This window comes from Nomascus leucogenys, chromosome 20, assembly GCF_006542625.1.
Source record: "Nomascus leucogenys isolate Asia chromosome 20, Asia_NLE_v1, whole genome shotgun sequence".
Classification (NCBI taxonomy): domain Eukaryota; kingdom Metazoa; phylum Chordata; class Mammalia; order Primates; family Hylobatidae; genus Nomascus; species Nomascus leucogenys.
Genome location: NC_044400.1, coordinates 133,347 through 274,515, shown reverse-complemented (window position 1 = coordinate 274,515; position 141,169 = coordinate 133,347). Strand labels below are relative to the sequence as shown.

General features: G+C 56.9%; 2 protein-coding genes, 2 long non-coding RNA genes and 1 other non-coding gene across 5 annotated transcripts in view; 1 reads left to right on the top strand and 4 right to left on the bottom strand.

Moving 5' to 3' along the window:
• LOC100590854 overlaps positions 1–1,378 on the bottom strand; it is a 3,198-nt gene extending 1,820 nt beyond the window's left edge. Inside the window, exon 1 of the transcript XR_004027413.1 lies at positions 920–1,378. This is a non-coding gene — a transcript (uncharacterized LOC100590854). The remainder of the gene's footprint in view (positions 1–919) is intronic.
• Positions 1,379–1,404: 26 nt separating this feature from the next.
• LOC115831937 (forkhead box protein D3-like) lies at positions 1,405–2,409 on the bottom strand (the record flags this gene model as incomplete). The annotated part of the gene is made up of 3 exons (XM_030801489.1): positions 2,303–2,409; positions 1,758–1,926; positions 1,405–1,539 (listed from the first exon to the last, which is right to left on the bottom strand). Coding segments are annotated over exons 1-3 (411 nt in total), but the record flags the coding sequence as incomplete, so codon positions are not given.
• A 21,803-nt stretch (positions 2,410–24,212) lies between these two features.
• On the bottom strand, positions 24,213–87,481 carry FAM20C (FAM20C golgi associated secretory pathway kinase). The gene is made up of 10 exons (XM_030801074.1): positions 86,168–87,481; positions 84,242–84,420; positions 72,203–72,281; positions 37,581–37,673; positions 35,811–35,926; positions 28,324–28,504; positions 27,584–27,693; positions 27,261–27,342; positions 26,179–26,238; positions 24,213–25,220 (listed from the first exon to the last, which is right to left on the bottom strand). The coding sequence occupies exons 1-10, from the start codon at positions 86,767–86,769 to the stop codon at positions 24,971–24,973; spliced, it is 1,752 nt and encodes a 583-aa protein (XP_030656934.1). The 5' UTR covers positions 86,770–87,481; the 3' UTR covers positions 24,213–24,970.
• A 40,494-nt stretch (positions 87,482–127,975) lies between these two features.
• On the bottom strand, positions 127,976–131,780 carry LOC105738912. Its single transcript, XR_001114762.2, has 3 exons — positions 131,266–131,780; positions 128,918–129,022; positions 127,976–128,056 (listed from the first exon to the last, which is right to left on the bottom strand). It is a non-coding gene; the product is annotated as an uncharacterized LOC105738912 (long non-coding RNA).
• Positions 131,781–131,948: 168 nt separating this feature from the next.
• Positions 131,949–136,916, top strand: LOC115831819. The gene is made up of 3 exons (XR_004027308.1): positions 131,949–132,055; positions 132,720–132,806; positions 136,549–136,916. It is a non-coding gene; the product is annotated as an uncharacterized LOC115831819 (long non-coding RNA).
• The last annotated feature ends 4,253 nt before the right edge of the window (positions 136,917–141,169 follow it).

The following is a 141,169-nucleotide window of genomic DNA, read 5'->3' as shown; positions in this document are numbered from 1 at the left end:
TCCCAAACGAGACAGCCAGGATCATTGGGTGTGTTTTTACCGTTCACAAAATTAGCCAATCGTTGTCACCAAGCGAATCAGATTAGGTGTAATCCATACTAATGTTCAAATTAAATCACTGAATGCAATTAACTCTGCAAAAATGGGCTGGTAAAAAATGATAAGGCTGGTCAAATAGTTTCCCTGTGCATAATTGTGTTTTTAGAAAGCCAGTCTCTACACAGTAATTAAATCCTTTGCATTTCAAGTGGAGTGCACCCACCTCGGATACTTGTCACCGGGCACTGTGAGGTGTTGCAGGAATTTTATCAACAGCCTGCTCTCCTGGGTGCCTGAGTTTTTGGGGAACCAGTTGATGGAAAGTGCCTGAATCAGGGCTTACCCCCTACTCAGAAGAATCAAGAAATTTGGACTTGGCCCCAGTATCATCCCAAATCTGGGCCCCACCTTGCCTTTCTCTCTCCTGGTATAAAAATCACAATGGATTTCTTAAACTGTCACCCAGTTACTCGGCTGACACAGCAAGATACATTTGTCACTTCCGATCCCGTCTCCGCGAGCACGGACACCATCATCAGCCTTGGGGTGACTGATTCACGGGGCCAATTGCCATCTCTCTTCACGGTTGGTGCCTTACCACTGTTATCTTAACCATGGGGACGATGTGAACCAGCCCACCGACCGCACGCTGGGCACTTGTGGCTTTTGGGGTGTGGCTGCCTAGAAAACTCACCCTCAAGTGACTGAGGAATGAAATATCTCCCGACTCCAGGGAACATGACCCTGTGTTTATTCCTCAGAGCAAGAGCACTGGGTCAGTCCAGAGCAAACTCTTAGGTAAAACCGGAAGCCAGTGGGGTTTTGCCCTGCAAGAGAACTGTTTTCCCAACAGGTCAAGTCACAACCTCACAGTCTATACCTTTAACGAGCTCCACCTCCGCCTGTCCCCCCAGTCCAGGCCTGGTGTGGCACCTGACCTTCTGTCTGCAGGAGAAATTGTAGGATTTGCCCAACTCTGGCTTCCTGGCTGAAGGTGGGGCTGGAATCATCTTTCCAGGGAGGGTCCGGGGAAGCCCCAGACTGGACTGCAGGGGCCCCCAGGGTGGCTCCACATCACATTGTCCAAAAGTGGAGGCCCGCGTTCTCCAGCCGTGGGTATCTGCCCTCTTGTGCGAGGCAGGGAGGCTTGAGCCCAGGGAAGGGGTCTGGGGAGGACAGGATGTAGTCGATGCTGAACTTGAGATCCCGGGGGTGCTCCTTCCCCGGGGGGCCGGGGCTGGCGGGGGGCTCACGGCCCGGGGCGCCCTCGCCAGCGCTGTCCGGGGCCAGGGGCTCCTGAGCGGCGGGGGGCTCGGGCGGACCCGACGGCTCCTGGGCGCCCCCCGCGCGCTGACCCCTCGGCCCCTCGCGCTTGGGGCCGCGCCGCCGCCGCCGCCGCCGGTAGTTGCCGTCCTCGAAGAGGTCCAGCAGCGACTCGCAGCCGCCCGCGAACGTCCAGTAGTTGCCTTTGCCCTTCCCGTGGCCCTCGGACCGCGGCACCTGCGCGCGCGGAGGGAGGGGCTGGGAGCGGCTCCGCTGCGCTGTGCGCCCGCCCGCCTTGTCCCCTCGGGGAGCCCTGGACAGGGGTGAGGGTGGCGCACTGCGCAGGTGGAGGCGGCCCCGTGGGCTGAGGACGGACCTCCCCTCCCCGCCACCGAGGCCCTGGCGCAGGTGTCGCCACGCGGGGACACCCGGGGCCCGTCGGGGGCGGCGCTCACCTTGACGAAGCAGCTGTTGAGGGACAGGTTGTGGCGGATGGAGTTCTGCCAGGCGCGCTGGTTGGCGCGGTAATAGGGGAATTTGCGCATGATGAAGTCGTAGATGCCGGACAGGGTCACCCTCCCCGCGGGGCTCTGCTGAATGGCCATGGCGATCAAGGCGATGTAGCTGCGGAGCCTGGGGGTCAGGCGGCGGCCCCGCGGGGGCAGCCACCCCCGTCCTTCCCCCCATCCCGCAGGACGCCATGGGGCGCAGAGGCGGAGGAGCGAGGCGGTGTTGGGAAAAGTGTTCCCCGCACCTCGCGGTCCCCGGCGCCACCCAGACCCCAGAAGCTCTTCCCCGGGCTGGGGAGGCCCCTCCCCGGGAGGCCAAGAACCTTCCCTGGCTCTCTCCAAAGTAGGAACAAATGCGTCCTTTCTCTGAGCTCCGCCCGAGAGAAGAAAGCTCCCCCGCCCTTCCTTCGTCCCAGGCAGGTCCCGGCCACCTGGGACCCCTGCAGGGGGGGTCACTGTCCCCCAACCCCCACCGCCACCCCCGGAGTCACCTGTAAGCGGGCCGCGTGAGCCTCTTGTCTTCGTCGGAGCTGCCGGCGGGGCAGCCGTCGGCGTCGTAATTGAAGCAGTTGTAGGGATACTGCGAGCTGTCAAACATCCTGGCGCGCCCGGCGCTTGCTGGGGACCCCAGCTGCAGCTGCCGCCTCCTCCGCGCCGCCCGCCGGCTTCGCGCAGAGCCCTCTCCACGCGGCCCAGCAGCGACTGCACTGCGGGCTTCTCTCCGCCGGAGCGGGAACCTGGGCTCCTGGGGTCCCCCGCCTGCCCCCACCCCGTCCTCTCGCATCCAATCCCGGCGCGGGGGAGGCCCCAGCCACCGGTAAAGCGGCCGAGGGGAGCGGTGCGGGGCGTCTGGGTGACCCTCTGACCGCCGCGGAGGGGAGGGAGGAGGAGGCGGCGCGCTGGGTGGTCCGACGGGTGGGGCGGCCCCCCGTACCTCGCTCCCTTCCCGGGGCGCTTAGGGCAGGGCTCGCTCCGTCCCCGTCCCTGGAGGCGGCTTGGGGTGTCCTCGCAGGCTCCCTGCACCGGCGGAAGTCTCCTCGGAGCGTCCTGGTCCCGTGCGCCCTGGGCGCGCCTGAGACTCGGTGGTGCTTTCCGGGCGCCGGGATCCCCGGGTGGACACTTGGGTCTCAGCAGAGAGCACAGCCCGGAGTCGGCGTCGGAGACCAGGACTGTGGCCCCCTCCGCCACCTGCACTGTCCGCCGCTCTCCACCCCAGAGCGGCCGGGGGGTCCAGGCCAAATCCGTGGGGCCCCGCCGGCGTCTCCCGGCCCTGGTCAGTGGGTCAGCTGAGCCAGAGACCCAGGTCCCAGCGCTTTCTGCAGCGCCCTGTGCTCCGGCCCAGCGGCCTCTCAGTGCCTGGAAGTGAGTCCCCGCCACGGCCCGGAGGGAGGGGGACTTCCCATCCCCAGAGTCGCCGCTTCACGGGTCCCCTCTGGGTCGAAGCTCCGTTTTAGGCGCACGCAGAGGGAAGAGAAGAGAAGCCATCCGGGTTAGGAAATTCTGGAGAAAAGTAGAGAGGTGGGATCTCACGGGAGAAGGGGGTTTGTTTCACACTAGACATGAGACCGAATAGTACTTCCAGGAATAATCTGCAGAATTCTGACCGACAGCCGTGTCTGTGAGTCGGCCTGAGGCCAGAAAGCCCGGGATAGATACTGTCTTCACCCGGAAATGTCGCCTTCGCAGCAGCACCTTCAGCTCTGAAACGGCCCGGACGGCGGGGCATGGCGGCTCACACCTGAAACCCCAGCGCTCACTTGCAACCGGGAGTTACAGACCAGCCTCAGCAACAGTGAGACCCCTGTCTCTATAAAAAATAAACGAATGAATGAACTTGTTAAAATACGAGGTGACTCATGCCGCTTGCACCCCGCTGGCCCCAGGGGTGCCTGGAGCTGTCGCTGCCCTTGGTAAAATCGCATCTGCAGGGGGGCTCAGCGCCCCTGGGGTCCCCCTTGGAGGAGAAGCCTGGCACACGGGGGTGGGCACATGCAACTCCTCCTTCTGCGGTGGGCACTGTGGCTGCCTGGCCTCGCTCGGGATCCGAGTCACACTCAGGCTCAAACACACTCAGTGACTCCGTATTGTCCCCTTAATCGGATGTCAAAACGAAAAACGCGGCCAGCGCGGTGGCTCACGCCTGTAATCCCAGCACTTTGGGAGGCCAAGGCAGGTGGATCACGAGGTCAGGAGATGGAGACCATCCTAGCTAACATGGTGAAACCCCATCTCTACTAAAAATACAAAAAAAATTAGCCAGGCGTGGTGGCGGGCACCTGTAGTCCCAACTACTCAGGAGGCTGAGGCAGGAGAATCACTTGATTCCCACACGTGCAAGGGAAACAGAGAGCAGGCGATCAGCCAGTCGGGAGCTGCGGCCTGTTTTGGGGACGTTCACGAAGACCAGCAGTGAATCTCATGAATCCAGCGGCTCTCAGGCACATCCAGCGAAATGCGTGAGTTCTAGACAACACGAGCAATAAGACACCATTAATCAACCCTGAAAATCGAACAGTGACTTAGGTTGTTTCTGGGCAAATCTACGTGGCAAAAATATAAAATCGTAATCTTGATAAACACCAAATCTATGCTTGTATTTGGCCTAGAGGGGATAGAGGGGGATGGAACTGGGGGGGAACATGGGGGACTTCAGGGTTATCTCCGTGATATCCGGTTATGTGGGGTTTTTTTGTTTTCTTTTTGTTTGTTTTTTTTTAGATGGAGTTTCGCTCTTGTCACCCGGGCTGGAGTGCAGTGGCGCAATCTCTGCTCACTGCAGCCTTCGCCTCCCGAGTTCAAGCGATTCTCCTGCCTCAGCCTCCAGAGTAGCTGGGACTACAGGCGCCCACCACCATGCCCAGCGAATTTTTGTATTTTTAGTAGACACAGGGTTTCACCATGTTGGCCAGGCTGATCCTTGAGCCCTTGAGTTCAAGCAATCCACCTGCCTTGGCCTCCCAAAGTGCTGGGATTACAGGCGTGAGCCACTGCACCTGGCCAGGTTATATCTTACTTGTACGTTTTTAATTAAAAGCAGTTTTCGTTGCAGAAAGCTTATAAAATGGAAGAAGGTATAAAACATCTCCTAGAACTCCGTCATTCCGAGCTGGCCACTGCTCACACCGTGATGTTTGCGTCTCTAATTCTGGCGTGTCAGTGCTGTTTGTAAACTGCTGTCATAGAATGTGCTTCAAAAACTTGATTTCTGATGTCTACGGACTGTTGAATGTGTCAGAATTCATTTATCAAACATAATGAAATGTATCTGGGGAGCACGTAACGTCAGGAACCTCATGATATGAATAATCACCTGCCAATTTCTAACTATAGATTTATTAGTGCTGAATTTCCTTAGACATCAGACAAATTTTTTTTTTTTTTTTGAGACAGAGTCTCGCTCTGTCGCCCAGGCTGGAGTGCAGTGGCGCGATCTCAGCTCACTGCAAGCTCCGCCTCCTGGGTTCACACCATTCTCCTGCCTCAGCCTCCCCAGTAGCTGGGACTACAGGTGCCCGCCACCATGCCCGGCTAATTTTTTGTATTTTTAGTACAGACGGGGTTTCACCGTGTTAGCCAGGATGGTCTCGATCTCTTGACCTCGTGATCTGCCCGCCTCGGCCTCCCAAAGTGCTGGGATTACAGGTGTGAGCCACCGCGTCCGGCCATCCACACAATTTTTAAAAAGGATATTAGGAAAATACTTATGAAAAGTACCTGCTTTGCTGGGGTGCTTGCTCTTTCTTGAGTATTTTTTAGCCATTGTCTGAACTAGACAGCTACTAGGGAGGCATAAATTCTCAAAAATAAAATCAGCTGATGCTCTGAACCACATAATTCAAAGTGAGGAACTATTTTCTAGGAATTGATTTTTTATTTTATTTTTTCAAGAATAGAAGCCTGGGACACGTATGGTGGCAAATGCCTGTAGTCCCAACTTTTGGGAGGCTGAGGCAGGAGGATGGGGTGAGCCTAGGAGGTCGAGGCTGCAGCGAGCCGTGATCAGGACCCTGCGCTCCAGCCTGGGCAACAGAGCAGGACCCTATTGCTTAAAAAAAATGGTTTTAATGGAAACAATAGAAGCCTTTGGGTTTGCTCATCTGAGCGCCCACCAGCCTCTGACCCTGTGAGCTGCCCTTCTGACCTGACAGCCACACAGCCACCTGGATCTTGGGTCAACCTGGTCTTCTCCCATCGGTTCTGCTGGAACTCCTCATAGCGAGGAAGGAGCCTGGTCCTTCTGCTTTTGCCTCACTCGTGCCTGATGCGTGGAGAGGCTCAGGGAGAAACAGAGAAATGAGACACACGTCGCTTTTGCAGCCCTCCTAGCCGGCATCGGAACACGTCCTGCGTCCCCGCCTTAGGAGGGAAAGGGAGCATTATCGTCCTGCGTCTCACAAGGAAGAGGCTTCCATAATGGTTTGGCTTTTGATGGTTTCTTTTATTCCATTGCTGCAATCCTGAATTTGGAGGAGAAGGTGTGTGGTCAGGGGTGAGGGCCTGTTCTTGACTCTGACAATGGCGGGACTGTGTCAGGACGTGACGAACAAATTCAACAGCAACAGCTATAGAATAAGAACTGAATTGCTACCTGTCAAATTGGTACAGGAAATAAGTACAAATAGAAATTATTATGTAAAGCAAAGAGACAAAAAGAAAAAAAACTACAAACACAAAATGTGAAACTGAAACAATACATATATAAAGGCAATTCTCAGTTTTGACAATAAATAGAAATGTTTTAGATTCCTCATGAAAATGAGAAGAGAAAAGTTATACACATGCACGAAAGACTGAAGTGTTATCAGGCAAATGTGAAGAAGGAAAAATCAAAGTACGGATCTTAACATCAGCATAAAATTAAAGTAAAAAATTAAAGGAGTCATTTTATATTCATAAAGTAGATACTCTTCAGTGAAAATATCGCACACTTTTTCTGAATTACTTAGTTCTCAAAAATATAAAGCAAAAATGATTAGAAATAAAGGGAGACATCAACAGAAGGCACGTATGGTGAGGAAATCTCAACGTCTTTCTCAGCCTTTCAGGGATCCACTAAATTAAGACAGGTGGGCTCTATTGTTGAATTATTTGAATAATTAATAAAGTTGAATAAATAAGTATATAGAAAACTTTGTCATCTACAAATAGCACATTTCTTATATAATATTAAATGATGTACTAGGCTAAAATAACCGAAAACAGCAAAACCAAGCAAACCTCGGTTGTCTCAAATGCAAACATAACGCACTCTACCTCTTAAAAGTAGAGTGCAATCAGAGTAGACTTGGTGTGAAAATGCCTCATCCGCTAGAAACTAAGAAGCACTTGGCTAAACAACAGTTGGATTAAGGAGCTAATTAAGATGTAACTTTAGGCTTTTTAATGAATATTCTAAGTGTAGCAAAGGTCAATGCAGATTCTTAAATGTTTTCATTGTTAAATAAAAATATTACTTTGAATTAATTAAACATGGAACTAACATAAGTGCACAAGCATAGATACATGTTTTTATTTATAATTCAAACACCAACCTTTAGGAAAACAGAAAGGAAGAAAAAAAGGCCAAAGCAAAAAGGAATACTTTTTAAAATCCAGAGAACCAATAAATGAATCAAATATCTAATTTGGGGATGAAAAGAAAATCACAACACATAAAATAAAATAAGAGAATTTGGGCAGTGGGGTGGGAGAAGGAACACCACCCATAAAACAATTAATTGATAAATTGAATTTTGTTAAAATTTAAAACTTCTGCCTTCGAAAGACACTGTGAAACAAATGAAAAGACAAGCCGTAAACTGGGATAAAATCTTTGTGGGCATATATCTGATAAGGGACTTGTATCTAGAATGCATAAAGAACTTTCCAAACCCAGCCATAGAGACATCAGTGAAAAAGCTAGAGTAGGGAACCCCACATCCATCTGTCTACAGAAGCAACGAACAAACCAGCAAAAATGATCAGAACCAACTTTCTTAGAACTCTGCACACTAATCAAAGCTTGCAGCCACCAGAGGACTGTGCAATCAGGAAAACACAGCTGAATCTCGGTAAGGAAGCTTTGTGGCCTTTTCACTTACCCTGCACCCATCCACCACTCACCAGCTTGAGGCCTTGAAGACAACCGCACACATTCCCAGCACAGGAGTCTAGCACCAGCAGAGGAGGGGACAGACTTTGGGATATGGTTGTGTTGCAGGAAAGGGGTCCCGACCCGGACCCCCACAGAAGGTTCTTGGATCTCATGCAAGAAAGAATTCAGGGCAGGCCCATAGAGTAAACTGAAAACAAGTTTATTAGGAAAGTAAAGTTTATTAAGAAAATAATGGCTACTCCATAGACAGAGCAGGCCCGAGGGCCTCTGGTTGCCCATTTTTATGGTTATTTCTTGGTGGTATGCTGAACAAGGGGTGGACTATTCATGCCTTCCCTTTTTAGACCCTTTAGGGGAACTTCCTGACATTGGCCATGGTATTTATAAACTGTCATAGCGCTGGTGGGAGTGTAGCCATGAGGACCACCAGAGGTCTCTCTCATCGCCATCTTGGTTTTGGTGGGTTTTGGCCAGTTCCTTCACTGCAACCTGTTTTATCAGCAACGTCTTTATGACCTGTATCTTGTGCCCACCTCCCATGTCTCATCCTGTGACTTAGAATGGCTTAACCATCTAGGAATGCAGCCCAGTAGCTCTCAGCCTCATTTTAGCCGGCTCCTGTTCAAGATGGAGTTGCCCTGGCTCAAATGCCTCTGACAATTGTTGTGGCTCCCAGATGGACAGGCTCAAAGGGCTTGCCTTTCTTTCACGTAACTTGGAGCTCTTAAGTGTCTCCCTATAGGGCATTTGTTGAAACATTTAAAGTCAAATGTATTGGTCACTGCTGCCTGGGGCAAGGGATAACAGTTGGGGCAAACAATAGATTAACCATAAAGCTTGGGAGGAAAGACTGGGGATTGAGATGCTTTGGAGGATACAGATTTTGAGGGTTTTTGCATATTCTTTGGAATCTAGAAGTCCAGGCACATACCCAGGAGTGTGTACAAGTTTAGAACAGACCTGAGAAGGCTCTACGCACTCACCTCTGTCTGACCTTCAGCTTCTGTGCAAGCAGGAAATGAAGGCTAAGGCAGAGTTGAAAAATTGCCTCAGTGTTGAAGGCGTCCCCTGAACACACACACAGAGCCCCACCTTCAGAGACTGGGAGGTATTTTGCCCATGTGTGTGCTGTGTTTCAAGTGTTTAAGGAAACCTCTTGTCAATGAAATTTTACAGAAACCTCTGTAAAATATTTGAAGAAATTTATTCTGAGCCAAATATGAGTGACAGTTGCCCATGACACACTCCTCTGGAGGTCCTGAGAACAGGTACCCAAGGTGATCATGTGCCCAAGGTGAGTGGCTGCTCCGTCACACTGGCTGCAGCAGGGAGGCACAGCTGGGCTGCACACTCCATGTAGCTGGTGGGAGCCTTGCCCTCCTGGGTGGGCTACAGCCACCCAAACTGCAGCTGTGATCCCGAGCCTCCCTGTCCTCTTGGAAGGGCCAGGAGCAGGCAGGATCTGCCTGCCTGGGTGCAGTGGGAGGGAGGGAGCCTTCTTGGGCCCCTGAGGGTACAGGCTGCAGAGATGCCCAGGGCCTGTGCCTTGGAGGGTGGCTGCAGCTGCAACTGCAGAGCTCCTGCCCCACCCACTCAGAAGGGGCAGGGACCCTGCTAGTCCCTGGCTCCTGCCTGCTCTGTGGAGTGGGAGGCCCAGGTCTGCAGTCATGGTCCCTGCAGGCTCCGGTATCTGCTTCCAGTTCCTGGCCTCTCTCTGCTCTGGGTGCCTGTTCTGATCTTGGAGTGGAGTTGGGGCTGAGTCCCAGGGGCCATGAATGGCAGCAGGAGGCAGATTGATTCCTGGGTGGAAGGGGTGGGTCCCCAGTAAGGCCCCACCTTCAGCCAGGGAGACCCTGAAGGCTGGAGGCTGGGCTGTTGGCCCCCTGGACTGGAGTGGGGACCCATAGTCCTTCCAGGCCCACCCATGGCCACCCATAGACCAATAAGCATACACTTCCTCCCCTCTGAGGTCCATAAAAGCCCTGGGTTCAGCCAGAGCAGGGCAGAGGATGACCAGAGGACGAAGAGGGCAGAGAGACTATGGAACAACCAGCTGCAGAGAGGAGTTACTGTCTCTCCTGAGGGCTGCAGAGATGACCTGCTGGCAGAGAGGAGCCATCCTCTCCAGGGCCTCTTCTCCGCTGAGAGCTGCAGACATCGAGATGACCAGCTGCAGAGAGAAACTACCCCAGGGCCTCCTCTCTGCTGAGAACTGAACACTCCATAGATGACCTGCCTACAAAGGGGAGCTACCCTCTCCAGGGCCTCGTCTCTGATGAGAGCTGAGCACTTGAGGGGATGACCTGCCTACGGAGAGGAACTACCCACTGAGGGTCTCCTCTGAGCTGATGTAACACTCAGTAAACCTCCTCTTCATCTTGCTCACCCTCCACTTGTCTGCATACCTCATTCTTCCTGGATGCAGGACAAGACCTCAGGCAAAGGTGCCACCAGCCACAGAGGTTTCTGGGAAGAAAACTGCCACCCCAAAGATTCCCTAACACTCGGTTTTATACATTTTAGGGAGGCATGAGACATCAATTGAATACAGTTGAGAAATACATTGGCTTGGCCAGAAAGGCAGGACAATTCAAAGGGGGCCCACGGAGGCTTCCAGGCTATAGGTAAATTTAAACATTTTCTGGCTGACAGTTGGTTGAGTTTGTCTAAAGACCTGGGATCCATAGAAACGAAATATTCAGGTTAAGATAAAAGATTGTGGAGACTACGGTTCTTTTGGAGTCTCATAATGGCTGCCCTTAGAGACAGTCAGTGACAAATGTTTCCTGTTCAGACATTTACAAGGTGCTAGGCTCTCAGTTAATCTCTTCAGGATTGGGAGGGCCTGGAAGAAAAAGATCTAGCTATGCTACTAGAGATTCTTTACAGATGCAAGTTTTTCTCCCACAAAGGATGGCTTTGCATGGCCATTTCAGAATATGGCAAAGAAACATGTTTTGGGGTAAACTATTTTTATTTTCTTCTTTGTCACGTATCATTATGCCAGAGTCAGATTGGAAAATAAGTCACGATACACAGGGTTAAATAAAACTCATCTGATGAGAATTTGTGGTTTGTAGGGCATGACCTCCCCAGACCCCTTAGATAGAAATACGGGCAAGATAAGAACAAGCCAGAGCTTAGTCCTCGCTCTGTGGAATCATTAGCTGAGAGTGAACTCACAGAACAGAGACTTCACTGACCACAAACAGCGTAGAACACAGACTTCATAAAATTCGCTCAGAAAAGTCACTAAATAAACAGAAAAATACTAAAAATAAGCAGCAACAAAATAAACTGAAACAAAAAAAAACTACATAAGCAGCAATCAGTTGGTTCCAATTGTTTTTGCCAGTTTATTCATTGCTTTCATGAACAGATGGATTTTGGAGTTCCCTACTCCAAATCTGGGGAGAGAGGAGATTTTCATAGCCGCTACATTATAATATTCCAAATGTCTACTTTTCAGCAAAAAATTACAACGCATGCAAACAAACAAGAAAATATGGCCCATAGATGCTAAAGGAAAAAAAAAAAAGATCAACTGAACCTCTCTCTGAAGAAGCAGAAACATTAGACAAAGACTTTAATCAACTATTTAAAGTATGTTTAGGAGCTAAAGGAAACAGTGGGTGATAAAAGAAAAACTTCAGCTGAATTAAATTTAAAGAGTTTACTTGAACAATGAATGATTCGCACATCGGGCAGCCCCCAGAATCACAGCAGATTCAAAGAGGTTCCAGTGCAGCCACGTGGTGGAAGAAGATTTATAGACAAAGAAAGGGAAGTGAGGTACAGAAATCAGAGGTGAGGTACAGAATGGCTGGATTGGTTACAGCTTGGTGTTTGCCTTATTTGAACACAGTTTGAACACTCAGCACTGTGTGAGTGGTTGAACTGTGGCTGCTGGGATTGGCCAAGACTCAGCTATTGTTACGGGTGCAGATTCCTAAGTTAGGTTTTCAGTCTTGTCTACCTGTTAAGCTAGGTTCCAGTTCATCCACAAGGACTCAAATATAGAAGTATGGAGTCCTTCTCAGGCCACATTTAATTGGGTTTAACATGGGCAATGAAAGAAAACCAGGAGAATTATGTTTGAACAAACAGAGAATTTCAATAAAGAGATAGAAATTATGAAAATTACCTGGCCAGGTGCAGTGGCTCAACCCTATAATCCCAGCACTTTGGGAGGCCGAGTTGGGCAGATCACAGAGTCAAGAGATCGAGACCATCCTGGTTAACATGGTGAAACCATGTCTCTACTAAAAATACAAAAATTAGCTGGGTGTGGTGCTGGCTGCCTGTAGTCCCAGCTACTTGGGAGGCTGAGGCGGGAGAATGGTGTGAACCTGGGAGGTGGAGCTTGTAGTAAGCCCAGATCACACCACTGCACTCCAGCCTGGGTGACAGAGTGAGACTCCATCTCAAAAAAAAGTAAGAAAGAAAGAAAGAAAGAAATTATGAAAATTACCCAAACAGAACTTTTAGAGATGAAAACTAAAATAACTGAGATGAAAATTTCACTAGAGAGGTTCAATGGCAGATTTGAGAAGGCAGAAAAAGAAAATCAGTGACTGGAAGACAAGTCAATTGAGATTACCCAGTTTGAGGATCAGAAAGAAAAATGAAGAAAGAAAAATGAGCAAAGCCGGAGAGATCCGTGGGCCCTGATGAGCCCCTAACTGTGCATAATAGGAGACCCAGAAAGAGAGGAGAGTGAGGAAGGGACAGAGGATACCTGAAGAAATAATGGCCAAAAAGTCACAACTGTGATGAAATACATAACTCTACACATCCGAGAAGCTCAGTGAATTCCAAGTAAGGTCAACTCAGAGATCCTCATGAAGTTGTCAAAGGCCATCGAGTCCTGAAAGCAGAGAGAGAAATGTCTCATGGCCTGAGTGGGTCTGTGGTTTGGTCCCTTCTGACCACATGGTGGCTCTTTCTGTCGTGTTGAGTCATTTTTAGTTTTTATCAAGAGCTTACAATGTGGTCGACGTGGCTGAGCTATGCCAGTGAACAATAATGGTAGTAAAAAACCTGCCCTGTCTTCATCTTCATGAGCTTAGGTTCTATTGGAAGAGACAAATTATTGACCAAAAGGTGACTAAAATGTTAATCTAGGTGAGAAAAGTACTACAGGGAAAGAAAGATAGCAGGGTCAGGGGTCCAGGTTGTGTGTACCTGGGCGTGTGCACGTGTGCGTGACTGTGTGGATGGTCATGGGCTGGCCACAGTAGGCTCCCTCTGTGCCTGGGTGTGTGTGTGCACCCATGAGTGTGTGGATGGTCATGAGCTGGTCACAGCAGGCTCCCCCGTGAGATGACATCTGTGCACAGACCCGAGAGAGGTGATGCACCAGCCATGCGAGGCTGAGGGAGGCGTCAGGGCAGGGGGGCTGTGTGGGTGAATGCCCACTGACCGAGAAGCAGCCAGGCCTGGGCTGAAGGAGAACCGGTGAGAGGAGGAGAAGCATGATGATCTTAGCAAGTGGACCAAGGCCACCTGCAGAGGACCCCGAAGGCCTTTGTGAGGACTCCACCTCGCCCTCGTGTGGGATGGGGATGGTGCCTGAAGCAGAGGGAGGGTGTGATCAGATTGCGAGCTGAGGGGGGGCTCTTGTGAGGGTCACTGTGCAGGCCACTGGGATTCAGAACCAGGAGGCGACTTCTGTGTCTGGGAACATGTAGGGTTGGGGCATGGAGGGAGGGGCTGTTCTTCCATCTCCAGAAGTGGAGCTGAGCACATGAAGGGTGTTGGGGGAGGAGAAGAGTCAGGGGAGTTGTTACTGATGACGCGGGAAGGCTGTGTGGGGAGAACTTACTGTGGGGGAAGAGTGCGGGATCAGCTTCAGTGGAATTTGGGATGTCCGGCAGCCATCCCAGGGAGAGGAAATCTGGGATGCAGGCATGTGGACTTGGGAAGTGTTTCTGGAGTGCTCCCTCCCCGCTCCTCCCTGCAGGGGCCTCAGATGCCGCCCTCCTCCACATCCTCAGCCTCTGCCTGGGAGGAGGGGGGAATGGGTGGGCAGGAGCTGACCCCGTCCCTAAGCAGGGCCCTGCGCGTACACATCTTTTCCTCCAGACAATTCATGAAGATGGTGCACACTCTCTTATACCCACCCAAAAGCATAAAGAACAGTGCAATGAACACCCGCAAATGCTTCAGCTCCTAAATCCGCCAGTCGTGAACATCTTGACTCACTTACTTGACAGAAGAGTGGAGTTTGCATAAAATGTATTTTTTCTAATTATACTCTCTGGGTGAAATTTCATCCCCGAGCCAAATTCAGACATCTTCTTGAACTCCTGGTGAGTATTTTTTGCTGAAACATTTCAAAGTGAGTTGCAGATGCCATTACACTTCATCGTGAAGACCTCAGCCTGCCTCTCCCATGGACAAGCACGCTCTCCTCCGTGGACACAGTGCCAAGCCCAGGAAATGGGATGTCAACACAGTCATATCACTGACATAGAGCCCATAGGCAAATCTGTCCAGTTATTTCCAAAATACCCTTTGAAATATCCTTCTGTTTTTATGTTTATTTATTTATTTTTGAGACAGGGTCACCCAGGCTGGAGTCCAGTGGTGCAATCATAGCTCACAGCAGCCTCCAAGTCCCAGGCTCCAGGGCTCCTCCTGCCTCAGCCTCCTGAGTAGCTGGGACCACAGGTGTGCAGCACCGTGCATGGCTAATTTTCTAATATTTTGAGGAGATGGGGGTCTTGCTATGTTGCCCAGGCTGGTCTCCAAGTCCTGGTCTCAAGCAATCCTCCTGCCTCTGCCTATGGAAGTTATTAGCATATTTTTAGATCCAAGTATTCACAGATCACATATTATACTGATGGTTCTATCAGTTTGTTCTCCTCTAATCTAAAACACTCCTCTAATCTAAAACCCCAAATTTGTGTGTGTGTGTTTTGTTGTAGTTCTTTGTTCTTTAGGCAGGAAACTCAATTTGCAGACTTTCAAACTTTCACTGAGAGGAATTAAAGAATGGACGAATTTCACCCGGGCTGAGCTGAACTTGAGGAACTGTGGCACAGGTCCCTGGGAATGAGAGTGACAGCTGACCAGCCCGGGCGGCTGTGGGAGGGTCTGCCTCTGGGCCAGAGGGCAGGAGAGGCCGCTGGGGTTGGGGAGGCTCGAGGTGGGGGAAGACATCCTCGTCCACTCTGCCAGCAACTCGGGGAAGGCAGAGGTGGGCTTGCCTCCTTAAGAAACTTCTGACAGGCCCCAAATTACACAGTGGGAACTTCCTGAGTGCCTGGGAGGCAGACGCCCCAGCCCCACCCCATGCAGAACTCACAGAGGGTATTTAGAAGCAGCTGGAGCTGGAGCTGGCAGGTCTGAGAGAGAGATGGCCTGGGTACCACCGTGGGTGTCCTCGTCCTCACTTCTGGTCCCTGTGGGGATCAGGCCCAGAGGCCCTGACTTACAGCTAAGAAAGGTGGGGGAAGCCGGGTGCAGTGGCTCATGTCTATAATCCCAGCACTTTGGGAGGCCGAGGCAGGTGGATCTCAAGGTCAGGAGTTCGAGACCAGCCTGACCAGCATGATGAAACCCCATCTGTACTAAAGATATAAAAAATTGGCCAGGTGTGGTGGTGTGTGCCTGTAATCCCAGCTACTCGGGAGGCTGAGGCAGGAGAATTGTTTGAACCTGGGAGGTGGAGGTTGCAGTGAGCTGAGATCGTGCCACTGGACTCCAGCCTGGGCAACAGAGTGAGACTCTGTCTCAAAAAAAAAAAAATAAAGAAAGAAAGAAAGACAGAAAAAGGTGGGCGAGGAGAGGGTGGCTTCGCCATGGCTTCCCCTCACAGGCTCCCCGGACAGCTGCTGGGCGAGTGTTTCCCCTGGACGTCATGTGGGAGAGGAAGGACAGGAGAGGGTCAGGAAAGTGACCAGCAGTGGGAGGCCAAGGGTGAGCTCTGGGCTCCCTGGGCTACGACGGGGCTGCCGCGGCCACCAGGAATGGAGGGGGTCTCTGCGAGCCCTTGGGCAGAGGAGAGGTGCAAAGAGCTAGAACATGACCCCAGGAGAAAGGAGGGTCTCCAGAAACCTCCAGAACCAGACCACAGAGGCGATGACCCCAGATGAGAGGAGGGTCACCAAACCCCTTCGGGACCAGACCGAGGAGGAGGTGACCCCAGATGAGAGGAGGGGCTTCACGCACTGCTGACCGGACAGTGGAGGCAGCTTCAAGGTTCTACTCAGCGCCCCTGGCCCCCTCCCTGCCTTTCCCACCAGCGAAGCAAGCAGGGGCCAGGGAAGGAGGGCGGAGAATGGAGAAATCTCCTGCAGCCTAAGGCTCGGGAGGGAACCACTGAGTCCAGGGTCAAGGGCAGAGCTTTGAGTCACGTGAGTCACGTCTTGGACTCAGCAGTCTCATGAATTGAGGCTGCGACACGGAAGTCAGTGACCTGCTCTGACTGCGGGGATTCAGGGCCCACTGAGCTGTCCTCCAGCGGCCAGGAAAGAGAAAGGAGACAGGAGGAGAACCTCGGTTTTGTGCACTCGGGAGACCTGCTGAATGTCCCCCAGCGGTTCCCGGTTGTCGCCGACAAAGTCTGAAGCCTACAGCCTTCGTGCACTTGCCCTGACCTGCTGGCGTGTCCCAGGACGGCGTCCTCCTAGGACAGAGCCTGTCTTGCTCCCCATTCCGTCCCCAGCATCAAGGGCATTTGTAACGTAGTAGGTGCTCGGTAAACACGCGTTGGTTTATAGACACTCAATGTATCTCTCATTCATCGCAGGATTTCCGCACATGGCCAATACATAAACACAGGGTCAGGCGGAACATGCAGGGCCTCAGGACTGTGCAGGTTTCAGCTGCGGCCTTCGGCCTGGGATGTTGGGAGTGAGGCTCTGTTTATGTTCATATTCTTTGAGGTGTGGCTGAGGGAAAGTTGGATGTGTTCTTCAGGACAGGATTCTCAGCCGCCCTGGCTGGTGTGCAGCTTTTCCTCGGAAATAAGGATTTCTGTGCCTCGGAGGACACCAATCATGGCCTTTTACTTCCTGAAAATCTGGAAGGCACCATAGCCATGAGTTATAATAAATGTTTTTTGCCGTTTAGACAGGGAGCGTCTCTTCAGGAAATCTGCCCTGGATGATAGCTGCAATTCGCAGTTAATTTGTGTCTCTGCGACATTCACATCTAAACATCTTTGAGTTTTTGTGTCTAATGCACGCGTCTCTTCTAAATGAGATGATGGTTTACTCTGAATGGGGAGTGGCACTTGCTATCCTCCTTAAGACTCACAGCACGCTTAAAAATAAAATGGACTGAGCTATGAAAGAGAGAGAAAATTCATCTGGATTGGAAGGCAGTAGTGAGTTAAATGTGTGCTGCCAACATTCATGTCCTCCTGGAACCTCAGAACGTGATCTTATTTATAAAACGGGGTTGGACACGGTGGCTTATGTCTGGAATCCCAGCATTTTGGGGAGGCTGAGGCAGGAGGATCCCTTGAAGCCAGGAGTTTGAGACGACCAGCCTGAGCAGCATAGAAAGACCCCATCTCTATAAAAAATTGAAAAATTGGCTGGGCCTGGTGGTGTGCACCTGAAACCATCCTCCCGGATGAAACGTCTGAGCCGCGTCAGGATAGGAATTAACGAAGCGAAGGGGTTGGGCAGGTGCAGAGCTCCAGGGGGCGGCCGTGCAAAGGCCCTAAGGCGCCATGCATGCGGGGGGCTTCGGAGGCTCCGGAAGGCCGGTGAGGGGCCGCAACAGCTCCCGCTGCCCTCCAGGGTAATTCCAGGCTTCCGGTTCCACGTTTAAGGGAGGGTGTCGTAGGCGTGTTGGCGTGCAGGGTACTGAATTTGCCCAATGCTCATTCAGAATGGATGCACTGGAGAAGCACCCGGTTACCTGGCAGGAAGTTACGGAGTTGCCAGGGCTGAGCTGGTCCTGGGGAGGCAGGAGGGGGAGACACACAGGCTCCCTGCGGCCTGGGCTCTGGGCCGGGCTGAGGGAGGCGGCGGGGCCACGCTGACCCTGGGCGCTGAGGACAAGGCACCTGCTTCTCGGCTGGGGCCGCCCGTCACGTGGACGCTGGTTCTTGCTTTCCCCGGCTGTCCTCTAGATGGAGCACGCGGACCAGACATGAGCAGGTGTCCCGGGGCCTGCGCTCACCTGCGGACCTGCGGGTCCCTCCAGCTCACAGGACGGCCGAGCCCTGGGACCCACACAGACGGGCGGGGCAGGCGCTCTGGGAAGGGGCCGGCTGGCCGGAGCCCCCCACGGTAGCCTAGCTGGGTGGCCGCTCGGGCTAGGGGCATGGCTGGTATATGGGCCCAGCAGGCACCACCACGCCCGGACCCCACACAGCAGCAGCCCTGGGGCTCTCCTCATTCCTCTCCCACCTTTCCCAGGGGCTACTTCAGGACACGCTGCGAGAGCAGAGCAAATGCCTCCCCTTCTGGAGGACGCCCTCCCAGCCGGCGGCCGGCTACAAGCCCCTTCTTCCAAATGCAGGCGACCTTCCCCCGTCACTGAAAGGGTCAGCAGAGCCCTCTGTACACAGGAAGATGTCCGCATCCCCCACACACTGGGAGCTGGAACTCTGCTCCTCAGACAATCGCTTGGTCTGGGCCCATCCATCTTCCTCGCCCCTCTCAGGCAGCGGCTTCTGGAGCCTTCTCTTGTCGTCTGCCCTGGTGAAGGCCCTCCTGGGGGACAGCGGCTTGGGGGTTCTGTGGAACAGACTGGCTGCAGGCCAGGTGTGCCGAGGGTGTCTGTGCAGTCAGGGTACTCCGGGGAGGTCCCCCCAGGAGGTGGGGAAGCGCTGAGCCGTGAGTCCCAAAATGACAGCCTGGGAGCCCCTGCATCCAGGCCCCCTGGGTAGCTGAAGGCCTCTGCCCCCGACCTCTGTACTTGGGCTTGGGGGCCTGGCCGGGGAATCTGCATATGGAACTCACTCCCAGGTGAGGACGGTGCAGGTGCCTCCAGGGAGCTCCCTGGGAGGGCCGGGAACCCTGCCCTTCCGTGACGTGGCCTCGGGCCAGGCAGTGTCCTCTGTGTCCAGAGCAGGCTTCTGCATCCCAGCTGGGCTGTGGGCTGTGGGCTGGGGTGGGTAATGTCCTCTGTGTCCAGAGCGGGCTTCTGTATCCGGGCTGGGCTGTGCCCACCACCTGCATTCCCCAGCAGCCTGTTCTTCAGATCTTGTCCCGTGGCCCTGGAGGGCCAGGCCACACACGAGTCCCCATTCATATATTTATTTCTTCATTCATTTACTTTAATTCAGAGAAAAGTGGTGCCCACCTTCAGCCCCGTGTCTCTGCCAGGTGCGGCCCCGACGGCTCAGAGGCGGGGGGTCCCTGCATCAGGCAGGAGCCCCTTGTGAGCCACTCCCATCCTGACTCAATTCTATGAAGTGAAATCCCAGGTTTTCCCCTGGTTTGTAAAAAATCATGTTTGAATTTCAACCCCCACGCTTCTCGTCGGCCCCTCTGGCAAGACGCTGTCCTACTTGTGGACAAAGTGGCAGCTTAGTGCTCCGTGGGAAGCAGCCCGCACCAAGGGAAAGAACCTAATTGAAAGCCCTTTTTCTTCATTTTGTTCCTCAGCCCTCGGTCTCATCCCCCCGCCCCCTCTCTGCACCAGCTGATTCTGCGGGTGTGTGGCTCTGCATGTGGAATGGGTGTTACAGGTAGGTGGGAAGAGGGTGGCTGTCAGGGCGGGGTCCACAGGCAGGCTCCAGAAAGTCGTCTCACCATCTGAGCCCCGGTTTACACGGCTGTGACGTGGGCACACGGGGCCATGATTCCTACCCCGAGTTAACTGTGACGAGCAAAGCAGGTAAAAGATGAACTCAGGTCTCACCGTGGCTGTGCACCCGGGCTGCTGTGGGGCTGGGCTGACCCCTCCCCGGGCTGCCGTGGGGTCCGGCTGGTGGGTGTCAAACTGCATTCTGACTTTGTATCAAACCAGTGAATAGTGCTTAAAAAGTCTGAAATAGCACCACGCCTGTGGATAGTGTTTAAAAAGTCTGAAATGGCACCGCAATCATGAAACCCAGCAGGCCCTGCCCCCCTTGACCCTGGCAAAGACCCAGAGAAAATCACCTTCTTTGTTTTGCCGGGAGTGTTTGGTTTTTGTATTTACCTCCGTGTTTCCAAATAACAGGCTTACGTCACAGCCCAACATCTCCCCACTCAAACACTCCCTTCCCCAATACGGTGATACCGCCTTCTTCTTCTTGATGGAAAAATGACGCCGGGTGCTCCTGTTATGATGTGTCTGTGGCCACGCTCAGCCACATAACGCCTGTTATGAGGTGTCCTGGCCGTGCCAGGAGCCTCACCTCTTCCCCTGGCCTGTTCTTCTGGGCTGGTGCCTGCCCCTCTCTGCAGGGTCCTCTTGCTCCTGCCTCCATGTCCCCCTCAGGGGTCCTCTCGTCAGCACCCCGGGGCCTCCACTGCCCTACTATGCCCCATTCCTCTTCTCCCTGACGCACATCCTGGTTTCGGGTGCATGGGCCATGAGCTCTGTCTAAATCCTGTGCGTGGAAAGTGACTTCATCCCCTCACCCCTGTGCTTCTGCGGGAAGGTCCGTTCGCCCGGCCCTGGAAGGGATGGATCCACCCCGCAGCCCCAGCCCTGCCGTGGGGGAGGCAGAGGTGCTCCAGTTCTGGAGCCGGAACCACGCTCTCCTCACCTGGGAACTCCCACCTCAGAGCACTGAAGTTCCTTCGGGCCGTCCTGGCCTTTCTGGGGACCTTCCTTTTATTCTGCTGGAAACCGGGACTATTTATTTACTTTTAACTATCAGCTTTTTCTTTTTTCTTCTTTTGAGACACAGTCTCACCCTGTCGCCCAGGCTGGAGTGCAGTGGTGCAATCGTAGCTCACGGCAGCCTCGACCTCCTGTGCTCCAGTGATCCTCCTGCTTTAGCCTCTGGGGCAGCTGGGACTACAGGTATGAGCCACTGTGTCTGGCTAATTTTTGTATTTTTTGTAGAGATGGAGGGGGTGGGTCTCACTGTGTTGCCCAGGCTGGTCTCGAACTCCTGGGCTCAAGGAATCCTCCTGCCTCAGCCTCCCAAAGTGCTGGGATTACATGCGTGCGCCACCGTGCCTGGCCCTGGGACTACTGCACCTGGAAGTTCCGGTCCTTCAGCTCAGGACAACCCTCTTCTTCCATTTCCTCACTTCCTCTTCTCTACGTGTGCCCCCTGCTGGTCGGCACTGGGGCTGCAGCCACTTCCTCTTCTCTGTCGTGTGCCCCCTGCTGGTCGGCACTGGACCTGCTGCCGGGGACTCTGTGGCTTTGTTCTCTCATTTTCCAGCCACTGGTCTCCCTCGCTGGGAGCTTCCTCAGTCTCGTCTCCTGTTTCTTCTGTCGAGGCTTCATCCTGTTTGATTTCTCCACCCACGCTGGTGCACGAGAGCCCCTCCTGTTCCCTGGACCTCAGGCCATCCCCAGCCACCCCACGCCCTCCTCGTTCGTCCACTCTCTGCTGTCTCTGTGTCTCTGCTGTCTCTGCATCTCTGCTGTCTCTGCGTCTCTGCATCCCTGCTGTCTCTGCATCTCTGCTGTCTCTGCATCTCTGCGTCTCTGCATCTCTGCGTCTCTGCATCTCTGCTGTCTCTGCATCTCTGCTGTCAGCACAGTCTCCACACCATGTGTTTCCCTGTGGCTTTGTGTCTCTCATGCAAAAGGCTCTCACACGCATGATGGTTCTTGTGTGTCCTTCCATAGTGGACAGCAAGGGCTGTCCGCTTTGTCTGGACCATCAGCCCCACCCTTGCTGTCCCTCCGCTTACCCAGACTCCAGCCGTGCATGAGCTGTCATGGGCCCCGTGTGCACCCTCCTCCCCTCGCTGTGGCTCCATGTTCCAGCTCCTTGCTGGCAGCACCACGTTTTATACCCAGCCCCACTGTCATCTGGTGCCTGCGGGGACACTGCACGCCTCCTCCCTGCCCCTCTGGGTCTTCCTCCAACACCCCACAGTGAAGGGCGCCCCATGCCCTGGCTGAAGTCAGATCCTGGAGGTCACACTTTCTCCTTCTCTTCTCCCCACCTCCAGCTCCGCAGCAGGTCCTGCTGGTCTCTCCCGGGCCCTGGAATCTGCACACTTTCTCTCCCCTGTGGTTGCTACCCTGGCAGTGGTGGCCAGATGACGGCGACAGCTGCTTCTGCACGGAGCACTCCCCTCTATCAGTCCAGACTCCGGGGCACGTCTGTTTAAACACTAACTTAATTCTATCATGGCCGTGGGTCCCAACATTGGCACTGCTGGGCCAGCCCCAAGCAGCAGGGTGGGCACGGCCGCTGCGTTTCTCCACGCGCGCCCCCGGCCCTGCTCCTGGCATCACTGCCTCCCGTCCTTCAGGCCCCTTGAAGCCCCTCCTGGAGGCCGTCTGCGTGAGTCCACACAGGACGCCGTGACAGCACCACGGATGGACGAGGCGGCTTCAACCACAGACAGTCCCGGAGGCTGGAGTCCGAGGTCACTGCACAGCAGGGCTGGTTCCCCTGGGCCTCTCTGTGGCTCATGGACGTCATCCTCTCCGTGTCCTCACAGGGCCGTCCCTCTGTGTGTGTCCTGGTCTCCTCTCCTCATAAGGGCTCTTGTCAGATTGGACCGGGACCACCCGAACCCTCATGCCACTTAATCACCTCTTTTGGTTCAGTCCCAGAGACACGGTGGGGCCGGCTCCAGCCAGTGGATGATGGGGCCACAGCACCTCCCTGGCTGCCCCACGCGCAATGTTTGCCCGGCTCATCTTCTGCCCTCGCCGACTTCCTTGCCGTGTGCAGGGCCCTGTTTGTGACCCATCTGTGCGTTTACTGTGCGTCTCCCGTTGCTCTGCAAGGTGGCAGTGATGAGGACAGAGCTGAGTCTCTCGGGCCTTGCTGCACCCAGCCTGGCACAGCTCGAATGGGTGTCAGGAATGGACAGGTGAGTGGATGCAGAGGCTCTCAGAAGAGGGGGCCACAGTGACCGGCCCCACGGCTGATTTCTTAGGGCTCCTGGGCCGTGTGACCCCGGGCAGGTGGCAGCCAGGATGCTGGCTCCTGCCTCTGCACCTCACATGGTGCCAGCAGGGGAGACGCTGACCCGGGAGCCCAGCCCCATCTCTGCAGCCCCCACCTCACTCCTCTCAGCTTCTGGGGGTCCTCAGGGCAGGGAGAAGAAGAGGCGAGGGCCGGCTGAGTCCCTCGGCTGGGAGAAAACGGCGAGAGGCCAGAGCTGAGTGTGTGGCGAGTGGAGCTGTGAAGCCAGGGCCAGGCGACGTGTGGGACGACTGTGGAAGGGAGGCCGAGCCCAAGGGAGGGCCGGGCCCTGCACTGAGGCAGGGAGGCCGGGGAGCCTGAGGTGGGGCTTCCTCACCTCGCCCGCTCGTTTCCTTTGAGGAGTCCCCGTGGTCTGCAGTCCTCCGCGAGTCTGGCCATCGGGGGAGCCTGCCCTGCCCTCAGCTCAGCCCCGGGGCGCCCAGGGGTCCAGGTGGGGCCTCTGTACCTCTTCGCAGCTCATGGGGTTTCCAGCACTGGGTGGACTGTTCCAGGAACCTAAATTGACTGAGGGGCTGACGGACTTTCCCTGTCTGAGCCTCAGTTTCCCCATCTGTAAAACCAGAAAATAAAACCAACCTTGCAGTTTTGCTTTAGAGACGAATAAGGATTGACCTTGATGGCTTCAGTCGCCACGGGGCGAGGAGCGGCCGCGAGGAAGCGGCTCGGGAGTGACCGTGAGGAGACGGCTCGGGGGCGGTGGGCCTGTCCCCAGGAGCTGTGACTCCCACACTCTCAGCTCCGGGACTCCCAGTGTTCAGTCTGCGCCGAGCCCTTGGCCCACACGCTCTCCTTGCTCCCTCCAGGGCTGGGCCTTCCCGGGGCTCGTTGGAAGGAGCCCGGAGTCTCCCAAGGGGGCTCCCAGGGGCAGGTTTCAGGCCCGAGGCCGGCAGTGGGGAGGGGCTAGCACCCTTCACGTTGCCCCTCACTCGCCGCAGCCCCGAGGCAGCTGCCCCACGCATGGCCGCCCAGTCCTGCTGGAACACCGGGAGCCGCACCGTGCCAGGGCTACGGACAGGAGCTGCCCTTGGGGCCGCCACAGCTTCGGGTCGCGCCCCAGCCTCTGAGAGCACCCAGGACGGGCCGCCCTGCCTTGGAGGCGGGGACTCACCTGGCCTGTTTGCACCAGGGCTTGGCAGGCAGCCCCCTCTGGCCCCAGCAGGCCTCAGGTCCAGGCCACCTTGAATGCTGACTCTCGGCCACGCCTGGTTCCAGGACTGGCTTTTTTTTTGGAGAGGGGTGGACAGGCAGCCACGCACCAGGGTGTGAGGGACCCGCCCCGTGAGGCCGACACACATCTGCTGTACCTTTATTGCACATTTATCACATTGCAAACTATTCCACAAAACTCTGCAAAGGTCAGCCCACGGCTGCGCACAGCCATCCCCGCAGGGCACACTTGCGCCAGCCATCCACAGTCAAGTCCGAGATGGGCGCTGCGGGCCGGCGGGCGGACTCGCAGGACACCTGGTCATCGGGTCCTCCAAAACCACGTGGGCATCCGTCCACCAGCGCACAGGCCAGACATCCAGCGAGAGCCTCCTCCCGTCCTCAGACGTGACCCTCCAGCCCTCCAGGAGCCGAGGCCCCAGGAAGGAGAGTTTTTACTTGAAGTAGGTCCCGAGCGTGAGAGCACTTGAGGGGTGAGCTTGGCCTTGAGGAGCCCCCAGAACCGGGGAGGGCGGTCCTCGTGTTTGGTTTGGTAGGTGATTGGCGTCTGTGTACACGTCTCTGTTTATATACTTATTCATCAGCTATAAATACAAAATAGTAAGTAAAGGCTCCTTTCCCTACAGAAAGGATGGAATGCCTCTGGCGCCGGCCGCCTCTGTCCGTGAGCACAGACAGCGCTTCCTTCCCAACCTCTTCTGGTCAAACACTGACAAAATGTGTCCTATTAGGCCTGGGGAGCCTCACCTCCCGTGGCAGCAGCTCCCGACTCCGGATGATCCCGTCCTGCCTCTGAATTCACTGAATTCACGACGGGCGCATGTGCTTGCTGGGAGTCCGGCCCCTCTGGCTCCGTCCGGCCGGCGGACACTACCTCGCCAAGGCGGCTGTGTGCTCAGTGTCCAGGTCATCCTCCACCACGCTGTGGGGCCCGTCCCTCTCCACGCAGTCCCGGACGGCCTTTAGCACCACGCGGAGCCGCCGGTCCAGGGCCTCCAGGTGCGGCTGGTACAGCACAGGCGCCACCTGGTCCCCCCGCAGAGACTCGGCCATCAGCAGGCTCAGCTTGTACTCCTCCTTGGCCAGGAGCTGCAGACGCAGGTAGGTGGACTTCCGGATCCTGGGGAGGAGAGGGGCGTCAGGCCTGGCACGGGACGGGGGAGATGCCTGCCCACAGGAAAGCGAGAGCAAGTGAGAGGGAGATAGAGAGAGTGGGGAGAGACAGAAAAAGAGACATACACAGAGAGAGAGAGAGACACAGAGAGAAAGAGACAGAGAGAGAGAGAAAGGGAGAGAGACAGAGACAGACGGAAAGAGACACAGATAAAGAGAGACAGGCAGACCGAGACAGACAGAGAGACAGAGAGAGACACAGACAGAGACGGCAGAGACTGCGAGAGACCGCGAGAGAGGGGCCTGTGATCCGACGCCTCGTCAGCCGCTGGGCTGTGTGATCTGCTCCGGTGCAGTCTGCTGCCTTTCATCTGCACAAGGGACGAGGGTGCCCTTGCAGGATGCGGTGGCCGGTGTATTTCCCAGAGGGGCACGGCAGGATGGGGAGGTGAGGAGGGCGGCCCATTCACCCAGGAGACCCACCCCAACTCAGCACATCCGCACAACACGGGCGCTGCGATGCCTCCTTAGAGAAGTACAAAGCGTTTGCCCTACAAACCTGCGTCCCCAGCCGTGAAAGGGGGAAAAGGGGGTCTGAACCCCCACAGAAGGTGGCAGTGGCAGTGGCAGAGACCGGCAGCCGCGCGGGGGAGCAGGGTCTCTGTGTCTCAGCTGGCGTCTGCCCTGGCCTCGAGTTCTCTCTGTAACTGGGGTGGCAGGACGGACACAGAGAGGGGGGCCCGAGAGGGCTCGAGCTGGATGGGCCTGGGGTGGTGGGCAGGTGAGGTCTGCGCCTCCAGGCTGCAGAGTGAGGGTGTGGGTCGAATTTGGGGCTGTGGTTGAATTCGGGGCCTTTCCTCTCTCATGTGATGGCCGGGGTGGGGTAGGGAAGGCTGTGGCCGCCTCTGTCTCCTGCGTAGTAGGGAGGAGGGTGGAGCTGGAGCCGGCTCTGGCAGGGGCTGTACCTGCAGCACTGCTGTAGCGGCACCAGGATGGAGAGCTCGTCGTGTGAATATTTCCCAAACCTTCCAGAAGAAAAGCAGAATTGTCAAGGGCCCCTGTACAAGGTTCCTAACAGGCTGCTGGGCTGGGAGCTGGGCCATGGGTCCACCTGCCGGTCCCCGACACCCCAGGCAGTGGGCCCACCCCGCCCATCTCCAGCATCCCAGGCAGTGGGCTCACCCCACCCATCTCCAGCACCCCAGGCAGTGGGCCCACCCCGCCCATCTCCAGCACCCCAGGCAGTGGGCCCACCCCACCCATCTCCAGCACCCCAGGCAGTGGGCCCACCCCACCCATCTTCAGCACCCCAGGCAGTGGGCCCACCCCGCCCATCTCCAGCACCCCAGGCAGTGGGCCCACCCCACCCATCTCCAGCACCCCAGGCAGTGGGTCCACCCCCGCCTGTCCCCAGCTGGGTATGTGCGGTCCTGGCCTCTGGCCTGGGGAAGGGTCCTGGGCAGCCGAGTTGAGACGGCTCCAGGGAGCGTCAGCCCACAGTTTAGCTGTGGAGCCATCTTTACAGCCACACACACAAGCTATTGAGGTGCCCAAAGTCCATCTCTCTGAGGCCTCAGAGCCTGGGAATGGACGTCCTCCTGCCCGAGTTACTCGCCTCCGTGCTTTGCTTATTAGGGGTCACCCTCCCTGGTCACCAGGGTCTCACAGCGCCGCCCAAGACCACCCGTGGCAGGCCAGCGGCGGCCGCAGAGGCCGTCTATCCCCGGCAGGCTGGCTCCAGGTCCCCCGTGCGGGCAGAGGCCCATCTATTCTGCACGGTCCTGCTCTTCCTACCAGCAGCCTCTCCCGGCCTCCATTTCCCAGGTAACGTTCCTGTGCCTCGGAGGTCCCGCTCCCGGGGTGACCCTCCCTCCTGGTTGGGGCCTGGGGCCGCCCCCTGCATCTGGCTCTGAGATGGGCCTTTGTGACATTCCCATCCCTCCACTGGAGGGTCTGCTCCCCCCGTCCCCAGGGTCTCAGGTGGGCTGCAGGTAGCTGGGAGGTGGCTGGCCCTTTCCTGGCTGTGCAGGGGCGGGGACAGGCTCACCCTCTTCCATTGTCTAAGTGGATGATGAACGTTTCATTCCCAAACTTCTCAAAAGTCTCGTAGTGGTGACGGTCCATGTTTCCTGTGGAGAGAAGCAGAAAGTGTCCCAGCTCGTGGGCAGCCGAGCCGTGTAGCTCAGAGGCCTCTGTGCTCTGCAGAGCGGCGTCTCCTCCTGCCAGCATGACCTCTAAGCAATCTGGCCCCTCCCCAGGCCACCGGACTGCAGCTGGGCCATGCCATGGACCATGCCCTGCAGAGCCCTCGGTGCATCTGCTCCACACAAGGCGGGTGACACGGGGACCCCGTGCCCCTGTGGGACGTACCCATGAGGAAGTCGAAGATCGTCATGTCCATGACGTCCAGGATGCGGTGGCTGCTGTCATAGGGCGGTGTCTGCTTCACCTCCTCACAGTAGTCGGGGTCCACTTCCCACCTGCGGGGAGCCAGCATGAGACGGCCGGGCTCTGCTGTACAGACGGGGGCCCAGGCCGGATTCTGGGGAGCCCGGTGCACGCCGTGAGGAGCAGAGGAGAAACACTGCAGCAGGGACCTTGGCGTCTGCAGATAGATCCGCCTCAGCCGCGGTGCTGAGGCTGCATCAGCAGGAGCATGGGTGTGGGAGGGGACGGAGTCGCTCTGCCCTGCCCCGGGGTGACCCCACCTGGAGCTGCCTTCAGCTCTGGGTCCTGTGTTTTTTGCAGAGTCTCTGTGTGGAAACAGGACCTGGACTCCACACTCACGAGGACAATGTGGGGTGGAAAGAACGGGGGCCGTTTCTCCCGCAGGAGTGAGGAGAGGGACGGGGCGAGAGCAGAGCTCAAATGCTGAGAGGCCCCGATTCGAGGGACCTGGGGGACAGGCCGGCCTAGGTCAGGGAAGCGCATGGAATTACTGGAGTAAGGAAGCCCTTTGCCACCGTCTCGTCAGGAAGCAGTCGTCTCACACTGCAGGCTCTGCACCCATCTCTGCCACCCCCGTGGGCGCTGACCCTCCCACGCCCGCCCAGGCCCAGCTCCCCCCGCCGCAGGGTGGCCGGACGCCAGTCCCCCGGCCCCGCACTCACTCGGCCTTCTTGCGCTTGTGGTAGGAGCGCCGCCAAGGGTTCCGCCAGGTCTTCCTCTTGGCCAGGGACAGGTCGGGCAGGAAGGCCGCCAGCGAGCCCTCGATCTGGTCTGGCTTCCCGCACAGGGCATGCTCCGTGGAGCAGTAGTAGGAGCACTCGCCGTAGAAGCAGATGTTGTTGGCTGGGGAGGGACAGGCCGCGGGTTACCCGGGCCACACGGGGCCGCGTCGTCACCTGTGGTCTCACGGCCCCCAAGGCCGGGCCGGGCTCTGCCTGGTGCTTCTCACGGGCAGGACTCACCCACAGCTCCCCCATCAATCCCAGCAAACACCTCCACCCCATGGTACAGAAAAGTGAACCCACAGAGCTGACTTCCCGAGGCCACACAGCTCCCCAGAGGCAGAGCCTGGCCTGAACCCTCGAAAATCAGGGGCTGGTCTATGGAAACCCTAGGGCCAATGTTTAGTCGTTTAAAAAATGCATTCGTATTGTCAAGAAAGTGACAATGCATTCGTATTGTCAAGAAAGACACAAGGCCAGGCACAGTGGCTCACACCTGTAATCCCAGCACTTTAGGAGGCCGAGGCAGGCGGATCACGAGGTCAGGAGATCGAGACCATCCTGGCTAACACGGTGAAACCCCATCTCTACTAAAAATACAACAAAAAAAAATTAGCCGGGTGTGGTGGCGGGTGCCTGTAATCCCAGCTACTCAGGAGGCTGAGGCAGGAGAATGGCGTGAACCCGGGAGGCGGAGCTTGCAGTGAGCCGAGATTGCGCCACTGCACTCCAGCCTGGGCGACAGAGCGAGACTCCATCTCAAAAAAAAAAAAAAAAGAAAGTGAAGAAAGTGAAGATATAATCCACAGAATGGTAGAAATGTTTGCAAAGCACACATCTGAGGATCTAGCATTTGGAGTGTATGAAGGACTCTCATCACTCAATCACAAAAAGGCGAAAAACCAACTAATAAATGGGCAGAGGGCTTGAACAGATGATTCTCCAAAGACGACACCGATGGCCAACAAGCATGAGAAGAGACAGGCGCCATCGTGAGTCAGCGGGAAGTTGCAAATCAAAGCCACAGTGAGGCACCACCTCCTGTCTGCTGGGATGGCTTCCATCGAAAGAGCAGAGAACAGCAGCTGCCAGCTGGGACGAGGAACCACCACCTCTGTGCGCTGCTGGCGGGGGGTGCGCACGGCGCAGCCGCAGCGGAAACGGTCTGCAACCCCTGATTGATTAAACACAGCGTCTCCATGTGACCCAGGAACTCCCCTCCCACATAAACACCTTAGGGAAGAAAAAATACAAAAACTCAGACACGAATGCTCACAGCAGCACCGCTCACCACAGCCGAAAAGACAGAATCCACCCAAATGTCCATCAAGAGAGGAGTGGACAGGCCGGGTGAATGTGGTCCATCCACACAGTGACACGAAACGAAATGAAACAAGAAAAGGAATGAAGCCCTCACTGAACCCGAGAACCCTGTGCTCCGCGAAGGAGGCCACAGGTCGTACGACCCTCTTAATACGAAACGCCCAGAACAGGCAAATCCAGACAGACTGGGGGTGGGACGCTGGTCGCCGAGGGCTGCGGGGCGAGGAACGGTGACCGCCTGCTCACGGTACGGGGTTCCTTTTTGGGGTCAGGAAGACGTTCTGGATTTAGACAGTGGTGATGGTTGCACACCATTGTGAACATACTAAAAACCACGGAACTGTACGCTTTTAAATGGTAAATTTTGTGGTACATGAATTATACCTTAACAAAGAAAGAATAACTAGAAAAATGCAAGAGCTGTCCAGGCCTGCTAGCAGTGGGGGTTCACAGCTCTGATGCTGGAGGCCCGGCTCATGGTGCTATTCCTGTACTTATTTGCTGATTAAATCCAGTTTTTCTGCTTTATTTGTTCGTGGAGAAACTCTGGAAAGCCTGGGGCTGTAGAACTGGTGAGAATGTGGTTTTGTTGGGGCCTGAGCCCCGAACCTCACTCACAGCCCCCTCAGTCACAGCATTTCTGCTATCTGAGCACACGGCTGACGTCTCAGCCAAAGGGGCCCCTCCTTGAGCCACACAGCCAGGCTGAGTGATTCCAAGGGTCTCTCCAGGTGTTCCTGAGCCTCCAGGCTACAGGGCAGGCTCCCCGTGGGATCAGAAGGCAGGTTCTGAAGGGCGCTTCCCAGCAGAGTGAACAGGAGGGCGGCCGGTCGGGGCTGCCCTTTCTTAGATGAACAAGCTGAGGTTCGGAGAGGAAATGGGGTGGGTGCCAGGCCGACCTGGCCCCCACCACACCCCACGCACCCGGCAGGTCCCGGCTGGTCTGGCTCCAACGCCCCGATCACCTGCCTGCCCCCTCTTTCCCGTGCCCCCTCACCCCAGTGCCAACGCTGGGTCATTATTGTAAGAACGATCAAGGAAAGACCAGCTGCAATCCTGTCTTGTGTTGATACAGATTAATTGGCAGCCCACAGTCGGACGAGGCAGCCCACTCTGTTTCAGGAGGAAAATCTTCATCCGAGTGCTCACTGGCTGGAGGCTTAAAATTCGTCTGCTGTAACAGCCTCCCGTCCTTGCCTAAGCCGGTTTCAGATGGTGTCGTGTTAAAAGAGAAACAGCCTTTCCTCTTTGCAGATCCAAATCGGGTATTAAAGGGGCCTCCCGAGCGGGGTTAGGAGGTCTCTGAGCTGTGTGACCTCAGGCAAGTGCCCCCCTGCTCTGTGCCCAGCCCCTCGCCCGGGAAGCGGGGCCGCCAGCAACGCCCGCATCACGGGCTGGGAATTACACAAGGAAGCCGCGGGAAGGCAGCTGTCAAGGTAACGAAGGCTGCCCTGCACTTGGAGGGGGGGGCTTTCTGGGAGGAAGGAGCGTGAGTCCTTTTCCATTTTAGTAATAAGAAAAGACACAAACAGCAAGGAGAAAACCAGGGTCCCAGAGAAACCCAGGAGAGATCCTGCCTCCTCCAGTCACCCGGAAATGGTCACAGTTGGCCTCCCGGAGAGCGCAGACAGGCAAGAGTGTGGCTCCTGGCAAGGACCAAGATGGCTCCTTCACCCTGCGGCTCACGCGTCTCTGACCATTGCTTTCTCTGACCGTGTCAGGGCTGACCCGGCAGGAGGAGAGTTTTGCAAGGTGGACGTCTGCCATCTGCCACCCTGGACAGCTGTGCCCTGGACAGCTGTGGGCCTGGCGGACACTGTTGTTTAGGGCAGTGGCTCTGGCTGCCTGAAGTGGGTCCATAGCTGGAAACATGTCTCCTTCAATGTGCATTTAAGCTGGACACAGCACTGGAGAGTCCTGAGGACCGCCCTGCCCAGCCCAGGCCACCGTGGCAGGAAAAAAGGCGAAGCGGATGACAGCAAAGCCCTTCTGTCCAGGCCGTGTCGGGCTAAGTGGCTTCCGGAGCTGCTGGGGACCTCAGCCCGGTCCTGGGGGCGCTCACCCTGCGGAAACGCAAAGCTGTGCACGGACGACCTGTGCACCTCTGGGATGTTTGCAACGTGCAGATGGAAACTTGCATAAGAAGTAGGGGGGTGTGTTCTGTGAGCTTTTGGGGCTTAGAAGATGTGGGCTCTGACTGCGGCCCGGCCCCTACACAGCTGTGCAGTGCTGGGGTCCCAATTGCCTTCTCTGAACCTGAGCTCCACAATCCCTACGTGGTGCAGGGGGCTGCCTGGGCTCAGCCCCTGCTTCCCCCTCCCAGAGCCCACCTTCCCTGAGCACCGGCCCTGGCCGCCTCTTGCCCCTCACTTTGCCCCCGGCTGGTAGGTTTTTCCCTTTTCTGATCGACCCCACAGGAGGGTCATTCAGGCCATGGGAGGCTGAGGGGGTGTCTGCAGTGGGCTCAGCCCTCTGATGTGCCCTGGGCTCCGGCAGGGCCTTGAGGTCACCTGGCATCCGTGGTCAGGAGACACATGCAAAGCAAAGTGGAGTAGACGAATCTTAACAGATTTTGTTCTCTAGGAGAGGAATCCAGGCTCCTGCACCCCTGCTGCTCTAGAGAAAGTCAAGTGCTCACAGAGGCTTCTGGAAGAAATCGAGCTGACAGGGCACAGCGGCCGGAGCGGCAGCAGTGGGGTTCCGGGGCTGCGTTCAGGGGCACCTGGCAATGCTGGGCCCGGCTGCTCTGGGAGATTTGAGGACTCGCCTGTCCGGGCAGGGAGGTGGAACTGCTGGGGCCTCCAGCGGCCGAGGAAGTCTGGGATTTCAGGGGAGAAACTTGCGTTGCCCTGGAAAACGCAACTAATATCTGGAAACCAGGAGTGGCCAGGGAAGCTGCCAGAGCGCTTAATCAAAGTGCTGGCTCCAGGGAGACATGAGAAGGGATTCCAGCAATGGTACCAAAGGCGGTCGATGGCCGTCTTGCAGCGCAGAGCTCGGGGCGCTCCGGTGACCACCGTCCCTGGCCTGCTGAGGACCTACCTGGGGATTCCAGGTGTCAGCCAACATGGGACGTAGAGGTGACTTAATTCACCTGCTTGGACTAATAATCAACTCAGTCTCTTTTTTTTTTGAGACGGGGTCTCACTCTGTCATCCAGGCTGGAGAGCAGTGGTGCGTGATCATAGCTCACTGCAGCTTTGACCTCCTGGGCTCAAGCCATCCTCCTGCCTCAGCCTCCTGAGTTGCCGGCCTCACAGGTGCACGCCATCAGACCTGGCTAATTTTTCATTTTTTGTAGAGATGGAGTCTCGCTATGTTGTCCAGGCAGATCTTGAACTCCTGGGCTCAAGTGATCCTCCCAGTGCTGGGATTGCCGGCGTGAGCCACTGGGCCTGGCCACTCAGTAAGACCTTAGAAACGGGGAGGAAAGAACTTGCCCCCACAGGCTCATTTTACAGTGAAATAGGGAGTTCCGGAGATGCTGCTCAGAGCAGAGCCAGGCAGGGCATGTTCTCAGCATGAGTGGGCGTCTTTGACCCCTCCCTGCGTGACCCTGTGACCTTCTCTTTCAATTGGTCCTGAACCGAGAGCCTGGTCTGCAATGCAGAGAATCGAGTCTAAGCTGGAGGAATTCCCGCAGTCGCTGCAGGGGGCGCTGGCACCTGAGGATGGGGAATGTCAGTCTTTGGAACCTTTGAAATATATCACCGTAAAAGTTGCAATAAAAATTGTAAAAAGACGTGGATAAGAAGCAGCCGGGCATCCAGGCATCACCGGGGCGAAGCCCAGCCTCTGTGGGCACCAGGGTGTGCATGGCGGGCTGCAGGGCGGTCAGTCCTGTGGACGGTGGGGCAGGAGGCGGTGGCTGGACGGTGCGTTCAGGGTCGACCCAAGGGCTGACAGCAGCCAGAGCTCAGGCGTGCTTAGGAAGCCCTGGACTCCCAGTGTGGGCAGGTGAGTTTCAGCCCCTTAAAAAAGATGGACAGCTCAAGCCATCCAAACAGGGACTGAATTGTTTGTGAGCCAATGTGTTCCCCATCACTGGAGCCTGGCTCAGGCACAGCTGACCGGGGAGCCCTCAAAGACCCCCACGCTCAGGTTCTGCCCCGATTCCCGGTGTGTAGGGCCAGGCACCAGTGGGCCAGGGAAGGGAGCCCTTCTTCCTGCCTCTGTGGAGCTTTCTGTCCTATTTTTCTCTTATTAATGGGCTTTGAGAGGAAGAGAGCAAATGAGGATCTCGGTGAGCCCTGGCTGATGGAACGGAGCTTAATTAAATCATAGATTCGGGGACCTGGTTCTGACAAAGTCATGAACGCGGTTAGGAGAAAGCAGAGTCTGTACATCGATCTGAAACATCTGCAGGAAATGAGCTTTCAGGTCAAGGTTTTATGTGCCAGCAGATCTGAAGATGCAGCTAATCAGGGGCCCTGACTGGATTTTATCTGCGTGAATTAAACAGACGGGCCAGGAGAGCGGCTGAGGCCCCCCTACAGCGAGAGCCTCCAATCTGGACGGCCCCTCCCCAGTGGGGTCCTTGCTCTGCAGGGTTTCCTGGGGTGACCACCGGGTCCCTTCATTCTGCGGTGCCCACCATCGCTGGGACCACTCTTGACCTTCAAGATGGAAACGTAGGGGACCGGGTCCAGGACAGGGAGGAGAAGCATCCCCAGAGCTCAGCCAGGCGAGCAGCGGAAATGGGAACAGCCTGTGCAGCAGGGGCCTGGCGCAAGGGAGAGGAGGACTGAGCCCTCGGCAGAGCCACAAATACCAGTTTCTTTTCTTTCTTTTTGAGACAGGGTCTCACTCTGTTGCCCAGGCTGGAGTGCAGTGGTGCAATTCCCCACTCACTGCAGCCTCCTGGACTCAAGCAATCCTGGACTCAAGCAATCCTCCTGCCTCAGCCTCCTGAGCAGCTGGGACCACAGATAAGCACCACTATGGCTGGCTAATTTTTTTATTTTCTGTAGACAGGGGTCTCACCACGTTGCCCAGTCTGGTCTCAAACTCCTGAAATCAAGTGATCCTCCCGCCTTGGCTTCCCAAAATGCTGAGATTACAGGCGTGAGCCACCACGCCCAGCCCAAATGTCAGGTTTAAAGCAACCTGGGTAGATAATTAAGTAGAAAATCATGTGTTTATGTGTGCACTGTACTTATCACGTAGAGTCTTGAAGGTTTTATAAACCTCAGCACCAACAGAGACATCTATTCCCGCCTAACGTTCAGGCCATCCTGTATCCCCTCAAGGGCACCAGGGACCGGGGACCGGGGCCAGCCCTGCTCACAGTCCAGCCACTTCGCTGAGGCGGGGGAGGCCGCCCGCCCTGTTGCTATACAACGGGGGTCCTGCTGGGTGTGTTTGAATCTGGGTGGGGAGGTCCCACGGAGGTCTGCTGGCTGGGCCACCTGGAGAAGGCTTCCTGGAGAGGCTGGGACCTCTCAAAAGTGAATCGCTTCACCAGTTAAAATAAAGAAACAGATGGAAGAAACAGCCTCTCTGTGCACGGTAGGACATCGGTTAAACGCTGATGGTGGCACCTTGAAGCTGTCTGTGGGTTGGCACTCCGGGTGTGGAAGGGGGCACAGGGCACCCCTACGTGGGAGGTGGGTTGGGAATGGCACTGTGGGTCGGCAGCCTGGTGTGGAAGGAGGCACAGGGCACCCTATGTGGGAGGTGGGTTTTAGGAACAGCACTGCACGTGGTTTCTTTTTGTTAGAGGTACTCAAGCCCCGTCACTGTGGGATCAGTGCGGGCCCCCCATGCCAGGCTACCTGGAGAGATGAATGCGGGCCCCCATGCCAGGCTACCTGGAGAGATGAATGTGGGCCCCCGTGCCAGGCTACCTGGGGGGAGGTGGAATGTGGGGCCTCCCCCATGCCAGGCTACCTGGAGAGATGAATGTGGGCCCCCTGCCAGCCAGATGAATGGCCTACCTGGATGGGGCCCCTGCCAGGCTACCTGGGGAGGTGAATGGGGCCCCCGTGCCAGGCTACCTGGAGAGATGAATGTGGGCCCCCGTGCTAGGCTACCTGGGGAGGTGAATGTGGGCCCCTGTGCCAGGCTACCTGGCAAGATGAATGCGGGCCCCCGTGCCAGGCTACCTGGAGAGATGAAGAAGGTCCTCCAGAGCTTCTTGTCCCGCGTGACGTCCCGGATCTCCTTGGTCATGTTGACCATCCTGCCAGCCACGGGAGGAACCCGGCGGAAGTCCAGGATCCTGGCAAGAAACAGGCAGGGGAGGGTCTGTGCTCTGTGGGGCTGAGCCGGCCTCTGTCTCCCTGCCTCCGAATAAACCCAGCCCTGGGTCCTGTGGCTCTGCCTGGCCCCGCGGTGATGGGGGCAGGAAAGGCCCCTGAGGGACTGGGGCTGGCGACGCCTCGCTGATGGGCACACAGCACCAACTGCCTGCATAGCTAAAGCCTGCCCTCATTCCAGGGCTAAATTTAAAACAAAATTAAATTAAAGGAACCACTTTTAATGGAACTCTTTCTGAACCACACTGCAGGCTCCCACTCGCTTAATTAAATGGAGAATGCAGGGCGAGAGCTTTTCTTGCTGACGGAGGACATGGTGATTGTCCTGTGAGGTGAGGTGACCAGGTGTGGAGGGATGTGGGCCGTCTGCCGGGACCGACCCGGGACCCAAGGCCCAACCACGCCTCTGAGTGGAGCACCCGCCCCTCCACCTGTCAGACGGCTCGCCTGGGTGCCAGGCTCTGTGTCCCGTTTTATAAACAGGTAGACATGAGGGGTCTGTTTCTGAATGACCCTCCCCGGCTTTCTTTTCATCGAAAAGCCCTTTTTTGGGTTCAGGCTGTTCTAGAAATGGTGGAAAATCTGGCTTCTGGCGATTTCTATAGTCACCACAGAAGACTTTGATCTTAAAAAAGCCCTTTAAACTCCAGTACGCCTGCGTCACTAGGGATCTTGTTAAAATGCGGATTCTGTCCCAGGTCTGGGTGGAGCCCAGGACTCTGCATTCCAACTAGCCCAGGGCAACGCCAATGCTGCCGGCCCTGGGGCCGCACCCCGGGCTGGGACGTGTCAGGGCCCTGCAGGGCAGGCAGGGAGGCTCTAGGGGGCTGAGGGTGGCGCCTCCTCCCTCCACTGCACCAGGGCAAGGTCCTTCAATCCACTGGGCCCCTCTGGACCCAGGGCCAGGCCCGTGAACTGCCCCTGGAGGGCACTGAACACGGACCCCCCACTTTCCCAGCAGCAGGGCCAAGCTGACCCTCACAACGGGTTCACTTTCTGCTGGGCTGGGGCGGCCCCTCTGGAGACAGGCGACTGCAGGGCCTCCCAGGGCCCCTTATCGCGAACTTCGCTTCCTCCTCCTTAGGAAGCTGCTTTGGTCTCCCAGAGAAGTCTGTGCCCCGTGAGTCTCTGTGTTAAGACTTGCGGCACTTAATGCTCCCCCTTCCCTCCCTGCCTCCTTCCCTCTTTCCTTTTCCTCTATTACCGACCGCACAGCAGCTTCTGTGCCTCCCGTCTGCCCGAACTGTGGGGGTGCAGGAGGGGTCCATCCAGATTAAGGTGCCCCGAGGGCAGGCACCTTCTCCCTCAGTGACAGAGGCATGGTTAGGAGCGTGGGAACCTGGGAACCTGGGCAAATCGCCGCTCACAGTGCCTCAGTTTCTCATCCGTAAGAGGGGGATATGAAAGGCTCTCCCTACCGCGTGTTGTGTGGGCTACGATGACACAGAGGGCCCTGGTCAGGGCAGCACTCGGGGTGGGGGGAGAGCAGGCACCGGCGCTGCCTGATGGTGACGAAGGTGACGATGACGTCCTGCTGTGTCCAGTGCAGGACGGCCCGGCGCACCGGTGGCTCTGAGCACACGGGAGCACGGACGGAGGGAGGAAGGAAGGGCTCACCTGTCCAGGTGGAAGGCGGCAATCTCCGCGTTGTGCCTCTCGTAGTCAGAGAAATAAAAAAAGTCAGGGGGCGTCTCCTGCTCCCTCGTTTGTCTGAGAAAACAAGACAGAAACAGAAACAGTTTGTCACTGAGAAACCCTCCAGGGGCCGCAGGCAGGCGGGACGTGCTGGGCCCGGCTCTCCAGAGCCGACTGTTCCCTTTCCAAGGGTTTCGCTAACTCAAGAAACACAATCATCATTAAAATTAAATGATATCAACCTACAGTTAAATACGTTCATCTCGGAAGCAACAGGCACTAGATCTCATCCCTTCCTGTTTAGGGGTTTCCGTCTCTTCCAGCCTAGGGTGAAAGTCCCCTCGAGCAGTGAATCCACGCGTGCTCCCAACTCCACGCTGGTGACTCAAAATCAGCCCGGGGGGCAGTTTTCACACCACAGAAATGGGCAAACTCTGCAAATCAGGCTGCTTCTGCCTGGGGAGCTGGTTATTAAATATTTAAAGCCCACCCCAGGTCCATGCCACCAGCCAAATGGATTCTCCAGAGAAGCTGCTCTTGTCTGGAGCCCAGAGATTCAGGCAGAGCGTGGGCCACGAGGGCACACACATGATGGGGGGCAGGCCCTGGTGCCAGAGGAGCCCCCTCAACGAACAAGATGGACTTCTCCAGGTGTGGGCCTGGAGGCCAGGGTCAGGTTGGACCAGCTGCCCCTCACACCTGCCCTCAGCTGCCCGCCAGCTCCCTGGAGGAGCCTTCCCCGGAAGGGACGTGAGGGAGGCTGCCCGTGGATCCTCTTTCTGAAGCCTAGGAGAGGCGACCTGACCCATTTTCCAATGCCTCCCTCCTTCCCGCCCAGCAGGGCACCCTGGCCTGCAGGACCCGCCGGTCGGCCTCAGTTCCCGCTAAGCTGCTTCTCGTCTCTTGAGCTGGGGTCACGGCTGTCCACTGCTTCCCACATGTCTCCTGGCCCTCCACACTCCTGTCTCTGTGCACGCTGTTCCACCCTCCTGGAACGACCTTCCCTTCACATCTGCAGATGGCTGTCAGCATTTCCTAATGTGTGTCTTACAGAAGGCCCGGCCTCAACTTCTCAGCACTCAAGAAGTCACCAGTCAGAGAAGTCTGGAGTTTGAGCAGTAGTTCCTCCCGGGCCCCTCCCAACGGGTCCTCCCAGGCCCCCTCCTAGGTCTTTGCTGTCCACACTTGCGTCATAAAGGCTCTGACAAGGCCCGCAGACAGGCGGTTGGACACGTGGTTTCCAGCCCTGCACCGACTGTGGAATTCATTCTGTGTGTACACAGCATGTTCCCGCACCCAGCACTTTTGAGATCTGTTGGTTGAAGCTTCAAATGCAAGTCATTTTCAAGCCCCGGCTCAAAGGCAAACTCTACAAACCTTCCCAGATGCTGCAGCAAAGATGAGCCTCTGCCCCCTGCAAACCCCCCAGCCCAGTGAGCAGAGGCAAACGCTGCTGGAACATCAGGTGCTCCACCTGTGACACCCGACACAAAGCCCCAACTGGGCCACCAGCCGCCGCCAGCCACCTCGTCTGCAGTGGACGCTGGTGAGCAGCTGCCCCCTCGCTGTTCCCGTTTCTCTGCATGGAAAGTGAGGGGCTGGTGGACGCTGACTTTGGGGGTTTAATGCTGCCTGGGTGCCCCAGGACAGGATGCTCTGAGCCCGCCCCTAAAGCTCAGAGGAGCAGGGTGGGTAAAGAACACCTGGGCGGCCCAGCACCAGGTCCACCCACCTCCCAGCCTGGCTTCTCCAGGACCCAGCGGACGTCGGAGCTGTCAGGGCCCTCCCAGCAGCACGAGGCCTGGGTCTAGGTCTCCCTAAGTTGAGGACAGGCAGATGCCCTGAGGGGAACAGGGACCCCGTTAGCTGCTCTCAGGGGTGCTGGCTCCCCACGGGACCTGGCTGCCGCTCGGCCACCTGCTGCTCAGTGGGACTCCCTTGCTGCTGTCACCGAGGCCTGAAATCCACGGGGCTCTCCTGTGATGAGGGAGACCTGGAGGTCACACGCTCACCCACTTACGGATGGGCACACGGAGGCCAGAGAGGGGGTGACTTCCTTAGGGGCCCCAGCGTCAGTGGCTCAGCCCAGGGCTCCTGGGTCCCGTCCATTTGCTTGTTGACTCATTCATTAATTCATGCAGCAGAGCGAGCACGCTTACTACGCGAAAGCACTGTCCTGGCCTTGGGGAGAGAGAGGGCCCAGGCCGGGGGCAGGAGGTCCACTCTCCATGTGAACAGCCCCGGTCGAAAGAGCCACCTGGGCTCCATGAACTCCCCGTGCCTGTCCCAGTGCCAGGGGCTCTGCTCTGCGTTTGGTGGGAGGCTGGGGCTGGGGGAGCCAGGACACCTGAGACCAAGCCTGGAGCTGGGCCCCTGACCACTGCCCAGCCCTGCCTGGCCCCTGGGAGAACCAGGGCAGAGGCTCCAGAGCACAGCAGGACGCAGGCTGGGGGTGCTGAGGCGGCCCGTGGCTGTCCGTGCGGGTGAGCAGGGCAGTGGCCGGCCCAGCACCCAGGGAGCGCGACACCAGTTTTTAAGCAGGAAACGAGGTCAGCGGAGGCAGTCTCGGGGCGCGCTTCCTCACCAAATGCCTCAGGACACTCACGCGCCCACCCACAGACTTGGGTCCAGTCGGCCCCAGGTGGACTCTTACTTGGGTCTTACTCAGATTCACAGGCCGCTCTTCGACCTACTGCCGTGACCCGAGACTGCGTGCGCCTCCCCCACAGCGATGCAAACGCCGTCTGCTGCAGCTTCCTCATATGAAAAATGCGGTGAAGCTCCAGCCTCCTCAGGGCCACCCTGAGCCTTCAGGACCCTGGGGACCCAGCTGCAGACGGGCCCGAAGAGCAGTGCAAGCCTGTGCGATGGAGGCGGAGGATCCCAGCTCCCAGTGGCCCCTTCTCAGGTAAGCAGCTCAAAGGCCTCTCCTGCACTGGCTGGGGGCCCTGGCACGTCCACCCTGAGACCCACAGTCACACCGCAGGGGAGAGGCTGGGCTCGGTGTCCCAGGCCTGGCTCAGCCCCGGTTTGCTGTGTGCACCCTGGCACCGCCCACCCTCTGGTTTCCAAGTCTCCCCTACAGCCTCCAGGACCCCTTGGCTCTGCCGTCGACACCTCCCACAGTAAGAGCCCAAGAAGGGCAATGCGGGCACCGCCCTGTCCCTCCACCCTGGCCAAGGGACATGAGGCCACAGGTGGGGCTGTTTATGAAAGGTCAGTGCCATTCTGTAAACACCACAGGGTTCCTGTATCTCAGGCCAACACTCCAGAGGAAGGGCTCCCTAGCCGCAGGGCCCTGGGCAGTGCCGGTCCACGCAAGTGGTTGACCGATGTGGTCATGGTGGAAATGTGGACGAATTGTCAAGGTCATGTCTGAGCGTAAGCGTGTGAGCGTGTGAGCGTGTGAGCGTGTAAGCATGTAAGCGTGTAAGCATGCTTCCCCCACCAAGGCCGGCCCCTGCCATGCTTCCCCCACCAAGGCCGGCCCCTGCCTCCACTGGAGGGACAGCCTGTCCCAGGGCATCTTCCCAGGCCAGGCCCAGGGAGGGAACTCAGCCCCCAACCCAGGAAGAATTTACCAGAATCAAATGCTGGTGACCTTTCCAGGTGCTGGAAACAGAGCTGGCAGGAATCCCCAGCTCGCGCGCCCTGCAGCCCCCACCTCCCACTCAGCGCAGACAGTGTTCCGTCTGGGCTCCAACACTCCAGCAACGCAGACTCCAGACGCCGCCCTGGTCACCTTCCCAGCCCTCGGCTTCCCTGGCCAGGTCCTTCCTTCCATATACGCAGCGGAGGCCCACCCGACTCCTGGGAGCATCCTGGCCCTGCCGCGGGCCGACATCATTGCTGCACGAACAGCGGGGCGGGGCACAGGTCCTGCGTGGCATGTTCACGTCCCTTCGGGGGGACCACGTCTGGGTCACAGGCCGCCAATTACACACCAGCGCGTGGCTCCCGTCCTCCCACGCTGTTCTCAGAAAGCTGTGGCCACGATTCTCCGTGTTCCCTGAACGTTTCTTGCTGGGGGTGAAAGATGTGTACCACCCACGGCCTTTTTAAGAACTAGTCTCGGCTGCTAGAAACTCTGGGAACAGACCACTTTCCATGATCCCACATAACAATCTTCTTGACAGGGCCTTGGGTAGGCGCGAGGCCAGATGAGGATTCCAGGAGCTAATTAAAAATAAAATGCGGATGGTGGGCTGGTGCCTGCAGGTCACAGTTGCTTCATGACCCCACTGGGTCTGTGGCTGTCGCTGTCTCTGTGCACTTTTGAAACCAGCAGCAAAGGAGGGTCGGGGTGCAGGGCAGGGCAGTGGCAGGTGCGGCGGCAAACTGAATGTGCTGCCCGCCAGGGTCGCCCTGCAGAGCTGAGGCCTAGACAGGCCGGGATCCTGAGGTTCAAGAGAAAGAGTCTAGACCTTGTGGAATCCCCCAGTTTTTAAGTGCTGGCAAATGGATTTCATTTTTCTAAAACACTGAAGGTCAAACCAAAGGGTCCGCTGCCGTCAGCCCGCAGTTCCAGGGGTGGTAAATTCTGGAGTGTTGGATATTTTTGAGGTTAAAAAGCCCTCGTTGTTTTCAACTGGGAAAGGCTGGCTTTGAGCAAAACTCATTCCACACAACACTAGTTCTACCAGATTTTAGTAACTTTTAGCTGGAAAAAGGGAACTCCAGATGGAGGCAAGCTTTCTTTTCTGTAAACTTCGAGCCTTACGTCTGCACAGTGACTCCCCAGAATGGCCCAGCATGAGTCCAGGGGTTCAAGACCAGCCTGGGCAACATAGTCAGATGCCGGCTCTATGAAAAATAAAAAGCTTAGCTGGGTGTGGTGGCACACAGCTGTGGTCCCAGCTACGCTGGAGGCTGAGATGAGAGGATCACTTAAGCCCAGGAGGCCAAGGCTGCAGTGACCACTGCAATCCAGCCTGGATGACACAGTGAGACTCTGTCTCCAAATAATAATAATAATAATTATTATTATTATTTTCTTTAGAAAATCCTCAGCCACTCATTAGTTGGGCAGTCAGAATTCACTGTAGGCCCCTGGGGCAAAGCCCTGCACCACTGGGTGCCCGATAAAGCCGTTAGGAAACTGTGAGCTCCCGGAATATCCACTGAAGAGGTGGCACAGGTCTCCCAGTTAGCAAGGTCTCCCAGATGGCACAGGTCTCCCAGGTGGCACAGGTCTCCCAGTGGCACAGGTTTCTTGTAGGTACTGTCTTGGGGGGCAGCTGTTCTCGCCCCGGCCAGGTCCCCTGGACACACAGCCACTCCACGTCCCTCTGAGCCTGCCCCTTGGTGTGGGCACCTGGGGTCACCTCACCCCCAGCTCGGCCTGTCCATCGGTGCTTCCTCCGTGATGGACATGACTTTCTGCACTGTCCAACTCGGCAGCCACTGGCCACACGTGGGTGTGGGACACTCGAAATGTGACGAGAGCCTCCAGAAGCTGAGTTTTAAATCTGATTTTATCTTAAATCTAATGGGCACACCTGGCTAGCGGTGTGCAGTGCAGCTCTGAGAATGGGGCCTTCTGAGGCCTCTGGTGTCTGCCCACTGTGTCCCGCCCCCCGGCCAGGATGGAGGGGGCCGAGTCCACCCCCTCCCCCAGCTCACCGGCCCTGCCCCCAGTGCACTGAACAGCGCTGTCTCTCCGGCCCACGGCCCCGCCTGCCCTCCTTTCCCACCCTCCTCCTTCTGCTTCCTCAGTCAGGACTGTCCTGGCCACCACCTCCAGGAAGACCCTCTGGAATCGTTCCGTCCTGCGGACGCCCCTTGCCCTGTACACACAAAGCCTGCAGAAGGGCATTTGTCAGATCCGCATCCCCAGACCCACAGACAGCATATCTCCAGGTCTGGGTGTTTATCTTGCTGCTGCCACTGACCCTCGCCAGCCCGGGTTCCAAACCCCAGAGGGAGAAAAAGAGCAGCTGCCTCCCAGAGCTGTTGCGGGACAGGCACATGCAGGGCACTGCAGGAGCTCACCGCGTGGTGATGTGGACGTCTCAGTAGCAGATGAAGGACAATGGGCCAGCAGAGCCTTCCAGGCCCGCCAGAGCTCGGGGGCCTCTGGGGAAACGGAGGCCCAGGGAGGGGCAGGCCAGGCGATGTCCACTGAGCGTCAGCCTGGGGCTGGGCCTGGATGCTGGCTGGTTTAGTTCTGATCACCCACTACGGTATGCACACACATGCACACACACACGCACATTAACACGTGTGCACATGCACACACAAACATGCACACTCACACACACACACACACCTGCACACTCACACACATCATGCACACACACACACCTGCACACTCACAGATGTACACATGCACACACACATGCACATTAACACGTGTGCACATGCACACACAACATGCACACCACACCATCACACACACACAAACACCTGCACACTCACAGATGTACACATGGGCACACACACAGATGCACATTAACACGTGTGCACATGCACACACACACACCTGCACACTCACACACACACAAACACCTGCACACTCACAGATGTACACATGGGCACACACACAGATGCACATTAACACGTGTGCACATGCACACACACACCTGCACACACACACACACCTGCACACTCACACACACACGGGCACTCACAGTGGATGCACATTAACACGTGTGCACACACACATGTGCACAGATACATGTGCGTACACACATTCATGCACACATGCATCCATACACACACACTCACAAATGCACACGTGTGCACTCACATAAATGCACACTCACTGGAGTGCACACACACACACACACACACAACCCCCACAGAACAGCGCTGTTGGAGGCCTCTTGGTCAGAAGGGGATTAAGACCTGGCTCCATAGATCTTTCCCTGGCACAGCCTTGCAGAGGGGCTGGGAAAGCGCATTTAGTGGCCCTGAAAAGGCAGAGTCTGATTTCCTCACTGCAAAGAGACTCAAAGCTCATGCAGAAGACAAATGACTTGCTGACTTGAGTCACCTGCACAAATCCGGTCATTAAAGCACATCCCTTCTGGCAGCTCCCACCTGACCCTCTGTTCTGCTCCCAGGCAGAGGGCAGCGGGCAGTGAATTCTACTCTGGGCTCTGCTCCCGAGGACCTCGGGCCACTTCCTGCCACAGCTGGGCTGGAAGCCCCAGGGAAGGGGCCAGACCCAGGTGCCCCCAGCAGGAGGAAGCAGGGAGGGAGCAGCCACAGGGGCAAGGAAGAAAGCAGCTTCCAACAAACCACCCCTTCAGGACAATTCACCCGTGAAGCTCACCCCAGCCTGTAAGCCCTGGCCCCACTTGGGGCTCTTCGAATCAGTGGAGAAACCTCACCAGTTCCCTCTAGAATACGAGTCAGCTCTCCAGCACCTGCCCCTCCTCTACCTCACCCCTGCCCCCTGCTCAGGGAGGACGTGCTCAGGAAGCCAGACTCAAGCCCACAGCCCCCTGCCCGCTGCCTTTGCACGTGCCCACTGCCAGCCCTGCCATGGTCTGTCTCAGCCCCTCTGTGGGGCTTTCCTGGAGCCTGAGGCAGAATGTGGCTCTTCCCTAAGGAGTGCTTGGCCCGGGCCACAATGGGTGGCATTGTTCACCGGACTCAAGGGGGGAGGGCCCCAGGGCAAGAGCGTTCAGTTTTCTGGATCACATGCCCAGCCAAGGGCTTGCTTCCGAACAGGTGTTTCATCAACAAATGAATGAATGAGGACTCAGTCAAAGAATTGTCCAGGGAAGTCTAGATCTGTCTGCAGCCTTGAGCTCTTGCCACCTCATTCCTTCCATTTCTATCAATGTCACCTCTGCCACCATCACCATCACCACCATCACCTCTATCATCATCATCACCACCATGGTCATCACCTCCATCATCACCATCATCCTTATCATCATCATCACCATCATCATCATCATCACCATCTTCATTATCATCACCATTGCCGCCATTGTCACCTCCACCATCATTATCCTTATCATCATCACACCATCATCATCACTATCACTATTACCTCTACTGTGATCATCACCTCCACCATCACTACCATCATCACCTCCACCATCATTATCATCCTTATCACCACCACCATCACCACCATCATCACCATCACCACCATCATCATCATTATCATCATCATCTACCATCATTACCATCCTTCATCACCATCATCATCATCACCTCCACCATCATCATCACTATCATTACCTCTGCCATGGCTATCATCACTATCACCCTCAGTATCACCTCCACCATCATTACCATCATTACTACCATCATCAGCACCATCACCATTACCTCCATCATCACCATCATTATCATCACAATCACCATCAGCACCGTCATCACCATCATCTCCACCACTGTTGCTGTGAATGCATCCTGAGCTCTTATCACCTGAGGTACAGTGACAACGTGTGTGATGCTAAAATGTGAGCTTTCCTATCTGCCAATGATTTGGCCTTTGTCCCTCTCTCCTTCCCCTGCCTACTCCTCTGAGCAGTTCATGCACGTGGAATCCAGGTGGCTCCAAGACCTGCTGCACTGAGAAGGGACCAGGCCCTGCCTCGAGGCCAATCTGGTTCTAGCACAGTTCCTGATCCCTGCATTTCATACCTGGGGCTTTCCAATGACTCTGGCTGTTCACAGAACAAGCAGCTCTATTCCCAGCCCCGAGGCAGCCTGCTCTGGGATCCTCACAGCTTTGACATCCAGGCCAAGCCAATCTGCCTCACAGGCCACCTGCGGGCTGTCCCTGGCTTCTGGATGCCCCTTTTCCTAAAACAGTCCAGGAAGTTCAGAGACGTGGTGATGACACGCTTTCTGTCCATGTCCCACTCCTGGAAGAGGCTCTGAAATGCTTCTGGAGTCTTCTGCCCTCTGGCCACACATTCAGATGAGCCCGACAGCCACTGGGACCCCAGATTCCAGGGCACCCCGCCTCACCTCCACATGAAACTCCGACCGTCAACCATCCTCATCATCATCATCACCACCATCAAGTGCTCTGCTGTGCCCTGGGTGAGACGTCCCCTGACCCATGAGGGGAGCAGAAAGAGTGCTCGCTGGGTGGCCCTAGGCCTCAGTTTCCCTTTCTGCAGAGTAAGAAGTGGGAGCAAGACGATCCCGGGGGTCCCCAGGTGAGCGCGAGGGGAAGGGGGGATGTTTTTGCAGTCAATAAACGCCTGAGAAGATCGGGTCTACTGGTGACAGCAGGAGGCATCTGTGGCTTCAATCCCCTGGCCTCGCCACGCAGGCTTCTCAGAGCCAGGTGGCTCACAGGGGCTGCAAGGGACACCTCAAGGGTTGCCAGAAGCCAGCAGTGCTGGGCAGCCTGGGAAGACTGGGATTTTTCTCCCCGCACCTGCAAGGTTGAGAGGAGAGGGGCATCCTCCGCGGAGACCAGCAGGCCAGCTCTCACCTCGGCCAGGAAGCGCTCAGCCTCTCACCTCGGCCAGGAAGCGCTCAGCCTCTCACCTCGCCCAGAGCCGCTCAGCCTCTCTTCTGCACAGGGATCAGGAGGGGATGCTGCTAATTCAGCCCCCGGGAAAAAGGCTTTGGAAAAGTACTGAACCCTCTGCACGGAAGGGGACGAACTCGGCCGAAGCGGTCACCTGGCAGCCTCTCCTTCCTGGGCGCCCGGACAGAAGGTGTGCCAGGCGAGGAGGGCAGGTGACAGGCATGGTCTCCTTTTCCAGAAGTCAGGGTTTGAAATGTGGAAAGATGTTATCAGATCCCGCGGGGCTGGCCGAGCAGCAGAGCATGCCGTGGCTGGGGGAGACGGGGCAGTCGCCCGAATGTTTCCTGGAACAGGAATGGTCAGTCCAAAGCATGCTGGGAGCCCTGGACCCAGGCCCAGAAGCCCTCACCACCATGGTCAGCCTGCCAGGAGATTACCAGCGAGTGGGACAGGTGGGCAGCCCCGTCCGCCACTGACCCTCCATGCAACCTAGACCAGACAGAGTGTCCCTCCCAGCAGCAAGCTGAGCTGACCGGCTGCTCCAGCAACTCCAATGCTCTGGCCCCACCCGAGCCGGAGGAGGCGGGGATGCCACTCAGGGAAGGGCCAGCTACCCAGGACCTCCTTGGCAGGGCTCAGGGAGGGGGTCTGGTTTTGCTTTTTACGTGACGATAAACAAAACATCACATTCGAAGAAGGAAATTATTAAAACAAACAAGCTATGTGCAGGGCGGAACAGAACTTCCCCTGCCCGGCGGCTGGGGGAGGTGCGTCTGTCCTGAGACTCACACCCGCAGCCCCTCACGCGGACGTAGGTCCGGTTACCGCAGCCCACACTCACGTCACGGGCTCCACTGGGCCGCAGGGCTGAGCTCACAGATCGGTAGTTCACGTGTGTCTGGCATTTGAGAAGGCGCCGGATACCCTGGACCGTGGGGGCAGAAGACGCCAGCATGCTCAGTGTAAACAGTTTGAAAATGCCACAGCCTGGGCTAACGTGATGTGACATTTCTCTCATTTTCAACACACAGGGAACTTCCGAGAAGCAAGTGGCCCGTGGCCCATTCCTGGCATGACTGTGGCCCATTCCCTGCCTAGCCCCACCCTGTCTGCCTAGCCGCAGCGCTGCAATGCAGCTGAGAGGGGTGCTGGTGTGGGGGCTCCTGGAAAGGGGGTGCCGAGGTCCCCGTGAGACATGCAGCGCCGTGGGCCTTCTCGGAACTCATCTCGGAGAAACGGCAGGGACGGGAGCTTGTGGGCCACAGAGGGAGGGCCTGGGCTGGGCTGTCCGTCCCAAACCTTCCACATGACTCTGCCAGAAGGATAGCCTCAGCGCAGGAAGGACAGGGCAGATTTTCAACACCTGCCTTTCTGTTCTTCCTAAGTCACTTACTGAACTGTGCACGAAGGAGCCACATGCTGAGGGCAGACACTGGACCCGGGGATGCCCTGACGGTGCCGGGGGCCGCAGACCCCATGCGGCAGCTCCTCCTCCCCAAGAACCTTCTCAGCAAAGCCGCCTGCCTCAGACATGGGAGACGCCCACAGCCTGAGGCCCCAGAAGACCGGGGTTCAGGAGGAGTCCGGGTCCTGCCATGCCGGCCCTGCCCTCGGCCCTCCACCCCCGATACAGGGAGTGGTCAGGGCCTGGGACCCCCGACCACTGCCTGTGAGGCCAGATCAAGCTGCACCTGGCCACACCCAGCCTCAGTCCTGGGCAGCAGTGAAAAGGTTTAAAGGCTGACTTGGAAATTCCCGACGGGGCTTGTCGCCTTTTAAAAGCCCAGCTGAGGAAACAGGCCCAGGCCGCAGCTCTGAGGTCAGCGCCCCATTGAGGGCATGAAGAGGGGGACTCGGCAGAACCGGGTGAAATCCTGGCGGCCGACCCCAGGAAGAGGCTCTCGTGTACCCTTCCTTGCTAAGGAAGGCCCCACAAATGTGACACCTCCACCTGCTGGGACGGCCTCCCTGGGCCTCAAAGGGCACCAGAAAGGCAGGCGCAGGAAGGCAGCCCCCAGGGGGGCAATGAGCAGCTGTGATGCCCGCACCTTCCAGGGTCTGCTCAGCACCAGTTCCCAGGAGCTGCCTGCAGCCCCCCACACTGTGCATCCTTCTCTCCCTCCCACCAGAGCTGGCCACACCCAAACCCCTTCCCTTAGAAGGACTTCCCTCAGCTCTGAAAAACAACACAGGAGGTGTACTAATTGTGATTATTCATACTAAAGTGAGAATGACTGAGCTGACCTCTCCCGGGCCTTTCGTGGCTGGCAGAATAACGGTCCCCCAAAGTTGTCCGCATCTGAACCCCAGGACCTGTGACTGCTGCCTGGCATGGCGGGAGGCACGGTGCAGATGTGACTGAGGCTCTGGGGAAGGGGAGACCACAGTGTCACTGCAAAAGGGGCCAAGGGAGACCTGACTGCAGCAGACGCTGGGCGGCCGGCTCTCAGGGTGGAGGAAGGGCCCCAGGCGCCTCCAGGAGCTGGAAGGGCCAGGACACGGCTCCTCCCTCAGCCTCCCGGGGGAGCTCAGCCTGCACGTCCTTTTAGACCCCTGCGCTCTGGGCTGGGAAGAGGGCGCTTGTGTTGTCTGAAGACACTGCGTTTGTGATGATTTGTTCCAGCAGCCAAGGAGGGAAATATAGGGTCCCCAGCCCACGAAGGCAGGGCAGATGGACACGGTGATTTAGCCCCAGCTGGGAAAGGCTGCAAAATTACGACCTGTTTCCTCCAAATCCGGTCAGGCCATCGATGCTGAGGCTCATGACACTTAGGAAATGACACAGAATGATTGAGAGAAGGTGCTGCTGTTCACCAAGCAGCCAGAGAAAGGGTGACAAACACCACACATGCATCCTTGGGCCGGGCGACACGTCCTCACGGCTGCCCCCATTTTAAAGACAAGGAAACCGAGGTTTGGAAGGAGACAGGGGCGTCTGCAGAATCGCACGGCTAGAACATGGCACGGCTTGGACGGGAACCAGGGGTCTGACTCAGGCCTGTGCTCTGTTCTTCAGGGCCCTCCAAAAACCACACAGCGGCTCCTGCTGTTCCCAACGTCCGTGTTTCCTCCCGGATCTGGGCCCCTCTCAGGAAGGCTGGGGCTGCGGGCTGAGCTCTGGCACCACGACCCATCCCTGGAGAGGTCCTGGCTCCGAGAGGATCCGTTGTTTCTCCCAAATCCAGGGCTGCTTAACAACTGTGGCTTCAGCGGGAGGGACACCACGCCGGGTGCCCCATCCTGCAGCGCGCGTGATCCCAGCACGGTCGAGGGTCTGGTCAGCCGAGGCGCGAGGCCTTCCCGGAGCTGGCCCCTCCAACCGCTGTTAGGACCACACGTCACCTCCTCATAGAACGGTTCCCACCGTTGCTGCTAACAAACATTTCAACGCTCTTCGGTTTGTGGGAAAACAGAAAACGTTTGCTTTGGTTAAAAATAGAGGAAACTGGCAGCTTATTACCAACGCCTATGAGGGACTAGAAGCCAACAGTTATGTGGCTCTCACTCTGCAGTGAGCGCTTTGCTAAGCAGTTTCAGTGAATTGATTCGCAAAGCCTTCGGGACACCCTACTCTACAGTCACGGAGACGGCCAGTGCAGGCAGTGACCCAGGAGCACCGTGGCCCCAACCCAGGGCCACGTGTGCAGGCGTGAGGGTTGCTCTGTCCAGGAAGGAGACGGCTCTGTGGGCCACGGGATGTCCCTGGACGGGGTCTGAGAGGTGGGGGCCTGGGCCACGTTCTCTCCACTGGACACATGGGAGAACAGATGGGGCAGGCAAAGTATCCCTGTACAGGGCCCCCAACTCCCACCCTCTCCAGGTGGATGGGGAGTGGGGTGCGCCCCGGGGTTTTTCCAAGAAGCATTGCAGAGGAGGCAGCTCAGGGCGTCAGCAAAGAGCCACTGTCCTTCCTTGCTCCCGCTGCTACCCAGCCGGGCTGGTGGCCGAGCAGGGAAAGGGGCGTCCAGTCTGATGGGGGAGCCAGATGCCTTCCCCGGGTCAGCGTGTTCCACAAAGCAGGGACAGCCCGACGAGGCCGATGGAACGGATGCCAGGTCAGTGGCGGAGACCAACAGCAAACCATCAGGTGGAACCCTGGGCAGGGGCCGCCCCAGGGCCCTGGGCACAGATGGGAAACTGAGGCCCAAAGAGGGGTGGGCCAAACACCAACCATATGGAAGACCACCACGTCCCAAACCTGCCAGACAGGCAGAAAAAGACCCGGTGCCTGAGAGGCCGTAAGAGCCGGGAAGCCTGCACACACCGCCAGGCGCCCACTCAGCCAGATGCACGCGCCCCTCACAGATGCTCCTCTGTGCCTGAGGCCTCCTGCTCACCCTCCTGGAAACAGGCAGGCAGCCTCCTGACCACACTGGGCTTTACCAAGAACACCATCCCCAGCCCAGGCCACACAGTGCGGCTGCTGGATCACCTCAGCCGGGACCCTCCTCCCACGGGACCCTCCACGCTGGGACCCTCCTCCCACGGGACCCTCCACGCCGGGACCCTCCTCCCACGGGACCCTCCACGCCGGGACCCTCCTCCCACAGGACCCTCCTCCCACAGGACCCTCGGTGCCAGGACCCTCCTCCCACGGGACCCTTGATGCCGGGACCTTCCTCCCACAGGACCCTCCTCCCACAGGACCCTCAGTGCCGGGACCCTCCTCCCACGGGACCCTCGGTGCCAGGACCCTCCTCCCACGGATCCTCGATGCCGGGACCCTCCTCCCACAGGACCCTCGATGCCGGGACCCTCCTCCCACAGGACCCTCCTCCCACAGGACCCTCGGTGCCGGGACCCTCCTCCCACAGGACCCTCGATGCCGGGACCCTCCTCCCACAGGACCCTCCTCCCACAGGACCCTCGGTGCCGGGACCCTCCTCCCACAGGACCCTCGATGCCGGGACCCTCCTCCCACAGGACCCTCAGTGCCGGGACCCTCCTCCCACGGGACCCTCGATGCCGGGACCCTCCTCCCACAGGACCCTCGATGCCGGGACCCTCCTCCCACAGGACCCTCCTCCCACAGGACCCTCAGTGCCGGGACCCTCCTCCCACAGGACCCTCGATGCCGGGACCCTCCTCCCACAGGACCCTCCTCCCACAGGACCCTCGTGCCGGGACCCTCCTCCCACAGGACCCTCCTCCCACAGGACCCTCCTCCCACAGGACCCTCGGTGCCGGGACCCTCCTCCCACGGGACCCTCGATGCCGGGACCCTCCTCCCACAGGACCCTCCTCCCACAGGACCCTCGGTGCCGGGACCCTCCTCCCACAGGGCCCCACTGATGCGTGTCATTCACCACACACAAGTGTCAGGCGACGTCTCCAGCCCCGGCCACCCCAGGCTCCCCGAACATGCTGCTGCTCCTGCTCTGCCCTCCAGGGGTCCTCGCTGCCCCGGAACAGACGCACCCAGTGCACCCACTCCTGTCTCCCGACTGCATGACGGTTGGGGTCGGCCACGCCAGCCTTCCTGATGCTTGGATGGGAGGGTCCTGCTGGGGCTGCTGCTCCTGCCTCTGCACTCGCTGCCCTGGCCTGGACCACCCTAGCCTGTGTCTTCCGGCATCATCTCCCTGGCCGTCTTTTCTTTCATAGCTCATTGCATCCTCAACCTCCTGGGCTCAAGCGAACCTCCCGCCTCAGCCTCCCAAGTAGCTGCGGCTATAGGACCCACCGGGGTCCAGCAGTGGGTCCACACTGAAGTCAGGTTGATGTGGCACTTTTCCCTTCATTTACCGGTAGGTATTATTCAGTATATTATTGAGAGCAGTAAACAGACAGGACTTTCCACATGCCAGGCTCTATCCTCAGAGCTTTCTGTATCGCGACTCATCTAATACCAGGCTCTATGGGGCAGGTGTTTTTCCATCCATTTTACAGATGGGAACACTGAATCGGGGAGACACCAAGGACCTGTCTGAGGTCACCGGCCAGGGTGAGGCATGCGGACCAGACGGCCCAGCCACCCTCTGTCCACCCACGACCCCACAGGAGCCTCGTGAAGGGCTCGTGGTGTTCTGAACGCCGGGACACAGAGGTCCAGCCACAAGGCTCCGCTGTAATAAATAACCACAGACAGGGGCACTTTAAGCCATGGGGGTCTGTTCCCCGCCCCTCGTCCGGGGGACAAGAAATGCAAGGCTGAGGTGTGGGTGGGGCCGAGCTCCCTGTGGAGACTCCGGGGAGGATCCTTCCTGCCTCTCCCAGCTCGGGGGCTCCAGCAGCTCCTGGCTTGTGACCGCATCCCTGCAACCCCTTCCCTTGGCCTCCTCCTCTGCATTTAATCTCCCTCCACCTCCCTCTTATAAGGACAGGGGATTGCATTTTGGGCCTAGGGAAAGTCCTCATCTCGAAGTCTTTAATTTAATCACATCTCCAAAGACCCCTCTTCCAAAGGTGACGTTTACAGGTTCCACGGCTAGGGCCTGAGGTACTCGGGGCACCTTCCAGAGAGTCCCGGAAGCGGCGAGCTGGTCCTTCCCCATCCCCCCACCCCATCTTTCTATCCCATTTCCTTGGATTCCCTTCTCCAGAGCCAAATTCAGGGAGGCCAAAAACTAGGTAAGACAGACACTTTCTTATTCCTCCAAACACACTAGATCCCTGACTCACTAAATGAAGGCACAGAGGCAAAAATTAGCCTTTCTATCTTGGGTAATCTTCTCATCACTCACACAGCAGAAAACCACCACCTGTCATTAGCGAGATATATTAAGCTGTTTAGTGCCAGGCTTTCAGCCGGCAGAGCTCGGGAAGGTGAGGGGCTCTCCCTGGCAGTGACTGTGGCACGACCTTTCGGCTCCCGAGGCCGCGGTCCACACCTCCTGCCCATTTCGGCGTCACTTGTTCCAGCCCCGTGGGGGAGATGTTTGGCAAAACGCGGCCATCTTATTTAAAACCCCTGGCACCCGCTCATCCCCCATCTGTCATTCTCACGATGTGCCACCGCTGTGGTCTGGACTGTTTGCGTGAGGACGGCGAGCTCTCCAGCCACAGGGCTGCAGGCAGGAGGGGCCCCACTGGGCTCGGCCACGACCTGGACCAGCTGCAGCCAAGGCCGTCCCGCTCAACACAGGAGCTCTTTATCAGCAGCCGTGTGGGAGTCAGGAGAACTGGGAATGAGAATGGCACAGGGCCCAGGAAGGACCGGAGGGCGGCGATGTGCGGAATTATTTCTACACCAGCCAGAACACATTGCAGCAAAGTTCCCAGAAAATGCATTCCTCACAGCAAAGGGGGCTGCCTCATGTGCACGTGGAAGGGAACTCACTTCCCACACGTCGGAGCCCAGACAATCCGCCTTATCTCACACACACCCGGAGGTGCTGAAGGTTGTGACGAGACCTCGTCCGGATGTGAAGAGCCCCTCCTGGGTGCGACATTTCCCTGCTTCTGGTCCTAGAGTGGCCCCCGTGGGGCTGAAGGGGAGGCATCTTGGTGGTGGGGGGGTGGGGTGCGTGGGGGGGCAGGGTGTGGCCCGACTACGGGTCCTGGTGTTGCTACTCGCCCTGGCTGTGATCCCCATCCATGGACGAGATGCCTGGTGGGCGGTCTTGGAAGTGGCTCTCAGGGCTGAATTTCCGCGCAGGAACCCCCAGCGTGGGACCCTGGAGCCAGCATGCAGTTGTTCTAGGTCAGGACCACAAACACGCTGAGGAGGCTGCCCGGGACCCCACTCACGCCGTCAGCGGGGGCCGTATGAGTCGTGGCGGCTGTTCAGTCAGGTCACTCTTGGTGGAGGACGTGGGATGGACCCACAGGTGCCGCGGAGGCTGGCAGCTGTGCTGAGACGCTGAGGACCTCAGCTCCAGGCACCAGTCGTCCAAACCTGAGCTTCTTGTTGGGACATGTCATTCCCTGGCTCACACCGGCTCTGTGGAAACCCTGCCCTCAGAGGAGAGCTGGGGGTAAAGGCAGCGGGTGTCTCCCCTTCCACCCTCCACGGCCCCCATGGCGGTGTCAGCCCCTCACAGGGGAGGGACACGGACCTGGCTTGTTGACCCCACACTGAGCCATGACACCAGCCCCCTGGGTGGCCAGTCTTGGGGTCTCCCCAACCCAGCAGAGGGGCCTGAGTCCTCACAGTCTGAGACAGCCACACGGACGAGATCCCCTACGATCTAAGGACCAGAGATTTCCGAGCTTTTCCAATGAACCCGCCTTCTTCAGAACCCACGGGGGCAGGCAGCACCGAGCCAAGACCCTGCCCAGGGCAGCGGTCGCCCACTGACCTTTTATTTTCTCAGAATTTCTCTGACTGGCCGCGGGCCTCACCACCATGCCAGGTGGATGGATTTCCTCCCGGTGTTTCGTTACACAGGCACAGGCCTGCGCACCTGACCGTGCCCGCCGTCCCCCACCAGCTCTGACGGGTCGGTGTGGCGCGGCGAGGGCTTTAGAACCATTCAGGTGAACCCTAGGACCCTCCTAACTGGCCCCATGTACCCCTCCCGGGTCTGCAGGAATCCTCTGCACCAGCTCTTCAACATGAGACACAGAAGAAGGAGAAAATCATTTCTTTGGCTGGAAAATCATCTCAGCAGAGGCTCTTCAACCTCTTACAGTCAATTTAATGAAAATCCATTTTAAAATGATTCAATGATTTGCAACTGTAAAGAAAGTCTAAAGTCATTTCCACTTAAAAATAATTGTGATGGTTTAGACTTTATTTCAAAAGCAAACAGGGAGAAAGAATCGCTTGAAAGTTTCAGACCCACCGTATTGTTAAACACGCTTCTGCCGGCTCATCCAGTATTCATGGATAGGACTCAGGGCAGTACGAGTAGAGAGGAAATGAACGCGGGCTTCCCAGTAGCCTGAAAACACAGGTGCACACGTCTTTCTTACTGAAACCCTTGTGATTCTCCCCTTCATTTCAAAGTAATAAAAGGGTTAGCTGCTACTAACTACTAAACCAGGATTAAATATTTAGCACCAAGGTTACTGTTACAATCTTGTTTTTCCTCCATGGAGCCCTAGATGTTTAAAAAAACATCAGTAAGAAAAATAAACTAAATCCATACTTAGGGGCTTGTGTTTGAGCCCGTTCTCTGCTTGTTTAAGGAGATCTTAAATCTGCAGTTTCCTTTTGTGGCATGAAAAACAACCAGACCTGATCAAACTGCTTTTGAATGAAATACCCTGGCTTCCATTTTCGTCCCCAGTACAAGGAAAATGAAGGCCATATTTTCTTCCCCATCCTTTTACTCTTCCCTCCCTTTCATGACAATTAGAACGACGGCCCACACACTAGTGGCAGGCTAGTGACCATCATAGCTGGAGAACATACAAAAAGACCCTCAATATTGCCGTTCAGGGGAATGTTTTTGGGAAAAAAAATGACTTTCTTTGATTTTCAACAAACAGGATAATCTTTTCCAGGCGCCCCCACAGAAACACACACCCTCAGTCAGCCAGTGTAGGATGGCCTGGGGAGGTTGAGAAGGTCTAATCGGAACAGCCGAGGGGAGGCTGCCAGCGCGGGCTTGGACAGCTGGAGGGACAGGCCTCAGCTTCCCCATCTGCAAAGTGGGTGCAGGGCCCAGAACCGCACTCTCTGAGGGTTTTGCTGTTTTTACCATTTATTCATTTCCCTGTCAGATTCTCTGCAATGGTTACATAATTGTTAATAATTTCCTTTTACTTATTAAGCAAAGAAACGTCTAGCTGCCAGGTGTGGGTAGGAGAAGACAGCCACCTTCTGTGGCCAGCCTCAGTTGATGTAACTTTCGCCACCAGTAAATCACTGGGGCGTCTGGACAAGCCAGAGTGACCTCAGCGGCCAGAGGCTCCAGCCCCAGCCGATTCGGGCCTGTCGTGGGCAGCAGGGTGGAGCGGCCGCCTGTGCCGGTCCCCACAGACCTGCGAGAGGGTGGAGTCTCTTAACACCACCTGGTGTGGGGGCCACGACCGGGGGGCACACGGGGCCACCTGAGAGGCCCAGCCGGGCAGCCATGTGGCTGCGGGACAGTGACTCCCTCCTCCCTGAGCCTTGGGCCCTTGTCCTTGGCTGGTCAGCACTGGGACTCTTGTGAGAGTGACTAGGCCTTGTGGCATGCCCCTCTGAGTCAGCCCACGCAGGAGACACGCTGTCAACCTTGATTTGTGGCACGCCCCTCTGAGTCAGCCCATGCAGGAGACACACTGTTAACGTTGATTTTGTCTTCAAACCTTCCACCCCCAGCACTGTGACCCTCCAGGGCCCCTCCTAGCCGGCCTTCTCCGGGGACTCAGAGAGCTCCCCCGGTCGTGAGGCAGAGGCAGGGAATCCGTCCTCTGTGGGGGGACATGGGGCATGGGGACTCCAAGAGGGCCGCCTGCAGTGGGCCCAGGCTGAACCCAGCAGGTCTGGGAGGTGCAGCTCCTTCTCCAAAGGCCTCCATCGCACTCCAGGCCACAGACCCCAGCAGGTCAGGTGAACCCTGGCATCTGCCCCCAAGATCACCCCTGCTTCTTCTCCCATCCGGTCTCATGGAGCTCAGTGAAACCCAGGTTGTTCTGCACAATGAGAGAAGGCTCAGGGGACAGTTGCCGTGCGACCCCCGTGACGGTGCCGTTCTGCGTAATGAGAGAAGGCTCAGGGGATAGTTGCCGTGCGACCCCGTGACGGTGCCGTTCTGCGTAATGAGAGAAGGCTCAGGGGACAGTTGCCGTGCGACCCCCGTGACGGTGCCGTTCTGCGTAATGAGAGAAGGCTCAGGGGACAGCCGCCGTGCAACCCCGTGATGAGGCTGGCGGGCTGGGAGCCCGGGGAAGACACAGGATGGTCCTGGGGTGGAGGGCCGGGCAGGCTCAGGGGTCCCAGGTGCCCCTCGGGGCAGTGCCCATTCAGCCTCCTCGTCCTTCCGTGCTTCTGAGATGCCTGGGGCGGGGGACCCCGAAGAGTCTCTCGAAAGCTCATTTCCGGACTGTTCTTTAAATGAAAAAAGTTTGCTTTTCTTCTGACTATAAAAATAAGCCAGGAAACCGGAAGCGACACGAACATCCTCTACCTGGGACCGGCAAGGCCAACGCCAGGACCACCTGCGGCGCCATGTAAGGGCCCCTCCCTGCGACGGCGGCTGCAGGCTGAACGATCTGCAGGCGCCAGGTTCCGTCCCCACGGGGCTCGCTGCAGCAGCCGGGACGCCCCCACACAGACAAGCCGGCTGCAGACGTCACTTGCAGGGACATGTCCGTCCGCCCCACGGCATCTGCCCCGACACGCGCCCGCCTGCCCCTCTGCTCCTCCTGCATCGTTTGCAGTGGTTGCCTCTGCCGGGCCCACAGCCACCAGGACAGCCCTGGAGGGCGAGACAGACGGGCTCCTTGGCCTCTACCCCAGCAGGCTCTGTGTTCATTCACACTGAGCCCCTACTATGTGGCTAGTGCTGTGGACACATGTTGAGCTAAGTTAAGACTCAGCGCCCACCCCCCGTGGAGCCTGCAGCCCAGCGGACGACCCGACAGCACTGAAATCCCCAAGTCTCCGTCTCTGTGAGGCTGGGACAAGTTACACACCCACACTTCAGGCTTCAGACAGAAGGGAGCTTGCCCCAGGCCCTCTCGCTGAGAACTGGGGACCAGCCCTGGTCCCAACTGCCCTTCATAGGAACACACACGGGTTCCATTCATACACACGTGCACACTCCCCCACATTCACATAAGCCTACACACACGTGCCCTCACATACACATGCACAGGCACACACACATACAGATGCCCACACATGCGCCCACACAGCACCTGCATGACAACAGATGCACACCCTTACACACACATGCACACGTGGGTACACACGCCCACACATGCATGCCCACACATGCACACCCTTACACATACGTTACACATGTAAACATGCCACACATGCACACCCACATGTGCACCCACACAGCACATGCACACACACGCCCTTGCACACACACACGCCCTTACACACATACACACTGTACACATATACACATGCATGCCCAAACGTGCACCACACAGCACATGCACCACACACACTACACACCACTACACACATGCATGCCACCCCCACACACACATGCACACACACACCCTTACACACATACACACGTGTACACATATACACATGCATGCCCAAACGTGCACCCACACACATGCCACCCCCCCCCCCCCCCCCCCCCCCCCCCCCCCCCCCCCCCCCCCCCCCCCCCCCCCCACACAGCACATGCATGCACACACACACCCTTACACATGCATACACAGGCATGCACACCCGCACGCCCACCTACTCATACACATGAGCACATGCTCACGCCCACCCCCAGCAGCAAGCAGCACTCCAGGCACGCCGCCTGCCATGGTGCCGCTTCCCCTTGTGCTGGGCTGCTCTCCAGCCTTTGGTTGGCACCTCGGGGCCCCTCACTTCACCTCTTGCTGGGATCCTGGCCCCAGGGTCTCAGAGCCCCCGGGAGGGGCAGGGCCTCTGTGGACACCTGTGCACTCCCCTCTCAGTGCCAGCCCTGGGCCTGGGGGTTTCAGGCTGTTCCTCACCAGGCATCTGCTTCCTGCGCCTGTGCCAGGGCAATCCACTCCCTTACTGAGGACCTGCAAGACTTGGGACCACAGTGGAGGCTGGCGGTGTCCCCGGCTGCTCTCAGTACCCACCTGCAGCACTGGGCTGCTCTGGACACCCGAGTCCCTCCATCCTCACTGCCGGGGGCTGGACCAGGCCTGCCCCGACTCTCACAGGGCGTTCACTCCCCGCTGACCCATCACATCCACTGAGAGGCTTTCTAAGAAACAAAACACAACAGCGCAGCTGCCCTGGACCTTCTGACATCCCCGCGTGGCCCCCAGCCCTGCCCTGTCTCCCAGCTTGCAAAGTACTGGCTCCGCACAGGCCCCTCCCTCCCGAGTGCCCAGATGCTGAGAAGGGCTCCCGCAGCTCCCTGCCCTGCTGGAGATGAGGCTCTGCCCTGTGCCCTGGGCCCACCATCCGGGCTCTCACTTCTCAGGCATGGGAGGCCTCCTGTCCTTGCTCCCCAGGACGTGACGGCCGGGTGCCCAGGGAAAGTGCAGCCGACCACCCCAGGCCTCCTACGCTCCAGCACCAGATGACCTGCACACCACGTGGAGCTTCCTGTGTGCACGGGTCCCGCCCTCCCTCCGGCCTCTCTCCCCTGCACACATGGCCAGCGCAGGCCCTTGCAGGAATGTTCCACTCCAGACCTCCCCCTGCCGCCGACCGTGCTGTTCAGGTCTCAGCTCCAACGCCGCCTCCCAGGACTTCCCCAGGCGGTGCCTACACAGAGGTCATGCTTAACTCAGTTTGTGGGAGAGACCCCAGAAGGTCAGTGGAACAACATCCCCTTCGCCAAGCCCGTCTCCGCCACGCTCCGTTTCAGTCCCTCCACGCATCACCCCTCTCTGAAACGTTCCTGCATATTTGTTCACATGTGCGTTGATCACGCCCCCCGGGAATTTAAGCTCTACTTGAGGTGGGAACCGGCGTGAGCAGCGTCCCCAGCCACAGCAGGTGCCCGGTGGGCCCAGCGACCCTGCTGGGCAGGGCAGAGGTGAGAGGAGAATGGACTTGGCCTCCGCTCAAGGGCCTAATTGCCTGAGTTTATAAGGGACAGGCTCTCAGGCAGGACCCCGGAGGCCACAGGCACGCCAGGAGCCAGCAGCTCTGGGCACAGGGTCCCCACCACAGCGAGGGCGGCATGTGGGGGTCCGGGCAGCTTCCAATGAGGTGGATCAACCTTCCTGCAAGGGGCCTCGGCTTGGCTTCCCCCAGGGAGTCAGCAGGAGCTCCTGAGAGCCAGGCAGCTTTGCCCGGCCAGACCCAGGGTGAGGAGCGGCTTGGAGGCCGGCCCACACCGAGCGTGGACAAACAAAGGGGTCCTTGTCCAGGTCTGGTCAGGCCCAGGCCTCTGCTGGGTCCACACCCACCCAGCCCATTGGGCAATCTGTTTGCCTTTGGAACCAGTGAGGCCACAGTGGAGAGAAACATGAATTTTTATCAGCAGAACAGAAAATCCTTTGAAATTCCAAACTGATCCCTCACTGGTCCTCAAAACCATTTTGTTTCCCCGAGCCTTAGATCGTGGGGCGTGTGCCTAGAAGGTTTCCCAAGACTGATGCCCCTGGAGAACTCCTGTCCACCCCACACACACTCAAGGTCTCCTGTCCACCCCACAGACACTCAAGGTCTCCTGTCCACCCCACACACACTCAAGTGTCTTCCCCAGAGTTTGCTTAGGAGCAGAGACCCCCTTCCTTCCTTCCCATTACCTTGCACAGCCCTCAGCAAAGGTCCTGATGTCTGCAGGGGTTGCAGACCCACCAGCCTGAGCTCTCACTCCCAGGGCTGTGTCTGCCCAATCCCGAGGGCCCAGCCCAGTGAGCACAGAGCAGGCACCGTCCCCGGGTTCTCCTGACAATCAGGGGACCATCCCCTGGCAAGGTTGGTCTCCAGGAGTCCCCCCCACCCCGAGTGCTCATTCACACTCTCCAGTGCTCACCCTCGGGGTCTCAGCTCCTGTTTCTCTGGGGCCCTCGTGGGCCACCAAGGGGCTCCGTGCCAGCGGGTCTCGGCCACGCTCCGTCAGCGCCCACCAGTGCTCTCTAGGTTTGCATCTGGTCCAGGACAACAAAGCCCACAGACAACAGTGAGGCCCCCGTCAGTCTCCCACCCCCGTTTCCCAAGTCCGTGGCCGGCTTTGTCCCTGCCAGGCAGATTTATTCTCCACGGCTTTGGCAGGCTGCGCAATTTCTCGGCGTTCTCCACTCCCCTGGATGCACTTGGAGCAGGAGGCCTTGTGGAAATACAGACCTCTTTGTCCCTCTGCCTCTCCAGACCCCACTGGAGCCCCAGGGAGGAGAGACACCAGCTGCCCAGAGGCCTCCCGGGGTCTCCGGCTATTCACAGGCGCTGCCCTGCGTCTCTGCCAGAGGTAGTGGTGTTTGGGGATCTGGGCCACGCCAGGCTGGGCCCTGCACAGGCTCTGACCTCTGATCCATGCCATGTCCATCCCGGTCCTCCTGAGGGGAACTGGCCAGTGTGGGGCAGGGCCTGACATTGGCCACCTTGTGCTCCACGCCCAACTCCTCGGACAGCCCTGCAGGAGCTAAGCGTTCCCACGCTGCCTGTCCTCGGCCCGCCCACCCCATCCACGCCTGGGCTGGACACCTACATCAGTCACCGAGGGTGGGGCAGGGAGGGCCAGCAAAGGCTGCAGCGTGGCACCCGGTGATCAGACCTCTCCCCTGCGGCACCCGGCGCTCGGCCCCCTCCCCTGTGGCTGCTACCTCCCCGTTCATGGAGCCTGGCGTCTGAGGCTGGCTGGCCAGAAGTGTCCATCTTGAATTCTGGGGTTCCCTTCAGCTCCAGGCTGGCTAGCAGCCCTCTTTTGGGGATGGGAAGCTCAAGCACTGGGACTCCCGAGGGGACTGAGGAGCTGCAGAGCCCCTGACAGGAACCACCCGTGTCTCCCTCGGGCCCTCGGTGGGTTACATCAGCCCAAGCCCTCTGCTCGCAGGAGCTCCCAGCTCAGAGGCAGCCCCACTGCCCACCCCACGTCAGGCACAGGCGTGGCCCAGCCTTGGCACCCCAAGCTCCCACGGACTCTAGGAGAAGAGCCAGTGAGAGCCCAGCTCCCCTGCCCTCCCCGTCCTTACCTTGGCCCTGGAGGCCAGGTCCCTGCCTGGCAGATTCACCCGAGTCTCTGCAGGACACCCCGGGCTGACTGCTGGACAGTCCTCTTGGCCAGAATTGCTTTTCCTGTGGGTCCCAAGGCCTTCGGCCAAGGTCCCAGGAGGGGTCTGCACAGCCACGGCCCAAGCACCTCCTGCTGCTTCAGGTACGGGATTCCAAGCCCCTACTCTGAGAGGGAACGCGCCTCCCTCAGACCCCGCTGACAGTCCCGGCTGCCGTTGCTGTCCTGGGCTGGCCGTTGCTGTCCTGGGCTGGGCGTCCTTCACTTTTCATCCACGCACTCAGCAAGCACGGACTGTGCACATTCACGACAGGGTTCGTGCGGTGACCCCAGCCCCTCCCCCTATTCTCCACCTGTTCACCTGCCCAGCCCTGGACGATGAAGTCACATGCTCCACTCAAACCTTGCCCCAGGTGGAGCCTGGCTTCCTGCATCACGGAGAAAGGACAAGAACCGCAGAGAGGTAACCGTGCGTCCAACACCACCACCACCCATGATGCCCAGAGACATGTCCCCTGTAGCCGCTGTGCGGTGGGGAGCACTGGGGAACCCTCACTGTGTGTCCTGTCTGAGCTGCTAACAGGTTCTGAGCAAGTCCCGTCCATGCCACTGGGTTTGGGCTAGACCACAGTGATCTGTCCGTCCTGGGCCCCTGTCAGCTCCCAGCTGGGCTGGAGTCATCTGTCCGTCCTGGGCCAGTGTCAGCTCCTGTCACCTCTCCCACCTCGGTTTCACAATCTATACCAATCAGTAAGCATTGGCTGGGTGAGCCGTGGGATGGAGGAGTGACCAGCCCTGTCCTCGGCTGGGCCACGTGGTGGACACGGGTCAGGTCCAGAGAGCCAGGAGGGGTCAGAGCGGCCGTGAGGCCGCACGACGACGCCCACACACTGGTCACTCAGACCTTGCCCTGCCTTCCCTCTGACCAGGCTTGGAGCTTGGCGTCCCGGCCTCCCTTCAGCTCCGGCTGGGCCACGAGCTTACCGGGACGTCGAGCAGGTCGTGCACTCGCGTCAGAGGGGCCACACCCGAGGGTCAGTGCGGGTGAACTGAGGTGGCAGCACGCGGCGTGGCACTGGACGGAGGCCCCGCAGGGCACACGGAGGGACCCTCCAGGATGGAAGCACCGGAAAGGGGCCCTGGCTGCCTGGAAGTGCTGAAGGCCTGCGGGGTGAGGAGCTGCCGGAAAGGCCCCAGCCACGTGGTGGACACCTAAATACCTGCTTCATCGAGAAAAGCAGCCAGTGTGGTTGTGGGTGGGCTTGGGCTGCCCGGTGAACGCTGTGGCCTGCCTGGCAGCTCCTGTGACCCCGTTTCACAGATGAGGAGGCTGAGGCCTGGGGAAGTTCAAGAGCCAGCCCACAGGCAGCAGGCCTGAGCGTCCAACCCCTACCCCACCGCTCCTGGCCTCACACGTCCTGCTAACAAAGCATCCCGGGGCCGACGGGGACAGGCAGCCCTCGGCCCACTGTACAGGACCCCAGGTGGCTTATCGAACAGGAATATTGATAGAACATCAATTAAAGAGCAGCTGCACCTCCTCTCCCAGCCGACGTGCACCACCATCGGCCAGGCCCCTCTTCCTCTGAGGGTGGCCACTGTGGCCAGCCCCAGCCAGGTGCTCATCGAACCTCTCAGTTCTCTCCTCGTACAAATGGAAAGCTTTGCAGTGACGCGCGGACCCCGGGTCGTTGTTCTCCCATCTTTCTTATTTATATTGCATCTGTTTTGCCCTCCCTGGACGTGGCCACGTGGGACTGCAGAGAACCCTCCGGGCGCCTCTGCCTGGCCCTAGACACGGCTGCGAGGGAGGCCTCAGAAGCTGCTTCAGAGAAAGCCGCACCTCTCTAGGGCCGCCCTGTGCCGGGCAGCTGTCTGCCATCCAGTGCATTCCAGGGACACACCTAACCACAAGCCGAGCCTGAGGCCACCATCTCAGCACCCCCTCCCAGGACGGCCGTGAAATTCCCCCAGGTCCAGGTGCACGTTACCCCCTTGATGCACAAACAACCAAATGCAGCTCCACCCTAAAAAGGAGCATCCAGGAGGGGCTGGAGCTCACCCACAGCCAGTCTGTGACCACCATGTCACAACCTAGAGAAAGCGACAGGAGCCAGGGATGATGACCCCAGGAGGGGCCTGGGCAAGCCTCTGACCCCAATAATACCCCCACTGCACACAAGTCCCACAGAACGCCCCACACAGCTGCAAGGCTGAGGCCAAAGCTGTGTCTGCCTCCCCTACAGGCCTCGGGTGGTCAGCAGCCCCAGGGCACCTGTGAAAGCTTTGTCTGAGCTGCACCTGCTCACCCCTGGGGGGCCGCTGGCTGTGGCCCCGGAGCTGTGCCTGGGTCATGGGGCGCCAGTCAGACAGGACACAGGGCCTCTTCACACCAGTACGATGCTGCTTGGGATGAGGCCGTTCAGGGTGGGCCCCCGCTCCTGCCTGTAATTCCTCGTCACTGCTCAAGCTCTGCTGCCCGGAGACAGGCCCCAGCGGGCCATGTGTTGTCAGAGCCCGGAAGGAGGGCTAAAGTTTCTGCATCTAGAAATACCGTCTCAGCCCGCAAGCCTTTCTGCAACTGCCTCTGTTCATGTATCTTGGCTGGGAGGAATTCCTGGGCCTTGGGACAGCTGTTCGCAGACAGTCTCTTTGGGAGACACAGACGCGTGCACACACACACACACGCACACACGCATACACACACACGTGCGCACACACACGCATACGTGTTTCTATTCTTTGCAAAAGGAAAGAAAAGCAGATTATAACAGAGAAGGGCTGCAGGTCCTGAGACCCACCATGGAGCATCGGCCCCAGACGCTGAGCCAAGGCCGTAAAGCAGGACCGGGACACGAAGGGAGACGGACGCAGGGGGCGGGAATCCCGCCCCAGACACTGTAAACCCAGTCTGGCAAACACGAGACAAATCTGAATTCCTAAGCCCCATCACCAGGGGGGCGGACGGCCAGAAACCCCCAGGCTGGAAAGTGCAGGGAGGGCAGGAGTCTCTGGGGAAGAGACCCCCCGGCCAGCATCAAGGACCCGGGCTCCCAGCTGGCCTTTCCTCAGTGAGATGTCACCCCACAGGCTGGGAATCTACCACCACAGGCCCTGCTCCCCCCCAGCCCCATCCTCTCCATACACCACGGGCCCTGCTCCCCCCCAGCCCCATCCTCTCCATACACCACGGGCCCTGCTCCCCGCCAGCCCCATCCTCTCCATACACCAGGGGCTCTGCTGCCCCCCCAGCCCCATCCTCTCCATACACCACGGGCCCTGCTCCCCCCCAGCCCCATCCTCTCCATACACCAGGGGCCCTGCTGTCCCCCCAGCCCCATCCTCTCCATACACCACGGGCCCTGCTCCCCCCTAGCCCCATCCTCTCCATACGCCACAGGCCCTGCTGCCCCCCCAGCTAGAGTCTCTGAACTATATGGCACTGTGCTCACTAGCTCACTCCGCCTCTTTTGTACATTTCTCCATTCACTCTGTACATAGCTCCCACTGTTAACCACGCCCTGTCCTCCTGGGCCACTTTGGGAGCCTGGACACACGTAGCTGCCTGTCTCCGGTGAAGCACAGGAGAGTGTAGTGATGAGGAGTGTTTAGGCAGCACCTGTGGCTGGGCCTCCCCACGTCCAGAGGTCAGACACCCCGCAGGCTTCGAGTCTGAGTCACATCTGTCTTCCCAGTGCTTGGCGGGGGGCCAGGCCCGGCAGTCCGTGTTTGTGGAATGACTAAATGAATATTTCTACCTGGAGGCAGTCACAGCCAGCGTCATGGGCAGCCGCCGCATGCCTGGAAGGTTCTTTCCAGGACGCAAGATGGAATTTGCAGCCAACAGCCTGCTTGGTGTGTCCACCGGACTCAAACCCATGCTCAGTCCCCCACTTCTCCAAGCTGGAAAGCCGGTGCCCGGTCTCCTAGGCCAGGTCAAAAGGGTTCAGCCCTGCAAGCACCTGAGACCTCTTCTTCCAGCGCCCTTGTTCTCGGATGGGTACGCTGGGTTCCAGGAGGCGAGGGCACTCAGGTCAAACAGCAACAGTGGCTACACCAGGCCCATCACTCTGGGGCTACGTGGTGTTTCCTAAAGCTGCACCTGTTCCACTGACCGTGCCAAGTCCAGGTACCGCCTCCTGCACCACTCTTTACCTAACATACACGTTTTCAACATTAAAACATAATTACAGCTTTTTATAAAGCTGACTTTAAAAAAAGAACGTAAATATCTTAATGTAACCCTAAAGCACAAGCAACAGCAAAAGTAACTAAATTGGACTTCCTAAAGTTGAGTTTGTCCTTCAAAGGATACCACATATGTGGTAAGGGTCTTGTATTCAGAACATGTAAAGATTTTTTTTTTTGAGACCGAGTTTCACTCTTGTTGCCCAGGCTGGAGTGCAGTGGTGTGATCTCGGCTCACCACAGCCTCCGCCTCCCGGGTCCAAGCGATTCTCCTGCCTCAGCCTCCCAAGTAGCTGGGACTACAGGCACCTGCATCACCACGCCTGGCTAATTTTGTACTTTTAGTAGAGACGGGGTTTCACCATGTGGGTCAGGCTGGTCTCGAACTCCCAACCTCAGATGATCCACCCACCTCGGCCTCCCAAAGTGCTGGGATTACAGGCGTGAGCCACCGTGTCTGGCCAAGACGTCTTAAAACTTAGTAACAAAAAGACAAATAACCCAAATGAACAAAACGGCAAAAGCCCTGAATAGACATTTCTTTAAGGTAAATGGCCCTGGGCCCACATGGAAAGACGCTCCAGTATTAGTCACTGGGACGTGCAAGTCAAAACCACCACAAAACCCCTCCACCCCCACCGGGACGGCCGCCATCCAAAAAACAGACGACAGCACACGCTGAGGAGCAGCTGGAGAAACTGGAGCCCGGGCACGAGCTCGCAGGGTTACAAGACGGTGCAGTCACTGCAGAAAACGGACAGTCAGTTCCTCCAACAGTTCAACGCAGGTGTCATGTGATCCGGCAACTGCTCCCCGGAATATATCCAAGAGAGCTGAAAATACCCGCCCTGCAAAAACTCATACACAGTTGAGCCTTGGAAATGTGTCACTCACAAAGCATTACACACTGCAGATTCCAGAGCCCTCCATGTCACTCACAAAGGACCACACACTGCAGATTCCAGGGCCCTCCGTGTCACTCACAAAGGACCACACACTGCAGATTCCAGAGCCCTCCATGTCACTCACAGAGGACTACACACTGCAGATTCCAGAGCCCTCCGTGTCACTCACAAAGGACCACACACTGCAGATTCCAGGGCCCTCCATGTCACTCACAGAGGACCACACACTGCAGATTCCAGAGTCTTCCGTGTCACTCACAAAGGACCACACACTGCAGATTCCAGGGCCCTCCGTGTCACTCACAGAGGACTACACACTGCAGATTCCAGGGCCCTCCATGTCACTCACAGAGGACCACACACTGCAGATTCCAGAGTCTTCCGTGTCACTCACAAAGGACCACACACTGCAGATTCCAGGGCCCTCCATGTCACTCACAGAGGACCACACACTGCAGATTCCAGAGTCTTCCGTGTCACTCACAAAGGACCACACACTGCAGATTCCAGGGCCCTCCGTGTCACTCACAGAGGACTACACACTGCAGATTCCAGGGCCCTCCGTGTCACTCACAACGGACCACACACTGCAGATTCCAGAGCCTTGGAAACGTGTCAGTCACGAAGGACTACGCAGTGCGTGATTCCATTTGCATGAAAATCCAGAATAAGTAACTTTTTAATATCAAGAAGCAGAAAGTAGGCTAGTGCTTGACAGGGGCTGGAGGGGGACAAGGGGGTTGAGGAGTGATGACAGAATGGTGAAGGATTTCTTTGTGGAGTCATGGAAAATGCGCTAAAATCAACTGTGGTGCTGAACGCACAGTTCTGAGCTAAAAGCCCCCGGGCTGCAGACTTTAAGTGGGTGAATCGCATGGCATGTGAATTATATCTCAATAAAGCTGACTTTAATAAAAGAACGTAAATATCTTAATGTAACCCTAAAGCAAAAGCACCCAGGAGCTCTTGGGCTAATGTGCCGGCTACGTGTGCTTTTCAGCGTCTATTAGAAACGGAGACCCTAAAATTTCCACTGGTTACCCCGCCCCACATACACTGTGCAGCACCCCAGGCCTGGCCCCCACCTCACCGCCGGCCCCTCATCTACACCCTCTCGCCGTACGTCTAGCACCTCAGAGGAGAAACACTGTGCCCATCTACCTAATTCACGATGTTGTACTAAGAACTCACCAAGCCATGGTGAGTGCATAGAGCAAAGTCCTTTATTAAAAAAACTTTTTTTTTTTGAGACGGAGTCTTGTTCTGTCCCTCAGGCTGGAGTGCAGTGGCGTGATCTTGGCTCACTGCAACCTCCACCTCCCAGGTTCAAGCGAATCTCCTGCTTCACCCTCCTGAGTAGCTGGGATCACAGGCACAAACCACCACACCTGGCTAATTTCTACATTTTTAGTAGACATGGGGTTTCACCATGTTGGCCAGGCTGGTCTCGAATTCCTGGATTCAAATGACCCGCCAGCCTCGGCCTCCCGAAGCGCTGGGATTACAGCTGCGAGCCGCTGTGCCTGGCCTCTAAAGAGAACTATCGATCATGGATTTTAAATCATTAACGGATGGTCATGAACCACAGCTCTCGTATGCAAACCACAGCCTCTGCAGAAGAGACGACCACCCCCCAGGCCCTGCACGCAGCCGCCACAGGTCACCAGGGGCGCGACTGGCTGCAGGACCTCGATCAACGACAGACCCAGGCCCTGGTCGGCAAAGGAGGGTCAGGCACCAGGCAACGCCCTGACCTGACCCGGGGGGCGGCAGTGAGAGGACGGAGCTGGGAGGTTTGGGAAAGGTTCACACACGCCCGCCCGCCTGAGGTGTGGGGTCCCTGCCTCCGCCCGCCTCTGCCCTGTGGGAAGACCGAGTCCCAGAGCAGCCTCTGGACGCCACGGCCTTGGACGCATCCTTTCCCTCTCCGGGCCTCAGTTTCCCCAACTGCAGCAGGCTTCTCAGGCCTGTTTCCTGGCTATGCTCTAACCCGGCCCCACCTCCCCGCTCAGCCCACGCGTCACACCGGCCTCCCCGGGTGACAGCACAGCCCTGCCCAGCCCATCCGTCAGCAGCCTCAGCCTTCAGGCAAGCTGGGAGGGCAGAGCCCTGACAAACGGGTCCTAGGCAGGGGGCTCTGGAGCCTGGTCCAGGAGGCTCTCTACTTTCCTTCTCTACACCCGTTCCCTCGTCTTTACGCAGTGGTAAACGCCACCTCCTATAACTCGCAGGGCCACGTGAGGATGGACAAACATAAAAGCTTGTGTACATAAACCCCAAGCACAGGCCGGGCCCACAGCTACCGAGGGCCCAGGAGACGCTGGTTACTGCAGGGCTTGGCGCAGAGCGGCGGCTCCGTAAATGTCACTGTTCTCCAACCACAGCTGCACTTTCCACCTCCTCAGAGATGAGAAACGGGGCCTCAGGATTCACGCGGACCATGAAATAGGGGCCGGACAAGCTGGCGCCCAGGAACACTCTGCTCTCTGCGGACGGGACACAGCACTCGAGGTCCCGTAGCTCAGTGTGACGGGGCCACCCCTCCAGGGGACGCTCCTGAATGAACCTGGAAACATTTGCGAGACTGAAAAATGCTCCCACAGGTGGGAGGCAGGAGTCTGCCTGCCCCAGCCGTGCCCGCGGCTCGAAGCCAGCTCAAGGGAGATCAAGACACCGCCATTCGGCGACTATTCCGCTCCCGTTACTGCCGGGGGAAGGGTCCACCCAGCACCGGGGGAAGGGTCCACCCAGCACCAGGGGAAGGGTCCACCCAGCAGCAGCTGCCCTTTTGTCTCCTGCCCACCCCCAGCTCCACACCACAGCATCCTGAAAGAGGGGTCTTCAAACAGCTCCTTCACGTAAGCCAGGAGACCCTCAGGTCTCCGGGCGACGCCATTTCTCCTGGCTGAGCCTCCTCAACTGGACAGAGGCCACGAGAGGCCCAAGGAGGCTGAGTTTCAGATCCATGCACAGAAACGGGGAAGGGAGTGCTGGTGATCTCAGGCCCCACGCAGGACTGGCCGTGAGACCTGTGGGGGCAGCGGATCAGCTCCTGTGCGTTCACCCCACCCTGGCCGCAGCCCTTAGCTCCATGCCCTGAGCTCTGATGGCCTCTGTGTAATTTTGGTGAACAGCTGCTCCTCGGCCCTGTGTGAGCGTGTGAGCAGGGATGCCCTCGGCCCCGGGCTCAGGCATGGGGCTGTGACTCATCCACCGGCTCCCGGCAGCCCTGGGTCTGAGGCAGGAGTCGTGGGTCTTGGGAGAAGACCAGGGCAGGGCCACCTCCCTCTGTCGAGTCCCTCCAGGACATCTGTCCAGAGAAATGAGAGGCCCAGAAACCAGGCCCAGCTGTAAACATCTGCCTCCAGCCACAACTTGCAAGCAGGCAGCTATATTTTGTTTGATCTGCAAAGTATATTAAGAGCTTCTGAATTAGTTACCACCAAGATTAAAACGGGAAAAAAAATCCCTATTTCTAGCTTCCCTAGAAAGTTAGAAATCAGGCAAGATGGCCAAGATCTAGTGAGCCGACAGGCCGCTGGCCCCTTCCTGTGGGACGCACACCCCTCGGCCTGCCACAGGCCCCACCCAGCCCAGCAGCCTCCCTGGCATGACCTGCGTGTCCCTCAAGGCATTCTGGGTTTACGCCCGTGCATAAATGGCCTTGTTTGGGACTAACAGAAGATGGCAGGGCCACCTTGGCCCACTGGAGGTAGCAAGCCCAAGACCCACACTGCCGCCACTCCACCGGACTTCCCGGGGTGGCCAGGTGTCCAGACACCCCTCACCACGCGCTGTTGCGTGCCACGGAGTGCTGTGGTATTGGTTTTGGTGACACGGTTTCTATTTTATCCAGAACAGGGTGCACTGGCCACTGGACCACGTCCAGCCCATTTTGTTGCATAAACGAAGACTTATCAGAACTCGGCCTGCCCCATCGCCACGTACTGCATCTGGCGGCTTTGGAGCTACGACCACCCGCTGAATACTGGGGAGAGACCATGCACCTGCAAAGCCTGAAATAGCTGCGTCCGGCCCTTTGTAGCAAAGGTGTGCGGGCTCCGGAGCCCTGCTGGGAAGGTGCGGACGTCACCTCTTTTAGAGAGGCATTCTGTGGTGTTCACATTCCAGGTTACTTGTTTAAAATACAAATGCGTATTCTCACAGGATAAGAATAACCAGCAGTAGGTTTTCAGTCCTATAAAAAGGGAGGAGGTGGGGAGGCCGTGGGAGAGCAGAGAAAATGGGGCCACCGCTGTTGCTCGTTTGCCGTGATGGGGAGAGTTGAGAGTGGTCACCCACACGGCCCTCCCCAGCAGAAGCCCGGCGCCTGCTCCCCTGCAGCTCCGGCTCCTCACGCCCCAGCCCACAGGCCTCGGCACTTACTTCATGGGTTTGAACAGCGCTTGCCCGTAATTCTGGAAGGTCATGATGAGCTTCAGCTGCGTGCCCCCCGACTTCATGGCTGCAGGAAGGAGGGAGAGAAACAGGGTCACTCTCTGGCCTCACGCCCCTTCTCCTCCTGGGCAGACGAGGGCTCTTGGCTGCAATCCGGGTCCTCTGGGCATGGTCCAGGGGTCCCCATTCTGCCTGGGAAGTTTGAGTTTTCTGCAGTGAAGCTCTCACGTGGCTGATGGATTCCCTGCCTGATATTCAGGGTTGAGCCCTGGGGCAGATCTCTCCATGCCAACCACAGACCCAAGGGCCTGACCCCTAGAAGGGACGGCCAGATGTGCTCACCTGGACACATGTATACACCCACACACATCAGCACACACCCACACACAGCCATGTACACACCCATACACACCTACACACACCACACCCACACACTACACACCACACACATCTACACACACTCACACACATGCACCCACAGACACAGGGCCTGACCTCTAGAAGGGACAGCCAGGTGTGCTTACCTGGACACACATGTATACACCCACACACATCAGCACACACCTACACACCAACATACATTTACACACCCACAGACACCCCCCGACACACCCCTACATACACCTGCACAACCACACACAGCCACTCACACCCACACACACCCACGCACCCCCCTGCACCTGCCTAAGAACGGGGAGTGGCACCTCCAGCCCGCGTTTCTGGGGAGCTACAAGCAGCCTGAGCCGGGTGACTCTGGGGAGACCTGGGGCTGAAAGCACCTGACTCGTGGGAGGCAGCTCCCGCGGCTCTGCAAGGACTCGCTGGGGTGTGGAAGCCTCCAGAAGGCTCCCTCCAGCTTTGGCCACCAGGAGGCTCAAGAACCCCCAATGGGACCCTCCTTCCACCACCTCAGGACTTCCTTTTTGCTGGTGGAGAAGGAAGGGGGCTACTGGGGGCTTCCCACAGCAGGGAAGGGGCTGGCCTCGGCCTGGGGCAGCCCCGGGAGCTAAGCTGGCCACAGCGAGGGCCTCCAGGCCCCCTGAGATGGGAGGTCGTCATGCGGTGTGGACTGGTAGGTCCGGGCCACACGGGGGATTGTCCGGTGTGAGGGGCCTCACGGGGCCACACCAGGTACTGGTCGCACGCGAACATCACGGGCGTGAACAGGACATCCCTGCTGGGACAGAAGTAAATGGAACGTGGTGGGGTGGCAGGCGCCTGCTCGGGTGCAAAGGGGAAGAGGGAAGCAGGGTGGGGTCCCTGGGCGCAGCTCAGGAGCAGCCTCCCTCAGGAGCTAACGTTTGAGCTGCTCTCAAACGAGGGGCAGGGCTGGCCCCGGCTCCACAGAGGACGGCACGACCCAGCAGAGGAGGCAGAGCAAGCGCAGGCCCTGAGGGAGACAGTGAGCACGTGTGCAGGGCTGAGGGGGCAGGGCCAACGCATCACAGTGGACAGGAGGGTGCAAAGGTGGGACGGGGGCTGGTGAGCCAGCAGGTCTCAGGGGGTCCCAGGGGAAGGTAAGGGCAGCCAGTGTGGGGCAGCAGGACTGAGGGGGGCAGGGCCAATGCATCACAGTGGACGGGAGGGTGCCAAGGTGGGACGGGGGCTGGTGAGCCAGCAGGTCTCAGGGGGTTCCACAGAAAGGGAAGGGCGGCCAGCGCAGGGCAGCAGGGCGAGGGGCCCACACAGATTCTGTCCCTGGCTGCTGTTGCTGCCCTGGAGCCAACGGTGGACGCTAGAGGTGGGAGAGGCTGGGGCTGTGGCAGCTACAGGAGACGGTGGTGGTTTGGCTGAAGATGGATAAATGGAAAAATCCAAGAAATATCTGAGGATCTGAGAGGTATTGGTGGAGTGATGTGGGATGTGGAGCAGTGGGATGGCCAGACAAGGAATGGCATGGAAGGAAGACCGAACCCAGCCAGCCTGGGACGATGGAGACGCTCCAGGGACCTCACGGTTCCTCCACGTGGCTGGAGGGCACGCGTGTGTGCTGAGGGCATGGAGCTCAGGGAGGGCCCAGCCCTGCAGGAGATGGCGGGATGGGGCAGCCGCCTGCAGATGGGTTTGTAGGTTTGGTGGAAGAAAGCTCAGGACACTCCCTTCAGACGGGAACTGCCCCAGAGGAACCGAGGTCTCAGGTGGCGGCTGGCTGGGAAGGAGGGTCAGCATGAGGACGGCAGGCTTCACGGAGGGCCTGGGGCTGCCGTGGATGCTTCCCGAGGACACTGAATCCTCCAGGAAGGCCAGGTGCACGGGCGAGAGCACAGACTAGAAAGCAGAGTCCCCCCATCCACAGCGTGTCACTTGGGCACAAGGGAGGAGCTGGCACTGGCCCCAGGCAGGAGGGAGATGGAGCCCGAGCCCGGCGCAGCCACAGAAACAGTCGACAGCCTCCGATGCGACCTCAGGGCAGTGTGCTCAGTTTCCTGTGGCCAGGCGTCTCTGAGGGGTCTGCACCTCCCTCCCCTCCCCTCCTGTTAAATGGGGCCCAGTGTCCGAGTGCAGCGGCTCACGCCTGAAATCCCAGCACTTTTGGAGGCTGAGGCAGGAGGCTTGCTTGAGGCCGAGAGTTTGAGACCAGCCTGGGCAACATAGCAAGACTCCATCTCTACCAAAAAATTAACTGGTGTGGTGGTGCGTGTCTGTGGTCCCAGCTACTCGCAGGCTGATGTTGTGGTGATGCCTGTCCGTGGTCCCAGCTACTGGGAGACTGACCTTGTGATGGTGCCTGTCCGTGGTCCCAGCTACTCGGGAGGCTGTGGGAAGATTGCTTGAGGCCAAGGGCTCAAGACCAGCCTGGGCAACAGAGACCCCATTTCTACAAAACAATGGGGCTCAGGACATGGACACCTGTCCCACCTCCTTTCCAGGGTCCTGGTGAGTAGGGTGGTGCCTCATGTGACCTGCCAGAACCTCGGCTGCTCCTGTAGAATGGGGGTGACATGCCTCATCCAGGACCACCCTTAGGACTACGTGGGGGCAATGCTCTGAGTGCTCAGGACAGCAGTGGCGTGGGGACTCACCACAGCAAGGGCCACATGAGTGCCACGTCCCCTCCCCAAGCACTGAGAACAGTGATGATGTGGGCGCTCACCACGGCAAAGGCCACGAGTGCCATGTGCCCTCCCTGAGCATTGAGAACAGCAGCAGTGTGGGGACACAGTGAAGGCCACACGAGTGCCACATTCCCTCCCTGAGCACAGAGAACAGTGAGATGTGGGCGCTCACCACGGCAAAGGCCACGAGTGCCACGGCCCCTCCCGGAGCACCGAGAACAGCGACGGCGTGGGTGCTCACCACGGCAAAGGCCACGTGAGTGCCATGTCTCTTCCCTGAGTGCTGAGAACAGCCACGGTGTGGGGACTCGCCACAGCGATGGCCACTCAAGCGCCATGTGCCCTCCCCATTTCTGACGGCTCTTGCTGCCCCTGAGCTCGCAGCTCACACCCCGGGTCACGTGCCCATTCCCTCCAGGCAGCGTCTGCTCCAGCCACTACTCTGTCAGGAACCACGTTTGACAGGCCATGGTCAAGACTGGGGCTGGGCTCAGCGCCCTGGACCACTGTGCAGTCAGGTCTGTCGGTGAAACTCTCAGAGGCCGTGCCCCGCTCAGGTGAAGGAAGCAGCAACGAATCTCATTGCTCTTCAAAACACTGCACAGAACCTGAACGCCAGCCTCAGGCGGGCCAGCAGCTCGAGGCTCCATAAACGGGCTCCACCCCGGCTTCTCACCCGGCACCGGGATGGGCTCCACCCCGGCTTCTCATCCGGCACTGGGGGGTTTTCGATGACAGCAAACAGCGTACGATTTTACCAATAAGCAAGGCGGCCTATTAAAAACTTTGACTCCAGGTTACGGAGTATGTATTCTTCTGAATGCAGTGCACGGAGTTTTAAACTGGGACGCGTGCATGGGCGCCCGAAGCTTGGGAGTTTTCTCCCAAAGGTAAAACTGTGGTTGACTTTACTTTTCTGTTTTTCCCTTAACTGTGCTTTCCAAGTTTCTGCGATGAATCGTGACTACACTTTTTAGCAAGATAAGGAGAAGTGACGACGAGAAAATTCGTGGCCGGATTAAGCCCCATTTGATGCCCCCGTTTCCATTTAGTAACTGGGGTCACAGGATTTAACGGTTCCTTCCTGGCTCAGGTGCGACGGCTCGTCAGCTCCTTCCAGGGCTTGTAATCCCGGTTTGTGAAATAACAACGTATTTTCCAAATCTGGTCAGTCAGTCCTTCTTCTGGAAGCAGGTCCTGTCTCCCTGGCCCTTGTGCTCAGCTGTGAAGCCAGCGCCTCCCCATGGAGCAAATAAACAATTAGAAATTAATTGTTTATTTGAAGATCTCACAGCGACTGAGGACCCGGCGTCCTGTGGACCGTGGGTCGTGCCGCCCACCTGGGCCCACCATTCAGTCTACCAAGTGGGTCTTCTGCTGAAAGACGTTGGAATTCTGCTCTAAAATCGGATATGGTCTCCCAGCAAAGACCAACACACAAGCTGCCCTGCGTCTCAGGCCTTCGGTGCTCATCGGGATGGGTGGGAGGTGCAGAAGCCCACCCTCCTGTCACTGAACGGGTCACCCCTGCCCTCCCACCCAGGAAGGGGCTAGCAGGTGGCAGAGCCAGGACACAGCCCAGGCCTTGAAAAAAAGGTGCAATTTTGGGTTTTCTTAAAGATAGACCAAAGTTCATGACGCTTGGAAAGCTCACCTGATTGGTGGGAGAAGCCCAGGCGTGTGGGCACAGGCCCTGGGGACGCGACTGACGGAGACGCCCTCCCACTGCAGCCTCCCGTGCCCCCAGTGGACAGGGGTCAGTCAGAGCCTGCCCAACCCCAGCCTGGGGAGGGACCCACTGAGAGCTGAACCCTCTGATGCCCATGCAGCCGGCTGAGGTGGGGGTGTCCTGGCACAGACCCCGAAGTCACCCCATGCCATGGACAAGTCTCAGAGACTCACCTGCTAAGCCCTCTCCCACCTGCCACCTTCCCTCCATCTCCCTCTGTAGCTGCCCCTCCCCCGAAATCCAGGCCATCATCAAACCAACAGCACAACCGAACCCCAGTGGGCCTTCAGGCCCCAATTCCCAGTGCAATAAAAACCTATTATGCAAATCTGGTCAGTCAGTCCTTCTTCTGGAAGCAGGTCCCGTCTGTACTGCTCCAATGGCCACCCATCCTCTCTATGCACAGGGGAAGATGTGCATGGTCCCCCCATTCCCCCAATTCCCACCCAGCGGCCTCCCGTCCTCTCTACACACACGGGAAGATGTCCATGGGCCCCATTCCCCCAATTCCCACCCAGCGGCCTCCCGTCCTCTCTACACACACGGGAAGATGTGCATGGGCCCCCCCATTCCCCCAATTCCCACCCAGCGGCCACCCGTCCTCTCTACACACACGGGAAGATGTCCATGGGCCCCCCATTCCCCCAATTCCCACCCAGCGGCCTCCCGTCCTCTCTACACACACGGGAAGATGTCCATGGGCCCCATTCCCCCAATTCCCACCCAGCGGCCTCCCGTCCTCTCGATACACACGGGAAGATGTCCACTGCCTTTCAAACAGGTTCTCCCCATCTGGAACACTCTCCCCTTCCGGCCCACCTGCCCTGAGCACCTCCCACCACTTAACTCACCACCTTTAGACCAAAGGTGATGACAGTCTGCTTCTTCCCCGGCCTCCCTGAAGAATCCTGTCGCCCAGATATCCGTCAGTATACATGACTCATTCATACTGATTAATCATTATTAATCCACATCACTCGTTAACATGGCTAGTTAATGTGATTGATGTGCACTAGTTACACAAGTTAACATACACGAACAGAGTGCCCTGTGCTTTCACTATTTCATGTTGCTGTCAGCATTAAGACCTCGGGGCCACACAGACCCTCAGATGCCACTGGGTTTTGCCTGCAGTCTCTCCCCGGGTCACAGCACGGGACAGAGGTGATGTTAGTGTGCAGTCATCTCCTCAGAAGGACTCCAAGAGATGCTGGCATTTCTTATGAAATAGGCGTCTTATATAGAAAGACGGCTGCTGTCACAGAAATACTAATGGACTTCAGTGCCTGGCCCCAATCAGTGTGGCCCTGGGCAAGCCACATAACCCTAGACAGCTCTGGCAACCCACCGGGAAGTTCTAGAAGGAAGAACCCAGAGCAGGTCTGGAGAGACAGGAAGAGACGACCCTGAAAGAAAGAGGTGTGTGGCCCGGGGCTGGTCTCCCAACACCCCGCAGGGTGCTCATGGGGATGGAGACTGGGTGCAGCCACCACTCAGCCTTCGTTTCCGGTGGGAGCTGGAACCCTTTCTAACAAGAACCCCAACCTGACTTTAAATTAACCAGTTCCACCTCCTGCAGACCTGTGGACCACCCAAACACATCCAGGCGTGAGACGCTGCAGTCAGTATGGGCCCTCATGCTGCCGCCTTTGGCCCTGGTTATCTCGTCCATGAAGAGGGCTGGCATCTGTCCTTGGGGTTCACGGTCAGGCGGTCCCCCTGCTCTTCACAGCCACTGTCTGGCCTCAAGGGTCAGAGTGAAGCACAGTTATTCCTGAAGATGAATGGGGACAGCTGTGTGTACTGGAAGTAGGGCCTCACTCAAGGAGGGCTCAGATGTGGAGAATGTGACACCAGGAGGGCTCAGGTCACCCTGTTCTTCCCACCCCACACATCTCCAAGCCAGAGAGGTCTGCTGGGTGTCCCCGACCCTAGGTGCCCACACACAGGCTCAGATACCCACTCACCTTGGGCACCGAGGGACCTGGTTCTGAGGAAAAGGGCTTAGTTGGCCAGCAGTGGGCACCCTGGGGCTGGCATCAAGGAGGCTATAACGGTGGGCCCCTACTGCGAGGTAAGGGACTGGAAGAGCTGGGAGCCTGCACCTGCTCCGGACCTGGGTCTGCCAGTCCTCAACTCTCCTGGAGGCCTCAAGTGACAGGCAAGGCCACATCGGCACTGCCCAAAGTCCCGTCCAGCACACACCACCCTCGGGACACTTTCACCAGAACCGCCTTCACCCCAGACTGTTATTTATGTCACGATTTTCTTCAAGGCCCCTTTTATTTTGAAAGATCTGTTTTTTAAAAGAAAACTGCAGCCTTGTCCCAGCGGGGACCCCGTCTGCATTAAAAGGGAAGTCTGCAGGCGCGCGTCGGGGCACACTCCTGCAGCTCGGGGGCTGCTGTCTCTCCTCAGCATGGGGAGGCCGGGCCTGGGTGACTCCAGGCCTCAGCAGCATGAGCTTTTGCTCCTCACCTTGCACCAGACGACTGGGAAGGGAGTTGAGTGCGGACTGAGCTATTTGCAGCCTCCTCCAGGCTCCACCTGAAATCGCCCTTTGCAGGTGGTCATTGTCCTTCTTTCGGGATGACCCGAGGTCCCCCAGCCCTGGGGCCATGGACATCCAGCTAACTGGGCATCTTCCCTTTTCTCTCTCTAGGTTGGCCGAGCCAGGCCCTGGGACCGTGACCTGCAGGGGCAGTTGCCACCTGGGGTGGGCGGGAGGGGGAACAGTGGCCTTTCTGGAGCTGGCACTGCCTTCCAAGGAGTCCTGCTCCCAAGGAACAGACACGGTGGCCGTGCCCTCCCGGGTACCGGCAGGCAGCTCCCTCTCGTGGGCTGACCCAGCGGAGGCCCTTTGTTCCTTGAAGCTCACCGGCTGCTTAGTCCTGGATTCTAGCTAGACTCATTCTTCCCCTTTTGGCAGATCAATTAGTGTCAAGGACTTTGGTCGTGCAGTCATTTTTCTTCGTTCAGGCATGTTCTCCCAACCACAGGCTTTGTCCCCATCTGGATGGAGCAATTATGAAGTCTGTATTTCAGTCCAGAAGCTGTCCAAATCCTCACATGCCAGTGGGATGACTATTTTTTAAAGTAATTCCAGGTACAGAGTAGTTAATTATGTCATTTATTCTTTGCATCCATAATTGTGCATGATAGAAATTTAATTATCACCAGCCCCAGCCGAAGGCACTGCATGCCTGATTTCAAGCTGAATAGAGGTAGATAATATCCCAAGATTCTTTAAAGGTGGCAATGCCGGTTACCAGGCAGCCAGGAGCCCAGCTATAAATAAACCTCCGCTGGCCCTAACCAGCTGTGCTGTGGAGCACGTGGAGCTCCATGAATTGGACTGGGTGGTTCTGAGCAGGGGAGATTTAACAGAACCATTCTGAGGGAAGGCTCTGGAGACTTGCAGGCATCATTCTCCATTACAACAATACTTCTGGGCTCACGTTTGACAGTAAAAGATGAATGACTTGAAGTTAAAGTGAGCACCCAGGGGCCAGACAGCTGAGGGGACAGAACTCGGAGGCTGGAGCACGCAGGTGCTAATCTTAGACAAGCTGACTGCTCTCGGAGCCTTGGTTTCCCTCGCTGTGGAGCGGCGGTGGGAAGGCAGGGCTGGCCTTTGGAGGCTCCCCCTGTTCTTGGTTGCAGGACCTGTCTAGGGGCACCAGGCTCTAAACCTGCCCGATTGGCTTGGCCACGCCAAGGGCCTAGCCAGAGGCTGCTATCTTAAGCAGCTGGGTCTTCACCCAGATCCTCCAACTGGAAGTTCACACTCAGAAGGGCCCTCAGAACAGCCGTGGCTGAGTCAGGTCAGCCAGGAAGCAGCAAGCAGGGTCAGCAAGCAGGTCAGCCCCCTTCTAGGACAGAGTACATCCTCCAGGGACACTGTGGCCTGGCCTAGGCCAGCCCCCTTGTGCCGTTCCCTGCAGACCAGGAGACCCGGACCTGGACATGGAGCAACTCCCATGGCACTCCTCTTGGTTCACAGGTGAGGGTTCCCTGCTTCCTCAGGAAGACAGACCTCTTCACAAATGAGAACTCCCCTGTGAGCATCTCCAAGCCCAAGGCAGCAGGGAGAATAGGGCCCAGCATCCAGGCTGAGACCCTCATGAGGCTCAGGCACCTGCCCAGCCCTGGCTTCCCCAGATGAGAAGGATCAGCCCACCTTGAAATGCTGCTGCTGTATAAAGACCCCACCCAGCAGGTGCGCTGTCGGGCTCTGCTCTCACCTCTTTACTCGTATTTGCACATTTAAGCCCCAACAACCCTGTGAGGCCGGCACCCCAGGTCCATGCTCTTCTTCAACATCTTTGGGGGCAGATGTATTTGGGGACTGCAGGTACTTCGATGACAAAGGCACACGTGGTACATGCTGTGGATCATGGCATGCCCACACGGGTCTGGGGCAGAACCCCATAATTAAACCCACTCCTGTTCCTCAGAGGAACACGTGAATATTCACTGGAACAGAGAAAAATCGGGACTTTTAACTAGCCTCGACAATTTAGGTTTTTCCCCTAAATACGTTCAGCCTGAGTTACTTTTTGCTGGTGAATGGGTTTTACTTGGCATTCGGATTTGTAAGTCAGAGTCCAGATTATACCGGGTCCAGATTATAACCTTCTCTGTGTTCTCAGTGAGAAACCAAGTGCTGGAGGGGTTGATCCATTTGCCCACATCCGCTCTGGCTAGTGGCTGGCAGAGCCAGGATTCACCCCCAGATCTCCTGGGCCAGATCCTGCTGTCCTGCCTGGGTGATGGGGCTGTGTCTGCCCATCGTCCTTGCAGGCCCTGCTTGGCCATGCAGAATGACTCTGAGCAACCAGCCTGTCCTCGGACGGGCCCCCACTCCTAGACCATTGTGGCCAGCATGGTCTAGGAGGCGAGCGAGCGAGATCAGCTGGGGCAGCCCTTTGATAGGCACAGGACTTAACCAGGGCAACCCAGGCGGAGGCCACACCAGAACCCTGGGGTAGGGATTCCCTGGCAAGGGCTCTGTCCACACCACTGCAATGTCAGGCAGCCTGGGCACCACTGCCCTGGGACAGCTGGACCAAAGCGGGGTGGCAGTGAGCCAAGCCTCCCTGTCCAGATGGACAAAGGACTCCTGAGGTGGGCGAAGCTGCCCCAGGTCCCAGGAGGCCCCACACTCTCCCTGAAGCTGCTCTAGGGGCTCCTGGCACAGAACTCCCACCCCTCTGCAGTGTTGGTGCTGGAAAGCTGACCGGTCCCTGAGGGAGGGGGTGAGCTACATTTGCCTGCCAAGGACCCTGGTGGCCTTTGGAATCCACAGAGCCCTCCCTCTGCTCAGACCCTGCCTGTGCACACGAGGGGACTGTTGTGGAAGGCCATGCACGAAGTACTAGTTAATATTTTACAAGCTTTGCTCACACGCACCATCTCATCGTCTCCTTGCATCGATCCCACGCTGGACAGACGGGGAGAATGAGCTGGAGAGAAGCTCACACGGACAGCGGCACGGGAGACTTTCTAACTCGAGTGCTGCTCCTCCCGAACGCCCCTGGCTGCTGTGCGAGGCTCTCTCATTCCTCTCCCTGCCAAGACGGACCCCACCTGTAAGGTGAGCTGCCCGACGGACCCCGTGGAAGGTCCTCAGCCCCTCCCAGTGGAGCCCCCTCCTCTCCACACGCCCCGGCTGGCGCGCACGGCTCTGAAGTGCTTGTTCCTCCTCAGGATCGGGCACTGTGCCTGTGTGTCTCTTCCTGGGGCTGTCAGGTCCACAGAGGCAGCAGATCTCGTTGAGGCTGAACTCATCCTCAACTCCCCACCACCCAGAAAGGGGGCCTGACATGCAGGAGGCGCCAGTAAAATCTGCTGAATAGACCAACATGTTCATCAAGTATCAGATATTTCCTTAATGGCCACGCTCACTCTCAGGGGCAGAAGGGATGTTCTGGCTGTGGGTCTGCAGGACTGTTCCCCAGCACAGCTGAAAGCCCTCAGACCCCTGCAGGGGCAGGAGAAAGGCAGAGCTTTCACGGAGCGGGGCCTGGAGGGGGGCAGGTGCTCAGGCTCCTCCCAGGCAGCGTGGAGGGAAGAGGACCCCCAGCTTGTCCAGCTGATCTCTGTTATGAGGTGAGCTGATCACAGGGTGGGGAGAGCTGCAAGTTCTGTCTTCCCAGGACCAGGTGAGTGCCCAGCAAACAACTCAGCACCTGGCAGAGAGAGCCAGAAACAGCCCCGAAGAGCTCTGCAGAGCCTACCTGCCGGCCTGAAAGGGGACACCTAAGTCCTGTGTCAGCAACTGGACAGAACCCCAGGCTGCTGGGACCCTTTCAGCACCAGGGTTGCTTCTGAGACACACATGAAGCTAATGCCTGGGACTGCTGGCCTCATCACACAGCTCAAAGAAAGCCCTGCCTTCAGGCTCTCATGGCCTCTGCACCTGCCCACAGCTGTGCGCACCCAGGCCCACTCCCTGCAATCCCTGGGGAGCAGCTGCTCCCATCAAAGGGCCTCAGCCCTGCCCTCACTGCCTTTCCAAGCATTGGTGACAAATGGGACCTTCACACACAATCGCCTACAAGCTGAGAACAATGGCACCAAACCTCCACGCTCAGAAGCTGCAGTGGCATATTTTCCTGAAATCAGCAACTAGATGCCCTTTTTTGTCCAATTCAGCAGATCCCAAAGTACCTGGAGATGTTGCCTTCAAACTCCTCCATCCGGGAGGCCGAGGCCTCCATCCTGAGCCCTGCCTACATCTCTTCAGTATGAAACTGCACAGCGCCTTGCTGAGCTCTGACGAAGGACGGCTTCAAAACCACAAGAGGCAGGCTCAGGGCTGTCTTCCCACCCAGCCAGGGCCGTGTGCAGAAAAGCAGGAGAGTTCCATGCACACGCTCCCAGTGGAGGGGTCACCGCCACCAAGGATACCCCTGTATTCCTCTACCTCAGGGGGGAAGGACTCTGTCGTCCAGTTGGCACCCCCAGGACCACCCAGTGAGGACGCAGGGCGCAGTGGACGGGCTGTCCAGGCGTCTCCCAGGTCATCGTGCAGCAGATCAGGAGCACGTCCAGTGTGAGAGCACACAAGACGCGAACCCTCTGTCCCTCCTCGCTGCCCGCGCAGATCGCTGCAGGAGGTAACGCTGCCGTAATGAGCAACGGCCTCCCAGACCTCTCTAACACGTAGCCTGCCCCGGCAGCCCTGACGCCACACAGCCGGCACACAGACGGCCCTCGAGTGCACCCAAGGACACCTACCCACGCTGGTGATCCTCTGGGAGCTGAGGTCATGCAGCAGGGCCTCGATGGCTGGGTTGTGTCTGGAGTACAGCTCGTACCGGTTGATGCCAATGTGGAACTTGAGCCAGTTGGGATAGGAGTCCACGGCCGCCTCCCCGGTGGAGAGGAATTCTGCACCTTCAGCACCCGCATGCGGCCTGCAGGGAGCAGCGAAGACGAACATCAGCACGGAAAGAACAGGCCCGTGAGCCGGATGACGGGGAGAGGCCACCGACGCCAAGGTTTTCAACTGTGGGTTCAAGCAGGTGCAGATGTATCAAAGGTGCCTCTGCTTAAAGAGGGCCCTGCAACGTCTGCGCTTTCTTCTGTGGCTGCTCTGCTGCCAACTAATAACATGGTGAAAGGCCTGTAATTCTTATTCACCCTCTGGAGACACCACAGACAGCTCTAACTACAGCAAAACTAATCCCAGGACGTCAGCGCTGCCCTGCTGTCCCGCCACGTCTATCCCGGGGTCACCGAAGTGGCCCAGCCATGACGTCAGCTGGGGGTGCTAGGGGCTGTGGCCCTCCCCTTGGAGTAGAGGGGAGAACCCACCATTGACCACAGGCTGCATGAAAATCAAATCACAGACACGCCCAGTCTGTCAGGAACCTTCCCCAGCTCTCTGCTTTTGTTCCAACAACCAGGGGCAGAATGATGCAAGAGGCTAAATTTGATTTTAATGAGAGCAGCCTTGGGTGGGGAGAGAGGAAAGAGGCAGCACTCTCTCCAGCCCAGGCTCCCATGGAGGACCCGCCGCCCACGCGGCCTGTCCTCACATCTCTGGGGTCAAGGGACCGTTCTGGAGGAAGGACAGACCCTCTGTCTGCCTGCTGGGCTGGAGGGAAACGCAGAACTTGTCCTAGCTCGAATTCACCTAAAGCTGAGGTGCTTTCTGCCCAAGCTCTGTCCTGCGGTGGACATGGGAGGCGGGCTAGGATCCACTTCCTGGCCACTCACTGCTCTGGGCGGCCGTCTTTCCCTGCCGAGAGCCACAGCCCAGGCTGCTGCTCTGGTTCTCAAATTTCCATGCATTTCCTTGAACCTGACCAGCAGGCAAGGCTCAGAGGCTTCCAAACAGCCAGTGTGTTTAGACAGAAGACACTGGGCCTGGCCACATTTCGGGGAAGAAGGGACTTTCCACCAGATCTTTGGGAAGGCTGGTCTCCCCCTCTGCTGCTGGGGTAACCTTCTGCAGGTAGTTACTTATTCTGGCCTTGCCGTGGTTAATGTTCCACTGCTTGGGGTTGTAGCATCTGCTTGTTTTGATCTGTGTGGTGGAGGGAGGGGCCGGGGGGTGGGGAAAGGGCTTAGCCAGGACAGTTTAAAGAGATGTTCCTGACGTGGCTTCTCACCCTTTACGGAGCCATCATCTCTCTGCAGCCAGCACACCCACCGCCCTTGCTGGGTGGGCCCCCTCGTTGCACCTCACGGCTGCCAGCAAGCCCCTCTGATAATTCTGCTCCAGCCACTGGGTTGAAAAGACTCAATAGGCACATCTAGACCTTCTCCAAGGTGCCCACCCAGAGCACCCTCGCCAAGTGTCTGAAAGCCCAGCGGCAGCCTGGCTCCTTCCCTCACCAACTCATTCATTCATTGCCTGACCCCATTTCCCAAGCTGGTGGCCAGGGCTGGCCAGGACTCGCTTCTAAAGGGCGCAGGGTCTGGCTTCCTCACCAGCAGCCACAGGGCACAGCTCCCGGACCAGCCGGCAGCCCCTCCCAAGGAGGTTATTCTGGAGACAAAGGCAGTGCCCTGAGGTAGGCGGCTGCCTCCTCCCGCACCACACTCCCTGCCCGGCCTCTTCCATGGGGGCAGCCCCTCGGGGCCCCTGAACCTCTCTACCCCATGCCTTGGGCTCACGGCTCCCTTGGGGGCGGGCACCTGCCAGCCCCCACTCACCAGTCCGGGTTCTCCGCCGCTTTGGGGCTGAGCCTGGTGTCGCTGTTCACACTGAACAGGACGTCGTCCTCCGTGAGCCGCGGAGCCACCCGGTAAAGCGGGTGCTCGAACAGCCTGGCCAAGAGGGAGGCGTCTCCGCCGGGGCCGGGGGGCGGCTCGGACCGGCGCGGGCCGGGGTCTCGCAGCAGCGGCCGGTGCGCGGGGTCGTGGGGTCTCAGGGCGCCGGGATCCCGGCCCCGCAAGGCGCGCTCGGCAGGCTCGGCCGCCGGCGGCAGTTTCTCCAGCGAGTGGGACGAGAGGTTGGAGGAGGGGTCGGAGCTGAAGTCCTGCAGGATGCGGAGCGTGTGCTTGTTGGGCCAGCCCGCGTCGCCGGCGGCGGAGGAGGCGGCCGGGGGCTCCCCGGGGCGGCCCCGAACCTGGGCCCAGCCGGGCGCGGCCACCTCGGCGGCGGGCTGCGCGCACGAACAGCCGGGCTCCCCTGAGGGCCGCGCGCCGCGTCGCTCCAGCCTGGGCAGCAGGTCCAGGGCGATGTGCAGCGCGCAGGCCACCAGGAACACCATCAGGATGAGCACGCGGAACCGGCGCACCAGGACCATCTTCATGGCCGCGCGGGCCGGCCCGGGCCTGGAGCGCGTTCTGCCCGCGCCCCTCTAGCTGCAGCTGGGCAGGAGCGCGGCGCCGCCTCGCGGGTCAAGGTCCATCGGTGCCGGGCGGCTACCAGCTCCGGGGCTGTCCCCGGGCCCGGACCGCGTGCAGGGCGCCCGCCGCCAAAGCGCTGGGTCCCCGCGCCATCTCGGGGCCGTCCCCGCTCGGCCTCTCCGGAGCGGCCGCGCCCTCAGCCGGGGAGCCCAGGGGTCCTGGTCCGCGGAGCCGGGCGCGCGGGGGGCGGCGGGGGCCGCAGCAGGGGGAGGCTCGGCGCTCGCAGTCGCCGGCGCGGGGCTCATCGGGCGTGTGGGTCCATCCCGGCCCGGGGGCGCGACGGGCCTGGGCGGTGGCGGCGGCCGCAGGCGACCCGATCCTCAGCGCGCTCCTCTCCAGGCGCCGGGCGGGCGGGCAGGGAAGGGGCGGCTCCTCCGGGCCGGGCTCTGCTCTCACGCCGCGCCCGGGAGACCGGGGCTGGGGGGAAGGGGGGACGAAGGGCGGAAGGGGTGGGCGCGGGGAGCGGCCGGCGGGGTCCCGGGCAGGTGCAGCGGCCGCCCGGAGCGCAGCTCCCGCCTGGCCGAGCCTCTCGGCGCCCCGCGCCCCGGGCGGGCAGATATCGAGCGCCGCGGAGCCGCCCCCCGCGTCAGCGCCCACAGATTGGCGGAGCCGCCGCCCCACGAGTCACGGCTGGGCCCGGGCCGGCTACGCTCCTGCTCTCCTTCCTCCTCCCCTCGGCCGCGCCCCGCGACGCCTCTGCAGCTCCGGGCCCGCTAAGGAGAGGGCGCCTCCTGCCCGCGGTTTGCAGAGGGAAGCGGCGGAGACCGGGAGGGCGCGCTCGGTTCTGGCCAGTGGGGCGCCAGAGTGGGGGGCTCCGGCCTGGCCGCTTCCTGGGATCCCCGCCCGGGGCCGCCGCCGCCGCCAGCTGCAGCCTCTCGGCTCCTCCCCAGAGGAGACCGGGGCCGGGGCCCAGGCCAAGTCCCTCCCCGGAGCCGCGGGGCGTCTGCGCCGCCGGATGAGCTCCCCGCCGGGCGGCGACCCCGTGCCCCACGCCCGTCTCTGCAAGGAGGAGGCGGAGGCGGCCCCGCGAGAGAGGCCCAAGGAGCGACTGGGCCTGGACCCAGGGGACGCCAGGGCAGCGGAGCTCCCGGCACCGGTCCACCCCACCTGCCCACCCGCGGGACGCGCCTGCCTTAACCTTCCCGGCGCCGGGCCCGCTGAGAGGGGCTGGTGTGCTGGGGGCGCCTTCCTGCTTGGGGCCGACGGGGGTGTGTGAGTGCAGGCGTGTGCGTGTGTGTGCGCATGTGTGTCTGGATGTGTAACTGTGTGTGTGGATGTGTGTGTGCGTGTGTGTGTGAATGTGTGTGTGTGCATGTGTGTGTGTGCGTGTGTGTGCACATGCATGTGTGTTCACGTGAGTGTGTCTCATCTGTCACCCACACCCAGGGGAGCAGTGCTTGTACAACCAGCTGGTGGCTTCTGGCTGTGCAGCCCCCAGGAGGGAATATGAGTTAATGTGGATGTCAGCCTAAGATGTAGTCAGGGAGGTAAGTGTGTGGTAGGAGGCCACATCCCCTGTCCCTCAAGCCAGCTGCTTCCCCAGTGCCCAGACTGCCTGGGCCAGCAGCCTCTCCAGCAAGCCCAGGCGGGTGGGCTGGGAGCAGGGCCTGGGCGGCCACTCTTACTTTCACAGCTGGCCGTGTTACCAGGGCCCTCCCTGCCCTCTCTGGGCCTCAGTTTCCTCTTATGTGAATTAGGGGCGTTGAGCCCATTGTTCCTGAGGAATCACTCATCTCTGAGCCTGGCCCAACGCCTGGCATTCCGTAGCACCCACTAGATACTTATAAGGGGAGAAGTTGTTCCAGTCCGGCTGGTCAGTGGAATCCATGCGTCTTGGGCCATTTGAAGTGAGTGAAGGGCTGGGTGCGGCCCCCCTGGAGCTGGACTGCAGGCTGTGTTGGGTGGGGCGGTGTGACCTGGAGGTGGGCTGCCCCCTCAGGAGACAGCTTCACCCCTGTGAGTGGACCTCGTCCTTCCTTCCTTCCACTCACATGGACAGCACATCTGTGTGTAGACAGGGTCACCGAGAGAGGCCAAGGGGGGTGAGGAGGAAGATCCCGGGTGTGGGGGGAGTCCTGGGGGAGCAGACAGCAGGGACAGAACCCTGTGGCAGGAAGGAAGGTCTTGGCCTGTGTTCTCCCAGCAAGGGTCCCCTTGGACTTGGAGTTCTATAGGCTCCCGGCCCCCCCATCTCTCCCGTAGCCTGCAGGATCTCGACCCAGAGCTGTGCCTACTGTCTCGGGGCAGATGTGGGGCTGGGCAGACCCCATGGAACACTGTTATCCAGTGTGGGGGGCCTCATGGAGGTTCCCTGGGCACTTACTTTCACTTGCCTCCTGCCCCCCGTTCCTCTCCCCTCCCATCCTCACCCCCAGAGTGGTTTTCGGGAACCGGCTGCTATCTGGACCCCCACTCCTCTCCCCTCCCACCACCACCCCCAGAGGGTTTTCGGGACCCGGCTGCTATCTGGACCCTGTGCAGCACTGGACGCCTCCCTCCCTCGCACAGGGTCCTGGTTCATCCCGTCTGTTGCCCCTTAGAACAGTGGCCTTTACCTCACCAGGTCCTTCAGAGCGCCCCCCCACCCCCACCCCCGCTGCCCGCCACTGTTTTCCGGACAGCACCTGCCGTGGTCTGAAGACACTTTCTTCTGCTCCTGTTTGTTGTTTATCTCCCCGAAGCACAAGCACTCGAGGAAGACAGGAGCCTCGTTCAACATTCCGCCCGGGGCCAGGCACAGCGCAGGCTCTCAGAGGAGGGACCAGGAGTCCACAGGCTGCGGCGGCGCGAGACGAAAGTCGGAAGACAGGACCCCGCTGAGGAGTGAGGAGAGAGCGGCCAGCCCTCGGCCGGACCCTTCTGCCTGGTGCCTTTACTGGGCTCTGAGGAGGAATTTGGTGGTTCAGTCGGCCCATCCGTGGACACCACGCAAACAAAGAGAAAACAGACACACACAGATACACACATAGATACACACACGTGGACACACAGATACACACATAGATACACACAGAAACACACACAGATACACACATGTGGACACACAGAAACACACGGACACACACAGACATACCCATAGATACAGATATATGCATGGACACACAATACACAGACACAAGATGATACATGCATAGACAGATATATGGACACACACGGACATACAGATACATACATAGACACATATGGACAGACACAGATACATAGACACACACACACGTAGACACACATGGACATACAATACTCAGATGGACACACAGATAATATACACAGAGACACAGATACACATGTCAACACACATGGACAGACACAGACACACACCAATACACACCTAAATATTCAAAGACACAGGTACACAGACACATATACATACAGACACATATACATACAGACATGTATACACACATACACACGTATATACACACAGACACAGATATACACATAGATACATGGACAGATACACATTCAGATACACACATAGATACACAGAAACACACAGACACACAGACACATAGACACACACACAGCCACACAGGTCCTGAGCCTCCCTGGGCCCTCCCTTGTGCAGAGGCGGAGGGGCCGGCTGTCGGGGAGGGCACCTGTACAGGACACAGGCCCCATCAGAGACCAGGGAGTGGCTCTGGGAGCCTGTTTCTTCCCAAGGGGCTGGAGCTCCAATTAGCCAAGGTGAGCGCCAGGTGGTGACAGGAATGATGTAGGAAAGTAAGACTGGGGCCAGGCAGGGAGGGCCGCCTGCTCTGGGTGTGAGGGGGTTGCTATCTTAGACCTTGGTCTGGGAAGGCCTTCAGGCATGGCTTTGCACAGAAGCTTGTACCTGAGGGCTCAGCCCCTTGGAGGCCTGCGGGGCTGGAAATGGCAAGGCTGGAGCAGGGCCATGTCTGACCCTCTGCGGGGAGAGAAGGCCTGTGAGGTGGGCATTGTGTGAGGGGCCAAGTGGCCTCTGTAAGGTCCGCAGCTGGGGCCAGCTTGTGGGCTGTGTCCTGAGTGAGGGGGCCGTGGGAGGGCTGGGGACAGAGGGACGACCCTGGGTCTTGGGTCAGGAGAGGCTCACTAGGGGCCGGGCGGATGGGTCTAAGGAGGGCTGAGGGCGGGGCAGGGAGAGCAGCTGTGTGGTGAGGACGTAGGGAGGTCCAGCCAGAGCCCCTGGGGAAGGGCTGTTGTCATGTGGATGTGCTGGGAATTAGGAAAGCTTGTGGATTGCGAGGCCTCAGTATGCAAAGCCCTGGGACAGATGGGCCCCCCAGGAATGAGGGGGACAGACGGCCCCCCAGGAATGAGGACAGACAGGCCCCCCAGGAGTGAGGGGGCAGATGGGCCCCCCAGGAATGAGGGGGACAGACGGGCTCCCCAGGAATGAGGGGGGACAGAAGACCCCAGAGCCGAGGACCAGGCCTGCCCCCCGGCACCACCAGACACCAGGAGGGCACTGCTGCTCTTAATTGAAAGTCTTGGTGCAGCTGGGGGCGTGGAGGATTCCTGGGGGAAGCTTCATGCTGCAAGGTGGAAAAGTCGTTCTCTCTGCACCCTTCATAGACCTTAAAGTTGAGACAGACCCCATAACGAAAGACAGATAACAAGAGAAAAACAAACAGAAGCTTAATAGCATGTATACCTTGGTCTGCACGGACGGACTCAGGGGACAGACTATATGTCAAAGACGTGGCTTGGAGCTCAGCCTTGAAGACCATGTTTGACGGAAACAAAGAGAAAGGGTGTGTGGGGAGGGGCCCAAGAAATTACCCCAAACTGGGGTCAGGCCTTCTCCGTGGATGAGCGTCTCTGGTGACTTACAGCCGGCCTTCTGGCCCAGAGAGGGGGGCACCCTGGTGAGTGCAGATTCCTGTACGGATGTGACTTTCTCTTACAGAAGAGCAGCTTCCATTCTTGCTTTCAGAATTTCTCCTGTGGTTGCAGTTTCTCAAAATAAGCAGCTCAAAATAATGCTTATGCCAAAGAGGCATATTTTGGGGTGGCATATTCTGGTCGGCTCTTCATGGAATCGGACAGAAAAATGGGGCAGAGGCCGGGGCGGGGAGCGGGACCGACTTCCAGTTCCCAGACCCGAGTGAGGGAACCTGAGGCTGAGCTCTGGACCTTGGGGTCTGAAAGGGGTTCTCTGAGGACACTCTGGGAGTGGGGGGAACAGCTGCCTCCTCAGGTTTCTCCCAAGGGTTCCTGCCTGGGGAGACCTGGACTGGGCAAGGCTTGGCAGCTGCCCTGCCAGGAGGAGGGAGACAGGGCTGCAGTGGGGGGGTGCAGGGTCGCTGGGGTCCCACCCGGGGGTGCTGGGACCGGCCAGAGGACACACTGCGATTTCCCAATGGGCCGGGAAGGAAGGAGGGGCTTTCCAGGCAGAGCACGACCCCGCACAGGAGGCAGAGACAGTCTCTGAGTGTCCCCGTCAGGTCCCTGGGACTGTGGCAGGGGAAGAAGCTGCAGTACCTCCTGCCCTTTAGGACAGGAGAGGTTGTCGCCCCAGCGTCGCCCAGCAGCTGGTTGGAGCCCAGGGCTCCTCCGATGAGCCAGCGCCTGAGCCCTGAGCTGCCAGCTGGCCTGGCTGGAGCCTCCACTGATCTTCCCGGGAGAAAGAGGCCGCTGTGCTTAAGTAGCGAGGGGTAGGAGGAAGCGCAGAGCCGTGTCGCTCGTGTACGAAGGGGACAGAAGGAAGCCCGTCTGCGTGGCTGCGCAGGGGATATTGGAGCAGAACTGAAGGAGCTCATGCAACGCTCATCTGTGAAGGGGGCACTGCGATGCATAGGTGGGAAAGAGATGCTGGGCCATAGTTTGGGGTGCGTGATGGCGTGGAGGAGAAAGCCCTCCTGGGAGCTGTGGCCAGAGGGGTGTGCAGTTCACGAGCAGATGGAGCTTTATGTGCCTCCCACCTCCTCCCAGGGGCCCCCCACGACTCGCTGAGGCCCCATCAGCAACAGGATGACGGGTTTTCCTTCCCACACAGATCGGGGACGTCCCAGCCTCCTGGATGCCCTCCTGGGGTGGGACAGAGGCGGGCACCACAGCCCAAGAGCTGGCATTCCCCCTGCGCCTCCACGCATGCCTTGGCCTGGAGTGGCCCAGTGGAGGGTCCAGGTGGGGATGCTGGAGGGTCCCACACAGCTCAGGCCTGGCACCTGCACCTTTCTGGATCCCACGATGTTTTGCTAAGGATTACTCATCCAAGACCTACCCGGAGGCTCCGGAGCTGTTTACCACAGGCCAGCTCTGGCCGCGGGTTATTCTGGGAACCTGGGGGGGCTGGGAGGAGGCTGGGGCTCTGGGTGGCAGGAGGGGGAGAGCCGTCTTGTCCTTACTGAGCATCCAGCGAGCGCCAGATGCTGCGCCGCGGGCAATTCTAATCCTGGCCTGGCGAAGCCAGAACAGGACAATATTCCTTCCTCCCCAGGCCTCCCGCTTGGCTGCAGGTGCTGACGGTTAATGGGCCTGGCTATCGGGGCTCACGGGAGCTGAGAGAGCCGCTAGCGGGAGAAAATGTGAGCTCTGCATCTCCTGGGCTGGGTTCGGGGGACGCGGGGTGTCTGGGGAGGGTTGTGCTGGTTCCTCCGGCTGCTGTCGCTGGCCGGCCGGCCAGTCCACCCCAACGCTGGACTCCTGGGCTACCCATTTCCCACCCACCATCTGAGGGTCTTTGAAAATAGAACTCATTTGTTTTCATTAAAAGCAACAGATCAAGAAGCTCAAAACACAAGAATAAAACAATGTAAAAGCTTGACTTTATTTTGTATCCCTCAAATACAGGATTCACATCCTATTGCACGTGGAGTATCCACAAAACTGACCATATTTTGATGGTCATAAAAATGTCAAGAAATTCCAAAAGGCAGATGATCTAGAGTCTGTCCACGGCGTCTACTCACACACACACCTGTGTGCCGGCACACAAGCACACCTTCTACAGCTTGTTCACAGACAGTGTCGTATAATGAAAGAGAAGCTGGCTTTAAAAATATTTTTACCTGGGCCGGGCGCGGTGGCTCACGCCTGTAATCCCAGCACTTGGGGAGGCTGAGGCGGGCGGATCACCTGAGGTCAGGAGTTTGAGAACAGCCTGGCCAACATGGTGAAACCCCGTCTCTACTAAAAATACAAAAAATTAGCCAGGCACGGCGGCACACACCTATAATCCCAGCTACTCGGGAGGCTGAGGCAGGAGAATCACTTGAACCCGGGAGGCAGAGGTTGCAGTGAGCCGAGATCACGCCACTGCACTCCAGCCTGGGCGACGAGAGCGAAACTCCGTCTCAAAAAAAAAAAAAATTCTACCTGGAAATTAATATCACAAATAAAACACTCATATGTAATTTCTGGGTTATGAAGGAGAGCAAAAGGGGCATCACAGTCTGTGTTAAATGAACACGGATGGGACAGCACCTGCTGAAATCTGTAGGACGCCCCGCGGCGGCGCTCGGAGGAGTGGCAACCACATTCATGGAAAATGATGACTGAAAATAAATGAGGCCAGCACGATAGCTCCTGCCTGTCATCCCAGCACTTTGGGAGGCCGAGGCGGGCGGATCACCTGAGGTCAGGAGTTTGAGAACAGCCTGGCCAACATGGTGAAACCCCATCTCTACTAAAAATACAAAAATTAGCGGGATGTGATGGCAGGTGCCTGTAATCCCAGATACTTGGGTGGCTGAGGCAGGAGAATTGTTTGAGCTCAGGAGGCAAAGTTTGCAGCAAGCCGAGATCACACCACTGCACTCCAGCCTGGGCGACAGTGTGAGACTCTGCCTCAAAAAAAAAGAAAAGAGCCAAGCTTTTAGTTAAAGAAACTGGAAAAAAACAATAAAACAGGCCAAATAAGGAAGGAACAAATTCATACAGAACAAACCAAAAACCAGGGCAAAGGAGAACCAAATGAAGCTGATGAAGAAACAAAGACACTTCTTCAAAAGACACAGAAGCTAGTTTGTGAGATTAAGGAGAGAAAAGAGAAAATTAGTGCCATTAGGGGTGACAGGGGACATGGAGTAAGACTTTGTTGGAGTCCCAGAGAAAGGTGCCACCCAACACCCTCATATTCAATCAACACCCTCATATTCGATAATGCAAATGGAATGGTTATTTTTAGAGAAAAATTCAAACTGCCAAAATGGACCCAAGAAATACAGGAGCATCTCTAATCCGAAAATCCAGGATTCAAAATACTCTAAAACGGGAAAGCTTTTGAGCACCACCAGACCCCTAAGCAGCAAACTCTTCAGGCGGGTCACAGTCTCAGGCATGAAATCTTTAAACGTAGTGAACAAGGTGCCTTCTCTGTGTATAAGGTGTGTATGGGACATAAATAAGTTTCATGTTCAGACTTGGGTCCCATCCCCCAGATGCCTCATTATGTATGTGCCAATACTGCAAAATCTGAAAAATCTGAAATTTGAAACACTTCTGGTCCCAGTACTTTCTGTACTAGAAAATGGAGCTAGGCCAGGCACAGAGGCTCACGCCTATAATCCCAGTGCTTTGGGAGGCCGAAGTGGGAGGATCACTTGAGGCTGGGAGTTCAAGACCAGCCTGAGCAACATAGCAAGACCCCATCTCTATAAAAATTTTTTTTAAAAAAAGCTGTGTGCGGTGATCTACACCTGCAGTCCCAGCTACTTGGGCGGCTGAAGGAGGAGGGTCACTTGAGGCCGGCAGTTTGAGGCTGCAGTGAGCTACAATTGTGCCACTGCACTCCAGCCTGGGTGACAGAGTGGGACCCTAATTCAAAAAAAAAAAAAAGAAAAAAAAAACACTAAGCTAAGGGTACACCAATCACCATCAGAGAAGCAGGGTGGTCCAATATTTACCCCTAAAACAGAAGCCAGGCCAGACAGTTTCACCTGACATTTACCAGACATTCAAGAAACAGCTATTTCCATGTTACAGAAATCACTCCAAAGTAGAGGAGAGAATGGCAAGTTGCCTGCGGTTTCTAGAGATTTCTGTACTGTCAGCCGCAGAGGGGGCGTCTCACCTGCACCCCGAGATCACTTCATTGCCTGTTGAAGGTCCTTGCCAACCACGAGCAGCAGAAACTCGCCTTTCTCTACTGGGTGCATCCGCTAAAACTTGCCGTCCCCAGCAGTCTTCTGCTACGATGAGGACACGCTTCCAAAATCAAAAGCCCGTCATGCCTCACTCACCTTGAAAAGTTTCAGGCCCCTTTTCCCTTCACAATAAGCCCCTGGCCTCAGCCGTGGCCTTGCCGCCTGGCCTGCCTGGCCCTGTTGTCCAGCCGAGTTGGAGGACCAGCCCCCACCCCTGACCTCCCTGGCTGCTCCTCTCAGCCTCCTTTGCAGGGTCTTTGCGGCTCCTTTCCCATCTCCCAGCTCCTGCCACTGGAGCTCTCGGCATAGTCCCAGGCCCCTCTCTCCACCCCTCCCTGGCTGAACTCCCACAGACCCAGAAACCCCACATTTATGTCCTGAGGCCGGATCTCTCTGCTGAGCTCCAGGACTCTCTGCTTGGATGACTGATAAGAAACTCAAACCAGCATGTTCCAGACGGAATCCCTCCCAACACCGTTCCCTTGTGGACCCTCCTGTTCTAATATTTGCTGAGGCCTCGAATCATGGAGTCGCCCCTGACGTGCCTCCTGTTAATGCGGTTTCAGAAATTCATCCCCTAACCAGTCCGTCTCGTCGCCTGCACTGCCGACTGAAGTCACCGCCCCGTCACCTGGATTCTGCAGCAGCCCCTTCCCACACAGCACCAGAGAGATCCCGGTGGGATGAACAGAACAGTCCGATGTTCCATTCAGAGCTCTTTGACTGCTCCCGGCTCAGAGCGAAACCCAAAGTGAAGGACGTGGCTGCAGGTCCACCCCTGCAGGACCACCCCGTACCTCCCTGCCCGCCGCTCACCAGGCCACAGTTCCTCGTCGGGGCCTCGCACCGGCTGCCCCATGATGCTCTCTTGGCCTCGCACCTCCATGCAGAGGCCACGCTGCAGCAGCAAGGACCTCCCTGGAGCATCCCCGCCCACCAGGGTCCTCTCTGCCCTCAGCCAGCCTCGTTTTCCTCACAGCCTCACCGCCTGACACCACTTCTGTGATTTTCAGTTTCATCTCTATGCTACGAATTTTCCCGTGTTATTTTATAGTTATTTTCACCAAATCCCACCAGGCAGGAGCTGGAGGAGGGGGCTGTGTGCATTTGCCTCCTACTCTGGGCCGCCCACCCCATCCTGCACATAAAAACTCAATACCCACCAAGCGTCCGAGGCAAAATAGCTTGTTTTTGTCCTTTATCGTCCAGCTGTTGCTGGACCCTGTCTCAAAAAAAAAAAAACCCAAAAAACAAAACAGCCAGACCTCTGCTTTCTGACCCTCGTGGGCCCTGTGAGGCCGCAGCCTGAGGGAGAAGATGCCCGGGGCTGGGACAGCTGCACCAAGTTCCTGCCGGAGTTGGGGAGGCCGATCCTGCCGGGGGCCCCAGAGAAGGCAGAGCAGAGGGCACAGCACCCAGGGATACAGCCGGCCCCGCGTCCTGGGGATGCTACTCAATGGAGGGCTCTGTGCCCTAAGGGGCCCTTGAAGGCAAGGGGATGGGCCGCGGGGATGGGCCTCGGGGATAGGCCGCGGGGATGGGCCGCAGGGATGGGCTACAGGCCACCAAGCCCCAAAGCCACATCCCCAGACCAGACAGCCCGAGGAGCTGGAGGAGGAGGGAGGAGCTGGCCCTGCAGCAGACGGCACTTGGCATGGCCGCAAGCTGGGCCGGCCTCAGCACTTTGCACACAGGGCCTCAGTGAGTCTTTGCTACAAAGCACACGTTGCTATTATTGTGGTCACTATTTTTACAGAGAAACTTGACCTCTTCACCAGCCTCACCCACGCAGCCCTATGCTGGGTCTAAGTTGTTGGAATTCTGGACACTTAGGAACAAGAAGCCCACATCTGCTTCCCGGGGTCCTGCCCTTCCCTGGGGCTCCCTGGTGCTGGAGGCAGCAGGTGGGGTGTGGGAGGGACAGGCCAGCGCTGTGGGAGGGGTGGGGCTGAGGGTGGACTTGGAGCCAGCACATGGGGGCTAGGTCCGGCTTGTCCCTCACCAGCCAGACGGCACTGGGCACGTCAGGGAATCTCTCAGAGCTCAGTTTCCTGCTGCGGGAGGGAGCGGCTGGCTCTCACCTGGTGGTGAGGACTAAACCAGCAGCCGTCTGTGGCCAGGTCATGGGGCTCTGAGCCCTCTCGTCACTGGGGCTTGGCCCTGACCTCCCCTTCCGTCTCGTGAAGCTGTCGGCTGCGTGGAGACACAGCCACTTCAGCCCTCTCATAAGCCTATGGCCAGCATCTGCCAGGGGCCAGGTCCCGGGCTAGAAACCGGGCACAGGGAGCCCAGCCCCGCTCTCATCCTGGGGAAGCTCCAGCCTTGGGAAAAGCAGGTGGGAGCCGCAGATTCTAAGTACCTGACCGAGGGACGCCTCGGGGACGTGAGGGAGGCCGGGCACCGTCCGTGGAGGAGCCCTGTGGGTGGGCCCAGCAGATAGACAGGGAGCACCTCCATGGAGGAGGCGGAGACCCCTGTGAGGGCCCTGTGGCTTCTGCGGCTCCCGTGCTGGCTGTGGGTGGTTTGCCGGTCAGCCTGGCTGTGGTTCTCAGCGGCTGCTTGGAAGCCCGTCCTTTCTTATGAAGACACAGGCGCCACAGCCGAGTTGAAAGGAATCTGAAGAGGATTTGGGTGCTGCTCCATCACGGCCTAGATCATCAAGAGGCCACGGCCCCCCAGTACAGAGGGACCCGGGGAGGATGGGGACAGGAATTGAAGATGTCATCAATTAAATCGTCTCCTTCCTCTATCAGGTAGAGTATGATCCTGTGTCCATCAACACTTCCTAACGTGCATGTAGAAAGCCAAAATTGTTAAGATTTGCGAAATACTTTTACCTCCAAGTTGGCAGTGACGTCATTCTGTTTTTCCCTGGGTGCGTAGGAGTAATTCCAGAAAGAGACATTTTGTAAAATTAAAAGGTATTCACCAAATATTTCACGCATGAGTGTAATCTACAGGTTTGGTGATTAGAGATGAAAACGCATATATTAGACAAATAAGATTGGATATTTAGAAGCAAATTTGAGATTCAAGTGAGAATACATTACAGGGAACTTCTTTTTTTTTTTTTTTTTGAGACGGAGTCTTGCTCTGTCGCCCAGGCTGGAGTGCAGTGGCACGATCTCGGCTCACTGCAAGCTCCGCCTCCCAGGTTCACGCCATTCTCCTGCCTCAGCCTCTCCGAGTAGCTGGGACTACAGGCACCCGCCACCATGCCCGGCTAATTTTTTGTATTTTTTTTTTTTTTAGTAGAGATGGGGTTTCACCGTGTTAGCCAGGATGGTCTCGATCTCCTGACCTCGTGATCCACCCGCCTCGGCCTCCCAAAGTGCTGGGATTACAGGCGTGAGCCACCGTGCCCGGCCTACAGGGAACTTCTCATCAGAGCCTGTACATGTCTGGGTCTGGAGCGAAAGCCTTGGGCTATGGCCTCAGGTGTGGAGGGCGTGGGGTTCTCTCTCCTATTCAGCCTCCCCTTCCCCCTGGGGGAGAGGCTGTGCTGTCGCTGGGGCTGGGGCCACTGACTCCCTGTACCCCACCACCCCCACCGCCAAAGGGGTCAGTTCAGGCTCCAGCTCCCCCTCCCTCCCCAGCTGTCGGTGCGAGCCCAGCTGTGCCTGCCCTTGGTCCCACAGGTTCTGTCCTCAGAACGCCAGGCTCTGTGTGGGCCCTGGGAGTCCTGGCCCGAGGGGTCTCCCCCGGGGAGCGCTCAGGAGGGTAATTCCTGCTCTCAGGGCCTCTGAGTCCAACCAAGACGAAACCTGCGCTTCTCAAAGAGGCATGAGCTCCTCCTTCCTGGCAACCTGGGGGATCACAAGGACAGACGACACCTCCCCAGGCACCTGTGCTTGTGTCCGATGGCAAAGCCATTGGCAGGCGAGCCTGATGCTGTCACTTGTCACCCAGAGCCCATCAGCACGTTGACCCAGGGCCCATCAGCATGTTGAAGGCGTTTTCTCAGCAAAGCCATTGGCAGGCGAACCTGATACTGTCTCTTGTCACCCAGAGCCCCTCAGCATGTTGAAGGCACTTTCTTGCTCTTACAGGGGAGGAACTGCTAAAGAGGCCACCAGACATGGAACACAGTGATAGTTTTAGGTGTAAAATTATTGCACACAGATAAATTCTGGAAACAGCTGCCTAGAAAATTCTTTATATTGGAAAGTGTGCTTTGAGGTCTTTATGCCGGATTTTATAGCCATTTCTTGGCTGAGCCCCGGCATGGCTTATGGCTTTGCAGAAAGGCATCATCACATTTTATGAATGACGGATGGCTTTTATCACACCTTTGCATTATCGCTTATGGTAATAGGACTGCAGTGCCCTGACACGCGGGGATCTGCGTGAGTGCCCCGGGCAAAGTCTGCTCTTTGGGCCTTGAATCTGGATCCCAGGTGAGGCCTGAGGATTTTATTTCTTCCTCTGATCTCCCTGCTGGCCGGGCCACTGTGGCAGAACAATTCGGGGCCCCCGTCCCCCGGATGTGCAGGTGCAGGCCAGTCTCGGGGGGATCAGCGGCTCCCGGGCGGCTGTGTCGGGGGGATTGGTGGCTCCCGGGGGGCTGTGGGATGATGCCCCCCGCCCAGGGCTCCCCCATGGGGGGGCTTTGCACTTCCACCCCTCCTTTCCTTGGCTAAAGCCTGTTCTCCTTACCAGAAGGTGAAATGAAGACGATTCCTTTTGTTCGGTCCCCTCCAGTCCTAAACTCTGTCTAGAGCATGGGTGGGCTCCCTCCTTGTCTGTGCCACCCACTCACCTCCTCACCTCCTCCTGTCCCCTCCACTCCTGACCCCCATCTAGAGTGTGGGATGCTGTGTTGCCCATGACCATGGGGAGCCCAAGGTGAGGGAACCGAGCCGGAGACCAGGGCCTGTAGCCAAATCGTGAGCCTGTTTTTGAAGCTACCGAATGGGTGGAACACGGCTGTTCAGACGACCCTAGAGGACTCACTCCTTTCCACCTGTGTCTCTGCTGGGCCTCATCCCGGTGCCCCTGGCGATACCTGGTTCTGCAGTGGAGCAGTCACCACCGCACCTCCCCGTAGCTCCATCCCCACGTGTCCAGGATAGTGTGGCCGCTGGTCAGCTGCCGGCAGCACACATAAGAAGTTGTGGATGGGTCCAAGTGGCTTCCAGGACTCAGCACCAAAAGCAGCCTCGTCCCGACGGTAACAAGCCTGCCCCATGGGGTGAGGCCCTCTCCCCTGTTCCTCAGATTTACCCACTTCTCTCTGTCAAGACCAAGCTTGAGGAACAGTCAAGCTTGAGTTCTCTTGGCCTTTCCTGGACTTCTGTCCTGAGGCTGCTTTCATTTAAGCCTGACATAGGAAACCCAGGTTTCTGCAGCAGCAGAGGGGCATGACAGCCAGAGAAGACGGTGTAGGACCAGCCGTCACGGAGCCTGATGTCCGGCCCGGAGCATCAGCCCATCACCTTCAGAGTGGGCCCGAGGGCCGCACCTGCCACCTGGCGGACAGGTGAGAGGCAGCCAAGGACCCCAGACGATGAGGGGCAGCGTGTCTGCACTTGTCACCAAAGGCTTCCAGGGAAAAGCGGGGATGTATGGACAGGAAGGGGCCAGTGGGTGGGATCAGGGCACTGGGCAAGCCGGCTTCCGGTTATGGGGGCTGTGGTCAGGGGAAACTCCAGCCCCTTGGGGCTCCAGCCTTGCCAAGGAGCCTGAGAGCTGGGCTGGCACGCTGCTCTGTGAAGGGCTGGACAGTGTGTTTCAGGCCTTGAGGTCGCTCTGCCTCCGGTGCAAACGCTCACCTCTGCCGCTGTGGCCCAGAGCAGCCTTCGACCCACGTGATGAATGTGTGTGGCTGTGTCCCCACATCTTCTTGTTTATGGATGCTAAAATTTGAATTTCCTGTAAGTTTCACATGTCACAAAATAGTCTCTTGATTTTCCAACTATTTAAAGATATAAAAATCATTTTTAGCCCTCTGTTTGACAAAAACAGGGCTGACTTGGGCCCTAGAGCTGTAGCTTCTACCTCTGTGCGCCTTAGATGATTTTTTTAAAGCATTCTAGCTGGGCCTGGTGGTTCCCACCTGTGGTCCCAGCTACTCAGGAGGCTGAGGCACGAGGAGCCCTGGGTCTGAGAGTTCGAGGCTGTAGTCAGCCGTGACTGCACCCAGCCTGGGTGACAGAGCAAGACCCTCTCTCAATAACTAAATTTTAAAACAGAGGTAATTCTGTATGGATATTGTAAATATAGACTATTTTATGAAGTTTCAATTTATTCACACTTTTGAAAGACCACCATGTTGCAGCAGGACTCATACCCGCTGTGTAGCTCAGAGTTTGTGAGTTTCCTCCTGGACTTGGAGCCAGCCCACGTCAGTCCAGCCGCGGCCAGGAGATGGGCAACGCCGGCTCTCCTAGGTGGCCCTAATATCCGACTCTCTAGCTCACTCCACTCAAAGCACCCAGGACAGCCCCTCTTGTGGCGGCGGAGCCCCCAGGGAGGCTGAGGCCGAGGGCGGTGGGTGCCAGCTGTTGCCCAGCTCTGTGTGTGAGAGGCATGGATTCTCCAGGTCAGGTCCACCCCATCAGACCATTCCACAAGGAGCTGGTGTGACCTCAGGAGCAGGGTCCTGGCAGGAAGGGTGTACACGCAGGGCCAGCCCTCCCTGGGGTCCCCCTGATGTGGGCACTCCTGGGTCTGGGGAAGTGGGTTTGCTTCCCCCAAGGGATCTGTTCTGCCTCCTCCCCCTGCACCAGGGACCTGGGACTCCGGGGCCCACTAGGCACAGAGGCTCTCCAGCCTGGGCGTAGCCCCGCCCCCTCCTCCAGTGTGGACCCTCCATTTAGAGGCCCAGGCTGCTCTCTGCAGGGGCACTGGTCTGTGACGCCAGTTTTAAAGTACAGGATTACAGAAAGCCTAAAATGTGGATTATTTCTGACCGTCAGAAACCACACAAGCTACATTTGCTGAAATCCTATTGCTCTCAAGGGCTGTGGAAAAGAGACATAATCCGAACCTTAACCCTAACCTGGGAAGACCCAGCTTCAACCCACACAGGGCTCTGGGGACCCGAGGCCTTGGTTCGTGCCAGCCACTTGCCTAGTGCTCCCTCCAACCACCCTTCCTGGAAAACTCTTACACACCCTTCAGGAGCCTCTTCAGATATCACCGCGCCTGTGTGCCCTCCTTGATGCCTTTGCTTCCTCTCCTCCTCCCGGGTGGCCCCATGGCAGCTTGGCCATCTCACACCCCATCCTGGGCCAGAGGCCTTGAGAGCTGGGACTGCCGCACCCTCCCCTGTTGTCCCAGCCCACAGCCTCGTCGCAGAGGGCCTGGCTCTCCCTCCCGCTCTTCCCCGCTGCCTCTGGACCGTGTTCTCCATGTCTCCTGCCCTGTCTCTCCCTCCGCTCCCCGAGGCACACATCAGCTCCGCCTAAGCTCCTTCCCAAGGACAGCTTTGGGACCTCTTGTCCCAACCAAATAAACCCTGGGAGCAGCCAGCTACCACTTCCTGCCGCTGCGGCTTCATCAGGGACAGAAGTCCACGGAGGCAGCTTCTCTTTTCTTGGACTCCGGCAAAGGGGTCACATGAGGCTGCAGCCCGCGCCAGTGTCTCCGAGGAGTCGCAGGGGAAGGTGCTTCCCGGCAGATCTTCGGATCACTGTCAGGAGTTTGAGGGGAGCCAACAGCGGCTAAAACAGTGATTTCTACAAACGTAGCAATTCAGCAACAGGCCTGCTTCTGCCAACACTCGGGCGGCCGCTGGTGTTCCTGCCTGGGTCTGTTTTCCTTTAGACGCATTGTCCGGTCCGCATGAATCTAACAACCCTGACGGTTGCTATCTGCCGTGGGAAGTGTAGCTTTTTACCTGTAAAATATTAGTGCTTAAAACCGCAGTTGCCAGGCGAGGTGGCTCACGCCTGTAATCCCAGCACTCTGGGAGGCCGAGGTGGGTGGATCACAAGGTCAGGAGATCGAGACCATCCTGGCTGACATGGTGAAACCCCGTCTCTACTAAAAATACAAAAAATTAGCCGGGTGTGGTGGTGGGCGCCTGTAGTCCCAGCTACTCGGGAGGCTGAGGCAGGAGAATGACGAGAACCCGGGAGGCGGAGCTTGCAGTGAGCGGAGATTGCGCCACTGCACTCCAGCCTGGGCGACTGAGCAAGACTCTGTCTCAAACAAACAAACAAACAAACAAACAAAAAACAAACAAAAAAACTGCAGCTGTGGGACTAGTGTGTAATTCCAGCTGCCGCTGCCGGCCCGTGATCACAGAATTCAGAGATCCTGTCTCTCCCTCCGCATCTGGACCCCACCTCCTGCTGCCTCTGGTCTGGGGACCCTCACGAGGGATCCAGACACCGGGCAGAGGCGACGTCAGAGCGGCTGCCCCGAAGGCGTCCCCTGGAAGCCTGAACCTGCGGTGCTTGGACGGGTGCACGGGGACCCGGAGTGAGCATTTGCTGAGCGCCTGCTGTGGGCCTGTGTGCGGCCTCTACTCACTGTCGCGCAGCAGCAAGACACCCCGCAGGTGGTGATCGCGTCCCACCTAAGGCGAGGAGACAGGCTGGAGGACACGAATCCGGGGTGCGATGCGGCCCCAGAGCCGCCATCTCCCGGACGAGGCCTTGCAGAGCCCACCCATCTGCATGCAGAGACCGCACCGTGGCCGAGGCCGCATCGGGGCCCAGCTGCGCCATCCTCCTGTACTGCCTCCTCTTCAGCCTGGGCTTCGGGAGAAAGGGCAGTGGATACCAGGCCTCAGCATCTTCTCGGTTAAACCAAGGAGAGACCACGTGGGGGTTTCTGCCCGTTTCTACAATCTGAGCAGGACGCTGCCTTCCCGACCTCACTCTGAAGTGCACAGTCCGCTCCTCACCACCGTGGCTTCAGGGACGTGGTCGGCGTTCCCTCCGTGTGGCCTGCTTGTCCTGGCTCTGCGTGCGGGTTCCATCCCTGAGCCTGGTACTGCAGGATGCCCCAAGCAGAGGAAAGGCCAGTGGTCCTGGCCCACAGGGAGCCTGGGGTCTCTGTCCTTGCGAGCTCCAGGCCTGGGAACCTTGGCGTCCTCCTCCGTGCACAGGAGGAGATGCAGATGGTGCAAGATGGGCAACCAGGTCTGCGGAGTGGCTGCCTCTAAGGTGCTCGGTATCGGGGACCGGCTGAGAGAGGGACGTGGTCGGTGCGGAGGGCAAGAGCCAAGATGCTTCGTGCAGGAGGAGTTCCCTGGGAAGTGGAGAGAAGGTTTAGAAAGTGAGGAAAAGGGCAGAGGCAGCAGGTTGAGGGTGTCCAGTAACCACAGGGCCTTGGGCAGGACACCTCATGATGTCAGCCGGGCCTCGGTGGTGCCCTGGGGAGGGAAGGAGCTGGGGGAGGCGGTCACAGACCTCCGCTGAAGGGGGAGGGCTCTGCTCACCGTGAGCTCACACACATGCGCGTTTGGGTTGGCCTGTCCGGCTTATGGAGAGCAGCCAAGCCAGGGGCAGCAGTTCCCACCCCTCAGGTCACCTGATCTGGCCCAAGGGTGAGGCACTGGTTTCCTACCACAGGCACCAGTGGACTTCTTTTCCAGCAGAGCTTGGATGTGGCCAATCAACTGCTCAGCCCACACGAAGGCTGCTGTTGCGGATGGACCAGATCTGGGGCAATAGCTGGAGCCAACCTACGTGTCAGATGCACCCCTGAGCCCACGCCCCATCCACCCTGAACAGCTGAAGCCAGTTCTCAAAGCAGGATTCACTGCCTCCCACCCCTAACCCTGCATCTCAGGGAACTGTTTCAGCCCCTGGTGGGACCTACCGCGGGGGCCACAGCCTCACACCCGTCCTGGGGCTGGGAGCTGGCAGCATCTCCTGGACACCGAGGAGCCCCCTGACGTGGATGTGGATGAGCTTCAGCTGAATGAGGCGTCCTCCCAGGGCCGGCCAGGTCACCCAGCTGACTAAAGTGTGGGGCGGTGGCCGACTTCGTGGTGCTGGCTGTGCTGCTGAGTTGCTGTGGAACCCTTTAACCTTTCTGTGCTACTGTTTTCAACATTTTGAGTGACACGAACGATTATGCAGTGTAAGGTATCATTATTGTAAGAAATTGCATCATTATTGCCCTCCTCCAGGCCGACAGAGGAAACCTAGAGAAGGCCCAGACAGGCTGTTCCGACTTCTGCCCGCCTGAGCAGCAGGACATGCCCGCCAGCCTGGGCCTTTCAAGACCTATCAGCCAGCAGCAATGATGGAGAGCCCAAAGGCAGGGTGGAGGGCAGGGAGGTGTGCAGTTGTGTGTCTGGGCAAGTGTGCATGCACAGGTGTACACATACCTGTATCCATGTGTGTGGCCATATACATGTACATATATAGACACACCAAACACACACATGCACACGTGCCTGTACATGCATGCACATGTGTGTTCATATAATATGCATGCACACACAAACGTGCATGTGTGCCTGTACATATATGCGCCCATATACATATGCATACATGCACGCATGCCAATCGCACATGTGCACACATGTAAGTGAATGTGCACCTGCATGTACCTCACATGCACACACGTGTTTGTGTGTATACACATACACTGTATTCATATGTGTTCGTGTAAACACAGGTGTGTGCATGCCTGTGCACACACACACGCACACACAGCCACACACTCCCTTCTTCAGCAGGAACCACGATGCAGATCTTCTGCGTACCCAAAAGCTAAGTGGGCAGCCGTGGCAGAATCAGATGCCGCAGGCAGTGCCGGGGACTGGTGCAGAGCCTGCCATGGGAATAACACGTAAGAGACAAAATCTAAACACACCCCCATCTCTAAAGCACCCCACACACTCGCAGGGGCCGAGTCTTCCTGCTGGCTCCGCTGCTCGGACTGAAGCTGACGCCAGGCTCCCCGGGCTCCCGGCCTCACCCACATGTCCTTCTTTACGACTGCAGCTTGCAACAAAGTCCTTTAGTCTGTTTCTTCGTGATTCTCTCCCTGAAACACGGAACTCAAGAAGAAAATGCAGTTTTAGCACCCGAAGACAGAAGTGCGACCGCAAGCCTTGAGCTGCATCTTGCATTAAAAAATCAAGGCCCAGATGCAAGGAGACTTCAGCTCAGGGGATGGGGGTAGTTGGCAGCTCCATCCCATGTGCCAAAGGCGGTGGCCCTTAGCCACACTGAAGACCCCTGCCCCTCTCTATGGTCCTGGGGGCTGGGACTGCCTCTTGGCGGGGAGGGGCTATAGCAGGAAGCAGCGGGGAAAATGAGAGATGCCGAGGTCTTTGCCAGGGCAAACCTCTCTGCATCTTCAAGGCCTGTTCCTCCAAGACCTGGGACTCGTGGCCACCAAGCGCTGGGGTCCTGTTCACCCTGTCCTGGCCCCGCCCTGCCGTGCCTTTCTTGCTGACACTCACGGCCTCCCAGGGGTGCTTCTTGGCCCCTCTGCAGGGGAAGGACAGCTCAGGGGAGCAGCGAGGTGGGGTCGTGCTGGGCACACCCAGACATCTGATCGCCACGCTGGCTCCAGCCAGCACAGGCGGCACGAGGCCCACAGAGTGCCTGGAACAAGCCCCACACAGCATTGCCAGGTGGAAAATGCAGGGCCCAGTGCCCAATAAAGACCAAGCAAAGTTATCAGGCCCCAAGCACCTTTCCAGCTTTCCTCTAAAAAAAAAAAAGGCAGAAACTTTCTCTCTAGGCCAAGGATAAATTAGCTAAGGACAAACGCAGGCCAATGATCATTTATCATCATGAGCCCGGAGAGGATCCTGGGAGCCCTGTCCTGGCCTCAGGACTCAAGGGCAGAAGCTGCTGCTTTCCCTCATTATTTCTATTTTTAACAACTGCGTTCAGGCTTCCTGCAAAAATAGCAAGAGGTGAGGCCATTTCAGCACTAACATGCTCCCCTTTTGTCAGAAAACCCCAGGATGCAGGAAAAAGCGGCCAGGACTTCAGCAATGTGGCACCAGCAGAGCTGAAATGGTCCTTCGTTGTGCCCTGATCCGTCACTCAGCAGTACAGGGGGTAAACTGAGGCCAGAGAGGGCAGGCAGGTGCCCAGGCTCATTCAGTAACTAAGACCCCAGAGCAATGGGTGCTGACCCCTCTGAAATGCAGGGCCGGGTGGCCAGGGCCTGGCTTCCCTTGGTTGACAGCAGGACCTGGTCCCTGCCTGGCAGAGGAGCTGTGAGGGCAGAGCCCCTGCCGCCAGGCATCCCACTTCTCTGCTGTTTAAGCAGACCCTGAGTTCGTGTGCATCACCTGGCCCTGCAGAAGCTGGGCATGCTCAGGGTCCCACCACAGGGAAATCAGGACCTGTCCCTTTGGAAGGCAGCTAAGGGGTGCAGAAAGGGCTTGGGAGCCTCCTTCGTGCATAGCTGTGTGCATGTGCATGTGTGTATGTGTACCTGTGGAGGTATGCACACATGTATGTACGAATACACACGTGTGAGTGTGCTTAAACGTGTGCATGTATGTGTGTGCCTACATGGGTTAATGCATGCATGCATGTGCACAGCCACTCCCTCAAGGCCCAGGGAATGGGGCCTTAAAAGGGCCAGAGGCTCCAGCTGGCTGCCTGCTCCTCCCTACCCGGGGTGCTAGGCACGGGCCTCCCATTTGAGGGGCTGCATTGAGACTGAGACAACCCTGGACCCAGGCCCTGCCTCTCTACACTGGAGTAACTCAGAGAGGGTGACAGCCAAAATTCACTCCTGGTCTGCCAGGCACCAGGAGGCCCTCGTACACCGCTGCCTCTACCTGGCACACATGGAGCCTGGGGTCCCTAACCCTAACCCTAAGGGTCTTGTTGCAGGTCACCTGCGAGTGTGGCTCGGGAATGCGGGTCTCAGAGCAGGAGGCGCCCTCTTTGGAATTCACCCTCTGCAATGCTTCTACGCCGGCCGGCCTCTTCTTGGTGGATTGCTGTGTCTGGGCCCTGGCCTGGCCCCGTGGTGACCTTGGGCTGGGAGTACAGAGCCTCCCTCAGAGCCCCTGGAGAACCTGCTGCTCCTCAGTGATGGGTCCTGGAGAGTCCACAGCTCCACTCGGAAACCAGAACCCAGAATCTGAAATCAAGCTCATCGGACCAGTGTGTCCAAACTGCCCCTAAATCCCATGGCCATGCCCCTTCCCGACAGACGCCCCGTTAGCTCCAGCTGCAGGCAGGCAGCCAGCGTTCCTGAGGCCTCAGGCTGTCCTCTCTCCGCTCACAGCAGACTCCCCACTCCCTTCCTCGCCCCTCTGTGGGCAAACCAGGCGGCTCTACTCAGCCCGTGTTCATTAACTCCCTCGTCCACAGCCCCTGGGGTGGGCTGCCCCAGCTGAGAGAAGGTTCCCTGGGGAGGTCCCTGCCCCATCTGTGGTCACGGTGTGAGACCCCCTCACAGTCCTCAGAGAACCCAAGCTTCGGCACTGGCAGCGCGGGGCGGGTCCCTTCCTCCGAGAGCCCCAGCTGAATTGGGCTGACCTGGGTCCTCTCCCTCTGGACTGGGCTGACCTGGGTCCTCTCCCTCTGGACTGGGCTGACCTGGGCCCTCTGCCTCTGGACTGGGCTGACCTGGGTCCTCTCCCTCTGGACTGGGCTGACCTGGGCCTTCCCAGCTCCTCTGACCCGCTCTTGTCAATAGGTGTTTTTCAGGCTTGCTGGTTTCCTAACGGCCCGCATCCCTCTCCTCACTCCTCTCGAGAAGCCAGTGTCACAGATGGGCTGGAGTGGGCTGCCTGAGAGGAGCTGCCCTCCTCCGCAGGTACCTCCAGCTTGCCCCAGGGGCCCTCATGGCAGCTGGACGTTCCCGTGAACACGAGGTGCCCCCCACTCTCCAGGAAGGGCCCAGGTACCCTCTGTTCTCCAAATCTCACTGGCTCTGCTCCCTCCAGCGGAAGCTTACAGAGAGCAGAGTCTGAGGCCCTTGATGCCAAGATGGTGGGGGTCCCGGGGTGGCTGCGGCTCCTCCAGCCCCAGAGCTGCGTCTGGTGTGGTGTTCCCTTGAGCAGGGTTTGCAGGCCAGTATGGAATTCCAGGAGCAAGCCCTTGGCCTCCTAGCCCCTGTGCCCCACCCAATACCTCCCACTTGTCCCCAAGTGCGTCTCGACCTTGCAACCAGGCTGGACCCTCATGCAGGAGCTGAGCCCTCCAGGGGCCCTCCCCGGTCTGCACGTGCTGTGCCCGGCTCTCTACCCTCCGCAGTGTCCAATACAGAATTGAAGCGTGCCCCAGCAGAAAACGCAGATGACTGCATATTGAGATTTTTTAAATTTCTGTGAATGTAATTTTTAAAAATCACCTGAAAGTAAAATGATCATTTCTCAACAGAATATTACTCAAAGGAGTTACTAAGTACTTTCTTGGAACTTGAAATATCTGCCTGAAGACAGGAAGCCAGAGGCAGGAGAGGAGGTGTGAGCCGTGGGGCTCTGGCCAACACCCCCTGGACCTGAGACAGCTTCCCCTGGAAAGCAGTGAGAGAAGGGTGCAGGCTTTCAGTGAGAAAAGGGCTGCCCTGCAGTGCCGTGGCCCTGGGCTTATGCGTCCACACACAGGCGCTCCGGGCGCCCTTTGCGGGGAGGGGACACGGCCTTCCGTGTGGGTATCGGGGAGGAGGCCGGGGTGGCCATGGGTGGGCGTGCGTTGCTGCAATGAGACCAGCCGTCTTGAGTGGCTACACTGGAGAAAGCCGGGAGGGGGGTCGGGGAGCCGGGAAGGGGGTCGGGGAGCAGGGAGGGGGTTCGGGGAGCCGGGAAGGGGGTCTGGAGTCGACGCGGTTCCATTTCGGCTTTCCGTGCTAAGGGGCAGCCTCAGGATGGCCAACCCCTAACTGTGAAGGAGGTGGTTGTGTAGGCCCTTGATGGGGACAGCTTTAGACGCTGCTGTCCCACGCACAGAGCTGAGACTTTATGTAAATTGCAAGATGGCAGAGGTGCCCGTAACGGCGTATTCCTTGTCTGTTGCTGCTCAGCGGATTTCCCTGGCCTGGTGTCCTGAACAACAGGGCGACTTGTTTCTGTATTTTCTGTGGCCGGGCGGCCTCTCCCGGCTGCGTGGTCTCCAAGCTCACTCGCGTGGCTGCTGGTGGGATTCTCTCCTGGGGCTGCCAGGCACTGCCCGGGGTTCCTGCCACGTGCGCCTCTCCGTGGGGCCCCTCACTTATGGATACTCCCCAGAAGACGCCAGCAAGAGGGTGAGACAGGCCACAGGTGTCCCAGCCTCAGCCCAGGGGATGCAAGGCATCCTCAGGCCACCCCCGGGACGGGGGGCACGGGGCGGACACCAGGACATGGGCTCACATGGCCGACATGCACGTGGTCTACCATACGCCCCAGATGCCCACTGATGGCAGAGCGGGTGCACAGCCTGTGGGGTACGCACGGGAGAATCTGGACAGCAGTGAGAAGTGAGGACCCTGCCACTCTGACCTAGCTACGACTGGACTCATCTCGGCCACAATGCTGAGACCAAAGGGCGCAGCCAAACAGGACCCGTCCACGTTCCGTTTATGGAAAACCCTACGGCAGCAGAACCAATCCACAGTGTTAGAGTCAGAGCAGTGTCAGCGAGGGGAAGGGGGTGGTGGATACTGACGAAGAGGAGACGATCAAATGAAGAACCAACCCTCGCGGGTCCTGTCAGCGCCCAGCGAGTCACCGGCTCTGTCTCTCGCCCCTCCTGAGAGACCCCAAAGGTCTCGCCTGAAGCAGGTGTTTGTGGCCTTGTCAATCTGCTCAGCCTCTTTGGAAATCAAGACCCACAAGTGATTCACTCTCACCAACCCGACAAGGCCGTTATTCGATGGAAGAAACAAGAGACAAAAATAACAAGAAGAAGAAGAGAAACTTCCATTTCTAAAGGCATTGGTGGTATTGCCTGTAAAAGTATTTAAATTGGGAACCAAGAGAGTGTTTTCAGCATTTGAAGGATGGACGGTGAATCATGATTTGGGAAATTAACGCAATATGTACAGTTATTGGCAATGACGTTTTCAAAGCGACAGATCTTGAGAAGACAGTGCCGATTATAAGTTAAAACCGTGTTCCATGTGCACTAAGACGGAAACCACGTGGAACACGTCCCGGTGAGTACTTCAAGGGACGCAGATCTGTGTGAAGTAAAAAGAATGTGTCAAAGTAACAGACTATGGGTGTGTGGCTTCTGCAAGTCTCTTTAACAACAAGAGAGCTTTTGCTCACAGAGGAGACATAGGGCGTCAGGGCTCCGCTGAGTGGCCGCCGGGCCGGGTGTGCAGGATCCAGGTGGACCGTGGTGCAGGGGCGCAGGGCCCAGTCTGGGAGGAAAACGGAGAGTCCAGGGCCGGAGGGAGCCGAGGTCGGGCGCCTGGGCTGAGGATATATATATGAATATATACATAGGATATGAAAATATATATATTCATTTTGAGGACCTGCAAATAAAATTGAACAAAACCTCAAAATGCAGCTGCTGTGAGGGTTTTGAGGTGGGGGTTGGCAGAAGCCTCCATCAAGCCTCTCAGCAGACCTCGGGCAGGAGGGACATCCCTGCAGCTGTGGGGGTTGGCAGGCTCCACTCCAGCCCCGTCCAGATTCATCACCACCCGAGAAACCAAGATCAGTGACATCAACATTCTCCCAAGATGATGCTGGAGAAACTAATTATGGAGAAAAAAATGTTAAGAGAATAGAAAACCAGGTGTGTGCACGAACATGTTTTTACCTGTGAATCAATTGTGATCAGGGAGCCTGTCTCTGGACTGCTGTCTGGGGGACAGGACGCCTGGCCTTCCTTCCGCTGTCCTGGCCGTTACTTAACCAGGGTCCTGACGGCAAGAAACAAATCACCCACCGGTTCATTTTACAGCTCGTTAGGCAGGCACAGCAGACACCCATTACTGCCTTTTGGCATTAAGGAGATTTTGAGATGTAGGCACTGCTAATGACGCTGGAATTAGCAAAGGTCAGAGCGAACATTAATGGAATTCTCAGAACATTAATGGAATTCTCATCCGCACAGAGTAAGTGGATCCATTTCCTGGTAATGGTGTGGGAGCTATTAAAGCAGGCCTGGAACCCACACAACGAGGAGATGGCAGATCCGGGCAGGACCGAGGCCTCTGCCTAATGCACTGGTCTCTACCGCCTGGGCCAGGCCCTCCGGGAGGGGAGGGAGGCGAGGGGTGCCTGTGTTCCCTGGGCGCTGGGGCACAGGCGGACCTGACCGCGCTGTTTCCAGCAAAGCTCCACCTAATGGCTTCCCCAGCAGGTCTTGAGCTGAGGCAGGGCGTAGCTCAGGTCCAGTTTCGCTTTGAAATGACCCTTGTGACTTTTAACGGGGCAGTGTTTTAGATTCACTGGATTATATATATATAGAGAGAAACGGACTCAGTCTGTCACCCAGGCTGGAGTGCAGTGGTGCAATCAAGTCTCACTGCGGCCTTGACCTCCCAGGCGCAAGCAATCCTGCCACGACGCCTCACTACGTTTTAATTTTTTGTAGAGATGAGGTCTCACTGTGTTGCCCAGGCTGGCCATAAAGACCTGGGGTCAACAGCCTGCCCACCTTGACCCCCAAAACTGCCGGGATTACAGGCATGAGCCACCACACCTGGCCTGGTGTAGATATAGATATATTCATTTTGAGGACCTGCAAATAAAATTGAACAAAACCTCAAAATGCAGCTGCTGTGAGGGTTTTGAGGTGGGGGTTGGCAGAAGCCTCCATCAAGCCTCTCAGCAGACCTCGGGCAGCAGGGACATCCCTGCAGCTGTGTGGGATCTGAGGGGCCCTGGTGAGACCTTGGACTGTGGGAGTTCCAGCTGTCCCTTTAGACGGAGACACCCAGACAACAAGGGGACTCACACACGCGTTTCCTCAAAGTGGACGCCCACCTGGGGAGGGCGGCTTGGCTACCAGCACCTCCTTCCATGGTGAAGAGCACGTGAGGTCAGAGACGGATCCGCCAGGGACATGGATTCACCAGGGACCCGACCCTCCAGGAGACGGATCCACCAGGGACCTGACCCTCCAGGAGACGGATCCACCAGGGACCCGACCCTCCAGGAGACGGATCCACCAGGGACACGGACCCTCCAGGAGACGGATCCACCAGGGACCTGACCCTCCAGGGACACCCCAACCCCAGCCGGACTAAGGATGCCCATGGGGCTCTGTCCAGGGCCTCTGCAGCAGCTGCCCAAGGTCAGGAGTTGGCCCACACTGCCAGTGTCTCTGATTTTTTACCACCACCCTCCCCACATCACTCCCACCTCAGGCTCAGCCAGAGAAGCTGGCTCCTCTAGCCTGACGTGTAGGACGGCCGGCTGCCGGCAGCCTGGAGCTCCCGCACCCCTGGACACAGTGACGTTCTGCCCTGAGGCCACCAGAGGCTCCTGTGCAGAGCCTGTGTTTGCCCCCATTGCAGGCCTTTGTGTATCTCTGCGTGCCCCGTACAGCTGGTCACAGATGACAGAGACTCCATACATCAGAGGAGGCACCACCCTCAGACTTAGACGACGTGCTCAGGGAGGGCAGAGCTGATGTTCCCTTTCTGTTTGTTTGTGTTCTCCTTTCTCAGGGGCTATCCTGGAGTCGCAGTAGAACTGGACACAATACAATCGAGAGGTGGGTCCTGGAGCTCACTGTCCTTGTGGGGACACTGTAAAAGCATCTGGCTGCTGATCAGACGAAAGTGCACAGTGGGCAAGGAAGCTCCTAGCACCGTAGGAAGCTCATTCTCCACGTTGTGAGACGTGAATACAGCCTGTTCCTTACACAGGTGCTGACTTGGAGCTTGTGACGTGTGTGGTCAGGACACAGCACCTCCCGCTGGGCCGACCCAAACGTTTACCCAGCAGATCTGCCGCCCGCTGCCGGCCAGCGCAGCCCTCACGAGGTCCCTCTCGGGATGAGCTTCCTATCTGCCTTGGGGGCTCGGGGGCTCTGACACGGGGGCAGGAGGGCTAGGGGACAACTTCGGGGGGAGCTGGGAGAAGAAAAGGGCTCTGGGGCTGGCCTGAGGGTCCTGCCTGCGCAAGAAGAGGAAGAAGGGGACGCTGATGTGATGCCAGGAACACAAGCTTCCACTGGGGAGGAGCCCAGCCTGCGGGCAGAGCCTCCAACCGGCACCAAAGGGGATGCCAGCTGGCCAGGTCTGAGGAGGAAGGGAGGGTGGGTGAACACCAGGATCCTCCACCCAGGGGCCTCGGCTAAGCCCTCTTCTCAGGGGACACCCTCACTCCAAGATGTCTCAGCACAGGGGCCTCCCCAGGGCAACTGCAGCCTCAGGAAGGGCTGTGAGCCCCACACCCCACTTCCTTCCAAGCCCACGCCTTCCCACAGTCCAGCTCCTGGGTCAGGTCCTGGCCAATTGGGAAGGGCTGGGCCTTGTGGGCTCACCAGAGACACTGTGGGGTAAGCAGCCAGCTGAAGGGGTTAATTTTATAGCCGCAAGGAACACGGCTCCTTTCGGGTCGCTGGTAGGGCTGGGAGTGAGGGGCTGTGACTACACAGATATCCCCATCGTGGGGTTGATTCAGGGAATTGATTCGGAGGCCACACTGGGACGTGCATCTGCACAGAACTAGGGCACCCACCTGTGTGGAGCACTTGTCCTCCTGTCGTGAGCCTGGGGGGCAGCGGTGGCCTGGCATGGACCCGGGCACACGGACCCTGCCCCGCACCCCCCTGACATGTCCTTGTGACTGGACAGGCCAGTCACTCAGGATGGGGCCCTGTGCCCTGCTCACACGGGCTGCGCTGGTCTTCAAACAGGCCTGAGGGTCAGCAGAACATTCGCAGGTGGAGATGGAAGGAGAAACAGCATCTGGTCAGCACAAACTGTAAACAGCAGGTGCACGGGTGTGGAGTTGGAGCCACATGTCTCTGTGGGGGGAACAGGGGTTTGAGGGAACATGGGGAGTGGGGCTCAAGGCACCTGGATTTAATCTTACAGACGAAGGGGTGGGGAGGGAGTGCCCACGTGGGATCTGTGCCCACGAGCACTGCCGTGGCTCTGTGCACGTGGACAGGGCCTGCACCGAGAGGAGACTCGCTGGCAGAGACTGGGCAGACGTGAGCCCTCCCCGCGATGGTCAGCTCTGCTCCTGATGCCCATGGAAGGAACACTTTTCTCTACCCCACTAAGGTGGGCTTTGACCATGTGGACACTGATGGATGTCGGCAGGCCCTGCAATGTGTTCCAGGGAATCGGCTTCAGGAAGAACAAGCCTGGAGCCCAGCACAGTGAGGGGCACACAGAGCAGACCCGACCCAGCCGCAGCCTGGACCCCCACCTGACACTCAGAGCCCTGGGGGCAGAGGCCGTGGAACCGCCTGGCAGCGTCACTGCCTCAGCACCTGCCAAGACGGAAATGGGCACATTCAGGTCAGACAGGAGGCTGGAGCACACTCCTCCCTCGCCCCCAACCACCCACCCTCCAAGCCTCAGTTTAGACGTTCCCTCCTCAGACCAGCATTCTCTGCCCTGAGCCACGGTGGTGCCTCACTCCGGGGCCTGCGTGCCTCCTGCCTGTCTGAGTCCAACCTCAGCTTCCCAGCCAGCAGCTCGGGAACCCCCAAGGTCATGCAGCTGCCGAGCCGAAAAACGAATGAGCAGCTCTGGCGTGCAGGTCGGCTGGGTGGGTTGTACGGCTGCACGGCAAGGCATCTAGGGTGAGGGAGGCCTGCTTCTCCTGCGGGGCCCTTGCTTTGTGTGGCTGGACAGGCGCCATCCTCGCGGCCGCCTGGGACTGGGGCCTCTCTCCACCATCACAGTCCAGGAAGAGGGGTGGCCAGTCCTAGAGCTCGAGCTGAGCTGCCCTTGGTGGCTGTGGGGACGAGGAACTGACGTTGATGGTGCAGTCGGGAAGGGAGATGTGATGGATGAAAAGGAGACCCTGATTTAGCAGGAAGTGTGGAATTCTGTGACCCTGTGCTGCTCGTCCCTGCAGAGGTTTTGGCAGTCCCCAGACGCTGCTGTCTTGAGAGGAAGAGGAGTCCTGGTGGCCGCAGCAGAGTGCTGACCACACAGCATGGCCTTGGTCTCCAGGCTGGCCCCCCAGAGTCCTCAAGCAGCCCCAAAGGGAAAGGAGGTTTGCCAGAGGGACCTTGGAGCCACACATGTGGCCCCAGGATGGCAAGGACAAGGCCCCTGGGGAGGTGGTGCTCATTCCATAAGGACTGGTTAGAGTCGCTCAGCAAACCCACCCCACACCTGCCACGGGCTTCCCCCTCCCCTGGGCACCACCGGCCACCCTAAGCTCAGAGACGTGGTGGGACCTCTCCCACGTGGCGTGGTGCCGAGACTGAGGGATGTGCAAACTGTGAGGAGTATGTGGCCACAGCCAGGTCTGAAAAACAGCACTCCGAACCAGGCAGATGGTGTGAAACTGGTGGCTGATGCGATACGGAGACCAGGGTACAGAACTGTCGTAAACAATGGCTGCTGTGTTTGCAGGATCACACGGGAACTCTGCCGTAAATATTTCTGGGCCAAGGCAGCACAGTGTCGCACGGGGGCCTGAGGGCCTGTGGTTTGATTTGTCCTTTCCAGGATGTTTGCAACACTTCTTGGATGTGAAAGTTTGTTCTGAGCACGATAGTTGGAAAACCACTGTCTGTGTTCTCTGAGCTAGGACCCACCTGCTGCAGGAAAGGAGCTTTGCTTAGCAGACCATGTCACACTCCCAGGATGATGAAGGGGGTATCTCCTGCAGGGTCCTGGGGACAAACCCTGCTGGCATCTGGCCATGGGGGAAAGACAGCATCCGGCGTGAAGGGGACGATAATAGTCACCACGGTGGCTGGAGATGAGCCCACACAGTCGTCTTCCCCAGTGGGGACGTTCCCTCCCGCAGGAGGGTGGGTCAGAGGATACAGAAGGCGCCGGCAGCGACCAGAAGCGATGCCCAGCATCGTCTCCCCCAGCTCCTGGAAGCAGATTCCGTCCGGGCACAGGAAGCTTTCCCAGTAATTGGCTAACGTGCCACATGGCTGCCGTCTGCCAGGCTCTAGGAGGTGAGAATTCCTCCACAAATTAACCTCACACCCAGAAACCCATCATCGCCACTTACCAGGATGGGGAAGCGCAGTTTCCTCTAAAGAAACTTATATTCAAGCTGATGATTATATTCAGACGGCTAATTAAGAACTAATTATTCAACCGACTGATCCAAGAACCGTGCATGCACCCAGCTTTCCCCGGAGACTCGGGTCCCCTGGCACTGGCATCTTGAGTCCAGGAAGAATCCTCAGCCACATAAGTGAGGACACACGTTTGCCAAGAAACCCCAAGTCTCCATTCACAGCCGTGTCTACTCAGAGGACACAGGAACACACACACACCCACACACACACAGGAACACACACACACAGGAACACACACACACAGGAACACACACACAACACACAGGAAACACACACACAGGAACACACACAAACACACACAGGAACACACACACACAGGAACACACACAGGAACACACACACAGGAACACACACACAGGAACACACACACAGGAACACACACACACAGGAACACACACACACAGGAACACACACACAGGAACACACACACACAGGAACACACACACAGGAACACACACACACAGGAACACACACAGGAACACACACACAGGAACACACACAGGAACACACACACAGGAACACACACACACACACAGGAACACACACACAGGAACACACACAGGAACACACACACACACACAGGAACACACACACAGGAACACACACACACAGGAACACACCCACACACACAGGAACACACACAGGAACACACACACAGAACACACACAGGAACACACACACAGAACACACACAGGAACACACACACAGGAACACACACAGAACACACACACACACACACAGGAACACACACACAGGAACACACACAGGAACACACACACACAGGAACACACAAACAAAACACAGGAACACACACACACAGGAACACACACACAGGAACACACACAGGAACACACACACAGGAACACACACAGGAACACACACACAGGAACACACACAAACACACACACCCACACACAGGAACACACACAGGAACACACACAGGAACACACACCACACCAGGAACACACACACACAAACACACACAAAACACACACAGGAACACACACAAAAACACACACAGGAACACACACACACAAACACACACACAGGAACACACACACAGGAACACACAACAGGAACACACACACAGGAACACACACAGGAACACACACAGGAACACACACAGGAACACACACACAGGAACACACACACAGGAACACACACACACACCCCTGGGAGTCCTTGCAAACGGTCCCAGGCTTCATGAGAAGTCCGTGCTGGTGACAGTTGGAACGTGTTACTCTGGGGATAGCCCAGTCACTACGAAATTAATTGTCTGAGCTCCTGAGAAACTTGCCTTCCTAAAAACCAAGATGGATGCAAATGAACAAGGGCTGGGCAGCCCGGACCGGGTCCGTGGGGTGGCAGCGGCACCCCTAGCTCTGGCCGGGCGAGGGGCCCTGTCCAGCAGCCTCGGTCCAGGCTCTAAGCAAACGCCGTGGCCCACAGGTGCTGCTTTTGGGATGGCGTCGGGACACTCCTGCAGGGGTAGCAGAGAGCTCGGCCCACCGATGAGCCGCTCGCTCGCCCGCCAGAGTGCTTCTCCGGCCTCCGCAGTGGACGTTCACCTCTGGACCTTCCTTCGTGTGAATGTTCCGTTCCCGTGCAAGAAGTCAACGAAAACACTAGCTGAGTAAAGTGCCCTTGAAAATGCTTCCATCAGGAAACATGCAGACACCTAAATATATACTTTGTATCAAGTTTAATGAACACTTTGCTACTTTTGATGACTGTGATTTCTTTATCTACCTGGTAAACAGAGACCAGGAGCCTTTTAGTTTTATTTCACAGAAAACACGTTGCTCATGGCCGCTCTCCGGCTGCTTCCCGTGCAGTGTGGGCTGTAGGGAGGGGCCACGCACCACCCTCCTGGGAGGTCTCTGCCTCTCCACTCAGGTGTCCGCCCCCCACCCCAGCTGGGATGGAAGCCCCTGAGGAGCTGGTAGAATCGGGTGTGAATGGGAATGCTTTTGCTCCAGCACCTCCTGCCCAGGTCTCTGGGTCCTGGAAGTAGCCAGGGCCATGCAGTTCTATCAATGTGGCACCAGGACCTGTCCCCCGGGGCCTGGAGGGCCTAGAGGGAAGGGCCCTGAAAAGCCCTTGTTCTCAGAAACGCAGGCTGTTTCCCATGTGCACAGACTCCTCGAACTCACCTTGTGGAGGGGACAGGGCTGCATTGGTTGATGCCCAGGGGATGTGCCCCTCACGGGTGTGACCTGGGGCACCGTCCTCAGAGCACCCGGTCCCTCAGAGGTGTGATCGGCCCAGGTGAGCACACTGCCTGCCTTGGAGCCACCTCTGGAAGGCTATGAACTCTCAGAGGTGTGATCAGCCCAGGTGAGCACACCGCCTGCCTTGGAACCGCCTCTGGAAGGCTATGAACTCAAGTTTGATGAACAGAGAGAGAGCTGTTTGTCCAGGACCATCAGCTCTGAGGGCAGATGAGCTCAAGCTGATGGCGGCCACCCTGCTGCTCCTTGCAGAGGAGGTGCCTGTGAGTGAAGCCGCACAGAGGGGAGACTTCTGAGCGACAGGCAGGGTGGGGGCCCAGTGAACTGTGTGGATCTCTAGATCCACCGTCAGCTGCAATCCGGTCTTTATTATGTTTTAAATGTCATTTTGTCTGATTTAGTCTGGCCTTGGTTTTTATTACCTGGAACTCAAAGAATCCTTAGTTCTGTGCCGTGTAAAGGAGATATTATTCCAGTTTACACCAAAGAAGTTCCAGGCATAGACGGGCAAAGTGCCCAGGCGCACCCAGACAGGAACAGGAATCCCTGATCAAATGTGGGGCTCAGGCTCCACCCGGCATGGGACTCGCTATGCCAGCTTGCCAAATGCAGACTGCAGGGCCCCCGCCAGCAACGATACTGTTCAGTAGGTTAGGGCAGGTTCCGGAAATCTCCATCTTTATCGAATGTTCCTGGTGATTCTGAGGCAGCCCACATCTTACTGAACACAAGTCCACTGTGCAGGCCTGGCTGCATTTGGCCGCCCGGTTTAACATCCACACCCAGGATTCTTGCCAGCCGGGCGCGGCGGCTCACGCCTGTAATCCCAGCACTTTGAGAGGCCGAGGCGGGTGGATCATGAGGTCAGGAGATCGAAACCATCCTGGCTAACACGGTGAAACTCCGTCTCTACTAAAAATACAAAAAATTAGCCGGGCGAGGTGGCCGGCGCCTGTAGTCCCAGCTACTCGGGAGCCTGCGGCAGGAGAATGGTGTGAACCTGGGAGGTGGAGCTTGCAGTGAGCCGAGATTGCGCCACTGCACTCCAGCCTGGGCGACAGAGCGAGACTCCGTCTCAAAAAAAAAAAAAAAAAAAAAAGATTCTTGCCAAGGATCAAAGCCTCAAATGTTCCCATGGACTCTACTGACCACGGAGGAGCTGGGGAGATGGTGGAAGAGACACTGTCCCTCCCTGAGTCTCTTCACTGGCTCCAGGCAGGTGTGCATAGGGCAGTGGGTCAGCCTTGGTGTTTGAGCCCCATCCAGCCTCGTGAGGGTCAGTGTTAGAACCGGTGTTTGAGCCCCGCCCGGCCCCGCGAGGGTCAGTGTTAGAATCGGTGTTTGAGCCCCGTTGGCCCCGGAGGGTCAGTGTTAGAACCGGTGTTTGAGCCCGTTCGGCCCCGTGAGGGTCAGTGTTAGAATCGGTGTTTGAGCCCCGCCCGGCCCCCGAGGGTCAGTGTTAGAACCGGTGTTTGAGCCCCGCTGGCCCCGCGAGGGTCAGTGTTAGAACCGGTGTTTGAGCCTCATTCGGCCCCTCGAGGGTCAGTGTTAGAATCGGTGTTTGAGCCCCGCCCGGCCCGTGAGGGTCAGTGTTAGAACCGGTGTTTGAACCCTGCCGGCCCCGTGAGAGTCAGTGTTAGAATCAGTGTTTGAGCCCTGCCGGCCCTGCAAGGGTCAGTGTTTGTTAGAAGGGATGTGTGTGCAGTGGACAGGTAGCACCCATGCCTTCCTCAAGGTCCTTTTCCTTGGTGGCAGGGGGCTCAGGCCTGAGTGTCCCCTGCACTCTGTCACGTTCACTCTGGGACATCACAGACCTCAGTCGCCTTTTTGCGCTGGTCGCTAGAAGCTACTGGCAAACGTGTGGCCGCTCTGGTGCCTGAATGGGAACTAACAGACTTCATTCTGTAGCTGTTTCCTCGGGCCGTGTGGCTGTTCTACCTCCATCTCCCTCACTCTGATTCCCGCAGGTTTCTGCAGCTTTGCTTCGTATCATGTGCCTTTCTCTCAGGGATGGACCCCATTTGGAACAAGGTGGGGCATCCGACAGACCAGCTCAGTTCCCACCCCAGAAAGAAGGGCTGCTGCTGAGACCTGAAAGGTCTGCTGGAAAGGAACAGCTCTGATGATAAAAACTTTGCCACCAAAACTCATATTCCATAGGCTCTTTCTGAAGAGAAGTGAAACAAATAATGTAGGTTTAATTGGATCCACACCTGCTGGATCCAATACACACAGCAGCTGTATTTATGTTACCAAAAGGGGGCTGGGGAGGGAAGGTGGTCTAGTGGGAGGAGGGAAGCAGTTATGACCAGGAATGTCAATGAATCCACCATGTCTCAGAATTTTCTAAGAGACTTGGACCAATTTGGTGGCTGGGCTCGGAAATGGCAAAAGGCGACAGCCATTAACCGCCTCCCCTCAGCACCGCACCTCCCTGCCGCAGCCACAGCTGCCCTGTCCAGAAATCCTGGGGCCTCTGCACCGCCAGGCCCTCCTCCACCTGCTCCAACTTTGCTTGGTGCATGTGGGTAAGTGCGTTATGGTCGATGCCATGGACACAAGAATACTGACCCAGAGCTTCTGGAAGCCTCCCTGTACGCGTTGTGATGAGAAGGCTGGAGCTCCAGCAGCCACGCTGGCAGAGGGCATGGAAGCCGTGAGCAGGGATGTGCAGCCCAGAAGCAGAGAGCTCCGGCTCTGGAGCCCCTGGGAGCTTCACGCTGGCTGCAGGTGCCAGCCGCCATGCTTCCTGTGCGTGGAAGAAAACGCGCTCCATCTTGTTTTACCCACCGTGATTTGGGGTTCTGTTTAGGCGGCTGAACATAATCACAGGGAATGCCAAACACCACTGCCCAGTGTGCAATGATTACACAGCAGCTCCTACAGTACAGCCCACGTCAGCACCCTCTGTGATGTACCAGGGTTCACCGTGGCTGCCTGGTCCCCAGGCCACTGTTTCAGAAGAGAGTGGCTGACTACGTCGACCCTGCACGCCCAAGAGGCAGCTCTCATGGCCCAGTAAATCCACAGCAGGTGTCTTTGGTGTCTCAATATTCCCTGGCTTGTCCAGCTCTCACTCACTGTTGCCCCCAACCCTGTGAACTGAAATGGAATATTATTCCCATCGTATCAGTTGCAGAAAAGTCAATGGCATAGCATAGCACAACATCTGTCCCCTCCCCCGTTGGTGTCTGGGAAGCCGCAGTCTGTGCTCACCAGGTAGGAGCTCCTGGCCCAAGCCTTTCGAGCGTGGCCCTTCCAGGCTGCTTGTCACACTGTGATGTGAACAGAAACAGAGCTGGGTAGGCAGGCGTCTCCAGGGACACCTGGCAGAGGGACGGTGCAGCTGCCATCTGGCCAGGTTTGCAAGATGCTCTTCCCACACAGCGTCTCACATGTGCTGCGCAGGAGCCCTTGGAGGTGGGCATCTTTGCCACAGCTTTGCAGATAAAAAGGAGGCAACCTGCCATGGTCACCCAACGGGTGCTCCGCCCATCAGAAGTGAATTCGTGTCTGTCTGAGCCTAAGCCCCTGCACGTTCTCTGGAGCGCCACTCTGTGTGGACAGGCTGTGACCATGAGCCGCTAGAGCCCGGCCCAGGTGTGCCGTAAACCCAGCCGGGCCTTCCATTTCCACGCCCTCTGAGGGATGTGCCATTGGCCTCTGAGGCCCTGAGCTCCACGTGGGGAGAGCTCAGCCCCAGGCTGGCACCTGCCATGGCTCCTGCAGAAGCAGCCACGGCCCCGAAAGACAAGACGCCCTGCACAGAAGGCAGGTCCACAGGCCCTGAGCGCTGGCCACACACATGAAGGAAAAAGAAACGGAGCACTGCCCAGAAAATTCATGCTCTTGGGTCAACCTTCACTGGAAAAAGCCAGACAACCTTTCCAGACCTTCTGTGTCACGACAGTTAAGCAGTGGGCTTACAAAGCTTTAAGCCAGCAAGCTCAGTGATAGCCTAACGAGTCTTTCCTCATGTTTACGGCTTCAGAAGGAGAAGGTGGCAAGTGACAGGTCTTGGTAATGTCTCCAGTCACGTTTATTTCTTTCATTGTGCCCGGAAAGCGACGCTGTCCCTGTGGAGGGAGCAGAGTCAGAGGGGAAGAGGGGAAGACCTCCTTCAGCTGATGACCAACGTGAATGGGAGCCCGTAGAGGCTGTTTTCTCATTTCAAAGGAAAAGGAAAAAGAAGAATCAGAAAGGTCCCCTGTCCCCTCCCTCCAGGCCCGACCGTGTCCCAAAAGGAGGCTGGCCACGGCCCCGTGGCTCCTGGGACTGCCACTGGTGCCCAGCCACCCGGGAGATCTGTGTTCTCCCCCCCTGGTGTCTCTAGGCGTTCCAGGACCCTGCAAGCCAAATCCACCGCCATAAAACAGCTCCTGTGTCTGCAGGGGGCTCTGTGCAGAGGCAGCTCCAGCAAATCCCTCCTGCGCCGTGAAGCTCTTCCAGGCTGCTTTCTCCACCTCTGCTCTGGGGAAGGAGGCCTCTGAGGCAGGAACAGCCCAGCCCAGGCATTTGCAGAGATGACCACTGGGTCCCGTGTGGGGCCAACCTTCTGCCACCTTCAGGAGTGCCCCCAAATCCGTGTCCTCCAGCCCAGACAACCCCACATGTCCCGTGAAAAAAAGCGCCCCACTGAGGTGCGGGCTGGAAGCCTGTTCAACACTGTTCAGCTCCTGCTGCAGAAACCTCTCAGATCCCGCAGAGCACAGCGCAGAGCAGAGCAGGTCAGGACCAGGGCAGGGCAGAGGGTAGAGATGGGGCAGGGCCACCCAGGATGACGGCTGCAGGTGGAGTTCTGGAAAATTATCAGGATGATGACAGACCAGGGCCGGCAGTCACGGTTGTGAGGACCAGTCCCCAGAGACTGCGAGGAGAAAGGAACTGTGAAGTCGACCTTAATTTATTCAGTCACTAAAGTTTCTGGGCCGTTAAAGGGGGATGGCAGAGAAATAGGCTGAGTCCCTCCAACCCCACGGAACCTATCCTGACAGGAGAGACCCCCAACAGGAGCCAGGAGGGCCTCGGCGGACACAGGGGCCAGCGTCCCCATACCCCTGCAGCTGGAAGCCTGGGGCCTACCAACGGGTCCTGAGGTCTGGGCGAGAGGAGGGCCTGTGGCACGGGGGCTGGGCAGTCACCCTCACACCTGAGGCAGCACCTCCAGACAGGGGCAAGCCCTTGAAACTCCAGCCGCCGGTGAGCGGGAGCCACTGCCTGAGGGGGCTTGGGAAGAGGGGTCCTCTCCTCACTGGCTACGGCGGGAAGAGGGCTTGGTCTTGGTGTGCTCAGCTGAGAGAAGCCTAGACACGCTTTGCTGTCGTTTCCTCACATAATAAAGACAGCAAATCAGCCTCACACAGCAGCCTCCTGGATTCTTTCCATTTCAACGACCTTATTAACTGGTTAATTCCCAGGTTAAGCCAAGTAATCCGGCAGGTGACTGGGAAAGCCGAAGGGTCCAAGCCTGCTCCAATTAATGTCTTCTTAGGACAGACTGGAGGGTTCAGATTCACTCTCTAAAATGACTCGGGGAAATAAAATTCACTGATTTATGAAGAGGTCAGTCTCCATTACTGACAGCTTCATATCACAAAGAAAGGCATTTTCAGAGCAGAGACACTTGATCACTGGGAATTACTGACTCCCAAGCCCAGAAAATGCCAGTTGATACCCTGGCAAAAGACCTCCATTAGAGCAGAGGGAATCAGACAGCACTGGTGGGATTAGCAGCTGCAATGGCTTCTAGAGCTCAGAGCTCCCAGCCAGGGCAGCCACGCGTGAGGGACTTCTCACCAAAGCAGGTGAGCTTTGAGCTAAGGCTTCAGAAACAAACTGGTTTTACAAGCAGGCTTTAGGTTAAAGGTACACTTTTTTAAATGAAATAAAAAATGAAACTACTTTTTATTGGCTTATATAAGAGATCTGGGGTCATCAACCTCTTGCATTGGTTTTATGCATGCAAACATAAAATGGCATTGTTATCTCAGGGTCAAGCTTATATTGATAATTCTGGGTCAGTCCCTCTGGCCTTTCTGTAAGTATTTGAAAATACTGACGTGATCCTCACAGGACTTCTCAAATCTCCAGAGGGCAGCGTCCTTGGCCAGGATCTGCTCAGGAAAGACCACAGGAGCATCTGTCGAATAAATCACTGACTTCCCACAATTAGCATAAGAGTTAAATATAACCAAACTATGCAAACTAGGTGTACCACGAGGTAAGTAAACCTTCTTAGAAACCAACTGAACATGATGATCCATATCTGAAATTGTGGTATCTGTATAATCGCAATACAAAAACTACAAGAATTTGATGTAATAATTGAAGATTTTACCTAGTGGGTTAACAACAAACAGCATGTGCTGGGAATATATGTGCTGGTAAACATTTCACAGCTGGATCTCAGGAACAAAAATGCATGCATGAGTTTATTAGAAATCTCAGTGATATAAAGCATCTGCAGCATACAGTTTACAAATGTAGTATACGGTATTCATTTTTGTAAATTGTATATGACCAATTGATTCTCGCAGAAAACATCTGTTCATTTCTGGAAAACCTGTATCTGCAGGGAGCCTATAGCTGTATTTGACCAGGGAGGGTAGGCCCTACACAAATGTTGGTGAATGTTCTTATTTGCATTAATGAGTAACTTCTCTGCTGAATTGAATAATTGTTTTTAAATGCCAGAAGATTTCATTTTTTTTGCTGCTCACAGTGTAATGGCTTCAACTCTTTTAAGTCTAATCTGCCTTATTAACACCTTCTCCATCACTTTGAGTTAAAGGCCAGCTCTGGTTTGTAGCACTTGCTGACGTCTGCAGTGTCAGTGCACCCACCGTGACCCACTCTAAGCTTCCACCTTGGCAGGGCTGCACAGGAGCACGTGGCGTGGGACGCCTAAGACAGGAGATGTCTCCTGTGGACCATCCGGGCTGCTCTCGGGGACGCTGGCCTGTGGACTGCATCCATGGGCTTCCATGGCCTCTGGCTTCCAGTCCTGTTTTGCCATTGGCGACCCCTGGCAGGGACTGGCAGGAGGCAGGAGGATGAGGTCTACGTCTTATTCTCCTGTGGGGTCATCTTAGTCTCTCTCTGGCCCTCGGTGAAGATCATGGCATCTTTCAAGGTGACTCTGTGCAACCTGACTTCCAGAATCCATTAACTGCTCCTCCCCTCCTCCCTTCAGACCAGGGTGAGAATAGCTCTGCTATTATTAGGCCCAGAACACTGCACTTTTTGGTAGTTTTCCAGCACTCTGCCTATGTCTCTGCAAACGGTCCCCTTACCAAGCCCTCTGGGGATGACGCTAATGTGCCCTGCGTTCCTGCTGGGACACGGATACAGACAGAACCCACAGAACAGCAGAATTCCCCAGAGGACAGCCTCACAGCATGCAGAGTGAATGGCCTGTGCAGGTGCTCCAAGACATCAGAGGGGTCCCAGAGTTCTCCAGAAAAAATAACTATTCCACGTAGCTGCTAGCGTGAGACGCTGGGTCAACCCGAGCACGTGGGGGAAGCCACCTTATACTCTGCCATGGTGTAATTGTTTGCAGCCCCCAAATTCCTGTGTTGAAATCCTCACCCACAAGGTGATGGTCTTAGGGGGTGGGGGCTTTCCGAGGTGAGTAAGTCATGAGGACCCATCGTCGTGGATGGGAAGAGTGCCCTTATAAATGAGGCCCGAGCTGGAAGGCGCTGTGAGGAACGGGCCCTCCCCAGGTGGCAACTTGGTCTTGGACTTCCCGGTCCCCATAAATGTGAGAGATGACTGTCTGTTATTTTAAGCTCCCAGTCAGTTACAGCAGCCAAACTTCTATCAAAAATAATAAAAGAACAGCAATTAGAAGTTTAAGAAATAAAAGGTCTTAGTTTAAATATAAAGAAACTTAAATGTGGCAGGATTTTAAAGAAATAATGGAGGACGAGGAAAAAGCACATCTGACCTTAAGGCTGGGAACGATTCCTTTGAGTGACTCAGGGGTCATGGTCCTGGGCCTCAGGGAGGGACATATTCACCCAGCAGACAGCTCAGCCCTGGTGCACACCCTTCATACAGACGTGCACCGGGGGAAATTCAGTTACAGTTACAGGGCTAAATGCATACTTCATCAGCTCATCAGCTATAAAAGTAATCCTCTGATAGGCTCCAGGAGATGAAGGACGGAGTGGGAAGGGAAGGGTGGGGTTGGAACCTCTTGGCATTACAGGGTAGGGACCACCGGACACTGTCAGAAACGATGTGACAAGAAATGGCCTTGAGTACATTCATTTAAAGCAACAAAGGCAACCACAGACAAGCCAGGCCTACTCCCACCACTGCCACTGCTGGCGGCGAGGGAGGAAGCCAGCAGAGCCCGAGTCCCTGGTGCGTCAGTGCCGCTGTGCTGCTGGTCCCCGCTCACCTCTGCCTCGTTTTCGGGCTCTCTGTCTGTCCTGACACCTGTGCCTGTCACTTGGTGGTCTTTCCTCCATCCCTTCATGTTTGCCAAGCCCCTCTTACAATGCAGCACTCTAAAACAGGTTTTCTTTATGGAACTCTGTTTATTCCAAAGCTCTGAGGCAGGGTTATAAATATCGGTTTAAAACATTGGCCAGGGGATTATTGATAAAATATAAAATAGAAGCTATTTCCCAAGGAAACTTCATCTAAAAATACACCAGTTTCCCCTCTCACCTCACTTGAGTAGAGGGACCAGAGGGTGCGTCAGGACCTGTCTCAGGGTGAAGGTCACTTCCTCACGCCTCTCCCCCATGGTTCCCAGGAATCCCCCAGGAATGGCTTGGAAAAAAAAAATCTGTGACAATGGAGAAGAGTTGCCCCCAAAGAAACGTGCGTACAAACAGCTCTTCCAGCTAGAGAAAAAAAACTCTGCGTAAATAATTCAGATTGCTGAGCTTGGTCGCTCACGCCTGTAATCCCAGCACCTTGGGAGGCTGAGGCAGCAGTTTGAACCAACCCAGGCAACAGAGGGAGAGCTGGTCTCTACAAAAAATAAAAAAAAAAAATAACCAGGCATGGTGGTGCCTGCCTGTGGTCCCAGCTACGCAGGAGGCTGAGCTGGGAGGATCGCCTGAGCCTGGGAGGTTGAGTGAGCCAGGATCACATCACTGCACTCCAGTCTTGGCGATGGACTGAGACCCTGTCTCAATGATCAATAATAATAATAATTCAGACAAACCAGGTCGAAAAATGTCCTGAGTTGGTGAACTCAGGACCCAGCTACCTGGGGTGGATGCTGTGGCTGATGGACCGGAAAGGGTAACACCAAAGGGCTCTGGGAGGTGTCTCATTTCTGGCTGTTGTCACTCCCCTTCACCGCTGAAAGCCTTTCTGTTCCCCAGAATTGAGTAAGGAGCTCCTGGACAGAAGTGGGGAAGGAGTCTTCCCGCCCAGGGCTGTGTTACTTAACTCTGTTTAAGTGACAGAGCATGAACAGGTCACATTAGTGTCACATGCACCTGATTTCATTCTCCATTTGCAACACTGAAGACTATATAACGACATTGTTAAATACCCCAGAATTATAACTAATTCTTATTAGCCAACAGAATCTGAGTGCGCTAAAATCTCTGTTAGCCGGGACCGATGTAGCCACAATGGCTCACACCTGTAATCTCAGCATTTTGGGAGGCCGAGGCGGGCGGATCACGATGTCAGGAGTTTGAGACTAGCCTGGCCAATGTGATGAAACCCAGTCTCTACCAAAAATACAAAAATTAGCTGGGTGTGGTGGCACGCACCAGTAATCCCAGCTATTTGGGAGGCTGAGGCAGGAGAACTGTTTGACCCGGGAGGTGGAGGTTGCAGTGAGCCGAGATCGTGCTACCACACTCCAGCCTGGGCGACAAAGCCAGACTCCATCTTGGGTGGGGGCGGGGAGGAAGAGGAGAGAGACCAAGCAGCAATATCATCGATAACAACAAATTACAATCCAAATCCTAGGTGGTGTTGTGGGACTGGTTCACATCTAGCTTGGTCTGGCCTTGCCGCTCCCACAGGGCAGGACACACTGAGGTCTGCCCGGGGGTGCCTGCTCTGGGGGCTGGGCTCCCCGCTTTCTGCAGGCCTAGGTGCCCCCTATTCCTGCAGCCTCTCCTGGACCCAGCCTGTCCTCATCTCAAACTTGGGGCTGCTGGCCTGAGCATGATCCCTTCACCGTTCCTCACTAATATGTCACTTTCGCCTCTTAAAAGATGGCAAAGACTCTCTCCTTTGACCACACTCGAGTCAGGCTCCTCTGAGCCCTCCCTGTGACCAGTCCCTGACCTTGGCCGGTTTAGGCCGATTTAGCAGGAGTCCTGCTGAGTCGGTTTAGTGAAAATCCTCTACCCTTGGTCCCTGATCAAAGTCCTCGACTCCCACCCTCGGTCTGTGACCACACTGCCTGCCTTTTCAGCAAAAATCCTGTCTATGCAGCCAGAACCCGCCTTGCTTCTTAGTAATTTTCTCTCCACTCCCGACCCTACGCCTGGACTGTCAGTTCCCACTTTTTCTATCTGGAGTTGAGCTGGATCTGCCTCCCCTAACCCAACATCTCGCTTTAGCAGCCCCCCTTGACTAAAGGCAGCCTTGCCCTCTTTAACAAGCACAGACCGGGACAGGACATCCCCCTCCATCCCAGCGCCCATGCACCCTCAGCCACAGTCCTCAGACCTCAAGAAACCCAGCGGGTGACAGGCGTGGGTGTCACCGGGGCCGGATTGCTGTTGGGGGCACAGGAGCTCGGGAGCACTTTGCAGGTGAGCAGGGCCTGGACAGGGGCTTCTCTGAAGCCCATCCCTGGGGAGGACTCCGGGCCCTCGCCCTGGACCGCAGAGCTCGTTTTGCTGTTGCCCTGCTGTCTCCGCGACCTTGCGGGTTCACTTAGCACCCCCAGGCCAACACCTGGCCTCTCCTTCCCTGGCCTGCCGCCCTGCCCGTGTCTGGACTGTGGTTCACCGAGTGTGCACGTAGGCCTCGGAGGCTGCCCTGTGGAGCCCAAGGTCCCAGCAAGGAGCGAAGGGGACCAAGTGCACACTCACCCAGCTTCCTCTGCCCCGCAGCGTCCCTGCCCCCTTCTCCCCTCCACGGCCACCAGGGCCTGCGTCCCCATCCGCAAGGGGACAGGGTGCCCATGCCTTCTGAAGCACGCGCTCTCCGGGCGTCACCCCGCCCTGCTCCCCTCGCCCCTGCACAGCCCGAGTCCAGCCTGGTCGCTGCCATCAGGACGGTCAGGACCGACCGCCACCACCAGTGGGGACCGGCCGGGGCGATGAGGCCCGGTCCGGGGCCGCAGGTCCCGCGTCCCCCCCGAGGCCAGGCAGGGAGGCCTGGCTGCCCCGGGCTTCAGAACCAAAACAAGCCCCGAAATGATCGGCGGCGCCCACGCGCCAGGAGAAAACCTAAAGGACGAACGTTCCCGAGTACATAGAAGGACGGCTAGTCTTTATTTCACAACTTTTTTTTTTTTACTTCCTTAAGAGGAAAACCTTACGCTAAAAATAAAACGACTAGGAGCCCTTGTGCCTGCGTGGGTGGCGCTCGCGCCTTTAAACCTGAAGCCACCAGCGCTGAGCCCCGCACCCGCGCAGGCAGCTCCTGCGCATGCGCAGACAGAGTGGGTCGGGCGCGGCCCAAGACGACGCCGAGGGAGCAAACGGGCGGGGGAGGAGGTGGCCTCTGCGCAGGCGCAGCGAGGGGAGGAGCGAGCGAGTCCTGCGCAAGCGCAGAGCGAAGGGCCGGGAACAGCGGAGGGTGTGAGGAAGACAATGGGGAGGACCCCGAGGCGGCCTCTGCGCCGACAGGAACACGTAGTCGATCAGAGAGAGACTCGTAAGTGCACGGAGCAGATGGGGTGACTAGGGCGTTGCGCAGGCGTCCTGTAGAGGCGGGTTGTCATCGGCGCAGGCGCGGTGGGGAGGACGCTCCGGCGCAGGCGCAGACGCAGGCCGGGCAATGGCCGCCGGGGGTCCCTCGGGCATCTTTGCCTTCCTCGCTCGCGTCTCCTGGGCTTGGCCTGCGGGTCTCTTTCTGGCAGGTGCCCCTGCGTCTCCTGCGGGCCTGACCGTGTCCTCCCGCCTAGCCAGGCTCTTCTGCGCTTTTTTGTTGAGATTTTCCATCCCCTGCACAGGAAGTGTCCTTCAATTACTCCAGTGTTTTTTTTAGTTACTTTTTAAGAAACATTTTGGACTTTTCGATACAGAGTAGTGTCAAAAAAAAAGTTTGACCTTCTTCAGGTCATATTTTAGTGAATGATATTAATATATGTTCCAAAGTTGTATGGGATTTCTAGAATTCTAATTTTTCTGAGTATATGCTACCAATAATAATTATGGTTATTATGTTGTTATTGTGAACCACAGAAATAACCAAATTTCCTTGTCAATTGTGTCTTTGTCAGTATTTAAAGTCATTTCCGCAGTTAATTGCTTCATGCTGATGTAGTTTCTGAAAACTTCACAAGCGCACAAAAATCCTAGAACATGGTGTCTTTTAGGAGGTTCGTGAAAGGATGGGGAGGACCCTGAAAAGCACAGTGGAATACAGGTTTCTAGTAACTTCAAAATCACATCATTTGGACTGGGTAAGAATTGCAGAAACTTTAATGAAAAGACTGACTGGCTGATAGAACTGCTAACCCAAATAGAATAAAAATTAATTGAATACCGAGAAAATACCTCACCAGGTTTGCATGCTTAATCAGCCAGTGCTGAAATTGTTTAGATATACAATTTGAATGAACTCCATGGTCTAAGTTAAATTACCTGTGGGAACCCATCAGTTGTCCATGCTATGCGCCCAATTTGGAGAAACAACTGGCACCCAAGAGGACGTAAGTCTGATGTTAAGCATGGACTCATGGAGAACCAAGATGGCTGCCTTGTCCTTCGTGAGTCCTTAAAGCTTTTGTTATTAAAAGTTATGCATTCCATGACTAATCCTGGAAAAGATAAAATGATCCAAATTAAATATGTTGGTGTGGTGACTTACAAATTGTTAAAATGGTTTATAAACAATGTTTAGTTTGTCAAACCCATACTCCTGGGAAGACAAAGCTTCATGTACATTTGGTTACCTGATGAGCCATTTAAACATTTATAAAGAGATTTCATTCAGTTGTCATTTTCAGTGTATGTGTTCTGGTTGTATAAAAGCTTTCCCATGCAGGAGGGCTAATGTTATAACAGTAGATTACTATGCTTCAGTGTATTTTCACCAGGTAAAGAGCTTTTTATGGTTCACTGAGGACAATCAACCCCTTCACAATCTAGAACCCAAAGATGGGATCTTCTGAGAACATCAGAGAAAAACTGCCCTTGGCATCCTCACTGCAACAAAACATCAGGATCTTGAACCTTGGGGTCATAATCTCACAACTGAGCAGGGTCACTCCACACTCTTGGAACTGTACATCCATTGAAACCCTTAAGGTAAAGCTAACCAGGGAAGTTTCTCCCCAGAAGAAGGTGGCATCCTTGATGTGAGCAGCTCTTTCTGAAGATCATGGATCAAGACTTCTTACTATGATGAGACTCTTATCTTTAAATGTTTTTCCCTTGCTTCTGCCTCTATGAACAATAGATGTGAGAAGGGGGTCTGTTTTGTGCACTTATGGGGTATACTTTTATTTGTGAAGGGTTTTGCAGCCAGCTTTATACATGGATAATCTTATAACTTGATAGATGAAAGATGAAGGCCCAATGTATCATAGGTGAGAAACTTAAATGGTACATACGGTGCCTCATAATCATTCAGAAACCGAACATTGGTTCACTCCTCTTAACCCAGAGCATGGGTTAAAGAAAACATTGCCAGGAGGCCTTCCCTCTTCTAGAAGGGCATCATTTGTTAGGTCCTTTTTCCATGGTTTGGAATAAAAAAGGCAATGACTAGAAACGTATCCCTCATGGTAGACTCTATAGCAGATTCTACTGTAAAGGCTACACAACAAATGTTAAATTCTCTTGTGAAAGTTATGCTAAAAAATAGAATTGGCTAAACAGGGAAGTACCTGTGCAGACGCTGGCACTTAAGGTCTATGGAGAAAACATCAGGTGTTATAGAGATTCTGTTGTAGGGAATTAACGAAAAGACCACTGAGTTAAGTCAAAGAATGAGCTTTATCTAGCTCATTCTTTGGTCTACTTGAGTTTAGGTGGTTTGGTTTATGGGGACCCTGGGTAAGGAGCATACTTCAAATTCTTGGTGTTACCCTCTCAGTAGTCATAAGAATAGTCTCCCTGGTGCACTGTATTCTCTCAAAGGTTTTAAATGTTTGCACGAAGCCATCTTTAGAACGTCAGATGGTCTCTCTTCAACTGGAATGACAAGAGCTGAAAGAAATGTGTGACCACGAGGACACCGTAACCTATGAGTGACATGCTGAGACTGGAAACCCAAAATGATAGTAATGGAGAGTGGCGCTGACACCTTAAGTTTTGGTCACACTCTTGCCTAAGTGAGAACCTGACCAAAAAGGGGGATTTTTTAAACAAAATGATGGGAGGCCATTGTTTTGGACCGAGCACTAGGTCCCAACAGACCAAACTGAACCAAAATGGCATCATTCGTGCTAAATGTGACATAATCGAATTAAGACTTTCAGGAAACACATGGATCCTAGAATAGACCAGGTTTTGTTTTTCTCTTGCAAACAGGACTTTCCAGAATGAGGTGGTACCGTCAACTCAGCCCTTCTTCCTACCTTTGCAAAACTCACTGTTCTGCTTCCTAGTGGGTTTCAAGACCAATGGTGATAGTGACATCAGTAACTCAAGTTTTGGTCAATCTCTCAAAACTGAGAAAATGACCAAAAAGGGGGAATTGTTAAAGCGAACTAAATATGGCCTGAGAAGGACTCCATGCTTCTGCATTGGAGTCCTTGTGGACAAACTGAGCCTAACTTAATAGGTAGACAAGATTGAAAACCTAAATTAGGAGTATGCGCCTGTTACAACTGCTGAGTCTCGGCCAGTCCCAGCAGCCGTACTTCAATCACTCATACACTGTGGAATGTTCAAACTGTGTTTAAATAAGGCAAATGCCAACCTGTAACTGATCCAGGTGTTTCTCTACCTCACTTCCCTTTTTTTGTCTATAAATCTTCCACCACGTGGCTGCACTGGAGTTTCTCTGAATCTGCTGTAATTCTGGGGACTGCCAGATTTGCAAATCATTCATTACTCAATTAAACTCCTTTAAATTTAATTCAGCTGAAGTTTTAACAAGGGTAAGATAAGAACTTGTGTTCTTATCGCCCAGAATGGGCAAATCAGTAGCGTTCCTTGTCGTTCGTTTGTGGCTGGTTTCAGGTAAATATTTTGTGTGTATGATAATATAATTTGATTTTAATGAATATACTTTAAAAGCAACTTTTTTTTTTTAATTCTTCCTCACCATCGAAGATGGAGAAAAATAAGAAGTGCCGTCTTGCGGTTCCATTTCTTTTGTGGATGGTAAGAAGGGCTGTCTTCTGGTTCCGTTTCTTTTCTGGATAGTAAGGATGTTTATTTTACTCTGTCTTCATTGTCCTCAAACCTCAAGTAGTCACTAATATCCTGGCTATGACAGCTTTTATCGTAGTGTTAAATGGCAGATTTATTTACTTGGCAAACATTGTCAAGTCTCAGAAAAATTACCCCATGGTCTTGCCTTCTTTCCTCGTGAATTGCCTTCCACTGGTGGAGAGGATTTGATCTGTTCCCTGCTCATCAATTCTTCTAGCTTCTTTGGGATGTCCACTCTGCATATCTACTAGGGAATTAAGAAATAATGGCTTCAGCAAGAAACAAGGCAGGAAAGTGCAGTGACATGAGAACCATACAGGGAAGGAGCTGTCCCCAAAGGTGAGAATGGCACTGGACAAGGGTTCTCGCTGTGATGTCGCTCAGACCAGACCACCTGGACCTTTTCATCACTGTGCCTCAGCGAAATCAGTCGTTGATTCTCTGATCTGTTACTGAGATCATCATGAAATCTCCCTTGTACGAGAGTTGCAGAACTCTGCAGTGTCAATCATAGTGTTTGGGAGAGAGGACTTTCTACCTCCATCCTTTTTCTGTACCTAAATGGAATGAAAATTAGAACTGTTGCTTATTCTTTAAGGTAAATTAAAATTCCCTTATCCAAGCCAGTGTTACAAAAGGACTCCAGTTTGCCCCCCAAGTCGGTCTATTAACAATGTAATGATGAATTTTCATCCAAATCCCACAATTGAGCTTTTCTAAAATAACTCTAGAAACAAGTATGACAATATTCCAAAATTCCTGCCCTCGGACTTTATTTTGTATTAGAATTATTTGTGTATCCATTTTGTATCCCTGAAGCATGATGAGCCACCTGAGGCCAGGTACAGCCATGGCGTGTATGCCAGAGCACCTGCGAGAATGTCTCACAGGCAGTCTGTCTCTCCTGAATGTGAAGGGATGGGCACCAGCCGGAGCCACCATCCGTGTGACTGGCCTGTGACCGCCTCCAGCTCACACAAAACCTCTGCACGCAATGGAAAAAGGCCTCCCCTGGGTGAATGGGGTGGGAAACGTATGCCTCTCCAGGTGGCTGGTGAGCAGAGTGCTCCCCTCGGCAGGGTGTGACTTGTACAGCTCCGCTAGGGGCCCTGTGACAAGACAGGCTTCGCCCCTGCCCTCTTGCAGCTCGTATGTATGAGGGGCAGCCCAATAAATAAAGAAGCAAATCCATGCTGTCATTTCAGATACCAGCTAGAGCTTTGGAGGAAAAGCAGGCTGAGGCGAGGGAATGACGGGCAGGAGCGACGCAGACAGCAGGCCAGGGAGGGGCCGAGTCGGGGCCTGGGTAACAGGCAGTGCCGTGTATGAAACATCAAAAAGTGTGAAAACCAGTTTTACATACCGAGTAGTTACTGTTTCCATTTTTCCCCATTTTGGTTTTAGTTCATCTAGGTTTCTTTTGATTTTCTGTGTTTCTTTGACACTATAGTTTTTTTTTTTTTTTTTGAGACGGAGTCTCGCTCTATTGCCCAGGCTGGAGTGCAATGGCGCAATCTCGGCTCACTGCAAGCTCCGCCTCCCGGGTTCACGCCATTCTCCTGCCTCAGCCTCTCCGAGTAGCTGGGACTACAGGCGCCCACCACCACGCCCGGCTAATTTTTTGTATTTTTAGTAGAGACGGGGTTTCACTGTGGTCTCGATCTCCTGACCTCGTGATCCGCCCGCCTCGGCCTCCCAAAGTGCTGGGATTACAAGCGTGAGCCACCGCGCCCGGCGACACTATAGTTTTGTGCTGGGTCAGGCCAGCCCAGGGCGAGTCCCACTAACTGGTTGCTTTGGGTGAAGATTGAAGCCTCCCCTCCACGGGCTGCAGCGCCGGTCTCTGCGTGTGGCCTGGTCACAGCACTCAGGCGTCTCCGACCAGCAAGTGTGTCTCGGGGACACTGGTTCTCCCCTCAGGCCTCCGACTTGCAGGGCCTGCCTGGGCAGCCGAGGGGATGCCTGTGTGTCCACATACAGTGTGAACACGTGTCTGAGGGCGCTCCAGGTTCCTCTACAGACTTCAGGAGAAGATTCTCTAAGCAAAGCTCACAAAGAAGCAATAGGACTGAGGCAGGGTAGGGGAAACAGGTTGATATCGAAATACAGGGAGAAGTGCCCTAATGTGTGCTGAGGGTGCTTTGGAAAGATTTCAGGTGACTCAGCCACGGTCAGGCATCTTGTGAAGAAGACAGGATAACTGTGGGCCTTTCTGCAGCATGGACAGCAGGTTCCCTCTCCTGGGTGTTCCCTTGCCTTCGGATTTGAGGGGTTTCTCCTGGCAGGGCTGGGACCCCGCAGATAACAGGGACCTTCCAAAGTGTGAGAAAAGAAACCAGACCAGGTACTGGGACGCAGGTCACCAGGAGCCTGCAGCGTGGGGCCCGATAGTGAGGCCCTTCCTGGGCCTGTGGCCTCCTCAGTACTGTAAGGCTGCCAGGCTGAGGGTTTCTTTCCAATCTGAAGTCTTCCCTAGACAACTGAGGAAAACCTGCACCTGTGTGGTCTCCTGGTCTCCTTGGGTGTGACGAGGGCAGAGACCCCCCTACAGGCCGCAGAGGATTCCACCGAGGCTCACCCAGGCCTGTTGCTCCAAGGACCCACCCAGTCCCTAGGATTTGTGCTTGAAGCAGCCACTGCCCACACGTGCATCCTGCCCACGCTCTGCTCACACGTGTCACACGCCTGGCCTGCCTTCCACACGCAAGTGCTCCCACGTGCTGAGAATTAGCCTGTCCGAGTTCTCATCCATCCTCCTGCGGTTGGACATTTGATGCAATTAGGGTTTGGAGAGATGATTGATAAGGCTGATAAACATTCTTTTACAGACACAGTTTTTATTTCTCTTGGGTAAACACCCAGGAGCGTGGTCGCTGGGCACTGTCGGGAGAGTGGCTGTTCATTTTGCACTCCCAGCAGCAGGGAGCGAGAGTTCCGGTCCCTCCGCGTCCTTCCCAACGTGCTGTTGCCAGCCTCTCTCTGCATATTGCTCGTGGGTGTGAAATATACCCAATTTCTTTTTATTTTAAGCTCAATTCCTTTAAAGGTTTTCTTCCTAGTCCCCACAGTGGCTTCTGTCCCCAAACGTAAGTATGAATGGTGCTGAGCACTGGACCACGGTGAGCTCCGGTGGGAGGGTTTTGGCAGGCCGTGGAGATGAGTATTTGAATTCGGCCCAGATTGCAGAGTCAGGAATTGCTGGGTACAGCCTGTCTGCATTTTGTTTTGGCTTCAAACTTTACAACATTCATTTTAAGTTCTGAGGCCTTAGGTCCTAAGAAAATGTGTTATCTGGAACAAACGCAATCGCCAAAGTCTACAATGACTTTGCTTTGCGCCAGACCTCCTGGAATGCCCATTCCTGGTTCACAGATGTCCGTCGGGCCTGCCCAGGGACCAGGTCCCATGCTGTGGACTCTGACCCCACGCAGGAAGCAGTGGAGCCTGCCTGCTCCGCCTGGCTGGCGTCTGCCCCAGAACCGTATCTGAGGCCTGCTGTACATGGAAACACAGCGCCCTTGGCTCTTGGCAGGCCGGTCTCCACTAATCACAGACAAACCTCTAGTCCAGATTGAGGAACATGTGGTACCACTCTCATCTTCCACACCCAGCACAGGCCTCGGTGACTGATCGTGGCTGGTGCTGCTGTGAGCGTGGACGAAAGCTATGCTTCCCACAGCAAACTTCAGAAACCCACTTCCAACGGGGAAGGCTCACTCCCGACAGCAACACAGCCTCAGAAACCCACTTCCAATGGGGAAGGCTCACCCCCGACAGCAACACAACCTCAGAAACCCACTTCCAACGGGGAAGGCTCACCCCCAACAGCAACACAACCTCAGAAACCCACTTCCAACGGGGAAGGCTCACCCCCGACAGCGACACAACCTCAGAAACCCACTTCCAATGGGGAAGGCTCACTCCCGACAGCAACACAACCTCAGAAACCCACTTCCAACGGGAAAGACTTGCCCGGGACAGCGACACAACCTCAGAAACCCACTTCCAACGGGGAAGGCTCACCCCCGACAGCAACACATTTCTAATTCCAGGCTGCTGAATACTGAGACAAAATGCACCACAGTCCTCCACACGTCCCTTTTGCTTTGGAGGCGGTGGAGTGACGTCCTTAATAACCACCCTGTGCTGCCTGAGTGGCCCTTTGAGTTTGGGTCACAGTGTCAGGCACCAGCTCCTTCCACTCAGCTGTGCAGACTTGCAGTGGGTGCATCTGTGACAAGCATTCTGCCCACCACCTGAAATTGATCAAGTTTTTCCTGCATATTCCAAGTCTTTTCTCTGTTGATGGAAAAACTAAACCCTGTAAAATATTTTAAAGAGGTTTCTTCTGAGCCAGTGTGTGACACAGCCAGACAGACACAGTCCCAGTGAGTCCTGAGAACGTGTGCCTGAGGAGATCGGATTGCAGTTTGGTTTTGACATCTCAGGGAGGCAGGAGTTACAGGTAAAGACATACAACCATGCATGGCAGGTCCACACTGGCTCGGCCTTTGGAGGTGGGACACCTCGAAGGGGGTTTACAGGATACAGATGGATCCAGAGATTCTTTGAGTTCCTGTTGGTGAGAGGAGCAAGGCTCTGTCTGAAACTTGGAACGTGTAAGTGAAGATAAGGGTGTTGTCTAGCAGGATCTCTAGCCTACAGGTGGGAGCCACCCCTGCCTTGTGTAATTCGGTACCCTATTGCCACCAAGAGTCTGCTTTGTCAGTCTTAAGATCTCCGTTTTCACATTGCTGCTGGTCATTTGTGTCTAAACTCCAAAAGGGAGGGAGTATGACGAGGCATGTCTGACCCCCCTGCCTGTCAGGGCCTGGAACTCAGCTTTTCAGGTTTCTCTGGGTCCCCTTGACCAAGAAGGGTCCATTCAGTCAGTCGGCGGGGGGGGTTATATTTTTAGTTCACACCTCCAAAACAAGAGGTTACCTTTTAAAACAAAGTAATCACCAGTGACGTGAAAATCAGAGTTGACTTGAAAACCAGATGATGGGTGCTTCCAAAAGGCTCAGACTGTGGCCCCCCACCTGCCTCCCATGCTCAGCACTCAAAGAGAAGGAGTGCAGGAGGAGCCTGGCCACTCCTGGGCAGCGCGGGAGGCCTCAACGAGCTGCACGGGGCGGGTGGGGGCCTCGGCCTTTTTCTAGGAGAAAGGCATGCATGGCAGGGCATGGGGACACCTGGGGAGGAGACCCGCGCAGGCCATGCCCGAGACGCGCTGAGGGATGGGGACAGGGCTGCCTGTCAGCCCACCAGGCAGCCAGAGTGCCAGGGTTTGTGAAGGGCTTTCTGCCTTGCCTGGGGCTGGGCACTCCCTCCAGGCTGCAGCTGAGTCAGGGGCACAGCCACAGTGAGTGCTCAGAATCCCCCTCCTCATGGACAGGGCTGGGCTCTTAGTCTCCTGCAGGAGTGCTCCAGCCTCAAC

Bases quoted from the DNA above. Each gene is read 5' to 3' on its own strand.
- FAM20C (XM_030801074.1), bottom strand. From the start codon at position 86,769: ATGAAGATGGTCCTGGTGCGCCGGTTCCGCGTGCTCATCCTGATGGTG. The intron at 28,505-35,810 runs GTAGCCTGGCAC...GTCCCTCCCCAG, and splicing joins GACCTTCTTCATCTCTCCAG to CCAACAACATCTGCTTCTAC. The intron at 26,239-27,260 runs GTGAGCCTGTCC...TTCTTCTGGAAG, and splicing joins CACTTAGACAATGGAAGAGG to GTTTGGGAAATATTCACACG.